This window comes from Arvicanthis niloticus, chromosome 13, assembly GCF_011762505.2.
Source record: "Arvicanthis niloticus isolate mArvNil1 chromosome 13, mArvNil1.pat.X, whole genome shotgun sequence".
Taxonomy (NCBI): Eukaryota; Metazoa; Chordata; class Mammalia; order Rodentia; family Muridae; genus Arvicanthis; species Arvicanthis niloticus.
The window spans coordinates 49,744,389-49,852,405 of record NC_047670.1 but is presented as its reverse complement, the minus strand read 5'-3'; the positions used below and the strand labels follow the sequence as shown (position 1 = coordinate 49,852,405).

At 53.2% G+C, this 108,017-nt stretch overlaps 1 protein-coding gene across 7 annotated transcripts; it reads right to left on the bottom strand.

Annotated features, from left to right (window-relative positions):
- Positions 1-9,370: 9,370 nt before the first annotated feature.
- On the bottom strand, positions 9,371-81,095 carry Adgrb1 (adhesion G protein-coupled receptor B1). 7 transcript variants are annotated; one of them, XM_076911489.1, is made up of 32 exons: positions 80,769-81,095; positions 67,733-68,743; positions 59,140-59,301; positions 58,286-58,396; positions 57,721-57,885; positions 57,403-57,567; positions 56,953-57,117; positions 56,283-56,447; positions 56,082-56,183; positions 54,607-54,713; positions 54,260-54,454; positions 53,606-53,674; positions 52,894-53,002; positions 50,217-50,360; positions 49,628-49,703; positions 49,346-49,448; positions 47,945-47,988; positions 34,659-34,800; positions 28,935-29,038; positions 27,486-27,588; positions 26,627-26,777; positions 25,967-26,036; positions 24,645-24,711; positions 22,861-22,946; positions 21,297-21,395; positions 17,842-18,013; positions 15,981-16,076; positions 14,539-14,593; positions 11,511-12,211; positions 10,775-10,810; positions 10,505-10,612; positions 9,371-10,146 (listed from the first exon to the last, which is right to left on the bottom strand). In XM_076911489.1, exons 2-32 carry the CDS (start codon positions 68,514-68,516, stop codon positions 9,949-9,951), a joined length of 4,854 nt encoding a protein of 1,617 aa, XP_076767604.1. In that variant the 5' UTR covers positions 68,517-68,743; positions 80,769-81,095; the 3' UTR covers positions 9,371-9,948. The 7 variants fall into 7 exon arrangements, with proteins under 7 accessions (XP_076767604.1, XP_076767603.1, XP_076767605.1 ...); XM_076911488.1 differs by having other exon boundaries at positions 56,953-57,127; positions 57,404-57,567; XM_076911490.1 differs by having other exon boundaries at positions 14,554-14,593; positions 56,953-57,127; positions 57,404-57,567.
- Between the last annotated feature and the right edge of the window lie 26,922 nt (positions 81,096-108,017).

The window sequence follows — 108,017 nt, the reverse complement described above, 5'->3', positions numbered from 1 at the left end:
GTTCTATAACTTCCCCCAACCAATCTAGAAGCAATCAAGATACTTCTCAGTAGCAGAGTGGATTAACTGTGATGTGTTTGAATAGTGAGCCACTGTTTGCCAAAACAGGCAACGTGCTAAAGCCATAGCAGAAGCCTCATATGCAGATCCGAGGTAAAAAACAAGCAAACCACAACAATAAAACACCAACCTAGACTTGGGGAGATGGTCAAGAACAAGGGAGTGAGGCTGAGTTTAAATCCAGTATCTATGTGAAAGCCAGGCACGGCCATACACACACGATGGTAACTCCAGTGTTGTGGATGGAGACAGGCTGATCCCAGAGCTCATTGGCTTGGCAAACAGTGAGCTTAGATTTAGTGGAAGCAATATAATAATTAATGATGATGATGATGATGATGATGATGATAAACAATGATAATAATATAATGCGGAGAGAGCAATAAGGAGGACACTCAGTGTCCCCCCTGGTCTCTACATGCACATATAGGGTGTATGTACCTACACACACATGTGCACATACACTGAATACACCTGCCTGAAAAGGCTGCCAACTATGCAAGTCCAGAGACTGAAAAGTCGAGGCTGGCGGATCATTTATTCCAGGTCAGCGTGGGAAGCTTTCTGAGACCCTGACTCAAGGCTGAAAGAGGAAGGAGGGTATGTATGGCTCAGTGATAGGATCCCGCCCGCCCCCCCCAAAGCATGAGGCCCTGGGTTCAACCACAGTGTTGCAGAATTAAAGAAAACCAGGCCAGGCTCCCAAGGGAGGACTTAATGGGAAAGAGAATTGGAGGTTTGGGACACAATTCTTTGTCCTGCCCATTGTTAGTTACCCACTCCCAAGTCACAGAAAAGCACACACTTGACCAAGTTCATCGAACTCTCCAAACGTAACAGTTTACAGTGCATATAGAAATGGTGCCCCGCTACACTTGAATGAAATGGTGGAACCCAAGAACCTATGGCCGCGTTCGTCACCGTGTGTAGAGAAAGATGTTGAGTATAGCTTTGGGTAATTTAAGCTATGTGCTTGGCTATATGTTTTCTTATTAAAATAACCCATGTTGAGAAAGGAAGAGAGGAAAAAGTAACAGATCGGATACACACGTAACAACCAGATGGGCGCCTTTGAAATGTGCTTAGTGGAAAATTTTTAGATATGGGTTAAGATATAGAGCGATATTGAAATGAGCTGGTGCTTTGATCACTGGGCCCTGGTTATGCAAGGCGCTAGTGAGAGGAGACGCTTGGGAATGAGCCACCAAACTCACCACACTCTCTTTGCACTTTTCTCTAGGCCTGGGCCTGTCACAAAAACTGCAAAGAAGCCTTTAAACAGGAGTCACACATCAACTAAATCAAATAGTTTCTTACAGGCTTGGGCAGGGCCATAGGGGCACAACAAAAGCCCGGGGCTTCCCAAAGGTGTCAGTGGGTGGAGGTGGATGTAGTTAACTCAGTCTTTAACAACAGAGAGACAGACTAGGGGGGAAACGGAGAGGGGAGGGAGGGAGGAAGATAGGGAGAGAGGAGAGAGATCAATGACAACCCAATAAACCACTCACTGTAGGCTGAAAGCTTATGTCCTGTGAGACCAGCCTGGGACCCCCAGATGAAGCCCACATATAGGTAGCACCTTACACTGCCTACAGAAGGAAGACAATAGTGTCCCACTTGCAGTTATCAAATACAGAACTGAAACAGCAGGTAGTGTCCCTGGCCTCAGCTAGGGACCAGAGCAAGGTTCTGAGATTCTTGTGCTGTTGGAAGTGGTGTGTGTGTGTGTGTGTGTGTGTGTGTGTGTGTGTGTGTGTGTGTGTGCCTCCTTGACACAGCTTGAATCCTTGCATCCCTCAAAACACAGAAAGCAGCAGCCTTTGACAGGACTGCAGGGAATTTTCCACTATGACAGTGGGAATTTTCCATATGTCTTTTGCAGTCACTGAATGGTTGAGCAGATACAAAAATCCCAAAAGGTTATGAGAAAAACAGCAGGAAAGAGTCTCCTGGCTGACTAGTCACTTCCGCTGCCAGAGAGGAGCACAGGCTGTATCCTTAGCAGCTGAGTGCCCTTCATTTCAATTCCCTCCCACACTTTGCACCTAGACAAAGTGTCACACCCTACAGGCTGAGGGCTCTACCCCCCAAGATGCCCCTGGGGCTTTTGAGCACCTGGCACTCATTCCCCATCTCTGGCTTGTAGCCCCTTCTTAGGTACAATACTTAACTTGGAAAGCCTCCTGACCTCTGTCCTTTAGAAATTTCATGTGGGTGACAGTATGTAGGTATGGCTAGTAAATCATCAACCAGAGCAGCAGAAGAAGATTAGCCATCCGTAATCCAAGAAGAGAGGCCTCAGGGGAAGCCAGACCCACCCACACCTTGTTCTTGAACCACAGCCTCTAGAGCATACCCATCCCAAATAATTGTTTGGCCACCAGTGGTCAATTTAACCTTCACTGTTAGTCTTTTCCCCTTCCTGGATGTCTCAGGAGACTGGCAGTCTCCACTCCCAAGTCCTGCCAGTGGGCTTTCCTGTGAGCAGCCCCTTCCTCAGGCTGAGGAAGAGCTTCCAGCTAGCAATCTTCGAATTAGCCCACCATGGACACTCATCACCCCCAAGACTCCACAAGTCCCAGGAGGCAAATGTGTGTGTCAAAAGAGCAAAGACAGGAACCGGATTTCAATACATCACAGAAGAAAAGATCTGAGCCATAAAACTGACCATCTTGACTTCCTGAACGTGGCAGTGACTCTACTCTGGGCTGAGGAAATGTGTATTGAATATTCATGAGAATGGTCACATCTTATGCAACAGAGCATTTGTCATACGGACCACATTCTACCAGCATGCTGGTTAAATCAGGACTCACAAGTGGGGGTGTATGCCTCTGATTCTAGCACTTGAGAGGGGTGATAGGATGTCCAAGAGGTCCAGGCTAGCCTGGAGTACCTAAGAAGAAAGACCCTGTCAGAAAAAAAAAAAAATAGTAAATTGATAGGGTTGTTTTTCAAAACCCTACAGTTTAGAATTTGTAAGACGTGTATAAAAGAACTTCTCTATCCAAGGAAGTATTCTCGGTAAAATTAGAAGAATAATTACAACTGAATGATAAAAATAATGTGTACGGGAACCTGTAGGATGGAACTCAAGTGACATGTTGAGAGAAGCTGGTGGCCTAAGATGCTTATATTAGACACTTAAGAAAGGCTAACAGCTCATGTGGGAGGGATCCAACTTGAGCTGGTTGTCTGCATTTGCTACCTCGCTCAGGCAAAGAAGGAAGTGACAAGCGAGGATTAGCACAGGGACCCAGAGGGCACACAGCTGCTTCCTAAGCAAGGTGACCCAAGAAAGCACAGGCGGGGCTCACAAGAGGGACAAGGCATGTCAGCATTTCTGAAAGCAACAAAACGAGAGGTTATTACGAGCCCTGCCAGGCAATGTGACCGAGGTAGATTCCCAAAAACATCACATGAAGTAACTGACTTAAAAAAAAAAAGCCCCCAAAGCCAGCACAGAGCTGTAATTAATCACTGAGAAGGATTTGGTTAAGGGGTGACAGGGAAGAGTGTGGGGTGGGGACAGCCTTGGGTGAAGGGTCCAGTGGGAACTCTAGAATGGGTGGTCAGGAAGGGTCTGAACCCGGCAGAAGCAGGACGTGGGGCAGCTGGAGTGCTGGGATGTGTGTGGCATTGGGAGGATGACTTCATTCTCCTACCAGACCTTGTGCTGAGCCGCTTTGAGCCAGATACACTTCATATTTGCCAGTCCATGAAAAGCCCAGGCCCAGCTCAGCACCCATCTTAGGTCTTGCTTTGGTGTCAGTCTGGAAATGGGAGCTGTGAGCTTTCCCAGCTCTATCACGTGTGTACCAGAGACTTGCTGTGGGGACAGAAGAGTAGAGCAGCTCAGAGTCTGCCTGCACCCCACTGGCCTAACTCCACCTTTGCTGGGTGTGGCTCACCTACCCTCTTCCTTCCTCTCCTCTTCTACAAAGTAGAACAATGGTAATGGTCCTTCCCTCAGGGTGCTGGAAGCTCTTACAAGCATCTGCCCTTAGCATTTCTCCATTTACTTAAACACAAGATGACGGACACTAGGAAGACTCAGTCTCACTGACCCCTTCTTGAGAGTCCCCACAGGAAGCCACTATTAGGATGTGCCCGAGTGTCCTATGCTCCAGGGTCCCTCTCAGCTACTATGCTGTCAAGAGCTTCCTTTGAGCACAACTTTCTATGTGTTTGATTCAAGGTCTATGTCTTGAGAACCAGCCTGAGAGATGGCATGTAACCTGATAGACCAGGGGTGAGCAAGGGGTGGGGCCAGGCCATGCCAGGCTGTTGAAAGGGAGATCTTAGCAAAGTCTGGGCTGGGTGCTTGTTGCAGGTGTTGGCAGACTGAAAGAAAGTCCTGGGATATGAAGAAGAGTCATGCCCCTTTCGTTGATTCATTCATCTCTACTTACCCCTGCCGATTCACTCCCCCTTACTCACCCCTGCCCACATCCACTCTCCCTTTCTCCTATTTGGATCTTTGTCCATTGGGAGTTAATTTTGTCCTATGGAGAGACTAGCAGAGGATTCTCTGAGAGAATCCTTGAACTTCAGCAGGTCCTGGGTTGCACCAGCCACTGTGGAGGGCAGGTGTTAGCCGGTGAGGAGTGGCCCTGGCTCCATGTTTACTGTGAACTCAGCAAGTATCAGCCACAGAGTCCTCCTGGCTTGCAGCTCCATACTCCTGTCAGCAACTCCAGGGAGAGAAGGAACAGGAGGATGTTAATGGGGTGGCTGCCTCTAGCCTCCCCCATCCTTGAGTGAAGTACATATGGCGTTCCCAGGAAGCCATAAGGAACCCAGCAACACCTCCTCTGCTTGGGGACAGCTGTTTGTCACTGTCCCGCCCCAAGTCAGCCTCCTTACACCCATCTGGTCCCATTTCCTAGTGAGTCCATAGTGGGGGTGAGGGAAACTCCTAGACCCCCAGGGGACTTGTGTGGGCTTACACAGTGTCCACTGAGCCGAGGTAACTGATTGTCCTAAGAGTGTATACTACTAAGTTCACGACTCCAGCTAGAGGATTCTTAAGTCCCCAAAATGACCTTACAAGTTCCAGGACCTAAGAGCAGACTGCTTTAATGAATTGCCCAGTAAGCTCTGGGCACCCTGAACAAACCAGACTCCCAGGTTCCTGAGTCACACAGGCTCTGGGGGAGACTCTGAGGGTGCAGGGCGGGAAGGTTCTGGAATCCACGTCAGCACGGATGAGCTTGCGTGCTGTCTTCCGCTTTGCCTAGGCCTTATTTGGAGGTGCTTCCGCTGTGTGGGGTGCTGGCTGGCACATTTGCTAGCTACTCAGAGTTCCTCCTGCCTGGTTATTTTTAGGCCCTGACAAAGGGGAGCCCGAAGCTTCTCGGCTATCCAAGAAGCTTTGTGTTAAAAATCTGGGGACCTGGGAGTCCTTAGGGACTTGTGGTCCCAGTAAGGGATCTTAGACCCAGAGGGAAAATGTGAGACATGGTGAAAGGTAGACTTGACCTTCTTTACTTGGTCATCCCTGGGTGGCAGTGAGGCATAGACCACCCCTAGAGGCTTGCTCTACATAAACCCAGCTCAGACCCTTATGGGCAGGTAGGTTCTCTGAAGCCAAGTCTGAGATATCTCCACTTGGACTCCTTCTCAGAAGGCTGGTTCCTTAGGACCAAGGCACTAGAAAGATCAGAGGACTGAGCAAACCAGGACCACAGGACTTTACATCTAAGAGGACTACCTGGTCACCTCTGCCCATGCAAAAAGCCAACGGTGGTTGGACCTGGGTGGGAGTGGCAGTTTCTGGGCTCTCTGAGTGATTCATCAGCTGCCCCATAGCCTCATGGACATTTAGGAAGCCATTGGGAGCTAGCATCTCTTCATCTTCCAACACAGCCCCCTCCTCCCAAGGTCATCACAGTGAGGTGAGGGTAGGCTGAAGAAGGGACATTCCATCTAGCAGAAGATTCTGGAACAAGTCCTAGAGCCCGTGTCATCTTGTATATTTGCTCCCATCTGGGACCAACCTGTGAGAAGCAGGGCCCGGGAAGGAGAATGGGGTGAAGGAGAAAACCAAAGGGTAGAATTTTCCTGTGGAAGAGGAGTCCATCCTCACGTGACAGACTGAGAGACAACAGGTCAGATGCAAAGAACGTAACCGTAGTAAGTTACTGTGGCCAGAAAGTGGAAGAGAGGTCACTGTAGAGCTTTGCCACAGAGGTCTCCAGACTACCTACAGGCAAGGCATTGTGGGAAGGGCTAGAGCACCTTTGAGGCCCCTCTCAGCAGTGTTTGGATTAGTCACAGGTGGAAATGAACAGACAGAAGCAGGTAAGGAGGGGCGTCCTCCGGATTGTACTGGTGTGGGTGTTGATAAGAACGCAGTACTTGCTGGCAGCTGCTCCCGCTGGCTGCACCTCCAGTTGACGCAGAAACTCATTGTCCTCATGCATCCTTCTTCCTTCACATTCTCCAGTCCATAGGAGCCAGGAACCAGTGAACTGTAAGACCCAGGTTCTAATCCCATCAGCACCACTACCATCCACAGAGATCACAGTAGCTCCTGCTGTCTTCTGCACCACCAGGACAAATGTCAGTTACAACCATCACCACCTACCACCACTCTCACCTCACTGGCATCATTACCACCATCACGTGACTACTTGTTGATGTTTCACTATTGCTGTTCTTGGCCTTACCAATGTCACCATCATCTTCATCATCATCACCATCACCACCATCATCATCAGCCTCACCATTACTACATCACCTCACTGACTGACATCATGGCCTCTACCATCATGGCATCGCCGTTGTTATTATTGTTAACCTTACTACATCATCATCACTAACACCATTATCACTATCACAATCACCGTCATCACCCTCATTACCATTAAAATCTCCAGTTCTATGTCTGGAGATTATAAGTTTATAAACCAAACTTCCACCCCTGACTTTACCCATCCCCAACATTGTTCCAGTCATAATGGTGACCACCATCGTTCCAAGTCCTGCATCTCCTAAGGCAAGGTAGTTCTAATGATGGCAGGTGGAGGGTGGCAGAGAGGACTCTCAGGTTCACTTGTGACAGATTGCTAAAAAGGGTAGCCAGGGTACTGGGAGGCTAGGACAGCCAAGTCATGCAAGGAGGGCTCAGGAAGTTGTCTCTAGAGGCCCAGCCATCTGGGGCTCCAAAGGAAAGAGTGCCTTGTGGTGGCAGCAGCAGCTAAGGATGGTGTTGGTACCCTCAGAAAAGACACCCATTGGGGGAGCATCCAGGAACTGATGCCAGGACTGTTGAGTTGCAGACAAAGCCCTTTCTGACCTGTAGCATCCTGGCAGCATCCTCTAGTCATCTTGTATCTGGTTCTTCACTCTAGATCGGCTCATGTCCCTGCTTGCCAGGTGTTAGGAGCATAACACTCCAAAACGCTGAGGCAGAGCAAAGAGACCTGAAAGAGATCCATGGAAGGGCTCCTGTCCCCACAAGAGTTCTGGGCCAAGGGGACACTTGGTACAGACTCCCCTTTGGAATGTACATTGAGCCTGCTGGAGTGGGGCCGGCTGGAGCAAGGCTCAGGGTGCTGATGAAATACAGCCTGTGCTGGCCAGCTTCTATTATGGGTCTCTCTAGGAGAAGGAGGAGGAGTCCTGGGCAGCCAGGAGTTCTAGGTATCTCTTAGCACAAATATCCCTTCAAAGGGAGGGTATGCAATGGGGACTGGCTGGGAGAGCTGCCTCTGGACACACTGCAGTTAGACAGAGCGTTGACTCCAGCAGTCGCCACTGCTCAGAGTCTCTCCCTTCAAGCTTCGTGTTTTGTTGCAGGTGTTGAGGACAGACAGGGACAGGGAGGTTATGGAGCTGGCTATGGATGTCCGGTCACTGCATGAGGACAGAGCTAAATCTGAGCAGGGTTCAGCCCTCCAGACCTGGCCCACATGCACATGTTGCCTGCATAGGCAGAGTGCTAAGATCTCAGAGCTTTCTCTGCCTGCACCTATAGGCCCTCTCAGCTTCTTTTATTCTATAATAGCAAGGGGTGAGGAGGAGACTCTGGCCACTCAACTCACAGGAAGCTCTCCAGTCCTGGAAGGTAGGGCCTTTGTGCAGACTGCAGTGCGTTATGATAGCGACACTTCATGTGACCTGCGGGAGGCGCTGTGGTAAAGCTTAGAAGCCTTCTGTTGCAGGGCATATGCACCAGTGCATACACAGTTCACATTAGCTATGGTGTGGCCTAGGCTGTGTTATATTTTGTGGCCAAATCTCACAGAAGCATTGGTGGGGTTTTTGCTTTGTTGTTGTTTGTGGTCTGTAGCTAGGGTCTATGCTGGTGTTCTTCCTTCCCTGGGCATCTGTGGACATGTCCCTCCTCACTTACCATTCATCCCCCACCCCCGTGTTTGTACACCCAGGCATGTGCATAGCCGTCACGGTTACCTGAACTCACTGTGGTCACTATACCAACAAGCACTGTCGTATCCTGTCTCTGCCAGTAAAAATGGATGCTGAGAAGGGAGGGCTTCTTCAAGGTGTCAAGGAGGGAATGAAGGGAGAAGCTCCGGGTGAAGGTATAAAAGGAACCTACACGGGGCTGTACTCACTTTCTAGCTCTTAGCACTTTGGGGTTCTAGGGACCCCACATGCCCCTCAGGGCCAATGGTCTGCATCTGGATTCTAGTTCACATTGAGGTCTGAAGAGGTTTGCGCAGTCCCAGCATTGAGGGAAGAGGTAGAGTGAGGGAAGGGGGAAAGGAGGGACCTCCTAGCTTCCCAGCTAGACTCCTTGAGTGGCTTAGGCTGCCCCCTGCTGGAAGCTCTGGGAAACGCAAGACAGCTGAAGCTGGATGGCATCTGGTGACTTGTTAGGCATCTTTGGTAACCTGACCATGCTCACATTTCTCTCCCAAGTTCACACCACTGAAAAGACCACCATGGGGACAGGAAGCATCTAGTGAGAGACAAAAGGAGTCAGTACTGGGCCCTATAAAACAGTGAGGGCAGGCCTGTTCAAGATGGGCTCGGGAGGCTGCAGGGGAGGGGAACCTAGAACCCAGGTTCAGCGTATATTTTGTTTCTTTTCTTTCATTATTTCAAGTTGTTTTAAAGTTGCTGTCTGTTAACTCTGTTCTTCCCAGTTGACTCAGGGGGCCAGGGAGTCGACTACTCCTGAGCTGGAGAACTGAGTTAAGTCCAGCCTCAGAGGACCATGTGGAGGGCAGGCACCCAGGGTGGAACAGGACAGGAGTTACCTGGCTACCACTGAAGTGGAACTAGGCTGCTACAAAAAAATAAAACAAAATAAAATAAAAATCAAAAAAGACTACAAAGCTGGGTTTTTAAATTCTTTTTATTGAAGAAAAGAAAAGGAGAGAAAAAATAGATTCCCCACCCCGCTTCTTTCCAGAGTGGTCTCAGTCCTGCCCCGGGGGTCTGGATCAGGACCATGCTCTCTGCCTGGGTCTGGGAGGGACCCAGGGTCCTGGAAGGGAGTGGGGGGTCTGGCTGCTTCCCAAGGGGTAGGGGGTGTCTAAAAATCGGAGCCAGGCTGGTGGGCCGCAGGCAGTCCTCTGCAGTGGTGGCTGAGGTGGGCATCCTGGGGATACTGGCCACACCAGGCCTGTCCGTGTCCACAGCCGCTCGCCTGCCTGCCCGGGCTTGCCCAAGGAGGGCAGAGTCTGAGGCACCATCTGGCCTCTGGATCCCTGTGCCCGCCGGCCATGCCACCTCCTGTCCTGTGTCTGGCTCTGGTCCCAGCACCGCGGGCCCTCTGCCTGGCCGCCTCTGAGCGCCCTGAGGCCGGGGCTGGACCCGGCCCGCCACCGCGAGCGCATCTGTGCCCGTCCTATGGCGGAGCGGGCAGAGCAGCATCCCACCTCCTGACCCGGTGTGGGGCCACGGCCCGCCCGCTCAGACCTCGGTTTGGAGGTCAATGATGTCCTGGCCAACCAGTGGGATGGTGGCACCCGCCTTCTCCCACTCCACACTCCGAAGCTCCAGTGGAGACGGGGGCAGTGGCTCCAGCTCCTTCTTTACCCAGGCGGGTGTCCCGTGGGGCTTGCGGAGGCTCTCCCAGGCCCTCTTGTTGGGAGTCTGCTGCTTCTCTGGCTACTCAAGGCCAGTGGAGTAGGCAGGGCAGAGGCGAATGGGATGATGTCATGGGTGTGGAGGAAGAAGAGAGAGAAGGGGTCTTAGGAATGGATCCCCAGAAAGCAGCAACCCCTGCATCCCACAGCCCGAGTCCTGGCCACAGCTGCAGTTCCTGTGATAGGCTCAGTGCTGTGGGGAAGGACAGTCTGGAACCTGTCTGACAGAGCCAGGCTCAGGATCCTCCTGCCCTGTCCTTTGCACATCTGAGAAGGGACAGCTAGCACAGGGAAAAGCCAACCAAAGAATCCAGGGGGTGAGTGTGTGAAGAAAGTGGGCAGAAGCCTGTGGTGGCTGGAGCAGAGCCCCTGCTTCTGACCTTGCTGTCTACGCTTGGCACCTCCTTCTCCTTCTCCGCCGCATGCTGCAGCTTCCGGTTCAGGTCCTGGAACATGTCCTGGTGTCGCTTCCGTGTGTGCATGATCTTCTGTGGGTTGGGGCCACGAGTCTTGAGCCAGGATGGGTATCCACAGCCAACCCTTTGTCCCACCTGCTGTTGGCCCTTGGCTTGAGCCCCTCCCCAATTCCCACTTGCTGAAATGGCTCTAGTACCCAGCCTGCCTGTTCAGAGAGAAGCCCCTGCACTTACCTCAAAGTCCAGTTCTGCGTACCGTGATTTCCGCCGCTGGAGGAGAAAGGGGTTGTGTGCATGGGCAGTGTGTTCCCCAAAACTGCCTAGACCACAAGTCCAGGCCCTCTGGGCCTGACAATTGGGGAGACACTAACCTGCCTTCAGGGACATGCTGAGGGTGCCTGTTCCCTGGGGACCAGGCCCAGCTGTGGGTTTGAAGGGGCTGCTGAGACTGAAGGAAAACCCTTGCCAGTGATGGAATGAGGATGGGTCGCAGTGCCCTTACTCCAAGGCCACCCCAAGGTCTCTGAGCAGTGAGGACTCCCCTCCCTGCTCCAGGCCTGTCTGCCCTTGCCCTCCCTCTGCAGTGTCCTCAGCCAGACCACACAGGTCACATGGTTGGACCCCCCCCCCCCCAACAGTGAACTCAGGCTGCTGGCTGCACCTAAGAGGGAGAAGGCTAGATGGTGGTACATCTTAGTGTGGGACAGGGGCTCCCTAAGGATGCCATCCCATGGCCTCTACCCCTTGTACTAAAGGCTGAACAAGGTACAGGGGGAGTACAAACACTAGGCTAACCACAGACTGTTATGTGCTACCAACTATGAAATAGGCTGGATTGCAAAAAGATCCTGTCCCTGGGCCAGCCCTACCCACTTCTGATATACCCAGAGCCTACAGAGCAGGGAAGTTTCAGCCCTTGGCTGGGGGGTTCTACCCACCACTACCTTGGCAGACTCTAAACCATCCTCACCTCCAGGGAGCTCACTGACAAGGTGGCCACATTCTCATTCTTGGTCCCAGCACCTGAACTGGGTCCCGGGTGGGCCGCAGGCTCCCCTGTGTCCCCCAAGCTTGGAGGTGCAGGCTCCAGGGTGGGTGGTGGGGGTATGGGCTGCTGGGGTGGAGGGGGTGGTGGAGGTGGCGGTGGTGGGGGCTGGACAGGGGGCACCTCAGGGGGTGCACCACCTGGGGGCTCACGGGTAGGTGGACTTCGGGTAGGGAAGCTGGCGTCAGGCGCCATGCTGAGGTGGATGAGGCGGGTTTGGGGCATCTGGTCAATGTTGATGCTGTATTTGGGTTCCTCCTTGGGTTTGGGCCGGAGTGTGGCCGTGGCCGTGGGCAGGATCACGTAGCTCGTGTCCAGAGCCTTCTCCTGGGCCCGGCTCAGCTCGGAGTCCAGTTTCTTAAAGATGTCCCCATCGCCAATAAAAGAGGACTTGGGGGCCTTGTCCTTTTTGAGGGTGAGTGAATGGTTGGGGAAGTCAGGCAGTGGCCCACCGGGGTAGCGGGGTGAACCGTGCAGGTGCAGCTTGGACACGTTGGCTGGCAGGCTGTTGAAGGTAGGGGGTGGGCCCTTGGCCAGCTTCATCTTCTCTTCTTCAGGCAGTGATGGTCGCTTGAATGTACCTGTGATAGTTGCTGTGCGGCAGGCTGCAATGTCTTTGTTCAGCACTAATGGGGAAAGCGCATCGGGAAAGACAGCAGATAGGGAAAGGGGGATCAGAGTGGAAAAGATGGTCTGCAGCAGCAGGGGCTCACCCTAGCCAACACTGCTGCCACCCTGGTGTCCACCCACACCAGCCCCAACATCCACTCCAGACTAATGCTTGCACTAGGACAGCTGAAGCTCCTTTGCCTTTTCTAGTGAGGCTGGCCCACAGGGGTTTCCGTCTGCCTCCCAAGACAACCAGATTGGCACTCATACACAGCCTGGCATGGGAATTCTGAAAGGCAGGCGAGGGCGCCCTCTGCTGGAAAGCACAGAGCGAGGTACTTGCAGGCGGAAAGAACAGCTCCTTCCAGTGAGCTCCGTACCCCCCTCCACGTCTTCTGCAGCACACAAGCCCTTGCAGGAGGGGAGGATGTGCTTGGCATAGACACGCCAGCTCCAAGGACTATGAGACCTAGCACAGGAGGTCAACCCTCTGAAGGGTTCTCCTGCATTAACTTCCCTGTGCCTTCATAAAGACACTTTTCCTGAAGTGTTCACCCTGCCATCTCTCTTGTGTCCCATCTGACATCTGGCCTGGATTCCAGCTCACCAGACATCCCATCTGTCACTTTCCCATCAACATGGCCCCATTGGCTAGTAGAGTACTGGATTAGTTCTCACCCAAGACAGCCGTCCACCCTGCTCTTCCTGGGTGCTCTCTCCAGAGCCGGGTCACACACCCTGAGCCTGGCTCAGGTCTGCATACTGCTGGTTCTGGTCACATCTAGCTCACCAGCATCTCTTGCCATCGTATCAACTATGGTCACCCACAACATTCTAGCTTCCCAGGCCAAAGGTCCCTCACTCTTCCAGCTCACCTCCGGTGACATTTGCTCTTCTCTACTGTCACCCAGTGTGGCGGTTTGAATAGGAATGACCCCCATAGAAAAATTTAATATATTTAAATTCTTAGTCTTCAGGGAGGAACATTATTTGAAAAGGTTTAGGAGGCGTGGTCTTGTTGGAGGAAGTGTGTCACTAGGGATAGGCTTCGAAGTTTCAAAAGCCCATCTCAGGCCCAGTGTGTACACCTGTGGATCACAGTGTAGCCCTCAGCTACTGCTCCAGTGCCTGCTTGAATGCCACAGTGCTCCCCACCATGATGATGAACTAAAACTCTGAAACTGTAAGCAGGCCCCAAGCTAAATGCTTTTATGTTGTTGTTGTTGTTAAATAAGAGCTGCCTTGGTCATGGTGTCTTCACAGCAATAGTACAGTGACTCCATCCTCCTGCACTGCCCTCCTCCAGCCCTTCCCCAGGGCTCCAGTAGTGAACTAGCCACCTTTCCTATAGATTTGTATGCACCTCTCCAAGGATCAACATCATCTCAAGGACCTCCTCAGCCTGTACACAGCTCAGCCCAACCCCTCCCAGTAGGGACTCTGCCCCACCATGGACACCCATCGTGTGCCCACCATGGACATCTGTACACAGACACCCATCGTGTGCCCACCAGCTGCATTCAGCGCATAACATCATGAGGCACAGCTGGGCACAGGGAACCCAGAGCACACCACTAGAGTGGGTAGCATTCAACCCCTAGTGCCTGGGCCATCTCTTGGGTAGACTATGGAGCTGGAGGCTTTGAAGACTAAGAAAGGATTCTTCTGCCCCATACCAAAGTCACCTCCTCCAGGAGTCTAACCTAGGAAGCAGCTGACAATCCCCATTTGGGAACCAGATGGCACAAAGCCAGATGACCCCTCCACAGCCAGAGACTGTCTGCCACTGCCCTAGCCCCTGGTTCACGGATGTTATGACTTGACGTTAGAAACATGGGGGAGGCACTGAGTCCCTTCTTGACTGTACTTCCAGGAAGCTCGGCACTAGCAGAGTGCCCAGGGGCAGTTCCTTCCCTTGGTGTTCTTCCTGCCTCCACAGAGGTCTCCCCGCCCCTCCCCTACCCCAGTTTAACAACAAAGAAACAAAGACAACACAGAACATAGGTGATTGGGGGAGGGCAGGCAGGAGGCAGGTGACAGTGGCTGTACAAGGCAGAGGAGGGGCAGGGCTGGGTCCCACACAGAGCTGGCCCATCTGCTCTGTCCTATGAGAGGAGAAGGGAGAGACAGACACATGAAGGGGAACCAAAGAGTCCCAGCCCAGCTCCACAACAGCTTTCTGGGGCTCCCTCAGTCACACACACAGGCCTCCTGAAGCCCTTGAGAAGGAGGGGGCCCAGGCTGGGCCATGTGGCAGTAGGTGTGGGATGGGGACAGGTAAAGCACACAGATGCAAGGAGTAAAGAAAGAAGGAGAAGGGCCGACTGACCACCATGGCTCTCACCTGTCAGGCGCTCACCTGATCTACAGGCCAGATCCACATCCTTCTCAAAGTCGGTCTGCAAGACAGAGACCGAGGACGAGATGAGGGCAGGGCTGGTGGCAGGTGGTGCTGCAAGCTGCAGGGTGGTAGGAATGGGGCCACCAAAGCCACACCCACACCTCAGAGGTCACAAATATGCTGATACTGTCACCAAGAACCCCAGCCCACATTATTAATCTATGGGCCACACGGTGTGGCCATGCATCTGTATGCTTGTCTATGCAAGCATGGGTGTGTCTGTCAGCATTCACATGCATGTGTGTGCTGTGTTTCTGTGTGTTTGTGGTGCATCCGACTTTGCAAGTACAGAGGAGCATACTGTGTGAGCATGAACATATATGTTGAGAGGAAGAGTGTGTGACTCACAATTGAGCCACAGTTGACTTCTATGCACTTATGTGAAGGAGCATACACACGTTTCTCCATGCATGTGTTTGTGTCTGCCTGTGTGTGCGTGCGATCAACCATGCGTGCTCTCCCTCCAAGGCATCACGGAGCAGCCGGCCTCTGCCCCTCTGGCCATGCTCCCCCAAAGCCATGCAGCCGCCAGGGCTTCCAGAGCCTCTGCCATTCCATCCAAGACAGATAGCAGGGGACAGACACAGACCTGGGCCAGCACCAGCCTCCCCTAGAGCAGAGACATGGTCCCCCCTGCATCTCTGAGGACAGCAGCTGGGGAGGCCAGAGTGGTGACCCAGGACCACCTTAGAAGCTTGGGTCTACAAGACCCATCCAGAGGCCACAGGGCTCCAGGGGAGTCAGTCTGGCCTTTAATCTCAAACTGGAGGTCTTTCCCTGAAATGCAGGAGCCAAGATGCTGGGAAAGTGGCCGTCTTCCCCTGAGGTCAGAGGTCAGGCCAGGAGAAACATCAAGAGGAGGGAAAACAGTGTCCCCAAATGACAAAGTACCTGTCCAGCTGATACTTGTTCCCTCTAGATGGAGGCACTGAGGCCCAGAGGGTTGGCCCTGTGTAGACACCACCTGGAGATGCTCCCCAGTGCCTCACCCTTGGGGGTGCTGGACATCTGGGACAACATATGGGTGATGCCAGAGGGGCAGGAAGCTGGCCAGGCAGCGGAGCCCAGGGCTCTGCTCAGAGGCTACTGTGCCTAGATCCCTTAGTTGAAGCAGTCTGCATGGGTTAACTCACAGTTGGCTTGTGCACAGTTCTGGAAGGGCCAGCTTTGGGGAAGGCAAGAATGCCCCCACCCAACTCACCCAATAGCCTTTCCCAGCTCAACACCCTCGATCAAGGATTTCAACTTGGCCTCAGTTTCTCCAATTGCAAACTGAGGTCAGAATTCATCTGATAGGGCTGCTATGGCCCAGTAGAACTCTGGGAACAGGGAGGACCTAGAGGTCCCAGGTGGGACAGCTTGTAGCTCCAGGCAGTCAGTCCTACCATGAGCTGGGCATGGCCGTTCTGGAAGGAGCCCCCCGAGTCCCCGTTGCCCTCCTCTTGTCGGTCTACCACACGGCACTTCACAGCATCCTGGACCTGGAGGAGGGAAAGCATGTCAGCAGGGAGCCATGGCCCCATGCAGTACCTCTGCAAGGAGCCTACTTGGAGCACACCTTGTGCGAGGAGGAGAGAGCATGTAAGACAAAGACACTTGGAGTTCCTGATGCGGGGAAGGAGCTGCAGGATCCACTGGCTGGAGACCACTGTAAGGATGTAAGCCTGAAGCAGGCACCTGGCTGCAGGGCCAGCCTGCACCCCCAAAACCTGTACTGACTGCAGGTAATGAGCCTGGTCCTCATGGCAGGCTGCATGGGCAAGGCTAAGGCCAGCCACAAGGGCAGCATACATTTTGGCAAGTGGAACCAAGAGGAAGTGGCTCATCACCCAGGATGGTCAGTCAGTATGAAGGACACAGTATGAAATATGATCCTGAAATCCAGGCTCTGGAGACAGCAGTGCTGAGGCCTGCATCAAGAACCACACACAATGGCTGAAGCTTGCTCTGTGTGCTCACCCTACCTACATGGAGCTGTGGGCCCTTTGGCTGTTAGTCACATCTGAACTTCTTGTCCACAAGGCTTTGGGTAAATCCCTAGGGCCAGATCTTAGTGGGATGTTCTGCTATTCTTCTGACCTCCATCTTGCTGCCTTCTTGGAGTGCTTGCTTTGAGCCAGCTGGTCCTGCAGGTCTCTCCTTCCAACTGATATTCAGTCTTCCTATCTTATATGCTTGTCAGGAGAAGCCTCCCTGTCCCCGGCTCAGCTCTGAAGTTGCTGTTCTGGAGTTAGGAGCCCAAGTACCTTCTGTCTGTGCAATGCTCATGTTCCTTTCTCACAGGCCACTGCTCATCCCATAGAAGCCAGAACACCGATGGTGGAGTGGAGGACCAGAGTGTGACTTCAGAGCAGACCAGGGGCCTTAGAACGTGAGACCAGACTTCACTTGCCTTTGGGCTGAAAGCCTTAGCACCTGGTGGAGGGGCTATGAAGAACTGTGGATTCTGGGCTTAGGTAGCCGGGACAAGTGGGCTCAGGAGCCTCTTCTCTCCCTGTGAGCTGCCATGTGCTTGGCGGCTTTTCACAGTAGCTTCCCACAGCTGAGTGACACATGACTAGCACAGGGAAGTGGAAGGAGGGCATAGGCTTTGTTGTGGCAATACTTTTTGCAGCTTCAGGAAGCCCTCTTTCCCAGGGTCTTCCTCCAGAGCCTCCCTAGAGAACAGTAGCATCTGGTCTCCTCATTGCCCTGCTGGCCCAGTCTTTTCTGTCACCTGTGGTCCCCACCCTGGTTCCTGCAGCCAGTCAATTGTGTTTTCTCATAGCTCCTGCTTTTCAAGTCCCTCAGCAGCATTCTAGAAAGTTCTGAAGAGAATGGAGGCAACAGGCTCTCTCTCAGCCCCAGCAGGCTCTCTCTAGGCCCCAGCCATGTTCTGGTTCTGTCTGGAGCAGAAGTTGGCCCACTGAGGTAAGATATACTTCCATCCACAGGGCAGCCTCTCTGAGGTCAGGAAAACCACCTAGTCTACCCAAAGCCTTGTGGACAAGAAGTTCAGATGTGACTGCCTCCTGCTGGTGACCATCAGAACATAGTTGGATGGGAACCTCATATCCTCACCTTCCAAAAGGTTCAAAAAATGCTAGAAGCATCTAGCACTGGCTCTCCTACTCTGCCCTATCAGCTGCAGACCTCCTATAGCTGATGAGGTATCCTGGGAAATAAACTATCCTCTGAAAGGGGGTCATTCCCAGCAACCCTGGCCATGTGATGGGCACAGGTGGATCCCAGGCCCAGGACGCCCACCTCTCTGCGCAGAATGCAGTGCACCATCACGATGACGAAGCCCTCCAGTGAGTCAAAGACAGCGAAGAGGATCTGGAAGAGGGCGGAGCGGCGGTCGGTGACAGCAAGCACAGCAGACATCCAGGTCAGCGCCAGCAGCGGCAGCACCACGCAGGAGCTCCACAGGGAGGCCCTGGGGATGGAGGGCATCAGGGCGGCCCCATGGGCGCTCCACCTCTCCTGAGGACACCCCTTTCCCCCATCCCCAGGCCTGAGGGCTTGGAAGGGACCCAGCAAAGTAGAGGAGCGCTTTGGGAGAGAACTTGGACCCTGTCCAGGAGATTGACTGTAAGGAGACAGACAGGAAGGACACTGGGATGGGAGAGATGCACGGAGCAAAGAGGCCCCTGATTCCATCTTCCAGGCCCTGAGCCCTGGACCCAGAGACCCAGGACTCCAACTGCAATGCAAGATGGCTGTGGGGGGACAGGAGTCAGGGAAAGTACTGAGAGAACGAGAGAGAGAGAAACTGTGAGGAAGAGACAGGACAGACAGTGGACAGTTGGACAAGGCCAGAGGGTCAAAGGAGAGACCAAGACAGACAGAACAGACAGAAGGGTGTTCTTCCTCTTCTGAGGCTGCAGCTGCTTTCTTGGGCTTCAGCGCCCTCCTGTGGCCCCGACCTAAGCCACCACCCCTGCCATCAACCCTCAGTCTCTTCTCGGAGCACCTGGCTGGCACAGGGAACCTAGCAGGCTGAGCACTCCATCAGTACCTGGCCTGCACACCTACCCCTGAGCTTTTACCCAAGCTCAGGTGGGGACAATGGTGCTGCCTCGAGGGACCATGTAAGTGCTTGAGAACTGTGCCTTGGTCCCAGTCCCAACACTCTCGTGATTCCAGGAGCCACTGTAGCCCCCGTCGTCACCAGGAGTCAGGGGTGACATCAGGATCACTTGTCCCTCTTCTCTTGGGGGGGGTCATCCTGCTGTCCCCTCAAAGGAGCAGATGGAAGAAGAGGATAGAACACAGAGTGGGGTCTAGGGCAGTGGGCTGATGGGAGAGGCTAGAGGACCTGAGGGCCCAGTTAGGCAGAGGGTCCCCCAAACTCCCACCAAACTGAAGAGTACAGTTGTGTCAGGGGTCCTATGTGGGCATTGGCCTTTCAAGGACACAGCTGTCCTCACCTTCTCCCTGGCCTCTGAGGCCATATAGCTGGCTATAGTAGACATTTATCATGTCCTCTTCCAAGCCTACCTTGTGCCTTCTGAAGCCATGCTACGCTGACCCCAGGGATCTTCTTGCCTGCAGCCACAGCTATTATCACTTGTGAACATAGGATCCACCAGTAGCCAGGGCACACAGGACCGGCTCTCTTAGCCCTGTCCAGATCTCTGTCGGCTCATCTTCCCCAACTCAGGCCCAAGTCAGAAATCAATCTGATGACCCACCGTTCTCTCGATGCCCCGAAGCATGGGCTCCTAAACTGTACCTCAGATAGCCCCCACTTCCAATCAACTCTCATTCCCTTCTCAGAGGGAACCCCATGTGAGGCACGAAGCCCCACTGGATCCCTACTGACCCCACTCATACTTTTGAAGCAGAGGCTAGACTGGAGCCTCCCAGCACAGCGTCAGCTACCCCACCTCCCTCTCCCCTGCTGTATATGCCAGCATGCTGTACACCCACCCCTAGCCCTGCTGTGAGCTCAGCTGTCCCTGAAGCTAGAACAGAACAGTGGCAGGCTGGCCCTCTAGTAAATTACTTCCCATCACTGGCAGGAACATTCTCAGTTCTACTTGTCCCCACCACAGCACCGGGCCCAGCGACATCTCCCTTCTCCTTCAAAGCAGACATTCTTTGATCTGGGACCCTGACGCCTCATGTCACCTGTGTGGTGTAGGAGCAGATCTTCCCATCAGCACAGACTCCTTGGCTTCCCACAAAATCAGCTCTGCCATTTCTCTGTTTCCCCCAGGCCACCAATTTCCAAATCATTTTCCCAGAAGCCCTGAGGAAGAGGAACCACAAGTTCCTCAGATACCCCCAGGCAGAAGAATTCCAGTGAGGCCTGGATGTCACCCCCTCTAGCTGCTGCCTGACCTTCGGAATCCTGACCCTCAATTGATTGGCTCAGGCTGGACCTGAGTTCGGCTGCATTCTACCGAGACAGACTGCTGATCCAAACGTGGGGCACCAGGGCTCACAGCAGTGTGGGCCCAGCAGGGGAACAGGCTACTCTACTTGGATGGGTCCTAAACCATGCACATCTTCTTACCCACAAAGCCTGAGGCACCAAGAGTCCTGGGTTGCAGTGTCTGCTAAGAGGTTAGGTTCAGGCTCTCTGCTATTGTCATTGCTATGTCCTGAAGGAGGGGCCTGGACAAGATGAGCCTTTGGGTTGGACCTTCTATGCTAAACTCCACCCATTCAAAACAGCTATGCTGTCATAGCCAAGTCAGGGGATCAACAGCCCTTGGGTTCAGTACTCTTTTCCCATGGTCATATCTTCCTGAGCACCCATACAGATACACAACACATACCCATAGGGAATAACACACGCATCTATACATACTTGTCCATACCCAGTTACATTCTTACAGTTATATGTTTGCAGGCGCGTGCGCGCGCATACACACACACACACACACACACACACTTCAGGGGATCACACATCTCAGTTATGCATGCATCTATACGCACTTGCCCATGCCCAGTTACATTCTTACAGTTACATGTTTACAGGCGCGTGCACACACACACATACACACATACATACACACACTCACACCTACTTACCATTCATTCACCTGCTTACAAGTTCACACTTGCGTACTTTTTCCTCATATCTGCACATACCAGTTACCCTCACTGCCACGAGCAGCACACTGTCCATACACCCAGCTACTGTCACATATGGGAACCTCTCTGCATAGCTGAATACTGTCAACACCCACTCCCACACATCCCTGTGCACACCGGACATATATACTATATACACATCCAGCCACTCTTACATATGAGCGATGATAACAGGTTCATACTCCCCAAACACACACACACACACACACACACACACACACACACACACACATGACTCCAGTCTCTATCCATTTGTCTTACGGAGGTGGGGGCTGTGACTAAGCTCTGGGCCAGCATTGTTGGGGAGACTTGGGGAGCATCAGGAAGCAGTGCAGGCCTACCCCAACTGACCCTGGATTCAGTCCCATTCTACTACCTTAGCTGACCCACTCCTTGTCTCCCAAGTATCTTATATGCTGCATAGCAAGCAGGTCTTGAATTGGGAAAGACAAGCCTGCAGGCAGAGGGTGGGTAGAGGCCAGGGCTGCCTTGGAAACCGAGAGGGGACTGCAGAAATGAAAGAAATGAAAGAAAAACATAAAAACAAATAAATGTGAGTCAGGAGGGAGCAGAGCCCGTGCAGGGCTGCTCCAAGGTGGCGGCAAGGCACTAACATGGCATTACTGGTGGCGTCGGAGGTGGCTTCGGCCGCAGAGAGGACTCCGCATTCAGCACACGTGAGGGCACGCCCGAGGGGGGGCACGGGCAGCTGACTGCAAGTGAAATCAAAGGCTGAAACAAAAGCAAACAGGTTCCCTCGGAAACGCGAGGCAAGGAGCAGAGATGGCAGCTTGAGGCTCTCAGGCATCCAAGGGACCCAAGCCAAGGGCAGGGAGTAAGATGGGCAGGACTGCAGGCTGCCAGCATCTGCTGACTGACAGCATGCCTCAGTCTCAGTGTGGAGAGCAGCAAGATCTGAAGGAGGCTTTGCAATCCTTCCTCCTCCCACATAGGCACACCAGATGTTATCACATGGGCTGGCCTCACAAGGAGAGCAGAAATAGACAGGCTGAGCTGTATGACAACCCTGTCCATGCATGCCCATGGATGTGTGAGGGGGGTGTGCATGCACACACATCGGGAAGACGCCTCCTCATCTAGGCATTGGCCCAGGATACTCATAGATGGGGTCTGATTCCAGCTCCCAGCTTTCCCCAGTTCCTAAACCCTTGTTTACTCTGATGTGAGGAGATAGAGACACGAAAGCTTGCCCTGTGGCTATTCTAATAGCAAATCAAGCAGGCCAGTGCTGGAGAGTCCAGGGAGACCTCCACATCTACAGCTTCAGCCACAGTTCAACCCATTTGTGGTCTGGGTCTCAGACTCTGACGTTGGCCCACTACTCTGGGGTGGACAGCCAGGCTGAGGCTAGAAGCTCAGGCCCGAGCTTTGCACCACAGAGGAACTCTCAGCATAATGAGTCCCCTAGCCCGCTCAAGAGCTTCAACCAGGGCCAGAGTCCACCAGGCACCCAGGGAAGTCACCGGGCAGAAAAGGAGGAACCAGAAAAAGAGAGACAGTGAGAGACAGAGAAAGACACCAAGCAAGACAGGCACAGGGGGGAGGGGCAGGGGTAGGACCCCCACAAAGACACCAGCACACCAGCTGCAGGATGTAGAAGGCTGGACAGGGAGAACTCTGGGCAGGACAAGGCTACCACCCCAGTATCCTATGGCCCCTCAAATGTCCCTGAGCTGAGGCAGCAGTGACCCCCATGCCATCCCTCACTCCCAGGACAACCCACAGAGCAGGTGCCTGAGTAGTGTGGGAGGAGCCTTGCCCCACCTGTCCCTAGCTATCCTCCAGTGATGAAGACACCAGACAGGCAAGGCCTCCTGTGGTGGGATTCAGGGAGCAGGGAAGAGGCACTCCCAGCCTTGGACCTAGGGTGCCCTCCCACCAGCCTGAGCCCAGCAAGGGGCGCTCTCTTTGAGAAGTGAGCTTTATAGTTTCTGGAGACTCTACAGGGTCCCATCTTGTTACAGGTCAGTTAGAGAAACTGAGGCATAGAACAGAGCAGAGACCGACCGTCTAGAAAAAGCCTTTGTACTCTATGCCTCAGTTTCCCAGCCTGCTCCAGGACACCTGAATTGTCAGACTGGACTGGGGACTTAATGGTGTGTGGGCTCTGGGTCTTTCCAGCCAAGAAGGGCAAGGTGCCAGGGCCACAGGGCCTACCCTGCCCGCTCCTTCAGCTTCTTGTCCGTGATGCCGTCCTTGGACACGAGCTTGTTGAACACCAGGATTCCGATCACCATGTTCACCTGCCGGGCAGAGGCAGGAGTGGGCCAGAGCCCATGGGAGCCTAGGTCAGCAGCGACCATGCCCAGAATGTCCACAGTCTTCCAAGGGTTACTCATGTGCCCCCACAATTCAAACCCCAGTGCTGGACAGGTGGATCCATCCTGAGCCCTGTCCTCAATGTGCCCATACCACCAACACCCCTCCCCTGGCCCCTGATGGCTCCTAGTTTTAGGTGAGTCTTAGGGGCAAGGATGGCTTCAACTGGCTAATACTGGGCACCCCTTGTTCTTGATCTCCTCTAATCCCACTGACCCTCAACCCCACTAACAATTTTCACTGGGTGCCTACTGAGGGCTTTTTAGGGTCTCAGATGCATCTTCCAAGTTACTAACCAATTTACTACCCAAGATAAGAATCAGTCTTAAGTCCACTGTCAGAGCCTCCATATCCTGGGACCCTGGCGCCTTGCCTCTCTTTGGGTATCTCTGCCAAGGTATGGAATAAGGGATAAGGTGTTACTCAGATCTTACTTCTCATCCCCACTTTGAGAGAATTCCTGAGGGCTTCTAGATAGATTCCTTTTTGTAGAAAGGCTGTCATGACCCCAAGGCCTTGACCTGACTCTAAGGGGCAAAGGTCAAGGTGGGGAGATACTCTGGACTCTTGTGCCAGAGACCATGCCCAGAGGTCTGGGGGCTGACAGTTTCTGGGGGCTGATAGTTTCCATGGCTCTGCACAGTCAGGATTTCATGTACAGGGTCTTGCTTCCTGGTGTATCCCTGCCTCATAGCTTTCTGAACACACAGCGGGGTTGCAGGTATTCTAGGCCTGTGTACCCTCCTGCAATAGGTTCTGCTTGTCTGTCATAGGATGAGTGGTCAATGCACAGGATCCTATGACACAGCCCCCTGGAGCCTGCTTTTAAATGACACCTGTTCTGGCCCAGCAGCTACCCTTAGAGACTAGTTATATCCACCTGGCCTTCCATCTGGATGCCTTTGAGGAATAAGAAGCAGGGATGCTGGCATCCACCCAACTGTCTCTACCCACCTACACATTCACCCCAGACTCGAGTCTCACACTCTGCAGGGTCAGTCACTCCTGTGCCACCTGTCTACCACACTGACTTGAGCCAAGCTCTCTGACTACCCCTCCCCACAAAGGGTAAGCTGGGGTGATGAGGACTAGAGAGAGAGAGAGAGCAAGAGAGAGAGAGAGAGAGAAAGAGAGAGCATCTATTCACATGCTGAGCCAGGCCAGTCCAGGCTTTGGGCCAGTCCCCAGCTATAGTTCTGGACTTCTCTCCAAGTGGGCAGGTCAACTGAAGGACCAGGAAAAAAGCAAGGTCCTTCTGACACCAGGAAAGAAGCAGCCTTAGCTCTTGGCACTCTGGGTGCTGACAGTTGTAGTGGACACGCATGACCTGAGCCCAAGTCTACTCAGTCCCTGTAGCTTCAGCTGTCCATCTGTCTGTCTGTCCCCACCTCCCTGTTACCAAACTCACAAAGGCCTCCTGCCAGGCACATATTCAATGCCCAATACCCAGGCAAGCCACGCTCATAGAGATAAGAGAGTAACAGGGTACCACACTGAGCGACTGGAGCGGGGTGAGGGAGCTGCCGCTGCTGGTGAGCAGATCCCCACAGGCCACCTAAAGGGCAGGTAAGAACCCAGGGGTCCAGCCTGGGAGGTAGGGGAGGGGAGGGGTGGGTCAGTACCAGCACAACTGCAGCAGCCGGTCCCACGAAGGCATACAGAAGTCCCCCCTCCAGGGAGAGCCAGCAACTGGGGAAGAAACAAGCTGTCAGAACCCAGGACCATAACCAAGAGAGTGTGTCAGGGAAAAGTGTATGAGCTGGGCGTCCATGACAGAAACAGGGAAATTTGCACACACTGTTTTTTTGGCGGGGGGATCCTCAGAAGTCCCCATGCAGCCACTGCCACCTCCACTTACAAATAGAGGTATGGCCCAGAGCAAGGGTATCCTCCTCAGAAGCCCTGGGGCTCCCCTCTGTCCTCTATGAATGGGGCCACTTCTGGCTCTCTGGGAGTCTCTGGCAGACCCTGTATGACCTGAGGTTCCTGTCCTAGGTCACTAACCTCATGATCATCTGCTTAGCTCTCCAAAACCCCTGAACACCATCTACGACACCAGTAGATCAACCCTTAGAGAAGTATTTCTCAACCTTCCTGATGCTGTGACACTTTAATACAGTTCCTCATGTTGTGGTGACACCCCCCCCCCGCCATAAAATTATTTTGTTGCTACTTTATAACTGTAATTTTGCCAGTGTGATGAATCGTAATGTAAATATCTGATATGCGAGATATCTGGTGTGTGACCCCTATGGGGGCTGAAACCCACATGCTGAGAGCCACTGCCAGAGAGGATGCTCTGCACGTGACAGGCCTGCCCACAGCTCTGGCCCGGGCATTCTACCCAACGTTGCTCAACACACTCCTCTTTATTCTTCAGAATTCCATGGGTGTCTCCAACTTGGCTCAGATATAGGGGCTCCAGAGCCCTGCCACCCACCTCCCTGGAGCTTCAGAGCAAGTCAGGTAATGCTCTTAGCCACCCAGCTCCCAACTAGTGTGAGCCAGCCAACCTGTAGGTCTCTGTTCCCTTTTCTAGCTCCATCCTGAGTTTGGGATCCTACTTGGCGTCTGGAGCCCACACTGCTTTAGGTCAGCTGCTGTGGTCTCGGGGGCTTCATCTGTGAAACTGAGTCACCCCTATAACGGCCACGGGGAGGGTGCCTCTGCTGTTCTCAGGGGTTATCCAAAACACTTCACACATGGAAAGGATGACTCCAGAGGCCCATGGCCATCAAGGTCACCCACTGAGGAAGCAGGATGCTCGGATGGCCCCCGGGCATTCTTCTCATCTCCCTGACCAGGCAGCACAGGACCTGATTGCTTAGGAGTGAGAGAGCTGCCTAATGGCTCACCCTCCTAAGCCTGGCTGATACAATTCCAGCAAGGTTGGGCATCTCCCGGGTCTACAGTATGCTATTCAGTCCCCGCCTGCCCAACTCACTAGTTCATGGTGCTGTACCCCTTGGCCTTCGTGAAACCCACAGAAATGGCCACCACCAGTGCAGGGAGCCCTAGAAGAGGAGCAGAAGAAAGGGGATCAGTCATGTCACCCCTTTCCACATGGGTTGAGGGAAAAGCTGCATGAGGGAAGCCCCAAATGAGAGCAGTACTCCAGGAAAGAGGTGGGTAGGGGTGGGATGGTGCAGGACTGCAGATCAGAGGGTGAGACGTGGCCTGTTACCACTCAGTCTCATAGAAAGAGGGTATCCTTTTTAGAGCATGTGTCCCAAGTACTATGAAGATACAGTATACTGTCATTGTCATCTGAAAGCCTATGGGACCGGATGGGCTGCATTTTCTGGCAACCTTATAAAGAAATTGAAGCTTAGAGGGAGAAGCCAGAATGGCAAACAGAGATCTAGAAGTGGTAGAAACAAGCAGGGGCCAGGACAAAAATGCCAAGAACAGAGATAGTCCATCATCTTACCCAGCCTGCCTATCCCCTGAGGCTTTGCTTATCCCAGCCCACCATATACCCTCTCTCCAGCCATGTGCCCTCACTCCTGGTCACTAACCCCAGCCCACTGCCCACTGCTCTCACATACCCCAACAGGCCTAACCACAGTCCACCCTCACCTCCCAACCCAGCTGCCCTGCTCACCCCAGCCCAGGCAGAGAAAGCGCTTGCGGACGAGCCGGCTCCGGAGGCGGCCAGTGACGGCCATGTAGGATTGCCAGGCCTCGGTGAGCACCCAGCAGAACGAGGACAGGAAGAAGAAGTGCAAGAAGGCAGCCACCAGCGTGCATACAACCTGGGCAGGCAGGGGCCAAGGGGACTGGGCAGGCGCTCGAGGGCTCTCACCCATCCCCTATGTACATGTGGCAACAGATAGGAAAAACCTAGCACCCAATGACTCTGAGACCAGCCAAGTCCCTGGGCAGGAAGCAGCCTGATCCTCACCCTGAGAAGGACCACTGAAGCCTAAGGCCTGGGGTGGGTGCTCATCCTCCCAGCCAACCCCAGCTCCCAGCAAACTGGGCCCAGGAGCCCACTGAGAAGCTCCAGTCAGATCTATCCCTCAGCAGTGCTGAATCTGAGGCCCAGGGAGAGTCACACCCTAAGACCCACATCAAGTCACAGGCAAGCCCACTGTGACTGTGAGTTTCTCCCATGGCACACAGCAGTGTCTGGGGTAGACCTCTCTGTCTCTAAAGCATTAGGGTAGCCTGTGAAGTCCCCATCTCAAATCCTAACCCTTGGGTCACATTTGGCAAGACAGGGTGTGGAGGCCACAGGGTAGGAGTGAGGAAAGGGTCCTAGGAAAGGCAAATGGAGATCCCTCACAATGAGCTGTTCAGCTCAAGGCTGGTCAGGGTGAGAGCCCCTGTTGGAGGAGCCATCTTTACCACACCAGAGAGGTAAGGCAGGGCAGGGCAGGGCAGGGCAGGGCAGGGCAGGGCAGGGCAGGGCAGGGCAGGGCAGGGCAGGGCAGGGCAGGGCAGGGCAGGAAGCTACCTACCTTGTTGCGGGTCTGGGTCTGCCCAATGAGGATGAGAGCATTAGAGGAGATGATAGATAGGCAAAAGTTGATGAGGATGACGGACCGCTCTGAGCGAATGTACCTGTGAGAGGGGCCAGGGCCTGAGGTCAGCACCTAACAGGGACCAAGTTCATGTGACCTGCCTAAGAACCAGAGTTCCATTTCCTCCCTGAAATTACTGCCTGTCATCACTGTCATCACCATTGCTACTGTCATTACTAACCCCATCACCACCATTATTACCACCTCAATCCTCCCCACCACCATCTGCACCACCAGTACCACGTCTACCATAACCATCACAACCTATATCACTATCATCATCAGTACCATGGTCACTGCTAACACTACCATCATCATTTCATCTGTCCCCTGCTCCCTAACTGGCCATCAGAATGGTTCCTGTCTGCAGCTCACAGGATACAGCTATGTCAGCAGTGCTCACTGAGAAAGGTGCTTTAAACAAGCTGCCTTCTGTCCAGGTCAGAGTTGAATCCAGCCTCTGAGTTCCTGAGAGGCTGTGTAGAGAAAGACCTATGGGAGGCATTCTGGATGCTCCGCCTTTGGGAGGAACAGAGAGGGCACCTGATGCTGCATAAACTGCCCTTCTCCACTCGTCACATCGATCTCTTGCTGTTGCCTGCAGGCTCTGACTGGCCCATCAGTTTCAATTACCGGCTACCATTACATGGGGTAGAGAATTGGAAAAGCCAGTCACAGGGGCCAGCCATGGCATGGGGAGCCCTAGAACAGCTCTGTGTACAATGACCTTGAATGTACTTCAGTGTACTGGGTGGGACTGGATGCTGGTGTGCTGGGAGAGCGCTATCCTACTGGCTCATGCCCGTGGTTACATATACCTACTGGTGGGGGCATGTGCACGGACACGCCTGTGACATGAGTGAACTCCTAATGCCTTAGCCATAGGAGGATTTGCACTACGCAAGTCTCCTATATACACACTTGCCTGGAGTGTAGCCAGGCTCTGCCACCCTATAACCTACACATAGGTAGATATAGCCTGCAGCAGACATAGGTCCTGATGATCCTTGTAGCCTTGGGATCCTGACCCCAGGGAGTTTGCAGGCCCAGGTATGAGGGCACACAGGAATACTGGGCAGCCACAGGATCCCAAGTAAGCAAAGGATAACTGCTCTGTGTGCCAGCTGGAGCCTGGGCTCAAAGTTGGTGTCTGTCAAGGAATGTAGTCAGGTGACAATAGGAATGAGGACCTATATATTCAACATGTCCCCCACCATTCTGCCTCTGTGGCCCCCGAGTGACCTAGAAATCAGGAACCTGGAATGGAAACAGAGACTACATGGGACGAAGGGGTCAGCTGGTCCAGAGTAGATGGTACAAGGGAGAGGGAGGGAGAGAGGAATGGAGGGAGGGCTGGATCTCTGGCGTCTGGAGCGGGGCACCTACCTCCACACAGACACGTAGATGATAACCAGCATGAGCAGGGTGAGGGAAGACACGCCACAGCCCACGATGAGCGTCACAGATGGCACGGTCACCTTATCCATGGTCTGGGAAACAGGGGACACAAGAAGTGAGACATGACCTATGGCGAGCAAACAGAGGTCTGGCCCAGGCCCCATGTAGCCCCGGGGGTCTTGTGCCCTTCCACTCCAGTCCTCTGACTTTCTCTGCTGGGCAGTTTTTGTCCCTTGCTGAGGACAAACCCTCGCAAGTATAATGACAGACACAGGCCACAGCTGGCAATAGTCCCCACCTCCTTCATGTCACAGCCCCTCAACACCGGGAAGGTTCTCCCCATGTCACAGGTAGGGTGAGGGAAGCATAGACTCAGCCTTGTGCCCACAGTCAGCTCTGTGGCTCTGTACTGCCAGGGCCCCAGGATGGTGTCCACCCCCAGCTTCTACTATATCTAAATGGGCAGTCAGCCAACACCCCTAACTACATGGCCACCCACCCCAACATTCTTCCCACAGTTCCATTTCTCATTGCCCCGCCAAAGCTCCTCTCTTTGTCTTCCCCCTGCTTTTGTGAGGTACCTTGATTCACCCCCCATATCTTGACTGTCCCCTCCCTGCTTGATTCAGTATTCCCAATCCAGTGCAGAGGTCATTGGGCTGCCTTGTTTCCACCTCTGAGTATCTGCACCAGCAATTCACTCTGCCCAAAACTCACCTCCCAACTCTACAAGAACTAGGGCCTTGGACTTTCTGATCTGGCTTATCCCTGTGCAGGGGCAGTACCCATAGACAGCACCATTCTCTACAATATGCCCACACAGCCCAGAAATAGCAGGCTGGCCCTGCTCACACAAGGGAATGGTCACTGCAAATGATGACACAGACTCTGGCTCATACCGTAAGCCAGCACCCCAATACCATACCCCAGGCCATAGGTCATGGTAATAGAGAAACCTCTGCACCACCCCCAGCTCCTCATGCCTCCTTCCTTTTACTCTTCCAAAATAAAAAGAAGCCTGAGGTGGCCTAACTAGGTTCTACCCCAAGAGTGACACAGACAACATTCTTAACACATTCAGACACCCACCTACATGATATACCTACAGATACGTATACTACTGGCACAAGCAGGAAGATTTGTGCTCTGGCCCTAACACCAAGCCTGCTCTCCATACATGCTGGGCACCTATGCTCCAGCCAAACCTGCTCTGGAAAGAAGCTGACCTCCTGCTGTATGAAGTAGCAGGAGCCTCTAATTACCCTAGGCCCCTGGGCCTTGCAGGAGACCTGGGTGACCAGCCCTATGTCTCTGCAACCTGAAAAGTCTCTAGCCATAACTGAGTGGCAAGTGGAGACATCACTGCATCTGCTCCACTGAAATGTTGCACTTCTTTCCCCAGGCATGAGCTCTCTTGGATCACACAGTCCTATCACACTTTCCTTCACCAAAGAAGAACCTGGGCCCCAGGTGAGGGGAGGCCAGGTGACAGAGACAGGTGAGGGTTGTGGCCAGCAAATATTCCAAGGCTCTGGAAAGGTCACAATCAATTCAGCAAGTGGCTCACACCCATGCCACGACTGACTCCACTTTCGACCTCTATGGCCATCTGCCTTGTCTGCCCTCATTAGGCCTGGCAGCCACCAGACACCCCTAGCCTGCTTGCTTTTCCCAATTGGCACTCATGAAAGCCCCAGCTCTGTATGCTATGGGGGAAGGGGCAGCAGCAATCTGTGAAGCGGGAGTGTCAAGAGAATGCCAGGCCTTATTAGGAGGGTCAGACTGGAGACCCCAAGTACAAGAAACAGAGCCTAAATCCTAGAGAGAAGACAGAACCAGGCTGGTCCACTGTGGGACATCAGCTTCAATGCCAAGCTCAGCATGCCTGAGGACCTTTGCACAGGCTGTTCCCATCACACACCACTGTCCTTCTGACCTTCATGTGCCTGGCTCTTCTCTTAGCTGAGATGTCATCACCTTCTAGAGACCCTAAGGCCATTCCGTCTGAACCAGCCTCAGGTTCTCTGCCTGTCGCTTTCCCTCAATAACACCAATGGCATGTCTGGGTTGCACTTTACTCAGCTGCTATCAATTTGCACCCTGTAAACTCTCGACTCTGAGTCTTCACATGGTCTACACACCTCACCTCCTAAAGAGCAGCTTCTACCCTACAATGCCAGCTTCCGCCTGTTCCTGTCCCGCTGTTATCTACAGCTCCCAAGTACCCATCAACTACCCCACCTCAAAGACTAAGATATGTCATGTTACACATTCCCCCCATCACCCCTTACCAATAACACATACTGAGTCTTGATCCCAGCCACATTTCCACTCTGCTTCTTAATCTGGTGCACATTCTGAGTACTGATACCAGCTAAACATTGAGCCTCGATCCTTGTCATTGGCTGAGGCACTGGCCATATTCACATACTGAGTCCTGACCCTGGTCACAAGCTGAACTCTGACCATGTACACACTAAGCTCTGATTCAGGTTGTAGGCTGAGCCACAATCCAGGCCACATTCTGAGCCCTGATCCTGGTTACACTCTGAACCCTGCCCCTATTCACACACTGAGCCCTGATCCTGGTTACACTCTGAACCCTGACCAACCCCAGTTATGCTCTGAATCCTGTCCTTGATCATACTCTGAGTGTAACCCTGGTTACACTCTTACACCTGACCCTACTCACACACCTGCCCTCATCCTGGTCACATGCTGATCCCTGATCCTGGTGACATACTACACCCTGAGTCAGGTTACATGCTGATACCAATCCTGTTTACTTACACACAGGACCAGGGCCTGGCCCCCTACCAGCTAAATCTGAGGCATGTCCCAGAAGCAAAGACACCAACAGCTGGCCTCACATTCTGTTTACTATGGCCAGTCTGTGTCGGGCATCATAAACACACTGCCTAGTCCATCCACGAAGCTCAGGCAGGTGGTGCATCCCACTCACAGGTGTGACTCAGAGCAGTTACTCACCTCCCGCAGCCGCAGCCCAGCAGCATCTGCGCCCACACCCTGGCTCCCAGCCAGCTACCCGCTCCTAGGTCTGTCTCCCTCATAGCATGCCTTGACCAGTTTGCAACCCTAGCTTTGGGTGCCACTCACTCTACCTTCACCTCAGGCACTGTAGACAAGAGTCCCCTGAGCCACTCTGTCTGGTACATTGTCTCTGCCCAGGCTGAGGCACCTTCTAACTATCTAGTCCAGTTCTGTCGGCCAGGGAAAGGAACACTCGTCTCTCTCTGCAGCCTTTTAACTCAGCTTTGGCTGCCTCTCTGCAGCCAGCCAGGTTGAGCTTTGCTTGCTTATTCCTGCCAGTGTCTCGTGTCTCCCCTACTGGTTTCTGCCATGTCCTTCCTGTCTTTCCTTCCCTTGGTATGAAGCTAAGCACCCCCTCTCATCCTGTCTACCTTGTCTTCTGTCCTGTGCCCCATACCTTTCTCACCCCCCTCATATCCCTGGTAGCTCTGTGCCTTTCTTACCTAAATTAGATAGCTGTCACCCCCTACCTCAATCTAGGCTAGTGAACTCCTATGCACCCCCAGGACCTCACTCCAAACCTCCTCTTTACAAACTCCTTCTAGATGCTACTTTGGGGGAAGGAGGATGCTGCCTGCTTCCAGATCTCCTGATCTCCCTACAGGGCACCATCAGGTTCTGCCTAAGCCCCCAGCCCTGGGCATTCAAATGTCAGCTTGGGCCAAGTAATGGAGTTTGTCTTCAACTCCATTGGACAGCTACAGGTCAGGAAGACCTTAACAGGAGTACTTTCTGATCCCTCCCCTTCAGCATCTTAAGTGGGGTCTCACCCCTATGGAAGCCAATATAGGTGAGATAGGAAGGTTAGGTAAAAAGGAGAGAAAGACCATAGGGAGTTCTGGTGGGAGGCAAACAGAAGCCACACCCACAATAGTTGTTGACACACCCCCACCCCCTGCTCAAGCCCCACCCTGAACACAGGCTGCTTTCATTGAACTCAGCATCTGCTGCCTTGTCTGGGCTACAGAGAGAGTGAGCTCTGAAGTGACACCCTGCAGAGACACTGTTTTGTGACCACTGACCTGATATGCAGAAACCCCCAGAGCATCTATGGATTCCTGCCCCACAAAGCAGAGCTGGGGCAGTGATCTGCTCCTCCCCCTCAGGGTGGCCTCATTCTCCCTGTCCCAGGCACTTATCATGGTCAGCTCTACCTATGAAGGCTCCACACCCAAACCTTCTGCTCACTCCCAGCATCAGGAACTGTCACACCAGCTATGGTGGCTGCTCCAGGGGTCCAGCTCACAACAGCAGTGCTCTTCCCTGAGGACAAAGGGCTTCCCTCCCTATTTACAAGGGAAACTGGGACTCTAACAGACAGAAGGCCAATCCAAGTTAGTGCTGTGTGTAAGAAACAAGCCCATTTTCCAGTCTTCAACTCCATCCTATCTGCTACAGCCCAATTCTGCACTGGAACAAAGCAAGTAAGGACATGGCCTCTGCTATTCTTCCTGTCCAAAGGAGCCCAGGCTAGACCTATGCTGCCCAGGCCAGTCTTTAGAAGTCCTGAAATGGACATGCAATGGCCATCTATACAGAAGCCACATCTTATAAAATTTCTAGGGTGGCCCCAGCCACTACCCCTGTCTTGCCCACAGACCTTCCAATACAGGTAGTCCCACTGAAGGATCTGCCCAGTTGGAAAGCACATGGGACCCAGACTCACCATGGGACCTGGAACTGGCCCTTCTTGGCCTCAGATTCCATGACTATAAGGAGTTTGGTAGCAACTACTGAGGTCCCTCTGGTTCTGACCGGCCATGAGACCTCAGCTGACATAGTATGCCCTCCTCACTTTTAGAAAATAAGGTGGCCAAGCATCTACATGGAGTTTGGCCTCTCAGAGGGCCAAGATCTGTCTGCTCACATCCAGGAGAGGCAAGTCCTCTCCCCAGAGTCCTCCATTCCAAACCCGGAGCCCCCTTCCACAAGAAAACTGGGCTGGGCTGGGAGCCAGAGCTCAGACCCTGGCTCCTTCCCTTCTTGGGCCAGTCTAGCCCAAGAACTCTGCAGCTCCAGCCCCTACCCCCACTCTCCTGGCCTTCTTGAGGCTGTAGGGACAGGAAAGCCCACCAGTCTAGAGGGCTGGGCCAGCACCCAGAGCCCCAGGCAGCAAGCTGGCCTGAGATGCTGTCACCATAGAAACCAGCAGCCCCCACAAGAATCACAGGAACAAAAAAAAAAAAGGAGGCCCTTGAGACCATGGGGCCTGTCTAGGGACTTGGGCCAGGCCCAGCAGCCTCAGCCACCCCCAGAACCCTGCCTGGGGACATAGCCACCTCCGCAGCCCAGGCTCCACTGGGGCGGGGGCAGACAGAAGCGCTGTGCGAAGGAGCTCCTCTTCTCCGTTCTCTGGCAAGCCAAGCGAAGGGGTCCACAGGCCCGCCTCCCAACCCCAGTTCTAAGGTCTCCAAGGCCCCAGGCCTCCAAGGAGAGTGGAGACAGGACCCACCTGACAGTCACTTCCCGAGGGTCTCTAAACTCCACAGTGCCACCCATCAGGCTCCCACTCACCATCTCCAGGACTTCAACGGGACAGTGTGGCTGCCAGGCGCTGAGACCCCTGAGGGGCCGGGCCTGGCCCTGAGCCTCCCGCCCGCCCGCGCTCACGTCCCCGCCCGCGTCCCGCTCCCCGAGTTCCCCCCGCCAGCCGGGTCTCACCGCGTCGGCGCTGAGCTGGGCTAAGATGGCGAAGGTGGAGAGCCGGTCACACAGGCAGCGCGTCCGGAGGGCATCGAGGGGCACCGTGCGGCAGCCGCGCCACGACCAGGGCCCGAGCTGCGGGGGGGCGGAGGAGGAGGGTCTGCGGGCGGCGGGACGGGAGACAGCGTCAGCGGCGGCGCGCGGGCCCCGCGCCCGCCCGGCCCGGCCCGGCCCGCACCTGCGCCCGCCGCCCGACCGCCCCGCCGCTAGGACCCGCCGCCCCGGCGCCCATGGCCGCGCTCTGCACCGCCCGCCGCGCGCTGGAGACGCGGAGCGCGGCCCGCGGGAGCGCGGGCCGCGGGAGCGGCGGGAGGGAGGCGGGAGCTGGCCCGGGGCCCGGCCGCCCCGCCCGCCAGCTTGCCCGGCCGCGAGCCCGCGCGAGCCCGAGGCCCTGGCGCGGGGGCGCGCGAGGGGCCGTTCCGGAGGACCCCAGCCTCACAGCCCAGGGCTCTTCAGAGCTGGTGACCTTGGGATGGCTCCATCCCGCGCGGCCGCGCGAGCTGCATCCTCCAGGACAAGCCGCCAGGGTATCTGCGGCTCCAAGTCCCGGACTAGCACAGCCCTCCCTGCAGGGAGCTGGCCAGCTGCTGGAAACTTCCCTCTGCGCGCTGACCCTGGCCCCTCCTGCTGCCTCCAGGCCTCCTCTGGCCCCATTTCAGTTAAGAAAAGTGCTCGCTAGCTGTGTTCTGGGTGCACCAGGATCTGAAGGATTCCAGCAAATACCCCTCCTCCCCTAGCTACCTCCCTTGGGGCCTACCAGGCAGTTCTCTGAACAGAAAGTTGCCAGCATCCATCCTTCACCCTCTGGCCCTGGGGCTGAGCTTGCCCTGCAGGAAGTACCAGGACGGGGGTAGGGGGTATGGCAAGGTGGGGAGCACCTTTTTGGAACTCAGTCCTGTTCCTGTCCCAGAAGCACCCCAGGATTTGGGCTAACAAGAGTCCCACCCAGGTGGGAGTGGTCCTTTGAACCCAAGGCCAGGAAGGCTTCACCCTTTCTCAGTCCAAGGATTTGGGAGGCCAGCCAGATGTCCTCTGTGCACTCAGGAAGCCTTTAGGATGTAACTTCCATTCCTAACCAGAACGATGGCCTGAGGCCTTTTCCGGGCCACCTCCACAGTGCCAGTGAAGACTAGAAAATCCATAGACAGGAATGGGCCTGCCTATCTACACCCGCGGTGGGTTTTCTTTGTTTGGTTGCTTTCCCTGGTGGCATTGGAGAGCTACCCTGTGCACAGTCCTGACCAACACATAGCTCTGACTGCACATACATACTAAGAACGAAAAGACTAGCCGGATACCTGGGTTCCAACAGTACTTCAGCTGCACCCTATCTTCTGGGGCATAGTCCCTTTCACCCTCTTGCCTCAGTTTCCCTGTCTCTAAAGAAGGCATGGACCCCAACACAGCACAGGGCTGCACAACTCAGTGCCTGACTGGAATACATGCTGGCAGCCAACAGCAGCTTCAGCTGACAGGAGTCTAAGCCCTCACTTAATTCCCAGTGACTCCTTCCTTCCTTCCCCCTCTTCTCAACAATCCAGTGAGTCAGGCCCAGGGAGACAGGACCCACGGCATCTACATCTCCCTCAGGGCCCTTCTGCCCCTCAGAAAGAATTACTCCAGAGAAGCCTGACAGGTTATGGGCTAGTCCAGGAGCTGCAGTGGCTGCTCTGAACTGTGTGAGCAAGCTTCTCTCCATCCTCTATGCTTGTTAGCTCACTCTGAGAGGCAGTGCTAGCCGAGCTACAAGGTCCCTGGCCCATGAATGCCAGGATTTGAGGCCCGGAGTAAGAATAGAGAGTAGACAGAGGCCAAGGAAAGGTCCTCCAATTACAGATCTTTGACCTCAAGGAAGGCCTCTGAGCCTTGAGACCCTGTCTCATCAGAACTTTGCAGGTCCCCAAAGGGCAGCCACAGTATCAACTCCAGGGAACCAAGGCTCCCACTACTCAAGTAGCCTTCCCACCAGCCTGCTACCCTGCGTACCTAGCACTATACGCTCCTGCTTATAGCCCAGGACAAAAATATATTTCCCTCACTAGAGAAGACTACTGGTCCTACTGGGAAGAGGCTAAGATACCAGGAGGACAGGAAAGGAAATGTGTGTTCCCCTCCCCCCACGCCCCAGTCCCTTTCTCTGGACAGTACCCCAGATTCTGCACCATCCCCAGAGATTTTCTAAGATCACGCTTGTGATGCAGACATGCCTCTGGCTATCTCCCTTCATGCCCACCCTTCAGGTCAGGAGCCATGAGTCCTGGCTTTCACTGTACCCTCTCTCAAGGTTAGGAGTGGCAAAGGGACAGTCTCACACCACAGACAACAGACCAGACACAGAAGGCCAGCACAGACTAACAAATGTTGTCATCAGCGTGCACACATTCCAAGAAGGCCCTGTGTACTGAGCCAGCATCCCACCGCTGGCCTGTCCATGTTGTTAGCCATGTGGACGCTCTTTAGAACAGGACACTGAGCTCTCAGCTATCATACCTGCCTGATGGTTGCTGGGAAGACTTCAGAGGACAGCACTCTGAGGCAGGATGAGGGGAGCTAGACTGGCAGCCTGGCACTTTCCCAGACACCCTGTCAGGCCCACAGGACACCAAGCTGACCACTGCTGGCCACCACCTGGGAGACGGCCAGCCCCAGAACCAGAGCTGCCCAGAACCTCTACTGTGGCACCAATTAGCTTAGCCTCCCCGGGGCAGGGGAGGGGTGGCTGCCGCCTTACCCAGCTGAGGGTCACCAGGGCCAGACTCTCCAGTTCCAGGCTGTGAGAAGCAAAGAAGGTACCTGTGTGGGCCCACAGAACCAGCCAGGCAGCCAGGCTTGGCATGGAAAGAGGGCAGAACTAGCCTCTGTAAGTTGCCCAGACTGCCATATGGGCCCGCCTCTGCCTGCCTACCTCTCTAGTCAAGTGCCACGTGTGTTAGGAGTATCGTGGGCACCCCACGTGCAGCCCAGGGACAAGTCCTCTCTTCACCTCCCTCCCCAGCTTCCGTTCTGCTCTGAGGCACCTGTGTGTTTCATCTTTCATTCTCTGCCACAGCCTCAGGTCAGCTTTGTAGATGCTAAAAGGAAGCTGTGCGGGTGCAGCTGACCACACAGCAAGATGGCAGTGGGGCCTAGATTCCAGCTTTTCTCTACAGCTGCCCCCCAACTGTCCCCATCTGAACCCTGGATGAAAGTAGATCTGATCAGGCCCTTTCAGTAACCCAGAATTCAGATGGGCCCCAAGCCAGGAGGAGAGCTCAGTCTGAGAGGCCATGAAGCTACCCCCAAAGCCCTGGACCATACCTGGCATTTCAGCACAAGTATGGAGGTTGTCCTAGTTGGTGGACTCTTGTACTTTTAACACCCTACCTGTTGAAGCTGGGGGGAGGGAAGCCCCCAAACCCCCTTCCATAAAATTTTGGTTCCTAACATTTGGAAGTTCTTCCCCAAGCCTGACTGAAAGCCACCCTGCTGCACGAATCTCTACTCTCACACACAGGCATCCCTTTCTCGCTTGCTTGCTGCTCCCACAGTGGCAGCTGTTGCCACCTGTCCTCTGAGCCTCAGAAATGTGATCTGGGCCATCCAGCCAGGTCCCTATCCTGGACCAGGACTAAGGAATCTGGGCTGGTCATACCTGCCCCTGTGTCCTGGCAACAGATCCAGAACTAGGGAAGGATCTGGGCCAGTGACACCTTTCTGAACAGAGAATAGCAAAGGATCATAACAAGGAACCCCCTCCTGTGTAGGTGGAGGCCTGTAACCCCCAGACAGGTCCCAGGATGTATCTGGATACGGCCCACCTCTCTCTATGCCACTAATGATCTTTCTCCATCATGGAAATTCTATTTGGCTCCTGCCATGGTGCCCAGTGATATACATGTCACCACACATGGCCCTCGAGGCAATTCTCTGTCCCATCACCCCACTTCTAATGACCCGCTGGCCTGATTCAACTTTCTCTACCCCAGGCACAGGTCCTGACAGGTTGCCGCCATCCCCTGCCTAGCAGGCATATTTGTAGGACAGGGTATCCAATACAGACACCCCCCACACACACACACACACAAGTAAGGCAGAAAGGAAAGAGAAAGGCCCAGTGAGGCTCTGTGGATACCACCCAGCTACTCTGTCCATGGAAAATGTGTCCATTTCGTATCTCCATGCCTGCACCTGCTCTTCACCTGTCCTAGCAGCCTCTGTCAGGGTGGTTGCCTCCTGTTGGCCTGGCCCTCCAAGGGAACCTGCTGGGATCTACAACCACCACCTGGCTTCTACATCCCAGCTCAGCCTCAGCTCTGCTCGCTACATGAAATCACACCATTCATCCTCTGCCCAAAGAATCCTCACATAAATCCAAGGCCATATTGCTCCCCACAGTACTACAGGACCACTGGGGACTGGCTCCAGTCTTCCAGACCACAGTCACCCCAGACAAGAATCTTAGTTCTGTGTAGCTGTCCCTAAACCTGGGAACAGCCACAACTCCCACTGTAGCCCTCAAGCCAGTGTCGCCTCTACTTTACTTCACCCTCAGCTCCAAAAGCAGAGTCACAACCCTATCCCCAGGTCCCAGGGATAGTGGTACAAGAAAGACATTCATTATCAGGTGGCTGCCCAACATCTCCCTAAGGTACCTCCAGTAGTGTTCAAAAGAGGTGGACCCAACAAATTAGGAAGACCCTGAAAGGATAACCCTGCAGCTGGCCACACACTCGGCTTCTGGTCCTGCTTTTCTACCCAACTCACTGCTAGGCAGTGGGTATGCAGTAACCTGTACTTGTTCAGAGAACGATAGATTCTTCAGGGCCTATGTGTTCGAGGAACACAAGGGGACAGTATGCAGAGTGCATGGAGCCCACCACCCACCCATTGAGCAAGGGCCCTACTGCATCGTGATGCCTCCCGCCAGCCCACGAGCAGGTGCTATTATAGGACTGTGCCTGTCGGGGTCCCCTTGGATCTGATGGGCTAATTCACACCCCAGTATGAATGACTCATACGGTGTCCACCCACAGGGTATAAAACAGCCAGGAGTGGGCACAGTGCACTCCAGTGGGGGATCTTAGGCTCTGGGCAGGGGTGGGACTGAAGCTTCTGCAGTTGAGGGGAGGTCTCAACTGGGCCTGTGCGAACCCTCGTGAGCCAGCTTCCATCTACACACCAGAAATCAACTCCCCTGATTCGTCTCCATACCAGGTCCCAGCCTGTTTACTCACACCTCCTCCACCAGGTGTGCCCATTTCCCAGAACCGACTTCTCACTCCACATCAAGACGGCTGCTGCTACCTCCAGAAGGCCTTCTCAGATGTGCAAGCTCTTAGTCTTTTCTTCCAATGAGGGCCTGACCACTACGCCCAGCCTCAGGGCCATTCCACCCTGCTGTGGAGTTGGCACCCCTCCTGTGCTGTTTCTGAGACTCTAGTCCTAGCCTGGCTTTCTGAGATCCAATCATCTGGAGTCTGGTGCCCTTGACTATGGAAATGCAGCCATCTGAGCCCTTCTGTGCACCTCAGATCTGTGCATGGCCTTTGGGGCTTCTCCTGTTCCCCTTGCCCTAGACGCCAGTCTCTTCTCTCCTACCTGGCGCCAGATATTGCACTGGGGCTTCTGGTCTCAGATTGTCCCCCTCTATGCCTAGTGGCTCCTCTTGGGTTACCCAGGCAGGGCAAATGGGTAATGGCTGTCTGTGGGACAGAGTGGGGAACCTGAGGACAGTGGACAGTGGCTCCACAGCCTGGCAAAACGGACCTGCCCTGGAGAACAGGGTCCTGCTGACTGCACCTGACTCAGAAAGGTGTTTGATGCCCACCTTGAGCCCCTGTCTCTCTCCTAGCTTCCTGTCTATGGTTCCTACAGACACATCCACTGCCTGTCACCCTCCTACCAGTCAAGACGCTACTGTCCAGATGCCACAACATTCAAACCCTATCGTTTTGATGAAAGCTGAGCTAGACCCTTGCTGGGCACTGGGCACTCCTGGTATTCCCCTGGGTCCAGATGATCCATACCCTATGGCCACCCTGGCCAACCTAGCTTCATCTACAAGACATCCTTCTAGACTTCCATGTGTAAGCCTTCCTCTCCTACTTGCCTTATCATGTCTATATGGTCACTGTGACTTAACTCCTGACTTATGCCATGAAGAAGGGAGCTAATGCTCACAGGGGGGCCTGCAAGTCTTTCCAGAGCCAGCCCCATCCCACAATACCTGTGCCCACCATCAAGACATTGAAGAAAACAAGATCAATAGCATCTGCAGTCAGTAAGTGTTTACCACCAGCGACAGCCCCACCCCAGCATACGCCACTGCCTCCACCACCTCTACCACTGCTTCCATGTTACCAAAACCACCTCTGTGACTACCACTAGATCACCATTACCGTGTCTTCACCACCACCCCCATCACTGTCACCTCTATAGCCCCTGTCATATTACCACACCACCATGGCCACCATGGTCACCATGGCATCACCACCACCTCCACAACCACCACTGCATCACTGATCCCCACCCCAGCATGGTCACCACATCTCTGTTCCCACCTCTGTAACTGTCACATCATGACACCACCTCCACAGTCACTGCCGATATTCCGTTCATGGTCACTACCATGTTCTGAGACACGCCTCCCTCTGTGGCCCTCATCATGTAACAACCGTCACCTCCATGGCCAGCCCCACATTGCCAGCATGCCTCTTACACCAAGACCATCACCTCTGCCATCATCAACATCACATCACCAGGACTACCAATCACCCTACCACCACCAATGCTGTCGCCAACGGAAGCACTGCTGCCATTATTACCGCCATTGTGTTATCGACACGTCCCTCCCCAGCGCCATCATTCCCAACGACAACAACTATCATGATTGATGGCTCATACTCACCACCACCAGCAGCCTCAGATTCACCAGCAGCAGCAGAGCGGCACAGATCACAGAGTCATGACCACCACCACCCTGTCACCAGAGCCTCTCACACCACCCCATTCTCCACTGCTCCTACTCAGTGCACTAGCTCCAGCAACTACTATTCAGTCTCTGTCAACATAGACATTACCCAGCCTTCCCCCTCCCTCATCGACACATCCTCAGCATCACCTACACCAGCACAGACATCATCACCATATCCACAAGTGCGGTCTGCAGCTTGCATCACCAATACCGGGACCATCTGCACCAGCCAAAGCTCCGCAGCATGCTAGCACTGCCTTGTCCGATGTGCTGTCCTTCACAGGCACCGGTGAACCGCTGATTGCCTTGAGCATGTTTGTTACTGCCTTGCTGTAACATCAGCCTGTCTTGAGGATGGACATCGTCTTCAAAATTCAACAGTCTTCTTGATGCATCCAGCACAGTGCTGATGCATGATTCTCCCTCTGGAGCCTGTGTGCTCCCTGATAGGCCAGGGCAGTAATAGCAGACAGACAGACAACCCTCATGATTGCCTTTGTCACTACCACCCTCCTTGTTGCACATCACTGTTCACCTGATCCAGCAGACTTCCATCATTCAGACACTTCCAGGCAAGGGCCAGGAGCAGGCTCCCACACCACTCCAACCTCCAAGCTAACTGGAAAGTGCTTCTGTTGCGTCTTCATTCCCATTTGCTTTGCATCTGAGAACAGGACCCACACCAATTCTACCTCTCCTAAGTCATGTCTGAGGCCAGAGAGCCTAGTCTCCACATCTAAAAGGAGGTATGATGATTACAAAAGGGCCCCCCCCCAGGCCTGGGCAGCCACTTCTCCGCCCTGTATATTCTCTGCATCACTCCCTACCTCCCTCTCCTTGCAGCTCCAACTCCAAGTGGACTCAGCCGGGCCTCTGTGCACCCTGTACTGTGGCCTTGAACTCCTACACCCTCCTGCCAAGGTGCACTCCAGCCAGCCAGCATGCCCCGCTGGCCTATGGGATAGCACTCTGTCTATCAGGCTTGCTGTTGTCCTTTAGGATGACCTGACTCTCAGCACATTATCAACCATGACAACATCCCATTTCATAGGTGGAGAAAACAAGGCTCAATATCATGGAAGCTTGCCCAGCTAGCTTCAGGTAGTCAGACAAAGACCTCAGGACAGGTACAAGCCAGGGTTCGCTTGCAGCAGACATTATGAGCCCACATGCTCCACTAACTCGGCCTTGGGAGTGGATGGGAACGTTTCAGACAAAAGCCTAGCAGTCTGGGGCAAGGTAGGAACCTGCGGGACAAGTGGCTCCTTGGAGTGGCAAAGGATGATGGGAAAGCCCTTCAGTCCTGTTCCAACTCAAATCCTCCATCCACTCTGAAGCTCCTCCTTAGCCATGCTTCAAGGGAAGCAACTGTAGGCTGAGTATCAAGGTAAGGCTTCTTATAAGGAAAACAAAAAAGCTCACTCTTGTAATCCCAGCTGAGACAGAAGAATTGCCATGAAGTTCCAGGCCACCTGAGTTACTAAATGTGGTCCTGTCTCCAAAACGGAAGAAAGAGAAGAGAGGAGATAAAAGAATGTGGGGTTGGTGAGGAAGAAGGCAAGTCAGGTGGGGGCAGCTTGGTGGGGACAGTGCCACCTCCCTAGCCTGAGGACCCTCTAGAGTCCTGAAAGTAAGTCCCCCCCCCCCCTTCTTGTCCCATCATAGAGTTGGGAACTGAAGCCTGGGCTTGCATAGCCAGTGTGGGCAGAATACTCTGTAGCTGGAAAAGTTTGGATTATGGGATCCCAAAGACCTGCAGCCCTCAGGACCCTGGGGTCATCCTGCTGCATGTATTCACAGGCAAGTGTGGAGAGGGGGCTGGGCTACAAGGCTTTGTCCTGTGTTCAAGGAGTGAATGTTGGAGTAAATGAATGGGTAGGTGAATCACCACTCTCCCCAGGGAGAAGGTAACCTCATTAAGGTGGGGCACACTCATATCCTGGACAACGTCTGTTTCAAGGCCGCTGTGTGCTTTACAGTCAAGAGACCTGGCGCCTACCCCAAGATAACACCAGAGACAGACTGCATCACTGATGAAAAGATGGGGGTGGATGGAGGACAAGAAGATGGGGGCCCAAAGAAAAGCAGGTTCAGAGCAGCGGATGCTTCAGCCCACCCCAAACTCTGGATGCGGTGAGGGTTTTGTTCCTGCATGTGCTTTCATGACCCTGTGTACCTCCTCCAGCTCTCCAACCCAGAGGCCCCTGTAGGAAGCCACCTTAAATTCACCCTGCCTTGCTCCCTTCTGCTTTCTTTGTCCCAGTAGGAGCAATCACAATGAAGAGTGACAGGCACAAGTGGCCCTGTCAAGTCTGCCTGTCATTGCTACCTGCCCTCTCTATGGAGTTGGACTTTTAAAGGGGCAGACTCCTGGGCTGGGCAATGATGACACACACCTTTAACACCAGAGCTTGGGGGGGGGGGCAGAGGTAGGCAGATCTCTGAGTTTGAGGCCAGCCTGGTTTACAGAGTGAGTTTAGGACAGCCAGGGCTACACAGAGAAGCCCTGTGTCAGACAGACAGACAGACAGACAGACAGACAGACAGACAGACAGGGCAGGCTCCTAAGATATGCTTTTGCCAGTGTGTCCAGAGAGGGTCCCTGAACATAGTACTGGCCTCAGAGGGAATCTTCAAGCCTAAGGTCAGGCTCTTTGGCTGTGAACCTGACTGACAGATGACAGTGGGGCTGGAACTCTGTGGGAGAACTGGGAGGACCTAGTGGGACTTGGCAGATCCACCCAGGGAAGGATCGAGAGTTTGAAAAGGAGCTCTCTGAGGAGGGACAGCTCTGTCAATGCCTAGATTAGAGCTCAGGCCTTTCTGGATTCCAAGGGCCCGCTTCCTGTGACATCTGGCCCCTTTCAGGCACCTGCTTGTCCTCTGGATGACTCTGGGTTTCATCTTCCATTCAGACATTCACCCTGTACCTCCATGATCCACACCTGACTCCACCCCACTCCTGGGCCCCTACCTTGCTCACTCCTTGCCCGGCACTGACCACCATGAATGACCTGCTCATCCATCTCACCCTGCTTCCTGATATCTATTCCCACAAGTCAGTTCTCATCCTAACAGGCAGCAGGAGACTCTGGGAATACACATGTGACTGTCACTGTCCCCCTCAATAGAGACACACAAAGCTGGGGCTCTCTGGGGATGCAGCATGGTTAGTATATTCCAGCAACTTCTCCTCCTCCTCCTCACCACCATCATTATCACTTCTTAACCCAGGCTCTCACAGTCACTGGCCATGAATCTCTAGGTGGGTAGAGACAGAGCTCTTGAATCCTGTTACCAACCTAGAGTTCAAGACCCAGATCCAGTGACATAGAGGACAGATATTACATAAGGATAGGGTTACATCAGAGGCTCTAAACAAATGTTTAAGGCACCTAGACAGACAGCTCCAATGTGCACACTACCAGAGTCCTTGTAGGTATGTGGATATTCCCAGAGGAAAGGCAGGAAGAGGGTCTACACTGTAGGCTTGCTCTCTGCATGAACATGTCACACTATCAACTGTCACATGTGATTGGAAGAGAAGGTGATCCTCGAAGTACCTGTCATATACGGAGTGAGTGTCAACAGACATAAATGGTTCCAACAGAGACAAAGAGCAGGGCTCGCCCTAGGACCAAGATCAGGGTTCAGTGTGTGATGAGGGTCAGCATCCAGTGTGTGACTGGGGTCAGAGCTCAGTGTGTGACCAGGATCAAGACTCAGAACATGGACAAGGTTGGGGCCCAGAGTCAGGTCTCACTGAGATCAGAATCAAGACTTGGTGTATGATGAGACTTAGTATTCAGCGTGTGAGCTAGATCAAGGCTCTGTATGAGCAGGATCTAGGCTCAGTATGTACAGAGCTAGGAATAGATATGTGACTAAGGTCAGGGCTCAGTATGTAACCAAGATCAGGGCTCAGTATGTAACCAAGATCAGGGCTCAGTTTGTAATAGAGTCAGTATTTAGTGTCTGAACAGGAGGTTAGTGTGTAACTAGTGTTAAAATTTAGTTTGTGGCCATGATGAGCATTTGACCAGAACTAGGGCTCAATGTCCCAGTTTGGGTCAGCACTCAATGCCTGGTCTCAGCCCACTTCCAGTTGGGGATCTGGATTCTACCCTAGATTAGCATGTTTTGGTTATGGGTCAAAGTACAGTACAAAAAGGTCTATCAGGTAGCGGTCACAGAAGGCTGTCCTCTCCCCCTAGTGGCCAGGCCGTTCCTTGGCCCCTAGGCCTATACTCAGTCAAGCACAGACCACACCAAGCAGATGAGGCACACTGGTGGAAGTAGGCCACTGCTCTGCCCCCTCTAGGCCAATAGGAAAACTCTCACATTCACAAGTCAGGAAAAAGAACGGCCACAGCGGTGGACCAAAGAGCCACTCAGCATTGGGGAGAAGGGTGGCTAGGACTTGGAGACGTTACAAAAGCCAGCCTGTCCACCATCTGGTCCTCCTCTAGCCTCAGCTCAAGAGTTCTAGATGCCTGTTCTGAGCAGTCTCCTCAATCACCACTGGGCTGCCGTCTGGTTGTAGCCTCTGGAGTCCTTGTAATCTGTAAATGGGGGGGTGGAGGAGTGATCCCAGGATGAACTTGTGTCTCTGCCTAGTTGCGGGCCACTCAACTGAATGGTACCATTCTGCTCTCCTGGGGCCTGACCTTCCACAGTCCAGTTCTCTAGGGCTGGAGCAGAGCAGGAAGGCTGAGGTCACTACCCACAGCTGTAAAACTAGGGCAGGCGGAGGATATATATATATATATATATATATATATATATATATATATATATAATAGCATTTGAGGGCTCACTGGGGTCCTATAGCTCCTCTGATCCTACAGCTGCCAGCACCAAGCACAGGGGCCACAACTCATAGGGTGCCTGAGAGCCTGGTGAGGGACAGCATCCTTGACTTATCTGGGAAGTCAGAAACATTGATTGGCTGTTCCCACCAGGAGGCTGGTCTTTACATTACTAGGAAGAGGGAGGGCTCTGCAAGGTGTCAGTATGGAATAAGATGGTGGACAGGTTGGTCGCCCCTCAGACACTGCACAGAGCTTGCCAGAATCCTATATAAAAATCAGCCTCCCCCGCAGCATACACACACAGAGACCACTATGCCCCTGCTCGAAAAGGTGCCACACAACCTGCTTCAGAGGCTTCTGACCTCCTGTTGGTGTATGACAGAATCTGACACTCATTTGGACCGACTTTTCTACTGTGCACTGCCCCTCTTCCCCCGGGATGCAGAAAATAGTAACTGGGACCTCAGGACAGTCATCAGTGGTCACAGTCACCAGACGATGGATGACAGATGACTATCCCCACACGATAGCTAACTGTTAGCCACCATCACCCCTCTATGCATCCTGCTCATGCTTTCCAAGTCCCCTTGAGTCCCCCAAGCCTTCCTGTTGATGCTGGGGTTACATCTCTCTCGGAACCTTCTTCATCTCCCAAGCCAGTGACTTAAGAGACCTTCCCAGATACCTAGGACACACCCGTAACTACACAACCCACAGCACCTAGGCTTGCTACACACACTGCCAGTACCTGGGACCACGTGAGTTCCCATTCCTCACAGCCTGGGGAAGGGAACAAGGTCTTCCAACCAGATCATCCTAAACACATGCCGAGGCCTAAGCGCATATCCCCACCTGCAGGCCTCCCCCAAACCTTCAACCCAAGCAAGTTCCTGACTTCCATGAATACTAGTCCAGTCTGCCACATACCTTCTCCCTCAGGAGGTCCCTCCCCACCTCCCCTTTATTTCACCCAGACCTCTTATTCAAGCAAGGAGGCCCCACTCATGAACAGAGTGCTATGTACTTGAAAAGGCCTGAGCACAGGGCCCAGGGTCATATGATGCTGCTAGGGACACCTGGAGCCCACCCCCACCTGATCAGCTGGAGTCTCAGCATCCTCGACCCTGAAGCTGTCTTAGTCCACATAGCCACATTTCTGATTCTTAGTGCCTGACACCTGTATCAAACCCAACACCAGGACAGAATAGCCCAAATGTCCCACCCCAGCACCTAGCTAGGACACATCTCTCTCCTCCCCTGAGCCGTGGGCTTCCCTGGGAGAAAATAAAGAGGGAAGGCCGATTGGTTCTGAAGCCAGACCTGGGCAGGAAAAAAGGGAGGACCAGGCAGATGTACTAGTGGCCAGAGGTCCAGGGAATGGTGGCTTCATCCCCTTAAACCTGCCCTCCACTACCCAAGCATGCTGCAAGCCCCTCCCACCATCCTAGGGCTCCAGGGCTACTAAGCCCCAAAGAACTTACCCATCTGTCTCATCCCACAGGATACAGGTCTGGTTGGTGGTGCCCTAAGAGATAAGGAAGGGAGGTCAGGGCCACTGCCACATTTAGCCCCAAACTGGGTCACTGAATCCACTCATGGGGCCACTACACACACTGCTGGTGCCATTCCCCAAAAGACTGCATTGTGTAAGGGGGAAAAAAACCCCTGAAGTTCAGAGCAGAGAGGAGTGCTTTTAAGTCAGGCCTGGTTTGAACCCTCTCTCCAGTGCCCAATACATGGCTTCTGTTTCTGTCTCCTCTCTGGTCCAGACCCCATGATAGGGCTGGGCTAAAGGACAAAGCCATGTCTTATGGGGACATGGTAGGTGTGCCTAAGGGAGTGGGAGAGGAGGGGAAGCTGCCCTGTTGCTGTCCTTGGTCTTGGAAGCAGAACCTGAAGGGCATTGCAGGGTGCCATCCTTGTGAGAACTACTTGGCTCAGCACTGGAGAGAAGGGAGCAGCCAGAGTGGTGTCTATGCTCACAGTAGCTATAGGCTCTGAACATTCATAGGAATTACTGCTTCCTGTTTGATAAAGGAAGGAAGCCAAGGCACAGAGAAGGAAAAAAAAAAAAAAAAAAAAAAACTCCCCCAAGGTCACAAAGGAAAAAAAAGATAGGTTTGAGTTCTTTCTGAAACTTCCCACACTTCTGGCCTGAGGACTAGGACCTGGCACTGCCACATTCTGGCTGAGTAATGCAGTTGTCTTGCCCCCTTGGGGTTCTTACTCAACTCAACCGGAAGCAGAGACAGTGGGATGCAGGAGCTTCAGCTCTAGTCTCCGAAAAGCCTTACAAGAGGACTAACAGTCACCAATGTTTCCTCATGCCCATCAAGGTATCTAGGTATCCCTGGAGCTGAGGACCTGCCAGGGTCACACAGCAGTGGTGGCCTGGAATCCTAGGGAGCTTTGGAAGGATGCTCTTGGCACTGTCATCCTAGAGGCCCTGTATGATGGAGCCTGCAGGTCAGACTCTGACATAAGGTGGCTGTCACATGTTCCCAGCAACCTGGACAGGGAAGGGGGCAACTCCTAGGGGTCTGGTGACTTGGTTTGGGGTAGATGCCCTGTCACACAGCTGCTCCCTAGGCTGCATGGGTCATGGGCACAGGAAATAGCAAGCAGATCCCCTCCAGGGATCAGAGTCTGGAGTGGAGGCATGGGGTTAGGACTAGGGGGCAGGTCAGAAATGGGCTAGAGTTCTGCATCCACGCCAACCTGCTATGTGGCCCTGGGTGCTCAAAGACTGTTTCCGCACTTGGAATTCAGACGAGAGCCACTCTGCGCGCAACCTCAAAAGCTACTGCCTGAGAAGAGTGTATGGGGATGCACTCAGAACTGACAAAGGTGCCTGGGTACCCACACACGTGGGCAGCACTCACATTGTACATGTGGGCAAATTCGATCTCCAAGGGTGTGAGCAGCGATCGAGGCGGAGGCTTCACAGTCACGGAGATGACCTTAGAGTTGAGGACAGTTGTGTTCCTGGGGACATCAAAGCAGCAAAGGCTGTCAGAGGAGTGGGGTGGCTGGCACTGAGCCAGCCTTGTAGCCCAGCCCCAGCCTCAGGGCATGCTTCCCCCACCATACCACCATGCCCAGCCCACCAATCTCTTACTGGATACCTGTAGGAGCTCAAGCTATTCCCTTCCCAAGTCACCCACCTCTGCAGGGCCAGGAAGCTGCCCAAGTTTCGGTAGAGCACAGTACCAACCACGAACACAGATGAATCGTCAGCTTCTGGAAGGGAGCACATATTACTCCAGCCCTGCTACTGCCCACTAGTCTGCATCTCACTCCAGTGGCCTCCTGTCTCATCTATATGGTCACGTTCAAGGTCCCGACAAGAGAAGGCATGTCCCACCACAGATGCGGAGGTGCAGCTGGGATCTGGGGCAACAGCCTGGACCTAGATGGGGAGAAGGAACTAGCTCATCTCCTCAAGTGACCTCACTATATGGGCAGGCAGGATACATTTCTCCCGCTGGGAACCTGGGTCCTTGCTGTTGAGTGATCCACCCAACCCCTTCCACTCTGCTTAGCCTTCTGGTATGTGTCCCTGGGTTGCTCTCCCATGGAGGAAAAGGAGAGCTTCTGGCAAGGAGATGGTCCCGGGAATAACAAGGAGTACCGGGGATACTCACTGTCACTGGAGACAGTGCACTGAACCCTACAAGAAAGTATCTCAGGTTGATGAGTCCCAGGCTCTAGGACCCCGATTCATAGCAGGCTCATCCCATTCCCGAGCCTCACCTGCCAGTCCTGTGGAAAACACACTCTTGGACACGGTGACCCTGTCTTCCGGCACCTTGGCCCAGTCTCCTGTGGCACGCCAGCCCTTCATAGGGAAGCTGATGTCGGTGGCCCCACTGGCCGGAAGTTTGTGGATGCTGAGCACTGAGGCAGGGTAGGGACAACACAAACAGAGCATCACCTACCAGGGATGTCAGCTGGAACCGAGGCAATAGACTTTGGTGCAAGATGGTGGTCCAAGTTTCCTGAGGCTAAGGGTGGGCAGGGCCCAGATGGCCAGGTTTCTGTCAGGCATGAGCACTAAGCCTGTAGACCCTAACTCCCAGGCTCCACAGTCCCCCACTCTTACATAAGCAAAATCCCCAGAGTCTAAAGATGGCCAGTGGGGACTGTATGAGACAGCAGGCCAGTATCCCTACAGGAAGTCTTATCTTAGGGTTTTACACCAGACCAGGTCTTGTCCAGCCTGGTGAGTACTGAGACTCAAACTCAGTCACTATGGTCAGGTGATGTCTGTGGGCACAGAAAGATCTACAGGAGCTAGGCACCCATCTTGGTTCCCACCATCCCCCCACCTCGCTGGGGTCATAGGTCATACTCTGTATGAGAATGTCATACCCCCCACACACTTTGTTGCCACCACTGACAGGCCATGCCTCCCCTCCATGTGCCCACCCAGAGGGTTCTGCTGCTCACACAGCATCAACACCTGTAATGGCCCTGCACACAGACTCAGAACATGTGTGAGGTATTGTGCTCATTTCCCTGGGAAGCTCTCACCACCAAGGGCCACCTGAGTGCTGGCATTCAGAGGAAGGTTTGTCTGTCCCCACGGCCTCTGGTAAGGCAGATACCTTATGGAACACTATGGGAGAATCCTTGGGCTCCCAAGGCCTCAGAGTCCAGGAGGGCAGGGCCAGGTGGGAGGCTGCTGAGCCTGGCCAAGCAGGGTAGGCGGGACAGAGCAAAGGTAGATAGGACAAGGAGCGAGCCTAGGGAGTGCGGCTCAGCTCGCTAGGCTATAACTTTACAAGTAGCCCCAGGCTATGGCAGTGGCTAAAGGGTGGAGTGCGTGCCTAGAGTGGGCTACAGGGCATGGAAGGGAGCTGGGAACGCCACCTCTTACAAGGGCCATCTCTCTGTCTCCCAGCCCTGTCCCCCTGGGCCTTCGATCACTGGGCCAGTGTGCATGTGCTAGAGGAAGACAGGTGGCAAACAGGGATATCCTCTACAATGTCCTCTAGGGTAGAGAAGAGACCGTCCTCCTAAGGTCGGTGCTAGGCTAGAGCCTGATCTTGCATGAACTGGCAAGGCTCCAAGGACTAGTTCCCCTGGCAGAGGCTTCCCAGGCTAGGCTGCAGGAGAGTAACATCCTACCTGGCTAAATTCTCGCTCCACACCTGTTGTCCCTCTCTCACCGAGCCCTCCCACCCAAATAGAGAGACCTTATGCCTGAAGCTTAGTCACCTTATACACTCCCCCTGTCCCCACCTTTCTTGATAGAGGGAGAGGAGGCTGGAGAGTCAACTCATCATAAACCCTGAGGGACAGGAAAAAGAGGGACACATCCCAGGGAGAGGGGAGAGAAGGGAAGAAAGACTGTAGAAGTGGCAGAGAGCAGGAGGTGAGATCAGACTGTGGCAGCGACCCCCTGAAAGATGGTAGAAAGCAGGGTGGTGCAGAGGCAGATGCACGCGACTCCTAGGTCCTGTGAGGGGAGCAGAATCAGGGGCTCAGACCTGGGATTTTAGAGGCATGCATGGGATGGCATGTCAGGGCTTCTCTGGACCTGGGACAGCAGGCTTAGATGGACATTGAGGATTTTTGACCCAACTGTCTTTCAGACCTTGAAAGGATGAGGTCATGGGCATATAGCTTGGAAAGGCATGTCACTAAAGGCCCATGGAACCTGGAATCTTGGCTGGAAGGTGAGGTAGGCAAGAGGCCTAGTGAGGAAAAGGGACAAAGTTAGCTTGCAGTGCAAAGAGCCAGTCTGACCTAGTGGAGGTAGAGGGGAGAGACAGGTGTCAGTCTCGGGTGGAGAGGGGTCCAAGGCCAGAAAGCATCAGTCTCATGTTGGAAGAGTTGGGGACAGAGCCAGTGAAAGAGTAAAGCCAAGTGCTGGGGGAGACTCAGAGTGGGAGGCTGGAGTCCCACCCTTAGGGGATGTAGAGGTGGAGCTTAGATCGGAGAGCATCTCAAGCACACACACACACACACACACACACACACACACACACACACACACAGAGGGTTGTGAGGACAGCTACCAGCTACCCTCAGATCCACTGCCCAGTCTACATCTCCACTCTTATGATACAGGAAGGACGAAACAGCAACCAGGCAAACCAGTCTCCTGCCCCACTGCCCCTAGGCTTTATAGAACTGGAGGGCAGACAAACAGCAGCTGCAGAGGTGACTCTGGGGTGACAGGATGAAGTGAGCTTCAACCCCAGGGGTGGCTGGATTCCTGAATGTGTCCCTGGCATGAGATCTCCAGGTCCCTGTGAGTCTGAGGTCCCAAAAGGCTCCTGATACCAACCCTCTAAACTCCTAAGCCCAAGGCTACTATGTGGCTGTAGAAGGGTGTGGTGATTTCTTATCCTATAGATGAGGGAAAAAAAAATAAGACAGAGACTCTGTGAGAGTCACGGGACCAAGCCATGGAGGGGCTTACCCAGATTGTCTGTCACCTGGTAGGCATCCCTCAAATCCTTCATGCGGAAGCCGATGACATCCACAAAGTCCTCCACCAGCCGAAAGAGCTCCTTGGCATTGGGGCCCATCTAAGATGGAGAGAGGTAGGGAAACTCAAGCCGGAGAAGATGTCTGTGCCCGGACCCTCTCCTCCTGTCTCCTTCCCTCCTCTGCTACCTTTTTTTTCTGGGCCCTGTGGGTCATTCCCTTGCATAGCAGGGGAGCAGGCTCTTGGCTTCTAAGTCTACTTGCATTTTAGATCAGAGAACCTGGTGAGCATACCATAGGGGATCCTAAGGTGGAGCAAGGGAAGTGTTTCAAATACTCCCCATGAGGGTTACTGCCGTGGGGTTAGTGTGATAGCAGGTTTGTGGTCAACTGGAATTAAAAAAACCTCACCATCCCCCATCCCCCACCCCACCGGGACACACCGAGTGATGTTAACACAGTTCCTGCTCTTCTCATCTACCCTTGGGAAAAAGCCACCGCACTTTCCCGGTAAAGAAACAAACCCCACAAGGTTAAGGGGCTTTCTCAAGGTTTTGCAATCAACAGGAAGCAGTGTTGAGACTCAAACCGGAAGACCCAGCAAGGCCCCACCATGGCTGGCCTGGGGTGTAGAGGGCCTAGACCTGCCTGCTCCTATCCTGATCCCGTAGCTAGCATTGAGGGCGCCAGACCTCCACACATACCAGCTGTGCCTCCTCCCACTTGTCCCGGTTCTCCTCTGCCAACAGGTTGCTGATGATCTGGACAAAGTTCTGGAAATAAGAAGAACCAGAGAAATGGGACAAGGTATCAGTGCATGAGGAAGATGACAGCTCAGCCTAGGACTAAGGCAAGGGCTCAGTTTGTACTGGGACCAGGGCTCAATGAATGTCCAAGATCAGGGCTCAGTCAGTGGCCGGAGTCAAGGCTATGTGTGACCAGGATCGGCGGACAGAGTGTAGGCAGAATTAGATCAAGGCTCAGTATGTAATTAGGGTACGGATGTATATGTGATCAAGGCCAGGGTTCAGTGTGTGAGCAGATTCCAGGATGCTTGATTTAATCTATGGCTAGTATAACGTGAGTCAAGGCTTAGCCTTTGACCAAGGACAGGACCTAGTCTCTCATTAAGGTCAGAGTTTGTGACCAGGATCAGGACTCAGTGATAACATGGAACAGAAATCACCCTATGACCAGGCCAGGACTCAGTGTGTGGCCATCTTTAAGGCTCATTATTATGGTGTGGTCACAGCCCAGCCCACATTCAACACTGGGGACTTAATCTCTGGCTGGGGTCTGGGTTGGTTCCTTTGACAGTTCCCCAAGTGTCCCCTGCTGGAGCTGCCCCTGGGAGCCACCTGCACATCCCCGGGTGTGGGGCTGTAGTAAGCCCTGCGGAAGATCTCTGTCATGTTCCTCAGGACATCAATGGTGGAGAGCAGGTCGCCGCTGTAGCTGGTGCCATCCTGCGAGATCTCCAGCAGTGTCTGGATGACCTCTGAGACCCCCTCCCCTGGCAGCCCCCGCTGAGCCTTCGCCAGGTGCTCTCGGGTCTGGGGAAATGGAAAGGGCTGGATGCTGTCACCGCTGCAGGTCACAGCCAGGTCAGGGCCAGGGACCTCCGATGCCTGAAGGTCCCTACAGCCCCCATCCTCATGTCCAAAGAGTGGGAATGGTTTCCTGGAGCCCCTGGGGTCAACCTCACCATCATCTGGATGTTCCGGTAGTCAATGGACACGCAGCGGATGTAGGTGGGTGGCTCCCAGTAGGCGATGCCCTCCTCGTCCAGCTCACACCGGCGCAGGATGAGGCCTAGGGAGACCTCCTTTCCTCACGTGACTGCTCCCCAAGAAGCTTTGGGAGATCCTACCCACAACCCTCAGGCAGGAGTGCTCTATTTGGGACCCTAGGGAGCTAGAAGCAGGCTGTGCTGGCTTTGTTCCTGTGTGACACAAACTTCATCCCTATTCTGGGTCCTGGGGGCCTAACAAGCACTGTATCTTCAGGAGCCTTGCTGTGTGAAGGTGAGGTCCTCAGTCATGTGGGGGCTTCTGGGGTCAACCAGAGCCACTCTTGGAGTCCCTTGCAATCTAGAGACCTAGGGACAGCTGTCCTCTAGCCCCTTGCCATATCCTGGCACATTCACAGGGCTTCAGGGAGCTTCCTGGCCCCTGGACACTGGTACAGCCTTTAGAGGCCACTTGGTACCAAATTCAACACCCCAAAACACAAAGTTCCACTCTCAGATAGAAAGCCTCCCCCCCTTCCCGCCCCATACAGAAGACTTCTGAGCAAGGACAGTAGGGTAAAGAAATACATGAAGACAACCACACAGGGTATTTCAAGCCCTGTCATAGGGTGGGTGGCCTGGTACAGAAACCTGGGCAAATTCTGAGCAAAAATGAGGGAAATTCTGTGTGACCGTGGATGTAGAAAGAGGCCAGGGAAGGGTGCCATGAGGGATGGGTGTTGCCTTTCTTCTGTTTCTCTGGGTTTTCAATGTGCCAGCAAGAAGGTGTAGCCAAGGATAGGAACAGCAAGCAAGGCTGGCAAGATTCAGCAACCCTCACCTTCCCTGTCCCTCTGGGCCAATTTACCCACCGCCCGCAGCAGCCCAATGCAAAGGATCACCTCAAGCCCTCACTTTATAGAAGAAAAAACTGAAGCTCAGAGAAACCAAGTCACTTCCCCCAAAGTAATATAGTGAAGGATGGCAGAGTCAGGGTTTGAACTGGGTTCCCTCCCCACGGCCTCCCAGGTACAGAAACTACCCACATTCTTTCAAAGTGAAGAAAACCAAGGCATGTGGCTGGGCAGGCCCCTTTCCCATGGTGCCCACTCTGTTGCTCATATTCTCTGAAAGTACTTCATCAGCCCCCAGGGCTAACATCCCTCCTGCAGACTACAAACCCAGGGTAGGTAGGTATGTTGATTGTTCTCTGCCTGCTTTCTCCCTATACAGGGGCAACGGTATCATAGCGCTGTCAAACAGCTGATCAAAGAGACCTCTCCAGCAGAGGGCTTGGCATGTGCCCTGCTCTGTATGAACTCAGGACACGATGGTTGACATCATGTCCTAGATGCTGGGGTGCAGCACGAGCTTTGGGTCTCAGACAAGGCCCATGGGGACAGCTGTCCAAAGACAAGACAGGGCAGGAATTCTCACACTACCACTCTTACCTGTGGCATTGCGGGGACACCGGACTGCAGCCACCTCTCCAGCTGGGGTCTCCTTCCAGACCACGGCCCCAAAGTTGTCCTCGTCACAAATCTCATGGGGCTCTGCAAGGGGCCAGACAGTGAGGTGGACAGGGTTGAGGGACAGTGATTACTCAGGTGTCCCCAATCCCTCTGAGACAGAATGCATGGGGGGAGTCTCACCAGGACATCGCTGAGCGCCACACTGTCGGTACTCATCCTGGGGGCCCTGGCAGGCTGCTCCCCCAAAGAAAGGCCCAGAGCAAACACGCTCCCGTCGCTGGCTTCCACCACCACACGTGACGCTACAGCTGCCCCATGATGCCCAGGCCTGCCATTTGCCATCCACTGCAAGGGTGGCCAAACACAGGGCACAGATGACAAGACGAGGAGATAGGGCCCAGGATCAGTAGGGAAGTGGGGCCAGGGAGACAGAGAAACAGAGACATAGGGAGGAGACAAAGAAAAAAGACACAGGAGTGTCTCCTCATGTCTCCATGAGGAGACAGAGAACTGAGATCAGTTTGACTCCGAAAAGATGGTGCAGCTGAACCCTGACACCCAATCTTTACTCCACTACGCCATCCTGAACCTGCTACGTCACCCCACCCCAGCACTCTAAACTGCACTCAACCCCACCATTTTCATCCTGTATTTCAACTCCATACCCTACCCTGCACCCTGACCCTACCACACTACCCTTAACCCCAACTCCATCACTGCCCTGTACTTTTATCCCGACACCATAGCCTGAACTCCAACCCCATTTCTATCCTACACCAACCCCCAACAGACATACCTCCCCAGTGGGCCCCACCCTTTCTTCCCCTGAACCCTGTGAGGGCATCCTGACCTGGGCACTGCTGCAGGAAGCAGTCTCGAGTCTCCACCCAGTGGCCCTGGCACTCAGCGCCTCCATAGGAAGGACCATTGCACTCTCGGGTCCGCTGCTGGCGGCCTTGGGAGCAACTGGCAGAGCAGGTGCTCCAGCTGGACCATTCGTTCCAGTTTCCATCCACTGCCCGGCCCGGGGGAGGAAGGGAACACGAAGCTGGTGTGAATACCCAGAACCCCGAGGCCTGGCCTGGGACACATAAGAACACCCCAGGGGCACCACGCGACAACCCACCTTGGGATTAGGGGAGGAATACCACAGGGTCTTATCTCAAACTAGTGTGGTCTGAGGTTTAAACTCTGAGCATCCTGAGGTGAACCTGAGGTAGATCAAGCTGGCTTCCTGAACTGGCAAGTGGCCTGCTGGGTCCATCTCCCAACCCCCAGCCACTCCCTCCCTCTCACCTACCAGGGCACAGAGCAATGTTGCAGAACTTGGTTTGCTTCTCAGGACCCTCACAGGGGTTGCCTCCAAACTGAGGGGGCCTGCAGGTACGAGTGCGGTCACGGAAGCCACGACCACAGGTGCTGGAGCAGAGGCTCCAGGGTGACCACTCATCCCAGGCTCCATGCACTATGGAGAGACCGGAAGCCACAACTGGTCCCCTTGCCCAGAGGCCTCACCCCACCCCACTAAGCCCCACCCTGGGCTCTGCCCCACCCATCCCGGGCTCTGCCCCACCCACCTGGCCTCTGCCCCACCCACCCCGGGCTCTGCCCCACCCACCTGGACACACGGCTGAGTTGTTGCAGAGCCGCTGCTCCCTCAGAGGTCCACTGCACTGAGTACTGTACGAGGATGACACGCAGAAGCGGGTGCGGGTCTGCCATCCCTCACCGCAGGTGCTGGAGCAGACACTCCACGGAGACCACTCCTCAGCTGCTGGGTCACCTGTGGGTCCAGTCCTGAAGCATCATGGGCCTGCCATGCCCCTTCCCATAGGGCGATGCCAGATTTGGAGACCCACTGGGGAGGCAGGACCTTGCTTTGGGGCAACAGGCCACAGGCTGGGGTTCTGTAGGTCTCAAAATGGCCTACTTCCCTACTGCCTGGGTCCCCCAAGGTATGGGTTTGGCTGGGACAGGCTTCTAACTCTCCTATCAGCTCCCCTAAGCCAGTCTGTCTGGAGAAGGAGTCTAGCACCAACAAGATGAAATGCATTATAACAGTAAGTTATTAGAATTACTACTGGCAACTAGAGGCCATTACTAACCTGGTCCCAGAAGCCAACACTCTCCCCTCCCTGCCTTGGGCTGTGTGTAGGCCAGCCCTACCCACCCTGCCGGCTCACCAGTCTGGGGAGATGGGAACCCAAACTGCTGCAGCTCATCTCCAAACTCCTCACGTCGCCGGGCATCCGTGGACCTCAGGGACTGGCTCCGTGAGCTGGTGCGCCCAGTGGCTGCGGGATGGGCTCAGGTCAGCACCCCAGTGGGGTTCCCTCTGTCCTTGGCCACAGCTGGCCACCTACTGTCACCAGAGCAGTCTAACCCCAATGGACAACTGGGAGACCACTCACATTCCATGGCACCTGCTTTCTTCTGGTCACTATGGACTCCCTCTCTAAGGCTCCTGCCTCTGCTCCTTTCAGCCTCCCAGGCTGCAGGACAACTCCTTAGTGTCTGCTGCCTCCTCCTACCCAACATCCCACACCTCCCTCCCTGTGAGATACACAGGGTCCTCCCCAGGCTCCTGAGAAGAGTTGTCTCCTCAGGAAAGAGCATCGAAAAGCAAAACAAAACCGGAAGAATGACAGTCTCATTAGAACTTGATTTAACTTTATGGAGGCAGCTAAAAAATGCATGAGGTCTTTAGAAAGCCTTATTAGAGAAATACATCCCGGAGGCCTATCCTGCTGGAGCTCACTGGCTTGACTGCAGCTTGCTTGTGGCACTACTTGAAGAATCCGAAACCCACATCAAGCTCCAGGTACCTTGTCTCCTCCTTGGCCCTACTTAGTCGGGATTAGGCAGGGCCTTCAAGGCTCCACGTTTAAGGTATCCCTGTCCCCAACCAAGTTTGTCTCATCAAAATCCCGCCTACTTTCTTCCCATTGGCGTTCCACCCTGCCCGTTTCTAGCCCCGACTCCTCCCCTGCTTGGTCCCGCCCACCACTTCAGCCCCACCCTTGCCCTGCCCACTTACGACCACAGGCCTTGCGATTGCACAGGCGGCCTTCTTCCAGAACGCCCTCACAACCTCCGCCCTCCACGCCAAGGGTGGGCGAGCAAGTGCGGGTTCGAGTTTGTAGTCCTCCCCCGCAGTCCCGCGTACATTCACCCCACAAGGACCACAGTTTCCAGCCACCTGGGAAAACAAGAGAGGCTCAGGGCCCTGCCATCTTTTGGGTCAGCAGAGACCGGAAAGGGTAGCTACGGGCTTTGAAAGGGTAAGGAGAAACGGGATCTGGCAGGGGTGAACAGCAAGGTAGGGCAAGGCCTAGGGAAACTTTGCCCTCAGGTCCTGGCTCCTTCTAGAAAGCTGGTGTCAGCCCAGAGTCAGAAGGTCCTAGGTAGGTCTGAGATAAGTACACACTGTGGTCCCAGGCTGACTTTTGAGTAAACAGTCACTTCTTGCTCACCCCATGCTGCCTCTTAGTGTGAGGCCTGGTGACCAATGTGGGCCACCATTCAGAAACACCTGGATCCAGCCTCCCTATAAACTTTCAAACCCCTGAGATTGTCCTTGTCCCTTGGCATTCCTATCCAGTTGAGGTCACCGCCATAGTCTCCACATCTTCACTCCAGAGCCAGTATAGGGAATGGCCACACCCATAACTGGTAGCCTCAAAACCTCCCTTAGACTACAGATCTGACCACCTATTGGGCAAAGCAGGATAAATGGGTCCAGGACACTCTGGGCTACACATCTGGCCCACATGATGGTAGGAAGAGGCCCTGTCTGAGCTGACAGCTTGGAGACGGTAGGTTCCAGAATGTGGGTGGTCCCGCCTGACAGCCCCACGGATCATAAGCATCTCCCTGAGCTAATCATCTGCCCGAGGAGAGCCAAATTCAGGGTTGGGGAAAAGACCACAGCTAGAGCTTCCCTTGCTTGTGCTCAGCTGGACCAGCAGGGGGCGCTGGGATTCCAGGGAGTGACTGGCCCTCTAGTGAGAGCTCACTCCTCTGAGGTGGGTAGGACGAGAAGGGCCACCTTCCAGGCTCCTATGCCTGCTACAGAGCCCCAAACCTCCACCTCTGCCAAGGTGCCAAGCTAGCGAGTCAGGGTTGCAAGATCTGAGCAGTAGCTATAGCATCACTACCGTCTTTACCTTCACCAGGAGAGTCCCGGGGTGGGGGCAAGGGCACGACCAGGGTACAGGAAAAGGTAAGCCATGATATCCCCACCAAGACAAAGTTGAGAGCAGAGGGCAGAGAGCCTCCAGCACAGCCTCACGTTCATGATAGGAAAGACAGGACAGCAGCTGTTCACAGAACGGGCCCAGGTGGCTGCTCTGAGGCTGCTGGTCACATGCTTTAACTCAGGATATGCAGGAGCAGCTCAACCAGGTCAGACTCCGGGTCTTGAACTAAATCTGATTCTAGATCTCAGCCCCACTCGCCAGCCCCAGGAAGGCCACCTGCCAGGACCAACCATGGTTCAGCATTCTGGCCTCGGGAGTCTCACCTGCAACAGCCATATTCCCATTGCTGCTTCCAGACAAAGGAGCCAGGAGTCTCTGAGGCAGGCACGGGGTGGGGTCAGGGTTCTGTATCCTGCTTGTGCCCCCTCACTCTCCAGCCCAGCCCCCACGAGGAAGCCTGAGTGATGTGAAAACTGGCAGTGGGTGGGAGAGAGGGTGTCCAAGCTGGGCTAATCGGAGGATGCCACTCAGTTCCCATGGCAACTACTGCAGCACACAGCCTTTCAGGATAGACCCAGGTTAGGCCTCAGCTGCCAAAACACCCACTATTTCGGGGCTGGTTACCTTGGTGACCCAGGTGGTGAGGATGTGGGAGGGGGAGGGGAGAGAAGAGGTGGGGCATATCAGAAGCTGGGGGAGAGGGGACCCTGTGTCTGAGGATGGATGTCCTTCCCTGGCCAAGCCCTGACTCCGGTCCCACTGAACCCTGATCCAGGCCATACACTGATTCCTAACCCTGTTCATAGACTGAGTCCTGACGGTGGTTGTATACTAAGCCCTGATCCTAGACGTATACTGATTCCTCACCCTGGTCACAGACTAATATCTGGCTCCGTACACTTGTCCCTGATCCTTATCAGAGACCTTGGATCCTAGGCAGAGGATCCCTGATCCTCCATTACATACTGGGCCCTGATCTCAGCCACAGACTGATTCCCCAACGCTGGCCACACTCCTTCCACTAATGAATGTTCAGAAAATGGTAACTGCTGTTTTTATTATCATTTTCATTTTTAATGTGTGTCCTCACACACAGCTGACAAGATAAATGTTTGCCCAGACTGAAGGCATCCATGCCAGAGGGAGCATTATGAAGGATGAAGCCCTGGGGCCAAACTGAAGGGCACCGGGGGACACAGAGGTGCGTCAGGGCTGGGTGGGCACAAGGGGGCACTGAAGGAGCAGGCAGGGCTCAGGGGTGGGCTGCCCCTCCAGGCCCGGAAAGAAGCTGTCATTCTTCCTTGCTCAATGCTTCCTCTGTCTGGCGGCCTCATTTCCATCTCATTACAGGCATGAATAGAGCCAATTATCGGCCAGGCAGGCCGGCCACCCAGGAGGGAGGGTGTGTACTGAAGAGGCTCTGGTACCCTTCCCACCCTAATGTCCTGGCTTGAGGGTGGTGGGTTCCCCTGATCCTGCACCCAAGTGAACTGAAATGGGAAGAAGAAAGGAGATCCCCCTCCCCCAGCCAGTCTCTCCCCAGTTCCTGGGATCCCCTTTGGAGGAGGGGAGCCATGCACTTCCAATTTCTTCCAGCAGAGGGATCCCTACTCCAGCAGGTTGGACAGCAGATCTTTCATACACACTGCCATTTGGCTCTCCAGACTCTCGTGGCAGATACAGGGACAGTCCTGGCCCAGAGGGCTAGCAAGACCCCTGACCCCCACCCCCAAGGACCCAGCTGGAGCAGGACTGTCACAAAGTACTTAGACATTGGTACCAACAGCTGAGTCAGGACCTCCTGGACCAGAAACAAGGGAGACACTAAGGGTAAGAGCAGGGGCTGCCGAGGAACCTGTCCACACAGCCCTTCACTGGGCAGATCCTGATTCAGCCAGCTGCAAGCTGCCAGCAACTGTCGGGGTTGGCAGGGAACAGCACTCAGATCCCAGGGTAGACTGAGAGGCCACGTCTACTGTCTACTGTCCAGCACTGGCCTCCCTGATCCCCCATAGCCACGCAGCCTCCTTTAGGCCTTAGGCAGATTCTACAAACGGAGTACTGTCCCAGTCCCAATTCTCAGGGGCAGGAAACAAGGCACTAGACAAGCAAGCAATCCACATCTGTAGGAAATTCTTGCTGCTGGGTGTTCCCTGCGTTGAGACGGTGCCCTATTTAAAGGCTCAAACATTTAGTCTATGCTGGAGACCTTAGACAAGTGGCCTCTGTCCTCAGTTACCAGAGTGGGTGGCAGAAGCTGCTGACCTTCCTCCCATCATCCTGGGAAGCATGACCCAAGTTGAGGTCACAAGGACTTCTTGCCCCTGGCCAAGCAGGTGCGGTTCTGGCACAGAGCTGAAGCAGGTGACACAGTAAGAGCTAGGGCCATGGGAATTACCCCGTGGGTGATGGTGCTCACCACATCCAGCATTTCCACAGGGCCCTGTCCTGTCCTCTCCTTCTAGGAGAGTTGACTGTAACATGCACTTACGCCTATTTTCTATATTTTCTAAATGATCATGTGCCCATACACACACACATAGATCCAAGATGGCAACAGAATCTTCATAGTGGGCCATGGCATCTCTCTATTACCCTTATCACCCTCCACAAACTCCACTGCAGTCCAAATCACATCTAGAGGCTTTACCTAGGCCCACCCTCTGCTTCTACATACTGCCTCACCTCCTCTTGGGTGTCTTGAGGAGCTGAGACGCACAGTGATTAGGGGATCCCTGGCCAAGTAGGACCAGGGTGGCAGGCATAGTAAGGGGATCTGCTCTAGTCTTTAGGAAGTCATGAGCCCCTGAGCACTCCGGGGCCCCCAGGACAGTGTAGCATGTGCACACACCCTGATGTGGAGACTCAACCCGACCTTCCATCTCAAGCATGTGCACACAAACATGTTTAGCAATTCATATGCATGAGGATACATATGTATGTATATACATCCATATATGTATATACATGCTGGTATGCACACCAACAGCAACACTCACAGGGATACACTCACAAGAATATGCATCCAAGAATACTCACAGGAAAACACAGGGACACAATCATGGGAACACATGGAGAGGTACAGAGACATCCTCACAAGGACCCATGGAGACACAAAGGGACAAGCTGATAGGACACACTCACAGAGACACATAGGAACTCACAGGGACAAACTCTCAGAGATGTACAAGGAAGGGCTCATGGGTCACACTCACGGGGACATACAATGACACACAAGAACACACGGAGACACATTCACTGACTCCCAGGAACTCACAGGCTCCACCCCTAGAATCCTGCTTTTTCATTATCTTACATGTCATTTCTGCAATAATATTCTTTAATTAAAACATGAATATTTAAAGCAGCCCTTGAGAAAAATGATCCATCTCACCAGTGGCAGAGACATGAGAGAGATGGAGGAGGGAACAGAGAGACAGGGAGTTGGGGACGGTGTAGGGTAAGGGTTGGTGCCAGGGCCTGGCATCCTTAGAAGACTAGGCAGTAGGATACACTAGCCTGGGATCTAACGTGTGGCACGGCCATGTGGCATTTAGACAGGCCTTGTGTGGGGGCGGAGCTGAAAATGGGCCAAGCATTCAGTGGGATGCCTGCCGACTCCATCTCCATTGCCTGACTTAGGAGGGGATTGGTGCCCAAGCTTGCCTGCTCCCAGAAGACAGTGAGGGCAAAGGCCCCGGGCACAGAGCTCAGCAGGCAAGAGCAGGGTATCAGCTGCACATTCTGACTCAGCATGAACGGTTGTCTAACTTGTGTCCTTAGCCACTGACACCACTGAGGCAGGGTTCAGAACATTCAATGTCACCCGGTAGTCTGCTGTTAGTCTATCCCTTACGAACTATGTGCCCTGACCTACCTCTGGCCCAATTTCACAAGCATGTGTTGAATGCCTACTTTGGGCCTGGTTGTGTCCTGCACACTTGGGAAACATCAGTGAATGGGGTGTGTGACCAGCATCTGTGGTGCTCACAGATTAACACAGACAGTGAGTAAGAGGCCCACTGTAGGAGTTGTATGGCACATTTGAAAGTGATTCTTGTCAAGGAAGGCAGAAAGGGAAAAAGTGCTTTACTGGGCAGGACACACATAAGCAAGGCTCCAGGAAGAGCCTGGGGAAGGCAGAAGGAGGGGTCCTCGGGAGGCAGAGCAACTGTAAAGATATGAGCAACGTAGGGACAGTGTCTGCTGGGGCCTGACTCATGGTCATGTGAAGGGGGAACTCACCTATACGTGACACTTCTAGAACAAAGTCAGCACTCAGTGACCAGCCTTTGCTGTCACTATTGGGCTCCTTCCCCTCCCACGGCCAGGAAATGACAGAGCCTGAATGCAGGATGCAGGCACCTGATGTGAGCTGAGTGGTCAGTCTATCCCTGACTCCCACAAGAATGCACTCCCTATGTCATATTCTTAGGGCCAAGCCTTTGTGTTCTCCAAACTATCTTCCAATAGACCAGCAGCCAAGCAATGCAAACAGACGGAGCCTACCCTGGATACACATGCACACACTCACCATGCACCCACGAGCATACATGCTCAGTGCACGGTACGTATATACCAGGCATATACCCCCATATGCATATACAGTCACAATGTGCTGCATGAACACCCATGTGTTCACACATGTAGACACACAGGTTTTTTTTTTTTTTTGTTTCATATTGCTAGGAGTCTGCCTAGCAAAAAAAACAAGAACATAGTGGGCTCACACAATGCTGGAATACATACATGAGCATGTACACACATATGCCATAAACTGTGAACACATAAATCAGTATACCCACTGGGTCTCCATGTGTCATACATGTAAACATGTGATTGCATGAATACATATGTGTAAAATATACTTTACATATGTATACATACATGAGTGCAGCCACCATACACATATGCAGAAATGTACATGTGTGGACATAAACAGTGCACTCATGTATAATTCATGCACACACACCTCCCACTTGCCTCTGAGTACTACTTAGCAACATTGTCAGAATTCATATACTCACCTGATCCTCAAACTGCCCAAGCTCAACCTGTACACACCCCTGCCTCTGTCTGCGTCTGCTCCTAGGCTCCGAGAGTCTGCCTAGCAATAAGCAAGAACACTAATCCTTCATCATTGGCTGCTTCACCCCGCTCTTCTCCTCACAGAGACAGAAGACATTCTCAGGCCCCCAGTGATGAGAACTGAGGGACTGGCCCAGAAACACAGATGAGTCAGGGTCAGACTCAAGACTCCAAAGTGGGGATCCAAGGCCAATGCTCCAGCCTGGGCCTGTGCGCATTCACCAGGGACAGAGCTATGCTCACATACCCTATGACCTCTGTTACACACATCTCTCAGCCTCAAGTTCTACTTTGACCTCAGAATTGTTCTTAAGCTTCATCTGCAGTCCTGCTTCCGCTGTCCCACAAGGAGGTCCTCCTTCCTGCTGGGATGCTGGGGGCCAGGCTTGCTCTTCCTGCATCCACACCCACACCCTTTCATTCACAGTCCATCAGTCTCACCAAAAGCTCTCCTCCTCTTCCTCCTCCTCCTCCTCCTCCTCCTTCTCCCTCCTCCTTCCCACTGCAAACTGACCAGGCCAACAACAGCCACCTCCCCATCCTTGCTCCTGTGAGGATCCCTGGTACATCACTCCGTTGCACTGAGCCCTCCCAAAGTCTTCTGTTCTCAAGGTCATGTAAACACTCCACAGAGAAACCTGGCTACTTCACAGCTCCTGCAGCAAGGCGCTCACATACTCATTCCTCGGGAAATAAATGCAGGTACACACTGCCTCTGGCCCCATAGCACACAAGCACCTCCATTTGGTGCCCCCAGCATCTATCAAGCCAGCCCTGGAGGCCTTGGCTGCTTGGCAGCTGTACCAAAGGCTTTGGAGCAACATTCAGCGCTCCCTGGCACAGTAGCTGCCCCAATATGCCACTGAGGACAGGCTCCTGTCCAGGGGGGTATGACTGTGACCCCAGCCAGAAACAAATAAAATCAATGTGATGGTGCAACCCCGAGAAGCATTTTGCAGCCATAGGAACCAAGGCTCACGGCAGTTAAATGATGGGGAGTGGCAGAGGATGGTACATGGCCAGATCTGCTTGTGACTGCTGGCCCTGTCCTCCTGTGTCTTCCCACCCTGTCTCTCTAATCTTCCAGGGAGTGAACATGCCATTCCTCCAGGGTTCCCCCTGGGTCCACTCCCATTCCTGTCACACAATGAAATCTGCCTTTGTCAAGGTCACACTGACCTCCAGCCTAGCCAGCAGGAAGGCTGGTCCTCCACCTTTTTGCCCATCACAATGAGGTGTTCAGAATTTCCTCTGAGAAAGAAAGGCAGAGGTCAGCTCAGCCTCAGCCTCACAGAGATCCAGACCTGGGACCTGTCATGGGGTCTTGACCAGAAATGTGCCTGGACTTGGACAATTCCTTTGTAGCCTGCATGGCCTCATGGTCTCTGAAATGCTAATCCCACTCTAGGCCCCCTGGCATGAAGTCCTCAGCCAGCCCTTGCCTTGCCTACACACCAGGCAGGGGATAGACTTGTTTTCTCATACTCTAGTGTCCCCTTGATGTTGACTTAGCTAGTGTCTCCAGCTCAAATCTTGGATACCCCTACCTCTTCTTTCCTCCAGGTCACCAAGGCAGGGCCTACCTCCTGCTACAGACAGGACACTCATAAAGATACATTGATAGCTCCATGACCAGCCATCAACCCCACGCATCCCCATCAGGCCAGGACCCTGCCATCCTGAGGCCACTGTCCTCAGGTCTCCAGACCATGAGACGGCTCTAGTCTTGAGTCAGGACAATGGTTTTCTCAGCACTGGGCTTCTGGGTGTCTGTGAAACCCTGGTTCTGCCTGTGATGGCTATATACTGTTGGGTAGTGTGTCTTCTTCCTGTGCCCCTGGCCAAGGATGGCATTTTGTCCCTGCTCTCATTGCCACACCTCAGTGGCAGCTGTTGTAGACATACTACACTGAGCCCCAAAACCTTACTTCCTGGCAACAGCCCTATGAATACTCGGTCTGTGCTTGCTCCCCTGAGCCACCCTGGGGGCAGCACTGACCTCCACTTTAGTCCCAAGACACCAGGTACTACATACATGCTTGAAAATGTCATTGTTGAAGATTAGCATCCTCCCACTGTGGAAGATTTAAGCTGAGGAAGTGGCTTGAGGAAACTGGCTACTATCATTTTTCTCCTCGCTCACTCACATGCCACACCCTATGTGGGCTAGGCTTTCTATCCTGGGAACACAGAGCCATTGGCCATTTGAATTCTACACATGGTCTCTCAACCCGGATGACAAAAGCGATGCTGGATAGACCCCAGCCTTGGGGACTGCACTCTCCTGCGTGCTCCCAGTCCATCTGCTGCAGAATTGTACAGGGTTCTCTGGATGCCACTCACCTGCTGAGCCGTGCCCACCCCGGTCCTGGGTCAGGCTGGTGAGGCAGTTCTCAGGGCCACCAGCTACGCCGTCCCTCAAGCAGACGTCCCCACGGGGGACCAAGGGGCTGGAAGCAGGGTCTCCTGCATCTCCACCCAGGCAGGCACAGGGAGTCTGCATGATGCCACATGGGTGTGAGCTGCGGCTGCCGGCTAGACAGGCATCCAGCCAGCGGCAAAGCATCTGACAGGCAGCATGGCTAGGGTTGCGATTGCCTACTACCAGGTATTCCACGGAGAAGTCGTCACCAGAGCTGGGGAACTCGCCCTGGAGACCGAGGTCACCGTCTTGGGGTGGCTGTTGACGTTGCATCTGTAGAAACTGTTTGCTGGCCTGCAAGAAGGCTAAGGGTGCAGAGGGATCGCAGAGCCTCAGAACTTCGTCAAAGCTCTCCACACCCAGGTAGGTGCGTGTGGACTCCAAGAAAGAGTCGAACTGGTAGGTACGTACTCGGCCAGGGCCCCTGCAGGGTGCAGGTGCCTTGGACACCTTCATGTAGAGCGTGTAACGACGAGGGTCCGGGTTGCGAAGGGTCCAAGAGCAGCGCGAGGCGTTGGCTGGAAACACAGCAGCCGCGGAGAAGTAGCCGAAGAACTTGCCCTGCACCAACGTGGTGCACTGCTCTGTCCCAGGCCCTATGTCTGCCCCAGAGGCAGCACGTGCCCAGCGCCCCAGTAGCAATAGTAACAGCAGGAGTGGAGCAAGGATCCAGATGGGGCCCGGGGCAGCAGCCTGGCCCCTCATCCTAGCTCGCGGGGCCGCTGGGGTTCCGCGGGCTGGGCAGGCAAGTGGAGGCCAGGCCTTGACATGCCAGGGTCCGGCAGCAGGCAGGGCCTTCCAGGGCAGTGAGCCAGAGGCAGGGGCTGGGTGAAGGCAAGGTGGGGGCAGGGCAGGATTTCAGGAGACCGTGAGAGCAGCGATGACTCCTAAAGTCCAGGCTCCTGGTGTTTGCCTGTGGCTTCCAACGGTAGCTGAAAGAAAAAGAAAAAGAAAAAAAAAAAAAAAACATGGTCTCAGGGCTTAAAGAGGCAGAAACTTAGTGAGGCATGAGGCAGTTTTTCTGTCTACCTGCTTCTCTGTCTCCACCAGTGGTCCAACCCAAGGGACCTCCTGCTCACCGTTCCTGAGTAAGGAGGACAAGCTATGCTTCTGAGTCCTTTACTGCTATGCCTGGTTAATTATGGACCCTGGATCTGCTCACACCCTCTGGGCCCCCAGGAGTCAGAGCCTGGCTCTCTTAGGCCCTCTCTTGACCTAAGCTTCCAGCTCAGTGGCCTTTCTCCTTCCTGAAAATCTGTCAATCATACAAGCATGGAAGCAGGCAGAAGAGAAGAGGAGAGAGGTCACCATGGCATTCCCAAGGTCCCAACAGACCTCATACTTTTCCATAAACCTGGACCGTGTTACATCAAAGGATGAAGGATGCAGCCCTGGAGGTGAAGGGCTTCAGACATGGTGTTGCTATGACAGCACTCGCTACCTGCTTCCCATCCATGGGGGTCCCTGCCCGTGAACTACAGCTGGGGATTCCCTTCCTTGCCCTCCTATCTGCCTCTTGTGCCCTCACCTTACCTCTAGCTCTGTAAATGTGGCTACACAGTTACTCCACATTTAATGATGAGGAAGTTGTGACACAAAGAATATGTGGCATCCTCAAGGTCATAGGAAGTGGGTAAGAAGACACAACCCATACCCTGGACTGACCATGAGCTAGTGTCTCTGGGGAAGACCTTCCATCCTCAGGACTGGCACCACGAGGTGATTCCTTGGGCACCCCTGAGGGTTAGTCTGGGCTCAGCATGAGGCAAGCCACCCAGCCCAGACCTGCCTTGTTAGAGACATCAGTTTCCTTGCAGTCCCTCCACAGCTGAACCAGTAGGGGAAGAAGGGAGGTCATTGCCAGGCTCCTCTTTTCTTGCCCTCTCAGCCTCTGGATGCAGATTCATTGGCGCTGCTGATTCTGTGTATGTAACAGCCTGCCCCACCCCAGGGACTCTCCCTGTGCTGCAGCCTGGGCCCAACTGACCAGCAATTCAAGATCAGTCACAGCTCTGCATCCATCCTGGCATCCTTCCTGGACTGCCTCCTGAGCAGGCAGCAACCTCCAGGCTCGGCCTCAGTCTGGGTGGAGGTTTCTGAGGTGATGGAAGCCAGGATGCTTGAAGCTGGACAGTTTTCACAGAGCCTTGGTTTGTGCCTCTATAGAATGGGCAGGATCTCAACTATCCTTCAGAAGGAGGATCAAAACACACACACACACACACACACACACACACACACACACACACACACACACACACACTCAGCCCCATCATGGTCTTTAAAAAGTCCAAACCTGCATTGCTAACTTATAACCATGGCAACCCCACGCACCCTGGGAAGCCCTCTCCTATCTCTACTTCTGTCAGCTCTGAGGTACACACCTTTAGGGGTCACCTTTGAGGTGACCTCACAGAGCCTCCCTGACCACCCTCCCCATTATGGAACCAGAGAAGCCGTGGTCTGAGTCCCACAGTCTGCCCTTTGCTCTGTTGTTGTTCCTGGTATCTGTCCTTCAGCAGAGACCTACCCAGGGGCATCCACTCCCACTATGAAAGGCAGAGGTCAGCACCAGGCCCAGGGTAATGTTGGTAAGGTCTGCAGGAATCATTTAGCCAAGCCTGGTACAACCACCCATGGTCACTATTCCACCCCAGGCCAGCCACCCTCACTCTGCCTCATTCCTGGCACCCAGAAAGCCCAGGCCATCTTGTGCTGGCTGTGATTATCTCCAAATCCACTGCCTTTTACCAAGGGGCCTACATAGCTCGAAAGGACCACCAGTTCCTGGGCTTTCTCCTCACAGGAAGGCATTGGCTCTAGAGCCTCCACCTCCAGATTTGAGGTCAGATACAATCACCGGCCCCTAGGCCTCTAGTATCCCATTTGGAAAATGGGCATATCCTGGCATATATTCTGAGCTCCAAACCTAGACAGGCAGTGTGGGGTATCAGAGGTGTCCACAGAGCCCAGTGACACTGGCCTCCAAGGATCAGCTTGGTAAGAAACACAGGCAAGCTCATCTTGAGTTTCTGGAAGGACAGTGCATGGTATGTAATTCCATTCTGACATTTCAGCAGAGAGCCTAAGGGGTCTACTTCACAGATGGCCAATAAAGTCCACAGAGGATCCTTGCCTTGCCCTTACTTGCCACCATCCCAGGATCCCAGGGAACTAGCTGATCAAGGGCCCTTCCAGTGTCCAAGCTGGCCAGAGTCTTGTCATCGGTCAACTCTTGTAGGATGGCCAACTCCTCCTTGAGTACTGGCCAAGGACATAGGTTCCCAGTGTCTGTTCCAGGGACAGGAGGTGGCCATGGAGGCCAGTGGCAGCACAACCACAGATCTGTCCCTTAAATGAGCCACCAGACATCCAAGGGCTCACTTGCAGGCTGGGGACTGAAAGAGGGGAAGCAGGAAGCAGGGCCTAGAGACAGACAGTTATGGTAGGGGGAACATTTCTAGACTGGTTATTAAGGATGTAGGAGGTCACAGTGAGAGAGATGGAAAAGAGAGCAGGTGAGAGCAATGCCCAGTGTCCTCTCAGGCACCATTACCCTTGGGAAACTTCAAAGTTTTCAACAAACATCATCTACAGACTCCTCAAACAAGGTCCCTAAAACTCCTGCGGGGGGCACGGGGCCGCCAAGGGAGGAAGGTGCTGAGGTTCCTGCCTCTTTCAGAGGCGTCCTCCAAAGCAGTGGATTTCAACCTTCTAATGCTGCAACCCTTTAGTACAGTTCCTCATAATATGGTGACCCCCAGCCATAAAATTATTGCATTTTGACTTCATAATTTTGCTACCTTCATGGATTGTAATTTAAATATTTGATATGCAGGATATCTATATGCAAACCCCCAAAGGGGTCACAACCCACACGGGTTGAGTGTTGCTGCTCTAAAGCATCTCAGACTTGAGCTTGCCTCACTCTCAGCCTTGGAAAAGTCACCGCTGGCCCAAGGGCATCACAGCCAACACAAGAGAGAGCCATAGCAGGGCCTGGCTGTGCACTGTTGCTAGGTAGGCATAGGAAGAAGTCTGGATGTCAGCACACTGGGCCCCTGCCTACACTCCAGTGGCCTCTGCACCCACCTGCCTGGCTCCTGCAAAATGTCCTCTCTCATCCCTCTCAGCCCAAGCAATTCCTGTGGTAGAGAACTCTGCGTGGGACTCAACAGAGATTGGCTCCCTGCTGGCAGGGGCTGGGTGAAGCTCAAATAAAGGCTGGCATCTTGGAGGGCAGAGCCAAGTGGGGTTCTGAGAGTAAGTTGTAGTTCAGGCCTCGTTTGATCTTCATCAGAGTCTTCTGTGGCTTTAGGGGACACAATGGCAGAGAGAGAGGTGGGAGGTGGGAGACCTTTCACAGTAGGGACGGAGGGTCACAGGCAATGGATGATGGCTGGGCAAGTGAGGGCAGTTGGTGGCCCTCACTGAGAGAGGGAGCAGTCATGTGTCCTTTGTGTGACTGCATTTACATGTGTCTGCACAAGCCCTGTCTACACACATGTGTGCATGTATATAAGCACAGGCAAGCTGTGTGTTATATAATGTGCTGGGGAACCCAGCCTCAGATGTACACACATTGGGCTGTCCAAAGGGAGCTGAGCCAGTCAGGCTGGGAACATTGGACTCATCTGGGTAGCAAATTTCAGAAAACCTTAGTGGCTAGGAACTAGGCTAAGAGGACAGTTGAGACTTATGCTTGCCCACAGGAAGTGAGCCTGCACCCACTCTAGCATGCACACAGATCCTCTGCCCTATGTAGCCTGGGTCCCTTCCCTCTGCTAGAGCTAGTACACAGGTTGTTCCTTGCGAAGGTACCTGGGTTCTCCAGGGCTGCACCAGGCTTCCTAAGTTCCACACCTCCTAAGGCTGTGTTTTGTACTTCCTGGGTGTATGCCTGGCCGCCCTTGCAGGAGCTCTACAGCCTCATTCCCCAGAGATGTTCCAAGCATCTGTCAGGATGCTGACAGCCTGTCCTGTCGTGGGCACCCCACATAGTTTTAGAACCTATAAGCATCAAGACAGGCTAGAGATGGTTCATGTCTCCTAACCCAAGTGTTGAGGGATCCTCAGGTTAAATGTTCCCAACTTAATATAAGGCTATCACTGGCTCTGTCTCTGGGAAAAGGAGAGACTACCTTAGCCTCCCAAACCCAAGGCCACATCTCTGGTAGAGAGTACCCATCTCCAGGTCTGAGTAACACCATGCAGTATATATGGCTTCTACTCACTCTGGTTCCTAGAAAAAGTGTCCAATTTGCACCAAATCTTTCACAGGCCCCTCTTTCTCCCAACCTTTCCCAAGGCCCAATTGTTCTGCTTCCAGGAAGCTCTTCCTACTGTCTAGCCATCACTGTTCTTCAGAGAAGGCTGGCTACAGGAAAAGACATCTTCTACAGCACCCAGAGAAGCCTCAGGGGGTAGGAGGTAGTAGGGTGTCAAGGGGGTTCCCACTGATGGAATTTATAGATGCCTCAGCAGGTGGAGTGAAGAGCAGGAATCAGGAAAGGAGAAAGGGGAAGTGGTGACTTGGCTCCCCGAGCGCCACCTGCAGGCAAGAATAAGCATAGCACCTCATGACCCTAGATTCATGTCTTGAGGGAGGTGCGTGGTGCTAACTGTTGTAGGCTATATCCAAAGACCAGAGATTCCCACGCTGATCCGCCTCAGCCTAAGAAGCAACCAGTCCAGTGCAAACAACACACACACACGCGCGCGCGCGCGCACGCACGCACATATGCATACACATGCACGCACACACAGGGCAATCAGGCCCAGTAAAGGTAACTTGGTCTCCACATCATGTTCCAGAGGCATGGATGGGATGCTGTCAGAGATCCTTCTCCAGCCTCAGTGTGTCCATCTCTTCTCAAGGCCCTGTGCTAGCCCATATCAACAGATCAAACAGGGGCCTGGGTCTGGTGTTCCCTCCCTGCCCCAGGCTGCCAATGGCATCCTAGACACCAGCCACAAAAGCCACTCTGTAATCCCGCTGCATCTAAACAGTGCCCGCCTGTGTACTAGATGAGGCTGCAATGGGGGAGGGGCAGGCGCCCTGGGCACTGAGGACTGCCCAGGAGACGGGGAAAGGCCCGGGAGGGGGGGTGTCCTTCTTGCTCACAATGCTTTCTCTACCCCTGTTCCAATGGATCCCCCAAGCCCCACTCACCAATTGCAGAGGTGGCCCTGCCACCTGCCTATGGGGCACTAGTGGAGCCTCTGATGTTAAGTTCAAGGTAACCTGTGTGAAGCCCTCAGGACACAGGGTCAGAGGGAGCCAAGAATCTGTGAAAGGCCTTCCAGGGGGTACAAAAACAAAGAAGAGGTGGGTATCTGTATAGCTTGCTCTCTAGCCAAGGCCTCAGGCCTACCTGCCTGGCGCAGTCTGGGCCAGCCAAGCCCCTTGGAGCCTATAGTAGAGAGGTGGAGTGGTCCATGCCTCAATCCCACAAGACTGAGTCCCACATGGGATAGAAGACCCTGAATTAGAGGTAGGAGCCACTTAGGGGATGTGACTGGAAACCATGCTGAAGTGCCGGAAGGAAAGATCAGATAGAACATGGGGCTACTCTGGCAGTACTTAGAGGTGCTCTGGCTGTGCCCAGCTCCTCTCTAGGCCAGTGCATGACCTGCCTTGGCTTAGACCACCCAGAGAGGGCAGTACAACAGTCGCCTCCACCACAAGGAAGCCGAGCATTAGCTCCAGGACCCTTGCGAAGAAAAGGCTGTCATCCCTCATTATCCCACACTGCCCATTGCACCATGACCCCTGCATTATTGCCCTCCTTCCTGTGTGGTGTCCATCGTTCCAACCCATCCAGCACTGAAGGCACTCCATATGCCCCAGTCCCTTGGCCTATGCTCATACTATGTCTCCTTCCTGATGCTCAGGCCCAAGAAATCCAGGGCAGGTCTGAGGCCATGGCAGACAAGCAGGGCTCCTCCTGGCAGAGGTCAGGATCTAGGTAGAGGAAAAAAAAAAAGGGTCGGGGATATTCCTGAGCCAGGACCTTCGGCAAGACTCTTAAGTGGCCACTCCTCTCCAGCTGCAACAGGACTCACCTTAAACCAGCGCTCAGCTGGGGATGTAACAGGATGCTATGGCCTGGAGAGCAGGCCCCACCCCAGCCATTACCAAGGGCAACTAGGAGCATCTTTCTTGCTTGGGAGGGCAAGGCTGAGGAAGACAGGGCATGTTCTGCAGGTGGGTGGTTAAGCACTGAGGGTCTAGGATGTGTATGCCTATGGTGACCACTTTTGCGGAGCTGACTTTCGGCTGGGCCATTGAACTGAAGGATATGTGGAATGACAGAAAGATAGAAGAAGGACCCCAGCGTATGGCTTTGGAATTCCCCAGGCCCTGTGAGGGCAGCATAAACTCTTGTGGATGACCTTGACAAGCTCCGATACTGAGGGAAGGGTACAGAGTTCCAGGCCTAGCCACTGATATCAGTGCTCAGACTTTTCCATGTCCCTGAACCCACAGTAGGCCAGAAGTCACTGAATGGAAACCTAGACATGTTTTTTGGCACTGTGACTTTAGACAAGCGATTGTTCCCCCGCCATGGCAGGTGGATGGGGGGGGGGGGGTTGTTGACGTGAGATTGCTAGAGAACGGGCATACAGAGTGCCCAGACCAGGTGTGGTGCGTGGGCCTCGGGAAACTCCTTAGGTGTTTTAAAATCTGAGTGGAAAGGAATACAGCTCCATTGCTGGGGAGATGGCCCCCTGAGCCTGTGTCCTGCCTGATCCTACATAAGACCCAACCCCCATACAGCCCAGATCACCATGATGACGTCTCTGGCAGCATCATCTTGTGGCCGCAGCACACTGACCCCCATAGCATAAAATCTTGCCCCAGCATGCCACAGGCTTGTGCACACCTGTGTTTCTTGCACCTGCCCAGTGGTCAGTCTCTCATGTATTCTTCAGCATACTGTGTTTGCACACTAGGACTTACATACAATACTGTGTGTCTACCATGTGTGTGGTAGCACATGCACAATACCACATGTACACTGCACACACAATACTCTCACACAAGCAGGCTCACATACTTGCAACTCAGAGGGCAAGCATACACTGTCTACACAATTATACATACACACATCCTCATATATACCACACACACACACACACACACACACACACACACACACATCAATGCATAGGCAGTCGCTTTTTGAAGAACAGCCTTCTTCTGTTGGTCTTCTGAAGTCACCGGTCTTTCTAGGGACAAGTGACATGCTGACTCAGCCAGGTGGATTCTAGGGAACTGAGAGGGAGGGTTGGGCCATACAAGAGCCCAGGCAGAGGATGGCTCCAAGGAAGAGACAGCAGCTACCTGCCCTATAGTAGCAAGGATGGGGAGGGTGATGGGGGGGCACAGCATTAGTGACCTAGCATGGACCCACAGACCTCCTGGGAGTGGGAAGAGAGGTGGTAGACAAGTTGGGGGCCTCAAACAGTTCTGAAGGAGAGGATTGAGGGGTGATGGTGTGGTACAATGATGGGTACTTGTGCATGGGCATGAGATGGTAGGGCTGATGGGTGGGGTGAGAAGAACCCCAGAGACCAATATGATGCCAGCTGATGTTGGTAAGGAGAGAGGGAAGGGTGCAAGGAGTGAGTATGCATATGGGCTGTAGAGTGGATATCACCACAGCCTGACTGGCAGAGGGTGCAGGAGGCCAGAGGCATGCTCTTCCCCAGACTGGATAATCTTGGAGCAAGTAACATGGACCTTCCCAACTACCAGTACATGCCCTGAAGCCTGGAGCACATTCCCACACCCCATGGTGTACATATGTGGACACACATGGACACAGGTGAAATATGTTCTACTTGCTGCGTGCTTCCACCGACACGAGTCCCAGCGAGCCCACAGTAGGTACAGGGTTTGGGCAGTGGTGTGTGAGCCCTTTGTGTGTCTCTCTGTGAGATATTTCTATGTCTGTTGCACACTGGCACATGGGCTACCTTGGGTCATATCAGCCTGGGTCCTCTCCTGTGTGACAAATTTCCCTATTCCTTCTGTGCTATGCAGCCAGGGGTGTGGCAGCCCCGTACAACAGAGCATATATTTTGTTTCCTGATTGGTGTCCCTGAGACCTACGGTATCTACCACCTCTTTGGTAAGTCTATCAGCCCAAGTGACCAGTCCGATCTATGGCCCTCGATGTCTTCTAGTTTCCAGAGTACAGGCCAAAGTTGGGGTTCTTGAGTTCTGTCTATCCCTCGTCCTCCTGTCCAGTTTCTGACTAGTCAATCTCCCAGGGCCTTTGAACTGCTATTGCTCAACTGGCTTACCCCAGTTTCGAGGCCTTTTAGTCTTGGCCCTCCCGTGACTCTCCTAGAGAAGCTACACCTCTGGGCTACCTCAGCCCCTGGGAAATTGTCAGGCCCCTGTCCTATATTCCCATTAACCCAAGCATTTGGTGTGTGTGTTGAGGGGAAGGGGGGCTTTAACCCAACCCTATACTTTCAGCATGTTTGTAAGATGGGCACCCCCATGTTTGTTGTGCAACACTTTCTCTGTGTGTATGTGGGCTGTGCGCAGGGTCCTACAGGCTCCGTGTTTACTGCGAATTCACAGGTCTCTGCCTTCGTGGTGCAGCTGCACCCCCAGGCAGCACAAGGGCCATGCCAGTGAACTTTCAGGCATATGGGGGGCGGGGGTGTTACAGAACCGTTCAGGTTGTAGAACCCCTCAGGGTTACAGAACCCTCCTCTTAGTTAGGGAGGGAGGGTGCTAGAGTCTTTTCCACGCAGTGCTCGTACATGCGTACATGTGGAAGGCTGCACGCTCGCACACATACGTTTGGAGCCTGCAGACTGTTCCATAAGCACGTGCATCCATTGGCACGTATGTACACGTGCCCATAAACACACAGTCACGCTTGTGCGTTGCACACCTAGGCAAGGCGAGTTTGGGAGACGGTGATGCAGGCTCAGTCTGAGACACCAGATGCGTCACTGGCTCTGGCAGCAAGAGCCAAGGGACAAGAGTGGGCCTAAGGGTTGCCCAAGATGGGGCCTGGAGAGCGGGTCCGCAGCGGAGGAGACGGAAGGGGCGGGCAGGGCCGGCGCGGCGCAGCGCAGCTCGGGCGCCCTCTCTTGGTCTTCCGCAGCAGCGCGCCGGGCCCTCCCGCCCTCCACCACCGCAGCCCGGCGCCGGTCGCTTGGGCCTGGAGCCCGCGGCATCCCCTGGGGACTGACTCCGCGTCCCCAGACCCGCTCTGGGAGGCAGAATTGGGCCAGGCAGGCAGCCAGAGACCAGGGCGCCATGGGAAGCTGCCCAGGCCCCTGCCGCTTGCCGGGCCCTGCCTGGGGCCCGCTGCTCCCTGGCCTAACCGCTGTGTCCGCAGGCGCAGAGCCGCCTCGGAACCCAGCCCGCCTGGACGCTGCAGATCCAGCACATTGCGGACCCGGATCGTCGGATCTCCAGATGAGCGCGAGGGGTCGGGGCTGCAAACGTTCCAAGATCATAAAGCGCGTTCCCATTTCGCGGTCTCAGCTACCGAGGCCCAAGAGCCTATGAGCAAGGGAAGGGTCTCGGAGGGCTCAGCAAGTTGGCGGCGGCCCCTCCATGGCTCAAGGTCCATAAGAGTGCGGTATGAAGCCGAAGGCGACAAAATCGCCTCCTCTCCGCCCCCGCGCGGGAATCAAGGCAGGGACAAGCGTCCTTCTCTCCCGATCCGAGGCAGCAAACTCCCTGGTCGCGCTCTCAGGGCATCGCGCGTCCGCGGGCCCTGGCACATCCCTTGGCCTTGGGGGCTCTGCTCCGGCCTCAAGGGCTATGGAGCTACCCCGCCGGTTTCCAGTCCCCCAATGAGGCGCAACAAGTCAGAAGGCAGTGCCGAACATCTGCGATTAAGGGGAGACGGAGGGCGTAGGGCCCGGTGTGGGGCGCCAGGCGCTCCGGGATCTCCGAACTCGCGCCACGTCCACCTCTGGAGACCCGGAGCCGGCAGGCAGGCTCGCGGGACTGACTCGGCGGGCAACCCACACCCCCTTCCAAGGCCCCAAATCTGCGCGCGCGGGGACGCGCCCAGGAGCCCCTGCCCCCTCCTTCGCCTGCTTGACCTTGCTTGGGTACTCAAAGCCAGACCCTACTGCACCCCGGCGGCGTCCGAGAGCAGAGTTTTGAGGCCACCCGCGGTTGAGAAAGGAGCAGCTACCTTCTCGACCTCCCTTGCTGCTACGCTGCTGCAAGGGTCTCAGAGAAATGGAAGACTTGAAGGCTCTAGGAGATGTTACATTGGCTTTCTCCGATCCCAAATACGGGATACCGCCTCTCAGATAAAGAAAAAGGACCCCAGCCTCTCTCCCCACGCCTCCGCCTGCTGTTTGTGTCCCTGCAGTAGCTCCCACGAGGGGCGTGTGTTTATGGCTACAGAGTACAGAGGGTCTCTTTGGGTCCCCAGGGTGCAGACGCGCAGACCTCCCAACCCCCTCCCCAACACGTATGCCAAGCGGCCCCTCTGGGGCTGGGAGTGCGCGCCCCGTGCCCACCCACGCGCCTTTCAAGCCTTTCAACTCCCTCCGAGTTGCCGCTAAGGAATCTGAGCCCCAGACCCAGGGGAGAGGAACGTAATGGGGACTTCAGGGAGGGAAGGGGCGCGGAAGGAGTGGATTAGGGCTGGGCTAGTCTTAGCTCAGTCCGCGCGCTCCGAGAAACTTGGAAGCCCAAAATAAAAGTGGAAAGGGTAAGGGTGCCCAACAGGCCCGAAAGGGTGCGAGGTTGGTGCAGCCCTCTGGGTTGCCTGGGAGTGACCAAGCAGGAGCCACCGCGGCCAGGCGGAGGGACCCAAGCACAGAGCCGCAGCCTCCGACCAACCCTCAAGCCACCTAGCTTCGCTGCGATTCTCCATTCAGCCGCCCACCTCCCCAGAGCCAGGGATAATTTCTGTTCTGCTTAGGCTGCGCAGAGGACCAGAGCAAAGGGCTCCCGGCCCGATCCCGAGCCCTCAGAATTTCAGGAGGGGGCGGGGGCCATGCTCATTCCTAGAGGCAGCGGCACGCAGCTCCGAAAGAGCGCAGCGGCAGTGGAGGTTGGTAGCCTCTGCCCGCTGGAGAAACGGAACCGGGAGTGTTCGGTGCCCAGCCCCGCTGCTTCGGTCGGAAAGGGCAGCGGGCCGACCTAAAGTTCAGGGCACCCTATTTGCGCCGCCTGTCCAACCGAAGAGAAAAGAACACCGGGAAGGAACGAGCTAGGGCGTATGCGCGTGTCAGTTGTGATGGTGGGGGCGCGAGGACAGCCCTTTTTCCGAATTTGGAGATAAGCCTCCGGGGGTCTCCTCTGCCATTGTCGGGTCTGTAGGTGAGAGCTATGACGGGAAGTCTGGGGGCTTTTCTGCCCGCCTCCAGCTCTGTGCTGGGGGTTGGGGTGAGATGCAGCCGGGCCCTATAATATATGTAACGGGCTCTGGGTAAGATCAGGGAATGGGGAACACATCGGGTTGTCTCTCGCGGGCCTCCTTGGGCCGGCATAGGGAGACAGGTGGGGCTACCTCAGACCCCTGCTAGCATCTATGTGTCGGAGCACCACGGGGAACGCCTTCCCCAGAGCTCCCTGGGTCTGTGGGGTCCTTCTCCGGCTCAGCCTGCTAGGTTGGCCCGGCTGTGCCTGGTAAGGATGAGGGGGAGGTGAGGAGCACCAAGAAGCCTCTCCCACGTCCAGGGCGCCCCCTCCTCAGCCCGCCCAATGCGGGAGCGCAGGGACCTGCCAGATTCCATTGCCGCCGCTGGAAGAGGAAGGGGGCTGGGGGAATGGGGCTTTGTGGGGGGGTGGTGCGGCTGTTCAAACTCCCGAGCTCCAAGCCTAATCATGAGAGCTGCGAAGCCCCAAACGGCGAAGTTGGGAAGTCCGGGAGGCCACCCCTCCTCCGACCCCCTCCCAGCTCGAGACGCCCCCTTTCGCCGCGCCCCCACCCCCTTCGGAGCCTTTCTTACCTTCTCCAGCAGCAGAGGCCCCACGGGCAAGCAAGGACTTGATCCAGCGACTTGCAAAGCCCCCGGAGCGCACCGCGTCGCCAGCGGCCGAGCCGCGCGCCGATCCGAGCTGGGGCTACTGTCACTGCCGCCCCCGACTCGCTTTGGGCCCCGCCGAGACGTTCCCAAGAGCGCACCCGCGGGCGCTCTCAAGCTCCTCCCCACCCCTTGCCTGGCGGAGCCCCCCGGGCGCCAGAAGGGTCCGGATGCCCCGGCTGCGGGCTGTGCTGGGCGCGCGGGCCCGGAGTCGGGCCAGGACGCGGCGCGGACGCCTGTTCCGCCGGCTCGCCCGCTCAGCTCGCTCTGCCGGGGCCGCCGCCAACGCCGCGCCCGCAGCCGCCGCCGCCACCACCACCGCCTGCGCCCGCCGCTCCCTCTCCGGCCGCGCCGCCGCTCCGGTCCTCTCGCCTGCCCGGCTCTTCTCGCCTTTTTTCCCTTCCTGGGGGGTGGGGGGGAGCGGAGCGGAGCCGGGGGCGGGGCGGCGCGGGCAGAAGGAGGAGGAGGCCGAGGACGCGGAGAAGGAGGAGGAGAGAGGCAAGCTGCTCCCCCGCCCGGCTGCCGGCGCTCCCCAATCTCTCCCTCTCTGAAACTGGATCCCGAATCGGGAGCCAGAGACTGCATTACGGATTACATCAGGCTTTATAGAGCTTCCAGATCACACATTAGAGGGGGAGCGCGAGCGGGGGGCGGGTTGGGGGGGAGGGGAGCGGGATCACGGAGAAGGGGTGCGACGCTCAGGCGCGCGCACCTAAGACAGCAGACTCCTGCCCCACGCAGCAGGAAAGCCAAGAGTTGGGACTGTGCTCTCCTCCAGGAGCAGGGGAGTGGCTTCATCTGGGTGACAAGTGGTGGACCAACAAACGAATGGATGGGGAAGAGGAGTTAAGGGCTGTGCACAGAACTATAGGTGTGTGGGTGGTGGAGGCAGGTGGATGTAGGTAGAGGCCGTCGCGAGGGTAGATGGATGGACAGGGAGCTGTCAGGGTCAGGGTCGGTGGAATTGCAGAGGCGGGTGAGGGTGAGCAGGACTGGGAGAAAGTGAATTTGGTGGGTGGCACTATGGGGAGGGCTACATAGATGGGTGGGCCATGCAGATGGAAGGATGATGCATGCATAGGTGGATGAGTGGGTGGGTGGGTTGGATGAGTGATGGGTAAAGAGGAGTCAGAGGCAGGGATTGGGGCCCTTCCAGGGAGAGCAGGGGTGGGGCACTGAATGGCTTCAGATGGGTCTGACCAGTCTAGACTTGCCTAGGGGAGACCTTCCTGTCTTGTGATGCTGAGGGTAGGGGAGCCCACCAGGGACAGAGTCAAAAGGGGGTGGGTTTTAAAGTGTCCCTGTGTGCCAGTTTCCATCTATGGGTGGAGAAAGGCCTTCTCAGTTGCTTTGTCTTCCATCATAAGATGCCTGGTTCCTCCTCTGTTAGGGGCCCAAAGGGGTCCCCCTCTCTATCAGGATGTTCATTCAGCAGGTCACCAGCTCCATACATCACAGGATAGCAGTGAATGTGACCCAACACATTTGTAGGCCACAATGCCATGTTCCAATGTCAAAAGGTTGGACACTCCAGGGTCTAGACTGACAACAAGAGTCCTGGAAACCCTGGCCTCAGGAAAGTCGCCTTGTGTCCTTCTCCACCAGGATGTTTCTGCATCAGACTCCTTGTTCCTGCTTCACAACTTGTGATCCGCCAGGAATTCAAGACCAAGTACAGGGCCCACTACTTTCCAAACTTGAGCAGACCACTGGTACCATTGCTACCCAAGAACACATCTGGTCCAGATGTTTGCATTTTTCCTGGAGGTAACTGTCAACAACAAGGCAAACTCACAACCACTGTCAACACTCTCCCTGCCTGGTGTCAGGACCCACACTGCTGTCCTATAACCCTCACCAAAACAGCTCATCAGTTCCTTCGATCAACATCATAGTCAACACTCTTCCTGAACCTCTGTGTGTGTCTCTGGGAGTACCTGAAGCCAATTAGTCACCCAAGCACTGAGCATGTTACTCTGCATACCAGTTACTCCAGCAAGGCCTCAACTGAGGGACTGAGGGCAGGACCACACTAAAGTCCAGCAAGGTCCTTCCCAGACCATTCTATTCGTCAGTACCGTATTCACCTAGGCTTCTTGAGAAATGACCTTCTTCCCAAGGTATTTGAAATCACAGAAAGGAGGCAGTATCCCTCCCAGGAGGCCTCTCACGACCCTCATCTGCTCCTGCTGGGCCTCTGAATTTTCCAGCCCCTAGAGTTTAGTAACCTTGCTTTGGCTTTCTTGTTGCAGTAACAGCCTATGGTCACCAGGGGGCCTCTGATATCAGGCCAAGAGGCAGCTGAGCGGCAGCGAGGCTGAGTCAGGTTCCAAGCCTTGCTTTCCACACTTGTTTCTTGCTGATAAGAGAGGGCAGCAGAAGTCCCTGGCACGGATTTGCTATCTGGCTTGGGGGCTCTTGGGACAAGGCTGAGACCTGCTTGACCTGGGTCATCAGGGCAAAGAGGTCTGTCCTCCCAGACTGAAGCTTCTGGGGTGTAAGTGGCCAAACATTCCTCCCCTTGCATGGGAACTCATTCTTGCCCCACTGACTGCTGTTTTCAGCAGTTTTCCCTCACCCGAGTTTCTGATGCAGAGTCCAGACGGTTCAAGGCAAGACCTCAATGGGGGCACCCTTAAATCTTTGCAGATAAGAGCAATGTCAGAGACAGGGAATGCCACCCTGAAGCAGCCGCGCACCAAGTCAACTGCAGCCTCAGTTGTCCTGGTCCCCCTCTGAGCCCCCTCCACCAGTCACAAGTAACTTGAAACAATTCCTCCAGCCAAATTGCTTCAGGATCCTACAACTCTAAACCAGGGCATTTGCCACAACCGGTAGCAACCTGTACCTCTTCACAACCCGCAGCTCTTCTTCCAATACTCATGCTAGCCTAGATTCACCAGGCACTATTCCATAGCCAAATCCGTTTTCTTCCAAGGATATGGCCCTTGTGAAGAAGCCTTGGTGGTCTCCCACTGAGCAAGCCCTATGTGGCTGGATCCTAACCATGAGTCTCAGAAAGCCAAAGAGACTTTTAGCTTAGTACTTTCTCAGCACCATCCGTGGCCAGAAGACAGACTATGGCCACAGTTAGATTCAACCATGGCATTGAACTCACTAACCAGAAACTCTACTCCAACCTGAACTCTGAACCCGATCACACACTAAGCCCTTGACATTAGCCACAGACAGAGTCCTGATTCTGGCTACATTAGAGGCCGTATCCTGTTGAGAAGCTGAACTCTGATCCTAGTCAGCCTGAGCCATGATCCTATAACAAACATACCGAGTGTTGATCCCATTATGCACTGAGCAATGATAATGCCTCCAGTAAATTTCCCAGTTAGAGCAGAGTGCTGCCATTTTAAAACTTAACAGGTGCAAGGCCCTGCTCTCTGATACCTCTGCCCCAGTCCCCACCAATACCCTAACCCTCACCTAGTTCTGCCTTAATACCACCATACTATGAAAATGTCAAGATGGAATGTTGGAGGACCTGATGCTAAGAGTAAGTTTTCCTCATCAATAAGATTCTGAATTCTGAGACTCTCCTAGGAAGCCTCACTGGCCTCCTTATGTGGCCCCTGGTGTTTCACAAATACCTCTGCCTCAGACCAGCCACTAAGTCAGATTCTGCAACCTCCTTTGTCCCTCCTGCCCCAGGACCTTTGTTCCTGCCTGGGCCCAGAGAAAGATGGTAATAGATCTTCCAGGTTCTGCACCTTGAGGCCATCCAGGGGTGATGGAAGCCAATACACCCCAAGGGGTTCCAGGAGCAATTGCCCAACCTCTTTGTTTCTATGATGCACCTCAGAATTTTTTCACCATCTCTGGTATTAACAATCCACCCCAGGGACAGACTGGGGCCTCAGGGGTGCTTTTTGGGTGCCATTCCTACTCAGGGTAAGAGCAGTTCCCAAGAGATGATTACCTCACAGCCACCATCCCAGGGCTCTGGGCTAGATATGGGGAGACAGGAGTCTGGCCTTTGTAGCCCTGTCCCCCCATGTTCCCTCCTTCCCAAATCCCCTATCTTAGATCCAGGGTGACAAAAAGCAGAGAAAGCTTGGCCTTTGGGTCCCAGCATCAAAGGAAGCATCTGCCTCTAGATAAACATAGTCCTACTGTGACAGTGGCAGAGCCTGGTGTCCACTCTATCTGCTTTGCCCCACATGCCACAGTGCTGCAAACTGGAAATGTCACTTGTGGCCTGAGGATGGAAATTCATTTTTCTGACATTAAGTTCATTTAAATGTAAACAGCCTCGTGTGTCCCATAGCTGGTGCCTGCTGTACTGGACTGGTGTTCGGGCTGGGGCTGGCGCTACCATACCCCTCCTCACAGGCTGCAGGGCACAGTGCCTGGCGTTTGCTCTTATCTCTATCAATCCTATGTTTTCAGGTGGCTGAGCAGGAGCAGGCCCAACTCTTTTTCCCTTTCCCATCAAGACCACAGGTAAGGGCCCGACACCTCCATGAATCCTACAGCCAGCTGGGCTGTGTCCTAGCTTCTCCATTTTTCCAGCCATGTGATGTTCAGAAATATTCTCGCTTTATCTGTGCTTTATCCGCTTCATCTGCAAACAAGGATAGTAGTGATGCCCACCCCCCACCCCCCCATGTCATCTAGGACAGGCCCAAGTGAGCACATGGATTCTCTGGTCCAAGTGTGTGTATGGGGTTGGGGCCAGGGGATGCCCTAGACAACCACAGGTCTCTGGTTAGTGCATGAAGACTTCCTGTACACTAGAAGCTTCTGAATTCTGAGGCTCACCTTCTAGGAAGCCTCACTGGTCTCTTTATGTAGCTCTGGGTGTGTCACAGGTCCCTCTATCTCAGTCCAGCCACCAGCCAGGTCAGATTCTGCAACCTCAGTGAAATCTACAGAGCAAACTACCCTTTTGCCTGTCCCTCTGACATATCTACAGCAAATGGCTTTAGTCCACTAGTTCTTCTAACCCAACCCAGACTCCCTGTTCCTATTCATTTCCAAAATCTGGGAACTGTGGCTGCCCCTCTTGACTAATGCCCAGCCCCATGGGGCACCTCCTTGGGAGACTGGGCCGGCTGTCTAAGTGATCCCTAAACAGGGAAATGAGCAAAGAGCTCCCCAGTGCTCCAGATTTTTGTGGCCCTGGCCCTCAAGAGCTGATCTTGCATGGTGCAACTATTCCATGCAGCCTTGCATGGATACTGCCCTCTGCCTTCTCTGTGTAAGACTCAAGAGAAGCCAACTCTGTCTCCCCAGGTCCTGGGGCAACGGTCTGACCTTATGGATTCAGGGCTCATGTAGGGTACCAGGCTTGGAAAGATTCAGTCAGGATATGTGCTTCTAATGGTGCCTCGGCTGGGCCACTCAAGCACTGGTTTGCTGGGAGAAAGGCACAGAAAGTTCTGTTTGAGCTTAAAGGAAGCATGGTAGTCCTGACCAGGACTCCATCCAGTTCATATAAGGAAGTCAAAGGAAGAGACATTGGGTGAACACTTGTTGGAGGGAAGAGATAGGGGTGGGGATGGGAGGACAGATGCTTTGAGTCATTTCTCCCTTGGCCACTGGCAAGGGCTTTAAAGCTAATTGCCTCTTCAACAGAACCCGCCCAGACCAGGGGTCCCCAGGGAATGGACCCTCTCCAAAGGGCCAAGGCTACCAGATCTAAGTAGAAGTGCCCTTCTCAACGGGGCTCAGTGTATTCATAACCCGAGTGTTCCCAGCCCACGCCTTAGGACCTGCTCTACCTGCCCCGAGGAGCTCAAGCTATTTCTGATCACTCCTTGTTACAGCTCTCAGAGTGCAAACCAGGTGTGATTAGCGGGTTTTCCCAACACCCCTCAGGGCCTAGGAACATTGAATGCAGGTCACGGAGAAGCAAGGTGGCACCAGCCAGGCTGTGGAGGTGGCAAACCCCTAAGCCTCCTGGAGAGGAGGTCCCCTGAGGCCATAAAGGCTCCTACAAATGGTGAGGCCTAGACATATATTCTGGAATGTTCCTCAGCAGCTTCACTGGCTTTCTCATTTGTTTTCTTCTCCCTTCTGTCCTCACACAACCAGGAAAGGTGGCAGGGCAGGGCTCCTATCCAAAGTGGGTAGTACTCAGCTAAAGAGAGGATGACTGCCCAAGGTCACACAGCCAGGGTCTAGGATAGACTCCAGAGCCTGAGTCAGGTATCAGTCCTTTGAGGGAGGTCATCAAGACTCACAGGGCAGAAAGAGAAGGAGGGGATATGTTTCAGGGAGAGCATGAGGCACTTCAGAGAGCTGTGCATGCATGCATGCATGCATGTGTAGGTATGTGTGTTTGCGTGCGTGCATGTGCGTGTGCGTGTGCGTGTGTGTGTGTGTGTGTGTGTGTGTGTGTGTGTGTGTGTGTGTGTATGTTACTAACAATGGAACTCAGGGCTTCATGCATGCTTGGCAGGTACTCTACCACTGAACCACATCTCTAGATCCTTTGAGAAAGCTCTGGCCTTTTTACTGTCTGAGCCTGGGCACTGGTCACATACTTATCCCTGGTTATTTACTGATCTCTGTCAATAGATTAATCTCTGATTCATTAACAGAGCCTTGGTTCTGAGTGTATGTTGATCCCTATTCTTACACTAAGCCCTAGCTTCTCATTACCAATTGAGAGGTCATTGAATACATACTGATCCCAGATCACTGCCCTCAATTTCTGACTGATTTACAAATCTGGGCACAAACTTAGAAGTATTAATAAAACCCTAAATCTAGGTTAGTCACTGGACTAGGATCTATAATCACAGACTAAGTCCTAGTCCTCATTTCACCGATGCCTGAAGGTGAGCACCAACTGTGGTCATAAAGTTTATCCAACCTCTTTTGGACCTGGCATCATGCCCACATTAGCCAACCTTTCACCCTGGTTCCTAAAACTGAGACTATAGGCTTCAAGACATCTGCAAACAGTTGCCTCAGCTGCCCCTTCAGGCCCCATATCTGGACTTAGGGAGCCCTCAGGAATACAGAATGCCAAACTAGCTCTTATTAGAAGGGGTTTAGGCGTTTAATAAACAGCACAGTGAAAAATCAATACAGAGAGGAAGACAGAACTGAGAGCCAACGGGAGCAGGCTGGAGGTGGGCCTGACTGGCTCTGTGTGCTCACCTGCTCAGCCTTGGCATCGCATAGGCTCCCTGTATGTGGACCATCAGTTAGCCTCTCTTGGGCAGAGGCCATGTTCTTACCTTCCATGCCTCCTGCCCTTTTCAGGTCCCATTGGCACAGCTATGCAAGCCTCACCTACACAGTGACCTAAGTTGTCATCAGAAGATTATCGACAGGACTGGAGCAGCCACATAGTTCCTCACACCCTAGGCTGAGTCCCACCCTACAGGTCACCAAGAGGTACATTGTCTTCAGCTGTCCTAGATGGGAACTGGTCTGGGCATCCCAGATGGTAACACAGACTGGGTGGCAGGTAAACAGACAGGCAGAGCTGGGCAGAGTTTGTACGTTCCAGAGAAAAGCCTCAGACATCAGGCTTGGGGATATGACATTGTAAGCATGGGGCCCCAGAGCCATCTGTGAAGGGGTGGGTTTAGGGCAGTGCCTAGGTCAGACAAGTGCCCCCCCCCCACTCCACCCTTACAGGCAGGTTTTTCCCCTCAGCAGACCTGTGGTTATCTGTTCCTGTCTACCACTCCCAGCCCACACAAGATGACATGTGTTGAGGCAACCAGGGCCCCTCCATGTTCCAATGATCCTGACACTGTAGCATCCATAGAATATAGGTAGCACCCCATAATGTTTCTCTTCTGTCCCCGTTAGAGATAGAAAGATTAAGACTAGGTTGTGATAAGAAGTTTGAGGTTGGGTTGGTGGAGTAGCTCTAAGTGCTGGGATGGGGTCTTGAACCTCTGTTCCCCTACACAGTCCTCTCTCCTCCTCACATTTACCAGGGAGGCCTCTCCTCAAAGTGGACTTAAAGTGGTGTGTGAACATATCTGCAGGGATACCTGGTGGCAGAGAGAACCCATTAGAGGCCCGGCACAACTGGGGTATCTCCCTGCACAGACACAGGAGCAGGGAGCTTCCCTATGAGGACCAGAGCCCAATGCTCAGACTCGCATCCATTCCTTTGCTGGCGACCCTCTGCCCTTTTCTGTTTATTAGAGGCAGGATAGCGGGGGCCTAAGATTCAAATAACTGACATTTATAAGAGAAACACAAAGAACCAGGGGACCCCAGTGTTTCCCTGTGGTCCATCTCAGACCTCTTCCCTTCCTTGGTGCCAAACTTTTCTCTGGGTAGTCGTATGGTGGTGGCATCTTACCTTCCCTCTGCCACCTCTAGGGCACTGGAAGGGAGGTGGAGGGTCTTTTGTGTGCACAGCTCTTTCTTCTTAGGGACAGAGCCAGGGGAGTACAAAGCCTGGAAGGACAGGCCTGCAGCAGGCATGGGTGGAGAGGTAAAGGCTGAGCTTCACATGCTGAAGCCCCCAAGGACATGACCTTACTTTGAAACGAGGTAGCGAGATGAGTTTGAGAGAGAGATGTGTGTGTGTGTGTGCGGGGCTGGGGGGGGGGGGACAGACAGGCTCTGGAAGTTTGAGGGACAAACACTGAACTGGGTGGGGTAGCTGCAAGTTGAGGCTCACCAAGGATCAGCAGGAAGGAGAGGTGTGTGGACTAACTCTTCCCTATAGCCCAGCCTCACAGTCAGAACCCTGACCTCAGACTGCCCACCTCCAGAACTGCAAGGCAGTGAGGTTCTATGGTTTGAGCCCTCCAGCATGTGGGTTGTTACCCTGGAGGTTAACACAGAGCTTCTACCTAACAATCTCACTGGTTGTAAGTGAGTGCATGACCACAGGTGGCCCATCTCATGAGAGAGTTACTCCTTTGACTGGGTCAAACTGATTCACCCATAAGTGAGCACTCTTGTTGAACAGTCAACTAGGTGTGGGGTACCCATTTTTCCAGGAGGCCAGAGCACCCAGAAATATCTCCCTACTCCAGAACAAGAAGGTGCTTGACAACAGGGCTGAGCTGCCAGAAGTTTGGGTATCTGGAAATTTAGATTGAGTCTTCTGAAAATGATGCTGACCCTACTCTCAGTAGGCAGAGGTGACATGTACAGTTAATGTTTGACAATTTTGTGTCACCATGTCAGAATGCCCACAGAATGCCAGAACCCATCTTGAGGCAGGAGATATTCATTTGGCTAATGATTTCAGAGATTTCAGTCCTTGGCTGGCCAGCCCCAGGCCTCTGATGCAAAGTGAGGCCAAGCATTAATTACACATGGTGCGGAAGCTGCTTCCTGGTGGCAGCAGAAAGCAGGAAAACCCAAGAGCATCATGCTAAGGACACACATGTGTAATTCTGTAACTTATTTCTGCCTAAGCCATGCCTCTTGCTGTTTCTACCACTTCCCAGAAGCCAGCTTACCAACCCAGCTATGATGGTGCACATCCAGCTTCTACGTGATTGGATTGAGAGGCAGATTAGTCGCCTGTATCCAGGATATTGGTGGTACTCTGTCGCTGCTTCCTGGCCACTATAATGTAGTTTGCTCAGCTCCACCATGTCCTCCTCCTCACCACGATGGTATGGATTGTGAGTCAGAATAAGTCATCCTCTCTCTTAATCTTAAACTGAGTCTTTCTTTTCTTTTTTTTCTTTTTTTCTTTCTTTCTTTCTTTCTTTCTTTCTTTCTTTCTTTCTTTCTTTTTTTTTCCTACAGTGACAAAACATCTAAGGTACCATCAGTGACTAACCTACTGCTGAGAGCAGAATCCTCACTATTCAGGCACTTCCCCAAAACCCCACCTCTGAAGACCATCTTCAACACATAAGCCTGTGGGGGCCATTTTAGAGCCAAACTGTAATGATAGTCTCTGTACTGTGACTCCACCCAAGTGCTAGAGCACTCGATTTCAGAGCCCCAACATGCATCAGGCGTGGTGGCACATTCCTTTAATCTTAGCACTCAGGAGTCAGAGGTAGATGGATGAGTTCCAACATCTGGCAAATGGGACCTCATGACATTAAAAAGCTTCTGCACAGCAAAGGAAATTAAGGAAGGAACCAGACTTTAAAGTAAGAGAAGATCTCTGTCAACTTATATCTCTGCCAGAGGATTAATGGCTAGAATACACAAAGAACTCAAAAACCTAAACACTAAAATCCAGTAAATGCTCTAACAAGAAGAGCAGATGGTTCTCAAAGGATGAAATACAAATGGCCAATATGCATATGAAAAAAAATAGTTTGGCCTCAACAGCCATCAGAGAAATACAGATTAAAACTACAGTGAGAGCCAGTCTCACTCCAGTCAAATGGCAGGTATCATGAAAGCCAGTAACAACAGATGCTGGCACATATCTGAACAAAAGGTTATTACCTTTAACCATAGCTAGTGGGGTGCCAAGACAGTCTAGGCACTATGGTGACCAGCTTGGTGGACGCTGAAAGAATGAACAGCAGACCCACTGTGTGACTCAGCGATTCCACTCCAAAGGGCATCAGCTTCTCTCCAAAGGGTTCCCAGGCAGCATGTCAAGGAGACATGCACGCAGACAGTACTAGTCACACCTGCCAAATGATGGAGCCAGCCTAGCTGTCTGTCAGCAGAGGAGTAGATTAAAAATATGGATACACATGAAGGGCATAATTTCTGTCACAGAGGAGAAAGGAGTTCTGCTGTTCGGAGGAAACAATAGCAAATAATGAATGAAGCCAGTCTGAGACAACTGTGTTTTCTCTCATCTGTGGGCATTACTTTATAGATTCATAAAATCATATATGTGTAGATTACATGAAAGTAGAAGCAAAATTGGAGAACAGAGAGCCCTAAAGGAAAGGAGGAGGCGTGCTCAGGGAGGGGAGCCGGCTACTGGGAGAATGGGCTCTGAGTTCAGAATACAGTTACACGAAAATGGTCTTATGTAACCCAGAATAATCAGATCAAATACATTGTAAAAACTTAAAAGTTTTCTGCAAAAGGCACGGGGTTAAGAGAGAATGAAGAGAGTCACAAACTCAGGGAGAGGGAGTAGGAACGGGGAGACAACACCGATAAGATCTGCTGAGGACGTAAGGGTGACATAGCCAATTCTTAAACTTAAGAATGCAGAGGTGCACCATGGGAAGGAGACATGTAGCTGGGAAATAAGCAAAACAAACAAACAGCAACAAAACGGCAAAGCAGAAGCAGATGTAAGCTGCCCAGTGCTTCACAGCACTAGGAAAGCAGGCTCATCGGGCAGGGGGCATAGGCTCTAGAACAACCTGGTCTACACAGCAAGCTGCAGGTCAGTGAAGGGTATTTGGGGGACCTGTCCTTAAAGAGAGGTAAGGGGTGTCAGTGTCAAGTCAGTGTCCTTGGGAAATGCAAACTGATGCAGAGGAAGGAAAGACCATAAACTTGTGAGAAAGTCCACCTTTGGGAAGAGTGCCACCACATGTTGTCCAGGGTATGGGTCAACCTTAGTGGTTACTGGTGGCAACGCAGAACAGAAAAGCTACTCTGAAGAGCTGGTAGTTTGCTACAGAAACAAACCTTACTACCCAGCAACAGTGTTCCTTGGTACATACCCACAGGCCTTGGAGACATGCATTCACACTGACCTGGGGGAGGATGTTTATAACCGCTTAAACCGTAATGTCTCCAACTTGGAAGCTACCAAGATGTCCTGCAGTAGGCAAGTGAGCAGATGCTGCTGTATAGAGATAATGGAGTAGTATTCCACACTGAGAAAGGACTAAGAAGCCATGAGAAGACCTGGCAAAACCTTACGTGCACATGGCTAAGTGAAGGAAGCCAGTGGAAAAGATTACAGACTGTGCATGCAGTCTTAACCCTTCAATGTCATGGAAAAGGGCAAATTATGAATACAACATAGAGATGGGTGGCTGCCACTGGCTGGGGCAGGAAAGGATGATTAGATAAGCATAGCAGGCTCCACATGGTACTATAGTGGTGTATACAAGTCTTTAAATATGTGTCCAAACTTAGAAGGTCCAGCATCCAGTGTGAACCCTGGTCCATATCATCTTAACTGACTAATATAGTGAGTGAATTGCCCAAATACAAGATGTAAGAGCATTTATTGCCATTACAGAGAACTCAGGTTCAATTCCCAGCACACACATCCCAGCTGACCATCACCTTAAACTTCAGTTCCAGGGAATCTTATGTTCTTTTTTAATTTCTGTGGGCGCTGCAAGCACATAGTACACTTATACACACACAAACACATATACACATAAAATAATATATCTTTAAAAAATGAGAAAAGATAATTTAAAAAAAAAACAGGGGAAATGAAGGTCATGAGACAAAGGGAGCAAGTGGGACCCTGCTCGGCCAGATCAAAATTTCTGGAAGTTAAAATCACTCTACAGACAAATCTATTTAAACAAAACAAACAAACAAACAGCCAGCCAGCCAGCATACCACAAAGGACTGGAGAAGCTGCTTAGCAGTTAAGAGTGCTTGCTGCTTTTGTCCATGTCAAGAAGCTCACAGCTGCCTGAATTGCCAGTTCCAGGGGCTCCAATGTTCTTTTCTGGATGTTACAGTTCTCTCTCTCTCTCTCTCTCTCTCTCTCTCTCTCTCTCTCTCTCCCTCTCCCTCTCCCTCTCCCTCTCCCTCTCCCTCTCCCTCTCCTTCTCCCTCTCCCTCTCCCTCTCTCCCTCCTTCTTCTCTCTCTCTCTCTCTCTCTCTCTCTCTCTCTCTCTCTCCCTCTCCCTCTCTCCCTCCCTCCCTCCCTCTCTCTCTCTCTCTCTCTCTCTCTCTCTCTCTCCCTCTCCCTCTCCCTCTCCCTCTCCCTCTCCCTCTCCCTCTCTCCCTCCTTCTTCTCTCTCTCTCTCTCTCTCTCTCTCTCTCTCTCTCCCTCTCCCTCTCCCTCTTCCTCTCCCTCTCCTCTCCCTCTCTCCCTCCTTCCTCTCTCTCTCTCTCTCTCTCTCTCTCTCCCTCTCCCTCTCTCCCTCCTTCTTCTCTCTCTCTTTCTCTCTCTCTCTCTCGCTCTCTCTCTCCCTCTCCCTCTCCCTCTCTCCCTCCTTCTTCTCTCTCTCTCTCTCTCTCTCTCTCTCTCTCTCTCTCACACACACACACACTACATACATGCGTGCATGCGTACATATATACATGCATACATACAGGATCAAGGTGTATTGGCACAGGCCTGCAGACTTGTGAGGCTGGGGCAGGAGGATCCCAAGGTCAAGTCCTGGCTACAAAGAGACCTATTTTAAAAGAAAGAAAGAGAGAAAGAAAGAAAGAAAGAAAGAAAGAAAGAAAGAGAAAGAGAAATCTGAAAGGTATTTTATCCTGAGCCATGAGGAAGTGCAGGCCCCAGAGAAGCTCCAGCTAAAAATCTTTTCAGGGCAAATCACCCTCTTTTTTTGTGTCCCCATGTCCTGGCATGGCACTCTCAGGAGGAAGGCTACTTTTCCGTATGAGGAGTGTGTGGTCTTGGCCCCTATAGTTCCAACTTTCAAGTTGGAGGTGGGACTGGGAGGGGATCATGAAAGGACAACGAAGTGGCGTTACCTCAGTTTTCCCCATCAGAGATTCCACTGGTATAGATAATATGAGACCTCTGAAGACACTGGCAAGAGAGGGAGATTGGAGGGGTGAGAAAAGGCATAGAGATGGGCAAGGAAAGAGGTGGGAAGAGAGGAGGAGGAGGAAGAGGGAAAGGAAGAGGAAGAAGAAGAAAAAGAAGAGGAGGAAAAGAGGAGGAAGAGGAAGAGAAGGAGGAAGAGGAGGAGGAGGAAGGCACACTAGAGACAATGAAGAGCATCTTGGACATCTGTGAAGACAGCTGATGGGCCAAGCACCAAGGTTTCAAAGCCCTTTATTTCCTCCTACGACATTCCCAACCCAGTCCCTCACACGCCTACCAGAGGCAGAGCAGCCTTTTCCAAAGGACTTTGCTGATCTCTCAAAGGACTACAGAAAATTTGCATGTTCATTTGCATATTGTTTGCATTCCAGTCAATGGCAGAATCAATCTTCCAGATTCTGAGGTTGATTTCCTGGAACCACAGTCTCCCAAGACCCACAACTCTGTGGCTGCCAGGAGTGGCTGAGGAAAGGCGTGGCTCACTGCAGTGAAAACCCAGAGCCTTGGCATGCCACTTTTGGACTCACAGAACACATGCAGACGTTTTCCAGGTATTCCACTCTCAGAACATGAAAAGAAGAGAGGTTGAGGAGCACAATTTCCTCTTAAAAGTGGGGAAACTGAGGACCAGAAGTAACAAATCAGTGTCCAAGGTCACATGAGAATCAACTAGTCTGGCAACCCTCTCATGTTCTTCTAGACCAGCAATCCTCAGCCCATGGGTCCTGACTCCTGTATTAAAAAGGGTTGTAGCATTAGGAAGGTTGAGAATCATTGTTCTAGACCAAACTGCCAAGTAGGCCACACAGACCTCCAAAGAGTCTGTACAGTTCTCTGCTCATAGTTTTCTGAAGAACATGGTGGTGGTGATGGTGGTGGTGATGGTGGTGGTGGTGGTGGTGGTGGTGGTGGTCATGATAGTAAAAGTGATGGTGTTAGTGGTGGTAACAATGGTGGTAATAATGGTAGTGGTGACAGTGGTGTTTGTGGCAATAGTGGTAGTGATAATGGTCATGGTGGTCATGGTTACAGTGTGGTGATGAAGGTGGTAGTCATGGTGATAGTGTGGGGATGATGGTTGTGGCAGGTGGTAGTTTTGATTGTGATAGTGGGGATAAACAGTATTGATAATCATGGTAATAGTGGTGTTGATTGATGATGGTTGTGGGAATGATGGCTTTGGTTTATAAGTATTAAATTCAATGGCCCTTCCTGGTTGAATGAGCCAGGGAGCTCAAACAGGAGTCTGATGCTCTTCTATGTGCTACAGACATGCTTTCTTAATGTCTTTGCCATTCTCCTTGTAGCTATCTCAGCATACTTGTGGTGGTTTGAATAGACATAGTTTCATACTCTTGTGTTTGAATGCTTGGCCCATTGGGAGTGGCCCTGTTAGGAGGTGTGGTATTTTTGGAGGTGTGGGCAGGTTTGAAGTCTCAGATGCTTAAGGCCAAGCTCAGTTGCATGCAGTTCTTTTCCTGCCACCTTCGGACCAAGATGTAGAGCTCCCAGCTCCTTCTCCAGCATCATATCTGCCTGCATCTGCCATGCTCCCTCCTTGATAATAATGGATTAAGCCACTAAAACTGTAAGCCAGCCCCAGTGAAATGTTTTCCTTGATAAGAGTTGTCATGGCCATGGTGTCTGTTCACAACAATAGAAACCCTAACTAAGACCATATTATTCCTCAGTCTGGCGGCTCCTGCTAAGTGCTGTGCTCACATGCCCTTTGGCAGACCCCTAGCTAGACAGGAATGCCCTTACTTCTGCATTTATCACAGCTCTTGGCACAGAGCTAGACCAGGTCATCTGATTTAGCAACTGTAGAGAAGTTGGCAAATGGATAAGAACAGATCTAGGTAGACAGGGGCTAGTCACTCCAACTCAAACCCTTAGGAGTCCCCATTTCTCTGCAACAGCCTCCCACCATCCCACAGCTACAGCCCAGAGCCAGAGTCTTCTGCCTCCTCTCCACCCTCAACTAAAACTGAGCCCAGGTAGCTGAGTTGGGGTCCACAGGTCCTCAGAGCCTATATCTGCCTATACTTGGCCCACTCTGAGCTGAAACTCCCACTGCCTAGGGTCAGGGATGGCCATGTGTACAAGCATGTAAAGGTGCACACAATAGCTCACACATAAATTCATACATGCACACAAATGTGCATGCAGGTGAGAGGATGGTTCGGATCATACAAGTCTTCTCCTGCCCTACAGGGTCCTCCTCATCCACTATAACTAACTAACATGTCTTGAATGCTTTGCAGCTCTGAAGGGCCCGGATGGGTACTGCCTTTGCCTATGACTCCCAGAGAGGGAGCTCTGGATGCAGCAGAGTCTTGTTGAGACTGAGGCAGTCAAGTTCTGTGAGCAGTTGGAGGCTCAGCAGCACATGGTGTGAAACAAGGCTCTTGTCCTTTCAAGGAGCTGTGATGGAGAGATAGGACATCCCTGGGTATCATCTGCCTGAGTCATTTGCACCAAGTCCAAGGAAGATGTCCTTCCAGATTCCCTACTACTAGGAGATAAGACACCTTAGAATCCCAGGAAGCTCTTCCTTTTAAGGGGAACCTGCATATATCTACCTGCCAAGGCTCAGGAGTGTGCTGGGTGTTACAGAATACAGTTCTCCAGATGAAACAGCTAGCGTTCACCAGATTGTGAAGATGTGCCTGCTTGCCACGTGTTTCTTCCCATTAGGCTTACTGACTGTTGACATTCCCTCATAGAAGAAGGCATGCCTCACCCCAAACTCCGGTCATTTTTTCTAGCTATTTGTATGCAATTCTTCCCTAACTGCAGGTGGCCTGAGTCTGTGGAGGTTTTAGGGTATATAGGCCAGGGGAGGTTAATTGAGAAGGGGTTCTATCTGTGTAGCCATAGGGAAGTCATCATCAATGCGGGGTAAAGACTTCCAGGGCAGCTGCTTTATCATTAACCATGCATCTGCACGAATCTGCTCACCCAGACTGTGTAAGCAAGCCCAATAACTAAAGGGTAAATTAGGATGGAATCGTACTTGAGTTTGTTGTTGGAATCTTATGAGGAGGGAGTAGACACTGGTGTGTCCCCTAGGGAAGAAATTCTCACAACTCTGGATCCCTGGATACAAATTTTCCCTTGAAGTTTATGCAATATTTCAGCTCGACTGAAAAGCAAGTGGGATGCACAGTCCACCTCTCTCTCGCTTTGCCCTCCAACCTCAGGATTTAGTGTCCAGGTGTCTCCTCCTGCTGCCTTTGACTATAGCTCTGGAACATTTCTCCTTTTTTGCATCTTCCCTAAGCTGCACATCAGTCTGACTAGCACAAGGAGGAGTCCTCAGGCTCCTAAGAGTCACTGTCACAGGCATCCGGATCATACTCCTTCCACGTGATGCTCTTGCAGTATCTGCTTTATTCAGAAGATACATTTCTGGAAAAGTTTTGGATCCATGCTTACTCATTCCTGTGGCTTAATAGTAATCCACTGTGGGAATGCATACCAATTCTTTCACCCAGCTCGGCCCCTGAATGGCATTCTTGCATGTTCAACATTCACCAGTTCCTCCACAAACACAGTACGTGATCCTATGTGATACATTGAGAATGCAGGGTCTCTGTGGCCCAGTTCCACGTCTGCCTCTCTCCCTAGAGCTCGCAGCATCACATCCCCATCCACCTCACACCCATATGGGGGTTCTCTGGCATGCGAAGTGCCGGGTGTAAGGGCTTGCGTGCCTTAGATTTGTGGAGGTTGCCAACACTCCATCAGGAGGGCACATGACTGTCACTCCACATCTGGCAATTGCCGGATCCCAACGCTGCCAGAGGGCATGGACATATATCTTGCTGCCCTTTTCACTAGTTTATGTCCATCTGGGAAGCTGAGAGGGACAAGAAGCAGGGTAAGGTAAGCAGAGCCCAATGTCCATGGTGAAGATGCACACAGTAGAGATCAGGGGTTGGCCTAGGTGCAACCTGTTATACTGGTGACAGCAGTGGAGACAGAAGCCCTGTTCGTTCAGAGAGAAGGATGACCGCACGCTTCCCAGCCCTAGCCCTCGGGACTTGGAGACATTGACTGACTACTATCCTCCATGTTTCATTTCTGAACTTCCAAGGCACTCCTCACTTGGCCAGCCATACCCAGAGAATATAAATGATTGAATGAGAAGCCAAGTGTTAGGAGGAGCACAAGAATGCAAAGGGCAGCCATCAAGTTTTCAGAGCCAGGCTTGACCAGGTGACTTAGGATGGGTGCGTCAGCTTCCCTGTCCCTGCAGGGGTCTTAGTCCCTAAGTTGGGTGGCAGGTCTTCAATTGTCTAGCCTGTGCATTAGAGCTCATGTCAAATCAAAGGTCAGGTCCGTCAATGGTGTGTGGGGTATGTGTGTGCAGGTGTGCACATGTGTGTGTCCATCTGTCTCTAGGGAGCATGTGGCTCTCGGCAGTGACCTCTGGGATAGTATGAGGAACAGTTCTCTGGGTCCATCCTGTTGGGGAAAACGAGGGGGTTAGGAGGATAGTCTACCACCTGAATAGCCCAAGTCTGGCCTTCTCTACTACAGAGCTCTTGGTGTGTTCATGGAGAGTGCTTTGTCCTACCACCCAAACCAGAACCTGACTGGATACAGGAAGGAGAGAAAGAACAGACCAGCTGGGACCCAGGCTCAGGCCAGAAACCATCTGCCTCAGGCCCGTGGTCTCAGACCTTTCTTCCTGTGTCCACTGGCAGAAGAGCAGAAGGAGAGTGGGTCTGGAGATGGCGCTAACACTCACGCCCAGGGGAGCCTGTTGGAAAGTGAAGACTGCTGTCTGCCAGATCAAATTAGGCGCCTTGAAATTAAAAATACATATTTATTTTAACAGGTTGGGATGTTTGGAGGGGGAAAAAAAGGAAGGGTAGATGGAATATTACAAATTAGATAATTAAGCAGCAGAGTAGAACCAAAGTGGAAGTGGGGGGGCGCAAATTATGAATTCCCCACATCATGTCAATTTGGGGGGGGGCAGAAAGAAATTCAAAGCAAAGAGGAAAAAAAATAAATAAACAGTCCACAAAGCCCAACTCCGCCAGCCTGAGCAGCTTCCATTACTATTTATTTAGAGAATTAGCAAGGATGAGCTAGATGCAGATAAGCCAGTCTGTGCAGCCTGAGGGTGGGGACTACACGCCCACTGGTAGCCCCAGAGCTGGGAGGCCAAGCCCCGACTGGGGGGGCTAGAGCCAATGACCCAGGCCTCAAGGCCCGCAAAGCTTCGAGGGCAGCTGCAGGCAGGTGAATTTGAGCCCATGAAGGGACAAGGTTGAGGATGGATATGGTGGCTGATGATGCTTACGGAGGCCATGAGGGGGACATGGGGTGGGAGGGACTATACCATGGCCTATGATCTGGTTCTGGTACGTGAGGATAATAGAAATAAAGACTTCAGTGCTGGTGTTCCCCGATTCCAGCTAGACAACTAAAAAGGCGAAGGTGGCTGGGTGCTGGAAACTGTCCAACCACGGTGAAGAAGTTGCGGTGATCTACCACAGGCCTGCATCCAAGGCACGCAGCTGTGGGAAGAGCCAGTGAGCCATGCTGTCCGGCCAACTCCAGTTGTAACCCTTCAAGGTCAGAGGCCAGGCTAATCCCCACAATTCTCTGAGCATCTCTTTCCTTACGTCCCATTTAGGGATGAATACAAGGATCTGTGGATGGTGGGGATGTGGCAGGCTGACTCAGTAGGGAGGTGAGATGGGGTGTTGTATAGGACTTTGGAGAGGGGACCAAAGAGGGTGATGCGACAAGGATGTTGGTGGGGAACTGTATTATGCCCAGAGCACCGAGAGCCCTTGTAGGAAGAATAAAGTCTGTAAGGACAGCGTGCCAGGGCATGTGTGCCCTTGTGTACAAAGGCACAGTCACACACCCACACATGCCCTGCAGCCCAGCATCACACCCTGTGTGGACTCCCTGCAGAACCTGGAGGGGACAGGGAGAAAATGTGGGTCAGAAGCTGGGACTCAGCTTGTATAACTGGGCCCCCTCTGGACTGACCTCTTTAATACCTGTAGTGATGGAGACCTGTGGGCCCCAGATTTAGATGGCGTGAAGAACAGCAGCTCTCCAACCCTTAGAAGGTGGGAAAGGTCACTACCTACAAAGAAAAGGAGAACAGGACATGAGGCCGGATCCACCCATTCCCATCTCCTATCTATGGTCATGGAGGAAGGGCAGCCATGGGAATCTGAACATTCTGTTCTCTTAGGCTGAGCTGAGGCTGCTTGGTTTAACCCTCACTCCCCACCCAACACGACAGATGTCCCTTGTGATGGTTTGTATATGCTCAGCCCAAGGAGTGGCACTATTAGGAGGTGTGGCCTTCTGGAGTAGGTGTGTCACTGTGGGCGTGGGCTTTAAGACCCTCACCCTAGCTACTTGGGAATCAGGATTCTGCTAGCAGCTTTCAGATGAAGATGTAGGACTCTCAGCTCTGCCTGCACCATGCCTGCCTGGATGCTGCCATGCTCCCACCTTGATGATAATGGACTGAACCTCTGAAGCTGTGAGCAAGCCCCAATTAAATGTTGTCTTTTATAAGACTTGTCTCAGTCATGGTGTCTGTTCACAGCAGAGAAATTCTAAGACATCCCTCAAATGTCAGGTGACCTGAGTAGTAGATTTGCTGGGAAGTGATCTGGCCAAGATAGATCTGGCTTTCATAGGAAAGGACTTTTCACAGAGACCCACACTGGGGCTGAGGTCTCCTTGGGCTCCAGAAGGATCCATCTGATGTATTTTAGAGCCAGATAGGTAATCAAGATCCTGACCCCAAACAAAGGTCTCCAGGACTTTGATAAGAGAGTTTGGCTATTGTAAAGTCCCAGGAATGCCTGTGCTCTAACCTATTCTTGACACATCAACTAGGGGCTCTGGATGTCTTGGGCCAGAGTCAAACACAGGAGTAGGGCAACTTCCCAGAAGTGGATGGCATGAGGTCTGGGCAGCACTCTGAACTCAGGACACACCCCTACTCACCCTCACCTACCCCAAGTGACCTTTGGTCTTCCTAGAGTCTGAGAGGGAGGTAGGAGAAGAGTTGAGATAGCATGGTGGTTAGAGCCCAAGGCAGGATCCAGGACCTTTGTTGCTGACCTTAAAGGCTCCTCTCCATTTCCATTCAACTCCTCTCCCTCCATCAGCCTGGGCTCCCATTCATCTCATTCCCTAGCCTCAGGGCTTTTGTCTCTGATGAATTTGTAGAGAATAAGGTTGTACTGCCATGTGGTTTCATATGCACCATGTGCGTGCGTGTGTGTGTGTGTGTGTGTGTGTGTGTGTATCACATAAATGTGTGTGTATGCCTATACCTCATGGGCATGCATACATGTGAAGCACATAGCATGCACATAGTGTGCACATGGGTCATACATGACCACGTGGGTATGTATTATGTGCCATGGGTCTGTGTACCCTTTATGAGTAAACTTAGCATGTGCATATCCAGAGGGTCTGGAGGCAAGGTGTCCTGTCCTAAGGATCATAAAGGCTATATTGTGTCACTCATGACTCCAGGGTAGGAGCAAAGAAGCTGCTACCTGAGAATATTAAATTGAGCAAAATGGGGTGAGTAAGGTGCCCCCCAGCTTGGGACCCTGGGGCTGCCAGGTGCTCAGTCCTATTCCATGATGTACTATCACACCAGACCCCACTGGGACTGAGGTCTTGCCCTATGACATGGAGACCCTTGCTCATCTGCTTGGCATATCTCCTCTATAGAAAGTCATCTATGTGTGTCCAGGCTCTGTTCCCTCCCCAGGTCCCTCAAATGGTGACAGGGCCACAGAGCAGGGCATCCTTACAGCACATTTATCTTTGGCCTCTGACAGAAACCCAGGTGAAGGAGGCTCACTACCAAGGGAGCAGACTGGCACTGAGAACAGAATGACCAGGCTGCTGTAGCCTTCAGGTGAGGCGTGCTGGCTCTCTGACTCTGTTGTTTGGTGTCTCTTCAGGCTCTGCACCATCCTCATGCTTTGACTTGTCTTCATGGAGGCTCTCTTTCTGGAGCACCATGTCTTCAGTGACTTTGTGTTTCACCAGCAGGCCGTGTCCTTTACTCATCCTGTGTCTTGCGCCTCATGCTTCAACAAGACTTCTGGAGCTCCAGCTGTCTAGTTTCTCCACTGACCACCAGGATGTAGCAGGGAATACATAAAGCTCACGCTGCTCTTGAAATTTACCTCTCATTGTCACTGGTCAGCTGCAAGGCAGGCTGGGAGGCAATGTATTCATTCTAGAAGTTTCTTACCCAAAATCTACCTGTGACAAGGAGGGCCCCCAGGTAGTGAGTTTAAGCAGTTCTTGCTGCAACACAGGGAGGCATTAGTGGAGAGCTTTAGTTTGCAGCAGGGTCTCCACACCCCACTCTAGTTTCTGCTAAGAGTGTCAGGTTCTGGGGTGACCCAAATATCTTCCATCTCTATCAACCCAGTCTGGTGAGGTGAAGATGAGATTGGACCTAGGGCAGGGGCCAGTGGAGAGCTCAGGGACATGGGGATGTGGGGCTAATGACAATGATACTAATAATCACTATGGATGCTTTGGACCACAGATGATGGACACTCAGGATCACTGAAAAAGCTCAAGGTCACTGTGGATGTTTGGAATTGCTATAGACACTTGGGGTCACCGCAGACATCTGAGGTTGGAGTCATTGCAGGAGGTCATGGGCACAATAGATGCTCAAGGTCACTGGGGAAGCATAGGGTTGGGGTCACTGCAGGTCAGTGCTACTGTGAAAGCTCAAAGCCACAAAGGATACTCATGGTCATGGTGGACTCTTAGTGTCACTGTAGATGCTCATGATCAGGGCAGATGCTCTGGACAGAAGCAGCAGGCATGGAGGCCCAGGATGGGAAGAATCTGAGTTTGGCTCAGGCTGTGCCTAGCAGATCTGTCAGCTGACCTTCAATTGTATTGCGAGGCAGATTGTTCAGAGGAGGGGACAGTGGCCTGCAGCAGAAAGGGAGCACAAAGCATGAAGGATGGCCCAGCTGCCTGCCAGGTGACCATGAAGCCAGCAGGAAGGGACAGGAACAGCTCCTCTCAACCCTCAGCCTGTGGTCACCCACACCTCGGACTCCTGCCCTCTATCCCCAGCCTGTGATCATTCACACTGCCAACTCCTGCCCTCTATCCCCAGCATGTGGTCACCCAGACTGCAAACCTATACCCTCTGTCTTGCCCTAGATCCCTGGGTGTTGTCCCAGATCCCTGGAAGTGGCAGGGCCATTCACACTCACTGGCCACAAAGGGTAGAGCTGAAGTGTCATTAACTAATTAGCAAGTCTCTGACTGTGGCACCTGATGGATTTTAGCACAATCTAGTTAGCCTTCTACACAGGGCTTCTGGGAGACAGGAGCTTTCACATCAACAAAAAGCCATCCCCAGGGACTTAAGACCAGCTCCCACTGGTCTCACTGGCCCTTCCTCAGCTATCTGTGACCTCTGACAGTAATCCTGCAAGCCCCAGTATCTACAGCAACTCTTAAGTTTTCTTAGTGACACTGAGCGTCCTAGTACCTTGACATGGTCAAAGCAGATGTAAGTGGAAGGCTGGCCTAGGAGAAGAGAGATTCATCATAATAGATGAGACTAACACTAGGTTCAAACAGCAGTCGGCTGTGGCCGTACAACCTCACCCCCTGGCTGCCCCTAGCTCCATCTGGGAGGCCTGATGGTAGTGTGTGTGTGTGTGTGTGTGTGTGTGTGTGTGTGTGTGTGTGTGTGTGCATGTGCACTAGTGGTGTATGTGTGTGTGCACGTAGTGGAGCAAAACTGATCACCTAAGGGTAGGCAGGAGGCAGGTTCTGGCAAGGCAGACAGACACAGACAGGAAGGGGCCAGGGACAAAATATATCCCCTAAAGGCCTGGCCTCCTAATGGTCTCCCTAATGGTCCATCCAGCTCTGAGTTTGTAGCTGGCATGGGAGAAGTGAAGATATTGTGGTTTTGTTTGTTTTGAGACAAGATCTTTCTCTATAGCCATGGCTGGCCTCAAACATTCAGAGATCTACCTACCTGACTCTGCCTCTGTATCCCAAGTGTTAGGATTGAAGGCATGTATTACTATGTCCAGCTTGTTAGAAATAAAGATATTCAAAAAGAGACACATGTTTCTCCATTTGACTATCAGATTATAGGAGAAATGGTCCCCAAAGAAATGAGAATTTACTCAGGAATCTCTGTGGAGAAGGGGGTGCCAGTCGGATAGGACCTTGTTTCCTGGAAAGAGAGCTAGCAGTTGTGACAACTTGTCAGACCACCTCTCAGGATGAGACTGAAGCTCAAAAATGATGGGTCAGTGGTAGGCAGGACCACACCTTGACCCGGATGGCTTAGATGTGCATATCCGTTGTTCTCTGTTGAAACTTTGCTCTTTCTTTAAGACCCAGAAGATGGACTTGGGTTGTTCACTGGATCTCTTTGTCCCTCTACCTGATGTGGCCACATTTAATAAACCTCCCATGTCCTGCTTTCTACCTTGAATTTGTCTTTTTTAATTTGCTACTGAGGATGGTGGATGGTGGCTGGGCCTGACTTGGGAGCACAGGCGGTGACACATCCCCAAATTAGATAGTGAGTTTTTCTATGGGTTAACCCCAAGCTAAATTAGCACCTTTTTTTTCCAGCCAGCTCTCGACAGAACCACTGTCTTAGGGTTTTACTGTTGTGAACAGACACCATGATCAAGGCAACTCTTATAACGACAAGATTTAATTGGGGCTGGCTTATAGGTTCAGAGGTTCAGCCCATTATCATCAAGGTGGGAGCATGGAAGTGTCCAGGCAGATGTGGGGCTGGAAGAGCTGAGAGTTCAACATCTTCATCTAAAGGTTGCTAGGAGAAGACTGACTTTCAGGCAGCTAAGTTGAGGATCTTAAAGCCCACAGTGACACACCTACTCCAACAAGGCCACACCTATTCCAACAAGGGCACACTCAATAGTACCACGGCCCAGGTCAAGCATGTGCAAAACCATTACAACCACCAACTGGGGACCAAACCATCAACACATGAACCTTTCTGAGAGACATCTCAGGTTCAAATCCTAACATGGTTCTATGTGTTTCCTCATACTTTTAGGTATAATGGTGAATATGGTCAGAAGAGCAAAGATCTCTGTCACCCCAACCTGTCCTGTCACTCTCTTTCCTAGTCATGCCTGGCAAGTACTCCTTTATTTTTCTGGGCTAGGTTTGTTACTCTGTGATGGTTAGACAACAGAACGGTGTAGAGGGACCACCTTCTGAGATGACTTCCTCTTCCATTGAAAGCCACCATCTGGCTCATGCTTTGCTGTCACTGATGTACTTTTCTACCCTGGTGCATGGCACAGATGTGCTGACATCTGCTCGAACACCCACCTGCATAGAGGGACTGGCAATTCTGAGCTCAAGCTGTTGCAGATGGAGACACTGTGAAGGTCCTTGTGTGAGTTTCTGTGAACACAGCTATCATTTTCATGCAGGAGAGTGCCTCAAATGGCATCCCTGGGTACTGCAATCTAACTTCCTGAGAAACCACCAAACCACCCAGAGTGACTGGGCCATTTTGCTTTCCCTTGGGAGTGTGGGAGCCTACAACTCTGTTGTTTTCATCCAAGCTTTTTCTAAATGTGTGAGATGGTTTCTGATCATGTCTGGAATCTACAAACCTTAATGACTGATGGCACCAGATATCTCACCAATACCCCCTTTGATGAAGTGTCTGTGACTTTTGCCCACCTTTTCTTATTTCAAAGTGATGACTATCATACATAAAATGTCAAAAACAGTAGTTTCTTTCTTTCTTATTGTGGGGGGAGGGGCATGTGTACCAGGTGCATGTATGGAGGTCAGAGGGCAACTTTGTGAAGTCAGCTCTCTCCACCCACCTTTACATGGGTCCCAAGGACTGAACTCTGCTTGTTAAGCAGCAAGTGTCTTTACCTTGGCATCATATTGCTTGCCTCAGGAGAGAGGTCTCTTGGCAGCCTGACCAGGTTGCGAAGCATCAGGAAGAACCCACCAAAGGGACCAGCACAGTAAAGCAGCTTCCGTCAGGAGGCACATGCTGAGGGCACAGTTTACTGGTTGCTCACTGGGAATGCTGAAAGTGCAGAGGGAGACACTGGAAGGCTAGTGTTGGGATCTTGAGGTCTCTGCCATCCTCAGAGGACAAGCAGATGGCAAGCTCAAGACTCAAGCAGTCGTGGGGTGGGGCTGTCCTGTGGATAGCAAGGAGGTTCCTTTCGCCACAGGTCAAGTCCAGTGAGGAAACCCCTGGGACTTGGAGCAGAATAGTTGCAGCTGCTGGGGAAAGGTGCCTCAGCCTGATGGAGATCAGTGGTCCCTATGAAGACACGTTAAACTCTGAGGCCAAGAGGGGGAGGCAGGATTGGGACCAGGAGCAGGGGCTTCTGTGCACTCACAGGAGGCAGCTTTAGTAGGGAGGCTCTGCTTATCTTACCTGGAGTGACTGGGCAGTAGAGTTCCAGGCACAGAAAGAGAGCAGGGCTATGTGGGGGAAACACAGCAGGGAGGCCTGACAGGGTAAGGCACATCCCAGGATGGCACAGCTCCTTGGCAGCGCACTAATCCCTCCTAACAACCTGGTGACATGAAAGCCTACACACACTGTGGGAATGTCTGAAGGGGATAGATAGTTCATGGCTAGGCAGGCTCTGAGAGTAGAACCCGAGGAGCCATCCCTTGTAGGGTTCAGTGCTGTAGCGGGGTCTCCTAGTCATGGATCAAGCCAAGCCTTATCCCTGGTCACACACTGGGCAAACATTGAGCTCTAACCCTAATCACATAGAGTACCGACCCTGCCCATTTACTAAACACAATCTCAGGGGCTTCCCTACGGACACGAATCTAAGAAGCACACATTACGCTTGTGGAGATGACTCTGGTCATGCTGGGTGCTTGTTATGGGCGCCCAAGGAGCACATCACTGCCTAGATGCACCAGAAGGCCCCTTTCTCCTGTGCTCTCACATATTCTGGCCAAGGCTCAGCAGCAGGCGAAGAGCAGGGACCACACTGTGAGGCTGCTGTGACTCAGCGGGCTCCTCCTCACTTTATTTTTATCTCCTCCGAACCCTATAAATACAGCAACGATCGCCCAATACCGTCAATACTCCCAACGCCTCCCGCCCTGGTGCTGGCCCACTGTCATGGGGGAGGTGTGGAGGGGGGCTGCTGAGCAGACCTGAGGCAGACATCATGGGGGTGTTAGATCCTCAGCCCCTGATCTTTGCACTTCCCCTGGCGGGCAGTCTGTACCTGTTCTTTGCCATCCATTACGGAGCAAAACAAAACAGCTGGTTTTTGTTGTTTTCTTGCTGTTCTTTTGCCTGAGACCCAGGGTGCATGACTGAGTGTGTGCAACAGAGCCCTCATGGCAGCATCTGCTTGAGGAGAGGTTAGGGCTTCGATGGTGGCTTATGGCTTACAGATATCTGACAAGGGAATGGATGGACAGTTAGACTGGAGCTTGGTGCTGCAGGGCAAAATGTGAAGGAACATGGAGGCGACACCATCAGGCTATCTGGAGACTTTCTGCTCTCTTCCATC

Bases quoted from the DNA above. Each gene is read 5' to 3' on its own strand.
- Adgrb1 (XM_076911488.1), bottom strand. From the start codon at position 68,516: ATGAGGGGCCAGGCTGCTGCCCCGGGCCCCATCTGGATCCTTGCTCCA. The intron at 18,014-21,296 runs GTTAGTGCCTTG...CTCCATCCCCAG, and splicing joins GACGCCACCAGTAATGCCAT to GGCCTCCCTGTGGAGCTCCT. The intron at 10,811-11,510 runs GTGAGGATGGTT...TTTCTCCTCCAG, and splicing joins TGTCAGTGAGCTCCCTGGAG to CGGCGGAAATCACGGTACGC.